Genomic DNA, 134,164 nt, shown 5'->3' with positions numbered 1-134,164 from the left:
CAAAAAAATAAGAGTATAGTAAGAGGAAACTATCTCATTTTTTCATTTCCCTTACTATTTTCATTTCAACTTTCCCACGTTTACCGTATATTATATGCACACTTATACGTACATTATGGATAACTGCTAAAATTTAATTCATGTACATGTAAAAATTATAAATTCTAATTTTAAATTTATGCAATTGATTAAGAATTCTAATTTCACTTTGCATGATTCTCACGTTAGTTATCTACATAAATTGTTTGGTAGTTACATTGAAAACGAAAGATTCCAACTCTTTCATATCTTTGCAGGGACTAATTAATAATTAGTGCAGTGATGTAGAGTTTTTGGATAATTCAAAGAAAAACATATGTATAAAAATTATGTATGATATATTAGAGATTTTTGTTTTCACTCTTTTTTATTATTTTTATTACATGGTAATATTTTTTTATTCTGTATCGATTCATAAATTATTTTCTCTTTGTTTACGATGTATCATTTCTCCTCCGTAGAATGTGGCTTACGAGCAATTTCGATTTCGATATTCGACAAGTTAAAATGCATATATTACTTAATTATGGTGTTTTAATAAAAATGTAAGTTAAGATATGTATTTTTTAGGTTAATGTAAATATTAAATGCGGATAAATTTTTATTGTATATTAACTATTAAAAAAATATGGTATTACCGAATACCGTACCGAACCGAAGTTTGATTTACCAATTACCGAATTATCGAATCGAAGTTTGAAAGTTCGGTATTTGGTATATACTTTGAATTACCGATTACCGAATTACCAAACCCGAACTTTGAAAATACTGAATCGAATACCGAACGCCCACCCCTAATTACAATTTAATAAAATATTAAAATGCTCACACTAACACTAACAACCCCCCACTCATTTTAATATTGTATAAGAGAGTTTATCAGCTGAATGAAGACTACTATACATAATAAAGGTGTGTTCTGCATTGAACCTTTACTTAGTGAAAAAATAACATTTACTCCAGAGTCGTAGTAATCTCAGACTTAAACTACGACTGCTTAAGGGATATAAAATATTACTGCTCACACATAATAATCAAGGTATTATCACGAGCTTTATAAGCCAGCACATTACGATCTTGTGCTATCCCGGTTTTATGAGTGCTTTTGAGAATAAGCCCAATTCTCATAGGAAGCGGCCTACTTCCACACTCACATAGGTAAAATCTGTCGAGAGTGCTCTTGTAAGTTTAACACTCCACCATACGGGCTACAGATTTTCATTAAGAGTTTTTTAAACTCAACCTCCACAATTCACTACAGGAAATAATGCACTCACATCATAGGGAGGGAATAAAAAATAGTGCATTTTTTTCATAACAAGTCATCATATGATTCGTTTTTCCCACTGAATCTGGTTATATGATCTCTAATCTCCAGGTTGGGTTTCCTCATATAAGACTCGTGGATTTATAGGCTTCAATCTCATCCCCCTCGATGTGCTCCAAACCTTTTCTCTTGTTAAGGCCTAAGTAAGAGGATCTGCAAGATTTTCACAAGATTTGACATAATCAACATTAATGGTACCACTTGTCAAATACGATCTTACATTACTGTGTTTCCTCCTTATAGGTCTGGATTTACCGTTGTAATAGCGATTTTGAACTCTACCAATTGCTACAGTGCTATCACAATGAATTAAAATTGGAGGAATTGGTTTTTCAAAATAAGGTATTTGAAATAATAAATCTATATAAATCTCTTAACCAATTTGCTTCCTCACTAGCTGAAGCTAAAGCAATTAGTTCAGACTCCATGGTAGAGTTAGCAATTATAGTTTATTTTTTTGATTTTCAACAAACAGCACCACCACCCAATGTAAAAATGTAACCAATGGTAGAACAGGAATCACCTGCTAGAGTGTTTCAATCTGCATCAGAAAAGCCTTCAAGTACAGCAGGATATTTTTTATAAAACAAACCACAATTTTTTGTTCCAATTAAATATCTCATAACTCTTGTTATAGCATGCCAATGTTCATTACCTGGCTTGCTTGTAAACCTGCTAAGTACTCCTACTGCATATGCAATATCAGGCCTAGTGCAATCAGTCACATATCTCAAACTTCCAATTAAGCTAGCATACTCCTTTTGATTTATCACATCATTTTCACTTTGAACAAGAAACAAGTGTACACTTGAATCAAAAGGAGTTAAAACATGCTTGCAATCAAGAAAGTTATATTTTTTTAAAATTTTCTCAACATAATGTGACTGGTCAAGGAAAATTTCATCACATGTTCTAGTAATTTTTATTTCGAGAATAAAATTTGCCTCACCAAGATCTTTCATATCAAAATGGCTTCTAAGAATGTTCTTACTATGATCAATAACATTCATATTCGAGCCAAAGATCAATAAATCATCAACATATAGGCAAATAATAACATATGTATTATTCCAAGACTTATGATACATGCACTTATCACACTCATTTGTTTTAAAATCATTTTCAATCATGCAGGAATCAAACTTTCATGCCATTGCTTTGGTGCCTGTTTCAAGCCATATAGGGATTTAGTAAATTTACATACTTTGCTTTCTTGGCCTGCTTCAACAAAACCCCAGGTTGTTCCATATAAATTTCTTCATTAAGGTCTTCATTTAAAAAAGCAGTTTTTACATCAATTTGATGAATATGCAAATAAAAAATTGCAGCCATAGCAATTAAAAGTCTAATGAATGTAATTCTTGTAACCGAAGAAAAAGTATCAAAAAACTCTAGGCCTTCTAGTTGCTTAAATCATTTAGCAACTAGTCTAGCCTTATATTTATCGATTGATCCATCTGGTTTTAATTTTTTTCGTAAGACCTATTTGCAACCAATTGTTTTATAACCTGGTGGTAAATCAACTAACTTTCAAGTTTTATTATAAATTAGTGATTCCATTTCATCATTTACAGCCTATTTCCAAAAAATAGAATCATGCGAAGATAAAACTTCTTGTAAAGTGAAAGGATCATCTCCAACATTAAAAATATAAAAATCAGGACCAAAATCTTTTTCTACTCTAGCTCTTTTACTTCTTCTTAACTCAAAATCATCAATTTCTTTATTTTTTAAGATGGAAGAAGAAGAACTAGGTAGTGATAAAATATTTTGTTCAATTCTCTGACCCCCACTGTTTTTAGAATCAAAAGAAAATTTATTTTCATGAAAATAGCATCACCTGATTCTATTACAATATTATCTTCAAGATTAAAAATCTATAGGCTGTACTGTTTGAAGCATAACCAAGAAAAGCACAAAGTAGTAATTTTCTTACCCAATTTTGTAACTTTGGGATCCATTAGCCTCACAAAGGCTAGACAACCCCAAACTCTTAGATATCCCAAACTTGGCTTGTGACCTTTCCACAACTCAAAAGGTGTTAGTTTAGTCTTTTTATGAGGCACTCGATTTAACACATAACACGCAGTCAAAATAGCTTCACCCCAAAAATTCAAAGGTGCATTTGACTCAATAAGCATGGCATTAGTCAATTCAACCAAAGTTTAATTTTTCCTTTCCGCTACACCATTAGATGAAGGAGAATAAGGAGGAGGAGTTTTATGAATTATTCCCAATGATCTAACAAAAGAATTAAACTCATTTGATTCATATTCACGGCCTTTATCACTTCTAATTCTTTTTATTTTCTTTCCAAACTGATTTTCAACCTTATGGAGAAAAAAATTAAAATTTTCAAAAGCATCACTTTTATTTTTCATCAAGTAAACATATGTAAACTTAGAAAAATCATCAATGAAAGTGATAAAATATCTATTTCCTCCACGAGTTAAAATTCTTCCAAGTTCACAAATGTTAGTGTGAACTAATTCTAATAAATCAGTTTTTCTTTCAACTTTAAAATGAAGCCTTTTAGTGATTTTTGCTTTACTACAAGCTTCACACTTTTCAAAATTCTTTTTAATCACTGGGATTAATCCTAAACTACTCATGATTCCAACATAACGATCATTAATATGACACAAACGAGCATGCCAAAAACTAGTAGAAGAAAGCATGTAAACAGAAATAGAAACTTTATTCATTTCAACATTCAGTTTAAACATCCCATCACAAGCATACTCCTTTCCCACAAAAATACCATTTTTCACAATTACATATTGAAGCCTGCTTTATTAAAAAGAAAACTAGACATCAAGTTTTTTCTCATGGAAGGAGTATAAAGTACATCTTTCAAAGTTAATACCCTTTTGAGAGGTAAAACACAATTCGACATCTCCCATTCCAAGCACTTGAGTAGTATGAGAATCACCGACCATGATGGTTTTGGGCTCTCAAAAGGAGTATATTTTTTAAACCAATCTTTGTCATAACAGACATGACGGTTTGCACCAGAATCAGCCCACCATCCATCAACATTTTCAACCATGTTTATGTCTGTAATCATTAACACAAAAGGCTCTTCGGTAACGTTTGCCTGAGGTATAGGACCACGTTTCCGGTATCTGCAAAATCGAGCAATATGCCCACTCTTGCCAAAGACAAAGCACGGTCCTTTATCATAAACTTGTTGATTTTGTGCTTGGCTGTTTTCACCATTATTTTTCTTGGGAAGTCTACCATTATTTTTCTTGAACTTTTTCTTCTTATGCTTCAAAGATGTATTTTTGTTAGATTCAGGAGTAGCATATTTTGAAGTCACTAAATTTACATTCGTTGTGATGTTGCTCTCTTTATTTTGTAAAAGTGCATCTTGGCCCCTTGCCTCCTCTTCCATGCGGATTTTCATGATCAAAGTCTCAAGAGAGGTTTCCTTTTGTTTGTGGCGCATAGTTTTTTGAAACTCCTTCCATAAAGGTGGAAGTTTGTTTATTATGCCACAAACAATAAAGTTGTCTCCAATTTTGACTTCCTCGGACCTGAGCTCTCCAACGATCATTATAAAATCTTGAACTTGGTCTATCACTGATTTGTCATCCACCATTTGGAAACAAAAAAATCGACTAGCAGCATATTTTTTTGCTCCAGCTTCTTCGGTATCATATTTACTCTACAATGCTTTCCATATTTTCTTTGCACTAGAGTAAGTTCTATCATAATAATCATAAAAATTATCAGATAGACAATTCAGAATATAATACCGACACTTATAGGAATCATTATTGTACTTTTCCGCTTTCTCTTGATGAGAAATAAGTTCATCATTATCCATGGAGAGGATGTCAACTTTATTAGAATTTTTTTTGAGTTAACACATATGAAACATTGAGAAGACTTAAGTAGAAAGTACTTTACCCTTCCATCTCTTGAAATGATTACCATTGAACCGAAATGGTTTGTTTAAATCTCTCATCTTGATATCTGCAGATTTTTCAATTGTAGCCATAATGAATATCCTTAAAATTGTTGGCGAAATTACAATATTACAAATTACAAATGAAAAATAAAATGAAGAAATTAACTTTACTTCTTGGCTGAGGCACAGATATCTCGCTCTCTTTAAGGAGATTCAAGCCCACTGCAGTAAATCTTTCCACTGGTCCAGCAGTAGTCCTCTTGACTTGTCCCCTCCAGGATACAACAGCCTTATCACAAAAATGTAACTCAACAAACTCTAGACAAGAGTTGAGTTTAAAGCTCTACACAAAGAACATCTCCCTTCAACTAATAAGAACTCTCTTTTTAGACAAACTTAATTCTCTCAATTTTTTCTTCTCTTATCTTACATTTCAAAACAAAGAAGACCTCTCTATTTATAGGAGATAAAATCATATAAAGATGAAAAAATAATGGAATGCCATCATTATCATCATTTAGTGCACCATTAAGATTTAGTGCACCACTTATTAGTGATAATTATGTTAAAAATACATAATGAAATGATTTAATTTTCACTAACTAAAGATGATAATAAAAGGCATTTTATGCACTAATTAAAAATAGAATAAAGATGGCATTAAATGTCATCAATGGACAATTGCTAAAATTACAATTTAATAAAATGTTAAAATGCCCACACTAACACTAACAACATGTTTGCAAATTGCAATTATTCAATTTGAAATAAATACGTAAATTACATGTATCTAATAATTAGTTACATGTTTGCAAATTGCAATTAATCAATTTGAAATAAATACGTAAATTACATGTATCTGGTTGAATTTTAACTTAATTGTCTTCATCGACAGATGAATAAGTGACAATACGATCGTTCATAGAAGAATCTATTATATTTTTTTTTGTGTGTAAAATTAGTTATTCAAAATTTAGCTTAATTTATTTGCTATTATTTGACGATAATATGTATTATTTTACTAGATATATTTATTATTTGACGATAATATGTATTATTTTACTAGATATATTTAAGAGTCTACTATATTCTTTCATGTAAAATTAATTGTTCAAAACTATGCTTAAATAATATCACTATTATTTTACGATAATATATATTTTTGTCTCGACGTACACATGTAATGCAGTAGTCAAATTATTATTATAGAGGTCAAATACACATACAAATCATTTAACTCGTCCCTAAATTTTATTTTGAGACTTCAGTTCAACCTTGTTTCATTTTAATCATCCAACTCTAATTTTCATGTACCACCTAAACACAAAAAAATTGATTAGACGGATTGGTGAGATTACTCACCTTTTAAAGCATGTGGAGAAATCTTGATAACATTAATATTCGACATTTTTATCGCTAATAAGCTTCCTTCCCTATTTATCTCCTCTATATTCTCTTCAACCCAGTTTTTCACTAATCTTCTTTACTTAGCCATTTATTTTTCTCAATTATCTAATCTTCTGTTAGCTCTTTCTATGATAATGGTAATATTTTTACTTTTTATTTTATATAATTCATTTTATTTATATAAAATCTAAACAGTTATATTTTACATTATAAAAGACTAATAAAATGTTATAATAATAAGTAAAGAGCCAGACTATCAAAATTTATAATTAATATTATCGAAATAATGACAAATATTTTATTGATGCCACATAAATTAAAAGAACGAATATATTCAATTATTCATAGTAACATAAACTCGATGTTTATATTAACTGGCATTTCTAATCGATCTCAACAATAAATTTTATAAACAATTGAGTATAGCTAGTTAATATATATTCTTATATTGCTTAAAGATAATAAATTTGAGACAATTAATATAAACGCCAAGTCAACTCAGATAATTTAGAGAAAATAAAACACGTAACAATATTTAATTGATTTTTTATTTATCTTTTTAGTGTTTGGCTAACATCCGCTGAATAGTTATATCTAGTGATTTTTTTTGTGTTTAAATAGTATGTAAAAATTGAAGTCAGATTAAAATTGAATAAGATTGAGTTGAAGTGCTGAAATTTTGGAATAAGTTAAAAGAGTTGTGTATGTATTTAGAGCCGGTTTGGATGGACTGAAAAAAAGTAGTTTTTAAGTAAAAAAAATAAAAAGTAAACTTAAATGACTTATAAGTTAAAAAATAAAAAGTAGGACAGTCCTACTTTTGATTTTTAAATTAATTTAAGTCAATTTTAACTTATTTTAAGGGCCCATTTGGATTGACTTATAAGTTTCTTATAAGTTTTTTTTTTTGAGTGTTTGATTGACCAACTTAAAATCGTTTTGTGCTTAAAATAAGCCCCAATAAATAATTGAATTTGTTTGGATGAACTTATTTTAAGCAAAAAAAATAAATTGGACTGCACCAACTTATTTTTTTTAACTTATAAACAGTTTTCAACTTATAAACTGCTTAAAATAAATCAATTCAAACATGCTCTAAGTCATTTTTAAATTTGTTAAATAGTTGGTCAATCCAAACAAGCTCTTAACCTAGTAGTATAAATTAGGGGCAAAATATTATTAACACAGGGTTTATGTTAATTTTTTCCTTTTCTTCCTTCAGTTGCACTAATAAAAATCTACTCCGAAGCGGCAAAGCCCTAAAAACGGAAAAATGCCGAAGCCGAAACGGTATGAATGGAGAATCAAGCAGAAAATCCCCCAGAAAGCATCATCATCCGCCCCGCCACCGCCACCACGGTGGGTGGATCTCCCTCGAGAAATAACGGCGGACATCCTTCGCCGTGTGGGAGTGGTAGATACATTGCTAAATGCACAGAATGTTTGCACTACCTGGTGGGAGGTGTGCCATGACTCTTCCATGTGGCGAGTCATTGACATGCGCAATGCAGAAGATGTGGAAATGGATGGTGTCTTCCACAAGGCGTGCCGCGTTGCTGTTGATCGCAGCCAGGGTCAGTTGTCCAAAATTAACATCGAGTATTTTGGTAACGACTATTTGCTCAAGTATATAGCTGAGAGGTATGTGTGGAACTGAAAGTTTTTTTTTTCGGTATTTCAATTTATCAAATACCTTTTGTGATATTTAGATCTTTTTAAGTGATAGTCCGGATACGCATTTCGATTTGTAGAGAGTATTTCCGTTTGAATAGGTAACATTTTGGTATTTTGTAAACATGAACTGCACCAAAAAGTGTAATTCCATATGATCACAAGTGAGTTGTCTTCCAGCAAAATCTATCACCTAGACTCTCATAAATAATCTAAGACCCCAGGAATAGACTCTGCTTCTCGTGGATATTCTTAATTACATAAAAAATAGAGGAGGACTAAACAGTTCGGGATGAAGAAAAATATTTTTCATGGAAGTGGTTTATAGGAATATAAGTGGTTTTCTTATTTATTTTCTTGTGTTGGTTAGCTAATGCGTTCATTAGGTAAGCAAAAAATATTATTTGAAAAACATTTGTATATAATTTGGACAAATATTATTGAAGGCGGGGTGGGGAGGTAGGAGTGTGGGATGGTGGGGGTGAGGTTCTATGGCGAGTGGGGGGTGAAGATGAGGTGTGTTGGAGGGTGTGCAAGAAACAATCAATGTAGAATGTTACTAGTAGAACTTGTGTCATTATTCGTAAGGAGCTTGTTTTCTTAGAGAAAATGTCTTCAAAATAGATGACCCACCTTACATGGGAAAATTGAAAAATATTTTCTCCATACGAAGCACACCCTTCATCTTCATCTACATCTTCCGCATAGAGCTTCTATTGTCCTCAAACCATCTCTCATTTCTCTCCTTCCAAACAGTCCATCAAACGCGTGTTGGGACAATCTTCCATATCTCTCCGTCTCCTTACAAGTTTCCTTCTCTGTTCACAAGATGGCATGGACCACCTGATCGCCCTTAGATTAATGAAAATCTTCCATAGTAGATCTGTTACTTTACAATGTAAAAAATAGAAAGAGATAGATTGATTGTCTCTGCGTCAACCCCACATAAATAGCATCTAGAACATAACTGAAGTTCCTATTGATGAGATTATCTTGAGTTAGAACTGCCTCTCTTGCCAGAGACATGATTGTGAGAGTATTAAAATGTGTAGGAGTTGGTAGAGTCATGATTGTGACGTGTTTTAAAAAAAACTTTAAAATTTGTTTTAAAATGGGACTTTTGACACATTTTCTCTTTAAAAGCTTCTGTTTGGTTGGTGCGTGATACGACTTGTTGTTCACTGCTAAGTTCGTTGAACTGTGACTATTGAATAAAGTACTCAATCTTTAAATAATCCTTTTTCCTGATTGTTGCACAATATGGATTTTGTCTTTTCTGCATTGATTAAAAAAATAGTCTTTTCAGCCTTTATGGATGCTCACCGCGTCACTGCAGCACCATGCACCATGGGACACAAGCCACTTTATTCTCCAAACTTGTCTATGAACTTCTGTAACTCTGTCATGACATACTATAGTTTTGTACTACTAAATGGTCAAGCTTTGGCTAAAATATATCTTTGGCTCGTCTTTTGGGCATTACCATGCTTAATCATCTATTTTTATACGTCACACTTCTGGCTGTGACACCATGAGATACCAGAAAAATCTATTTTTAAAAAACAAATAAAGCAAGGTTGCATAAAACTGCATGTTAGTTGATATATTCATGTTTAATTTACACGGAAAATTCAATGAGTAAGCAAATATTTTCTAGATCAGTTGACCTAACAAAAATCTAGCATAAGCCGTTCCAGGAAAAAAATTAATTATCACCATTGAACATACATTAGCAATATCAAGTACCGATGTCCGCATTATACAGCACTACGAATTTCTTTATAAGAAGTGTTGGTCACTAATGTCTGCACTTAACCTAAGCTTTAGCAGCAAGTTATGTTTGCACACTTCTATGCTCTATTCTATTAGAAATGGCCCGCAAGAGAATCACCAAGTTATGTGGTTTTCTTTAATGGTCAATTCTCAGATTTTGAGGAACAACAGACAATGCGCTCCTTTACCCTCAAAACCAGCTCAATAAAAACACATTCCAAATAGTTTGGGATGCCATTTATCTCAAAAAAAATAAATAGTTTGGGATGCCATTAAAAGGGATGCTTAACAAGGAAGATATTTTATAATAGACTTTCTTACCTTTGATCTTTACTTCATAAAAAAGGAAGGTATAGATGTGTCAGATAGAAGAATTAGATTGAAGCTAATCCCTGCATGCATATGTTGGACTATCTCAAGATGTTTTGAGGATAGATATAGTCCTATTTTTGCACAAGAGAAATTTATAGATGAATCAGAATCTATTTTAGAAGTTTTAGAATCCAAGAAGAATCAACGAGGCACTGGTTTTGCGTTTTGAATTGTAAATATGGCATCCGGCACTGCCTTTGTGCAAATGATATTGATAACATTTGTTACTTTCTCAAAAATAAGGTGTGTTACGATAACAAAAACAACAACTACGTCGTTGTTACTAAGAAGTTAGGGTTAGCTAGATGAAACATCATTTCTTCATTTAAGCTCATACCAAGTCATCATAAGCAACAAATAACAACTACATACTCGGTGTCATACCATATCATCATCATAATAAATAAAATAAAACAAAAAATACTTTAAAAGTATATATAAGTGATACTACCCCTACTAATAATAAAAGTTTCATGTGAGTCTAAACCCTATTCTCAACTAGCAATTTTCACCTATCTGGATCTTTTTCTTCCATTGTACTATGCCTTTAGTTATGTCTATATTGATACCAAGCATTTGGAGGTCTTTAAGACAATTCTTCCATGTGATTTAGGTCTACCTTGTTTTCTTGTAACACCTTCAATTATCATAGTTTCACACCTACAGACATGTGCATCTTTAGGTCAATGCAACACATGTCCAAACCATCTCAAGTGACTTCCTCACATTTTATCCTCAATGTGTGCTACTTTCACCTTCTAGCGAATGTGGTCATTATAATCTTATCTAATAATTTGGTATGATTGCACATCCATCTTAGCATTTATATCTCCGCAACACTCATCTCGTGGATGCATTGACTTTAGCAACCCAACATTCACTACCATATAACATAGTTGGTGTCTTATAATTGTTCCATATAATTTACCGTTCACTTTGGTAGGTATTCGTCTATCACATAACACCCCGACGACACTTATCCATTCAACCATTCAGTTTAATCTTAGAGTAACATCTTCATCTATCATCCATTCTCTTGTTTAACGAGCCTAGATATCTAAATCATTTGCATTTTGGTATTGCAATCCCGTCTAGTCTTACCTTAACTTCTCTTCTTATATTGACTAAATATGCAATGCAATGCATGTATTCAATCTTAATTTTTTTTTGACAACCGTGGTGTCTAGACCCACTTGCACTAACCTATTCAATCTTATTACTACTTATCCAAATACTCTTACTCTCTAACGTGCTTCTCTATGATTTAAGCTCTTGGTTGAAATCCTCTCTAGATTTGTCAATTAACACCATATCATCAACAAATATCATACAATGTGACCTCTTATTGTATTATGTTCGTTAGTTATGGGAAACTCCTCTGTATCACCTACCACTATTTTCATGCTAGTGATGGCTCCTTCATACATATCCTTTATGATATTTATATGTTTAATATGAATTCCTGTCTTCTCTAACACACATCAAAGGACCTTGTGTAGTACTATATCATATGCTTTTTCTAGATCAATAAACACCATGTGTAGCTCTTTATTCTTTTCGCGATAGTTTCCATCAATCTTCTTAGTAAGTTTATAGCCTATTTTGTAGATCTAGTAGGCATAAATCCAAATCGGTTCTCCTTCACTCTTGCCGTCTATCTAAGTCTACGCTTTTAAACTCTTTCCCAGAGTTTCATTGTATGACTCATGAGTTCAATGCCATGATAGTTCGCACAACTTTTTTCTTTAGGAAGATCAATTATAAGTTGTTGATTGTTGGTATAAATGAGTAATCTGTATGGATATGCTCTTGTTTACTCATTCTATAGTAAAGTTCATTGTAACATTTACAAGTAGACTGGGAAATAATGTCCTTCAAATATACATCTTTCACAACAATTTTTTCCTCAAGTACCCATCTCATTCTTCTCTCTGAAACTAGAAATAGATATGCTATGAAATATGCGCACGGATTAGTGATCACAAGCTCATAACAGTGATAAGATGCCAGTAAGGATATATTAATGAGCTTTTTATAAGCATGGGATTTACGCCAAGAATATGCCTTGAGCTTGTACATGTTTTGTCATTGATGAGGTAACCAATTGTATATATGATAAGCTTGCATGAATGAAATTTTTTAACTATGGAGATGCCTTAAAGACTAAGGTATTTAGTATAGGTAGTGGTAAGGCAAATATATGTACCGCAATTTTAGCCTCCTTATGAAGAATATATTTGAAATGAGATTAAATATATTATTTTGTTGTCTAAATTTAGGTAACAGTATCAACATACAGAGTATTAGGGGTGTTCACGGTTTGGGTAAAAATCGATCCAAATCGAAAAACCAAACCAAACCGATCAAATAAATCGAATTTTTATTTGGTTTGGTTTGTATGGTTTTACATTTTTAAAAATCGATAATATTTGATTTGATTTTGGTTTTGTTCAAAAAATCGAAGAAATAACTGAACCGAACCAACAAATTATATACATATTTTTTTATAATTATATATATATATAATATTATTTTTATGAACATTTTTTATGCAAAAAATGCAGCACACTAATTTAAAATAGTAAGGCATGATCTGTCTTTTATTTGTATAACCATATCATTAGTTTATGCATTATTCAGTAAGTTTGTGTTGTTTAGTACATTGGATTAGTTAACAATATAAGTAGGAAGTTAAACATAATTATAGTTTGTATAAGAATTATAAGATCTAAAATGACTCGAAGACAATTTTTTTTTGAATTAATTTATGTCTTTTTTTCTCTTTTGAACGATCGTTTCTTTTATTTTTGTGTATGGTTAATAATCGAATAACTGAACCAAACCAAACTGAAATCAATAACAACCAAATCGATGGATGTATATTTTATTTGGTTTGGTTTGGTTTTAATAATTTTAAAACCGATTAAATTGGTTTGGTTTTGGTTTTGAACATCCCTACCGAGTATATTCCCACAAGTGGGATACAAGGACCTTACCTCTTCCTTTTTGGGTAGAGAAGTTGACTCTAATAGATCCCCGGTCAAGAAAATCTTTTTTTTTTCAGAAAAAGATTTGAAATAAATGCAAGAGTAACAAGCAAATGTAGATAATTTTAATCTCAATCTTCTAGGACATCATGATCGATGAAAATGTCTCTGTTGTGGATGCGTTGAAGCCAATTAAATTAAGTATTTTATTATATTTTTAGCAACTTTCTTTATTATTCTAGAATAGGATTTATGTTTCATATCTTCATAAGGATTAGGTTTAGGTATAGTTATTAGTTTGGAATATGATTTAGGTTTTCTACTTTCATAAGGAGTAGACTTTTTATTGCTGATTTGCTGTAATAAGACTCCTATTTAAAGGGGCTTATAAGGAATAAATCATTAAGTCGTATTTTAACAAAAAAAAAGATTAGAGTTCTTTCTTCCATCAAACTCCAAGGTTTTAGCCTCCCTTCAATGAGCTGAAGTTATATGCAAAATAGGTCAATCTAGGAATTCGAACAAAGGCAAGGGAAAGTCGAAGTCAATTGATTTAGATTTTCCTATTCATCGTCCTGTGACTTGATCCTTCTCTAGAAATCCTAACAGTCTCACATATAATTAGAATAGGATTGAAATGGAGAAGTCCTATGCTATAGGAAGAGTCATAACTAAGCATAAGACAAGTTAAGATTCTGCTATTGCAAGAAGCAATATATATGGACCTTCTCTTAAAAAAATGCATATGGAAATGAATTTTGGACCTCAAAATCCAAATATTTGTAAGACCTATTTCGTGGAAATGCAGATGCTAACATGGAATCAAACAAGATTAGAAATGGCCATATTCGATTAAGGTGCGTATTATACATAAACATAAAAAATGTCAGTTTAGGTGGTTTGCTCATGCCCTATGCAACCTTCATGTACACTGATAACTATGAATATATGATGATTGAAGGTGATAAAATGTAATGTCGTAAACCTAAATCACATGAAACCGAGTATAAAATGACCAACAATTTCTTGTAGTCAATGCTAATATACATCATCGGGACACTTTTAGCCTCCAGACACCTCCAGAGAACATCCCTCGGAACTTTGTCATGAGCCTTTTCAAGGTCAATGAACACCATATGGAGATTCCTTTTTCTTTCTCTAAATTTCTCCACCAGTCTCCGCATAAAATGGATTTCTTCAATAGTCGACCGCTCCGGCATGAATCCGAACTGGTTCTCTGAGATTGACACTTCTCTCATCATCCTCATCTCCACCACTCTCTCCCAAATCTTTATAGTGTGGCTTAGTAGTTTGATACCCCTGTAATAATTACATTTTTGAATATCACCTTTATTCTTGTACAGTGGAACCATAGTACTCTACCTCCATTCATCAGGCATCTTAGCAGTCTTTAAAATAACATTAAACAACCTAGTCAACCACTCCAAGCCTGCCTTGTCAGTGCTCTTCCAAAAGTCCACCGGAATCTCATCGGGCCCGATCGCTCTCCCCCTCCTTATCCTGCTAATAGCACGTCTAACCTCCTCAACCTTAAAACACCTGCAGTACCCAAAGTCTCGAAGACTATGAGAGTACGCCAAATCACCTAGTACAATGTCTCTGTCTCCTTTTTCATTTAGGAGTCTGTGGAAGTAAGCTTGCCACCTTTGCTTGATAGAGGTCTCATCCACTAACACTTCACCTTCTTCGTCCTTGATGCACTTTACTAGATCCAGATCGCATGCTTTTCTCTCTCTCGCTTTGGCGAGCTTATACAATCTCTTATCCCCATCTTTTTCCCCTAACTCGACATACAGGTGTTCAAAAGCTGCCGTCTTAGCACTGGTGACCGCCGACTTCGCTTCCGTCTTTGCCTTATACATATCTTTAAACCTTTTCTTCTCCTCCTCATCCACGCACTCTAACCAATCCGTATAGGCAACCTTCTTGGCTTTCACTTTGCCTTGTACTTCTCCATTCCACCACCAATCTCTTTGACGACCACCAAAGATTCCTCTCGATACCCCAAGAATCTCGGTAGCTGCTTTTCTAATGCAACCATCTGTCATGTCCCACATGTTGTTCACATCCCCGCTACTACTTTAGGCCCCTAAACCATTTAACTTCTCCCTCATCTCCCAAGAAAAGGCAGGAGTTAGGCCCCCCATCCAATCCTCGGTCGATCATAAATGGTCTTCTTTCTCCTAATTCTCTTAATCCCCAAGTCCATCACCAAAAGCTTATGTTGCATGGTAATATTTTCACTCGGAATAACCTTGCAATTCTTACAAAGGCCTTTATCACCCTTTCGGGGGAGTAAATAGTCAATCTGAGTCCTAGTTACCGTGCTACTAAAGGTGACCAATTGATTATCCCTCTTCAAAAAACACGAATTAGCAATAACCAACTCAAAAGTTTTGGCAAACTCCAAGAGAGAAACCCCACCGCCATTCCTTTCCCCAAAACCAAAGCCTCCATGGACATCATCAAAACCATTAGAAATTGTACTAATACGACCATTGAAATCTCCACCAATGAAAATCTTTTCGGTACTAGGTATGCCTTTCACTACTTCATCCAAATCCTCCCAAAAGAGCCTTTTGACTTTTTCATCCAGACCCACGTGGGGTGCATACACACTAACAACGTTCACGATAAGCCTGTCTATAACTAGCTTAATAAACACCATCCTATCACTGATCCTCTTTACCTCTACTACACACTCCCTAAGATCCGCGTCGACTTGAATACCTACTCCATTTCTATCTCTTGAGCCTCCTGAGTACCATAATTTAAATCCGTCCACATTTCGAGCTTTGGAACCTACCCATCTAGTCTCCTGAACACAGGCTATATTAATCTTTCTCCTCTTAAGACTCTTCACTAGCTCTATGGACTTTTCTGTAAGCGACTCTATGTTCCACGATCCTACTCTCAACTTATGAAAACCTGTCTCCTTCTTACCACTATTTCCCCTCGCCTTCACTCCCAATTAAAGACATGACCTTAGTCCACCATCAGTAACCAAAGCCACTAAAACGATATGAACTACAAAGTGAAAAAAAACTGATAACAAATAAATTAAGAGAATACAAGCAACGAGATAATAATTGACAATATAGAATGTATAAAAAAGAGACAACACACACTAGCTAATATGCAAATCAAGAACCCTAGTCACTAAGTGAAGAAGGAAAGTGAATAACAATAACTAAAACACTAAAGGTAGGAACTAGGAAAGAAGAATAGTAATCAAACTACAAATAATCAGTTGAGGAGAGGAAAGATAGAACCTGGCCCGGAGATATTCAGTCGCCGGAAAGTTCACCGGGAGGATCTCGCCGGATATCACTTGATCTAGATCCGATCTAAACAGATCTGGAGGTATTTCGCCGGAAAACGAGAAAAAAGAAAGAAAGAAGAAGAAAGGAAGAAAGAGAATATCGTCGGAGCTGTGGCAGTCCGGGAGAAAGTTGTCGGAGCAGTGGCAGTCCGGAACAAAGTTGTCGGAGCAGTGGCAGTCCGTGATGGAGCAGTGGCAGTCGTCGGTCTTTGTTACAAAAACATGACATATAAAGTATATATTTCAATTAATTAAAGTTATTGAACTAAAAACTAATAAAACTTCATTCTTTATTAACACCAATGCATTTTCATTATATATATATATAAGTAAACAAAAATTAAACCAAATAAGCAATCAATTTATACTTCTTGGTCAAGAATATAGTCAAAATACCCAAGATAAGTTGACCAAATCCGGTATGGATCCTACATCCACACCTATGTTGTGTAGACGCAGTTGCAACAAAGATTTTGAAGAGTCCTTGGCCTTGCAGCATAGGATGCAAGTAAACCTCCTTGACCTATGAACCTGGCTCCCCATTGTCGTCACCTTATCCTAATTCTAGACCAAGTTTATTTGAACGCGAAGTTTGGCTTGAGCTTGGCTCTTATGAGTTCTGTGAGTTGACGTATTGTTAGATAAATTTCCGTGATTCAACAAGTTAATATTTCCATTTACTATCTCCAATTGAAACACTACGTCATCTGTCATGCCAACTAAGAATACACTTTCCTGGAGATTTACAAGCATTGACGAAACAACAAAATTGCTGTCATTTTTTTATTAACTTTTCTGATAGTAGTTAAAAGACTTTAGAGAAACAAATATTTTATAGTATTTAGCAAATACAGTATGTTCCCATAAATAACTACCAAACTACTTTGTATTCCAGTTGGTTGTAACATTTTCCCAATGTTAAATGGGGAACACTACCTGGATCTTCCTGATAATTTTAAACGAAAAAGGGACATTTGAAAGCTGTGGTGTAGTTGTAGTGGGAATGGTGATATGCTGATTATTTCCTTTTCAAAGGCAATTAAACTTCGTTTCGTTATGTATAAAGTATTCCCTTCCCTTCCAATACCACAAAGGACAAAGCAGAAATTATAATGATGTAGCTTTCATTGCAGATAGACAGAAGTAAGAATTTATAATTTTTGATGATGTGGTAAAATGTTGATCTAAGAAAATTCAGAGGAGGTAGCCAACTTTTTGCTTAAAAATGTAGATTTTGTGAAGTTGGAAGTTGCTTTTTCAGGGGGAAAAAGAGAGAATGTTGGGTATCAGAGAAAAGAATTGGATTTTTCTTTATTCTGCTTCACATACATGACTTTATCTTCAGTCCGTTTTGTATACTTTTTGGTGACGTGTGTCATATTCAGCCTTTTATATTCTTTTAGCTCTCCTATCTTTGTGTTGTCAATTTGCTTTGTGTGCATGCTTTCTAGCTAATTCAGCTCTGAGTTCTATGGGTATTTTTCCTTGCAGTCTTCTCAAAAGTAAGTTTGTTGTATTGTCATGTCTTTTTATCTATAATCTTGTGCCCTCCTGAACAGATCAAATCAGCTAAGGCATCTACGACTTGTTGGCTGTGATACTATTTCAAAGGGATGTTTGGCTGCAGTTGCTGAGAACTTCCCGTTGTTGGAGGAGTTGCACATTTACTTATCTGCTATTAATATAGTGGATATAGAAGCATTTGGTCGTTCTTGCTCTCAGCTAAAGTCATTTACATTGAACGCCTGTGGATTTAGAGGAGGATTGACAGGATTTAGTAGATTACAGATCAATGTCAATGATCAAGCTCATGCTATTGCAGTAAATATGCCTGAATTGCGACACCTTGCCCTTTTTGGGAATACCATGACAAATGAAGGTCTGTGTGCTATTCTTGATGGCTGCCCCCGGCTTGAATCACTTGACTTGCGCCACTGCTATAGTATTGATCTTGAAGGGGATCTAGAAACGAGATGTCGCCAACAGATTGTAGATCTGAAGTGCCCTCATGATTGCACCCATGGTTATGAATTTAGTGCTCAAATTTGTGATTACAACCCTACCGATGATGAGTCTGACCTTGATCTCTCAGACTATTATGATTATGATGACTATCATGATTTCGAGTATGACGACTTCAATAACCCCTTTGGAGGCGAGTATCTTCTAGATGAGGATGGCTTCTTTTGGTGAGATCGTTTGCTACCTCAAATTTGTTAATGGTAAGAACATAGTTCTGTACAATGCTCTTTATTAGTACTAGCATTATTTCATCTCTCTTTCCTCAATTAAAAAGAATTGTCTCCTGCTCATGCTGGTGCAGCTTAGCAATAGGCAATATTTGAGATCCACCTGGTCTAGTGGAGATCTTAGGGAAGAAGGGCGGACTTAGCTATTTGCTAGAAAATCAACGGTGCCATTGTTGTTTTGCAGGTTCTTTGGTTGCTGGGTCAACTGCGAGTCGTCCATTGCTGGTCGCAGATTTTTAATTTTTAGTTACTAAGGCAGGCCTTCATTCTCTTCCCTTGGCACTTTACTGCTCTTGGAACTTCCTGTAATTACTGTGTTCTCCCCATCTGCTTTGGTTCATAAACCCGTTACTTTAGATAAATTTGGGAAGTTTCTTACTGAAGGAGGTTTTCAACGTATATATAAAAGAGACTTCACATTTTATTTTTTTTGTTCTTCTATCTTCTTTTTTTTTAAAAAAAATATATAAAAAAAATTCCTCCATACTTTTCCACTTTATAACGGAGAAGGATTTGGTCAAGCCATCACCTGAAAGCTAGTTCTAAGCTTGACCCAGTCTACCACATTCTTTCGAGGAAATGAGATCTCTTGCCTTCTCGCAATTTAAATAGGAGAAAATGATATTGTAAAAATTATCAAACCAATTTTTTTTGTAAAAGGCTAGAAAAAAATTTCTCCTCTAACATTCTATTAGCATCTCAATACAAAAATGGTTGCCAAACAAAAAGGCTTTCCAGATTTGCATTTTAACATATCACTGCATGATAAATCGTCAACGTATTCATTCACCTCATGCCTATTTCTCATCCAATGTTATATCAAAATTTACTGGTTTATAAACAAAATATTTCAGCATTACAATTTTAGTTCTCAATGTGTAATGCACCTATGACTATGAGAATATATCTCACTAAAGCAAGAATAATCACGTCTAAGAAATAACTTAAAAGTCCATTTCACTCGAGCTTTCAAATGCATTAAAGTTAATAAAACAAAATCTGGGCATTACATTAGAACTATGAGAATTTATTACATTAAATGAATTGTGCCAAGTTCAGGAAGCTAATTGTGTATTTTTCCTAATAATAAAAAGTCTTGTTGGACATTGAAACATAGTTTTCTTCATCCAAATTTTGTATAGCCGATTGTTGTTGATTATTGACAAAATCTGTTTTCCTTTTATTGCCCACAAACTCAATATAATCTTTAGCCCCGTAATACAAATTGACCTTTATAGATCCTTAATTTCAATATGATATTGAAAATTAATCTCGAAGTTAACATAGCACACACATTGTTCACATGGACCAACAATTAGTAGTTTATTCACTAAATAAGTTGGAGTCCACTATGGTTATCTTGATATTAGGAGAAATGTAATTAAGATATGGTAGTAATTGAAGGAAAAAGATTGCAATTCACTCTAATCATCACCTTTGAGAATTTGTTATATTTTATCAAGTCAGTTGTTGATGGGTGAACAAGTATCTCACTTTGTGTAACGATGGATTTGATGTGATCGTGTCATTATTTTAATATTTTTTTCTCATTTTGTCTTTACTTAGTATTTAATAATCCTAATTTATTATTTACCTTATCTTTTATAGTAATTCTATCTCGTACCCTATTTTTTTTTGGTAGATTTATCATTCAAATTGTTGATATATGACATTATGTAACGATAAAGAATAATATAATCTATCCAAACATTATATTAATTACACAATACAATATAATACATACATAATATAATATAATAAATTATGAAACAATACATAACAATCACTCAAAAAAGTGTAAGGGACGTGCAAAGTCCAAAATGAATAAGTAAAAGAGAACATTTAAGAATGATACAAGTTACTTGGGCCTTAGCTCAGTTTCACTTGGACATACGGCCCATCGAAGAAAAGGCTGTTTGGGCTTTCACATCGGAAACCCTAGTTATTGCCCCAACTCTTTAGGTATATAATTCTACTACTCTCCATCAACATTTTTCTCTAGCAAGGAGTTAGCGGCTTAGCAGAAACCCTAGTTCCAGTTAGTATTCTCTCTTCCAGTTTGTGTCCTTCTTCATTCATATTCTGAATTTTGCATCTAATGTATTACGTCAATTACATCTATTTTGTAGAAGGTAAGGTAAGGTAGAACAACAACAATGGCCGTGCCTCTGCTTAACAAGAAGGTTGTGAAGAAGAGAGTGAAGAGGTTTATTAGACCTCAGAGTGACCGAAGAATCACTGTCAAGGTATATTTTTCTGTTTTGATTTTATTGTCTAACGTTGAATCTAAAAAGTTAATTATTTCGCTCTTGCTGGTTCCTAAATCCTTCTCTGTTGAATCTATATTGAATAAGTGTGACGTGTTTGGTATTATTTATCCCTTCTGCTTCACAATATTCTGTATTTACATTTGATTATTTTCTAAAAGTGAAATATTTTATGTTGAATCTGTCTAAGAGGAGAACAAATTGACCCTTCAAATCTCTTACTGCATTTCTTATCACGCTTGCGCTATTTCTTTACCTCTTACTGTTTGGAATTCTCACCTGATATCCTAAGGTAAATATGACTACATTTGATAGCTAAATTGCATATAGATTCAGCCAGTCAGGTCATTGTATTGTAAGTGTTCGGCAAACACCTTTTACCCAGTTCATCCAATTAGACAATGATCCTCCTGTAGTATAACGTAGGCATCCCTTTTTTATCTTTAGTTTATTTGGCTTCATCCTTCTGTTATTAATATCTTGCAGCACCATTTTTCTTCAAATAACACCCGTCTTTTAGTATTCGGCAACTGTTTGTTAATAGATGTCATTGGGTGTTTTGACTGTGAAGTGGCGGCTTTATAGTGGGCTGTTGTGGAAGTGGTGCTTTGTTTCATTAATTGAATATGATCTTGAAACTGGTGGCGATGCTGGTTTGTTCTTGAATGCCTTCTGTTATTGGAGAAGAATACTTATTCTACTCTTTTATGAGGGCATTTTTATTTTTCTTCAGATTAGGTGCATGGTTCAATTGCTTTGGCATAACCTTCATTTTTTTTCTTGAATAATGAAATGAACAACTGTAACCTTTTCCTCGACTAATTGGGTTCAATATTATTTTTTCTGTCTATTGTCTAAAAGAACGAAATGAAGAACTGTATTATTTTCCTCAACTTATTTAGTTTCTATATGTTTACCTGTAGTTTTCCTAGGATATCATGTGAATTCATGTGGAGTTTGTTGAAGTCTTGTGGTTCTTCAGTTGTATTTTGACTGAACAAGCTAACTAATTGGACCTGAACATGCAATTTTTTATAACAGGAAAGCTGGCGCAGACCCAAGGGTATTGATTCTAGAGTGAGGAGAAAGTTCAAGGGATGTGTCTTGATGCCCAATATTGGATACGGGTCAGACAAGAAGACTCGCCACTATCTTCCCAATGGCTTCAAGAAGTTTGTTGTGCATAATGCTAGTGAACTTGAGATCCTAATGATGCACAACAGGTAATGTGATATGCTCACTCACCTGTCACCTTTTTCGCACTATATATATCTACAAGTTTGATTTATCTTTTTTGTCTTGTCAACCAACATATTTCTCTTTCCTTGCCAGAACTTACTGTGCAGAAATTGCACACAATGTTTCCACTAGGAAGAGGAAAGAGATTGTCGAGCGTGCTGCCCAACTTGATGTTGTCATAACAAACAAGCTTGCTAGGTTGCACAGCCAGGAGGATGAATGAGCATTTTCGCTTTAGATGAGATCTCTATATTGTTTTAGTGTTTGAACTTGTTCCTTGTGTTTGCTTAATTAATACTCTGTTTTCCCCGAAGTGGATTTTGACTCATCCTATTGGTATTAAATGCTTAAATTTTCAGATTTTAGTACACCTTTGTGGTGACAAAGTGGCTGTAGTCATGTTAATTTCTGTCAAATCTTCATAATTTTGCTCTAAATGACGAGGTTGAATGTTGATGTAGCTCTTTATTGCACAATCTTAAGATCAAAATGTTTCTCTAGATTGCTTAAGAAGCATCTTGTTTGAGAGTTGCTTGTGATGTTGAAAATATCACGGTGACTCGTAAGAGATGTCAATCCAACTAACTTTAACTGACAATAAATAGTAGGGAATTGTTCTTCTGAATTTACTATTGTGTGGGTTCTGGTATTAAGAGATAGTACATTGTTTCGCATCTCTTAACGTAACATCTGCTGATTTTGTTTATTTATGAAACTGGTTGGGTCAAGTGCAAATGTGCTTCTTATCTAAAAAGTTAAATTATTAGCTTCCAATTAACTTGTACAATCTGTATTTAGTATACCAGTGCAATGATTTTGGACAGAATTTCAGACCATTGAAAGGAGAATGATATTTTGTGTACTTGAAGAGACGAATAAATCATTGGTTCCCAACACTCAACACATCAAATTCGAATCATCTGATGGTAGTCTGCAGTCGAGTATATTTTCTATATATCTTGTAATTTCGTCAGTAAACTACTTCATAATTTCATTGTTCACGACGTTTTATTTCTAAAAAGCTTCACCAAGTGTTTTCTTGGAGCAACACCAATGCATATCGAACTACCTCTGAGCCAAGTGGTTCGAGGGAATATCATGTATTCTCAACTTCCACATGGATGGTTCAAGCAGACTTTTTATATGATAGTGGTGACACCAAGAGGAAATAAAAGAAACGACAATTTAGAAAGTTAAGACATGGCAAGGAGCTTTAAGCTTCTTTTACTACTCAAAAGCAAAGCTATTATGTGCTAGCAGTACATTTACAGAAACAAAAGCAAAATAGGTTAGGTCATTCTAAGCTACTTGCTAGCAACTGCCTTAATACATTTGCAGAAGAGGCCAAAATACATACATTAATTGAAAGCACTGGAGGCATACAGAATGGACAATCTCCTATGCTTTCAGAGTGGTAGCAAAAATTCGAAAGTTCCTACTTCCCCAGACATCGCCGTCATCGATATGATAAGACTTTAAGCAACACCTGATCCAGGGTGGATTTCTGAAATGATCATTCATTTCACTACCATCATCGCCTTCAGAAGTTCCAAGCAACAAATTCCTCTTTCTTGTTAATGCATAAACAGAGTGGTAGCCATCAAAAAACTGTTCCTGGTAAGTGAAGTAGTATCACGTCAAAACCAAGATCGACAAGTTAGTCTGCTCAAACAATTAAAGCATGCAAATCAATTAGATTAGCAGATTTCTGCAATAATATAAACCAACAGAATATTTTAACATCATATTGATGTAGCACATCGAGGCTTGACATTCATAATATTCAAGGGCCACAATCTCATCATTTCCCCGATCAATTGGTGGATAATTTGGGAAGTAAATAGTCGTTTGTACAATATCAACAACCAAGACACATGTAATCTTCATTTTGCTTCAAGCTAACGAAGTCGAACAGTATAGTTATGAGTATAGGTACGTCATATCCCCCCTCCCAAATACATAAAACCATATATAAAATACTGATATCCAAGTCCAGGAAGCATTTTATACTGAGCTATGCCATGAAACACAGTCACCAAATGGCTAACAATGTGCTGCAGTATACTCAATAAAGATTGATAAAAGAATGTAAGTACACAAAGAATTATTACCGCATCCTCTTTATACAAATATGCATGGATTCTTGCTGTTGGATCCTCTAGGGTCAACCTGATCCTATAAACCCCAGAAGGGGAACGGAAATCTTCAGCTAGCCAAGGAAATGCCGCAACCACTCGAACTACACAGTGGAATTTACCTATGACCTGCAAGCAATAAGCTCAATGATGTCCAACAACGAACAATAACATACCCATTAAAATCCCACAAGTGCGGTTTGGGAGGGTGATGTGTACGCAGCCTTACTCATACCTTGTGAAGGTAAAGGCTGTTTCCGACCCTCAGCTCAAATAAAGGGGCAGCTCGGTGCACTAAACTCCCACTATGCGCAGGGTCCGGGGAAGGGTCAGACCACAAGGTCTATTGTACGCAGCTTTATCAAAATCAGTAAGACAAGGAAATACAACCGTGAAAAAGCCATATAATAAGCTCAATGATGTTAAGTGATAAAAGGTGCCAAGTCATATATGTAGTACAAAAAAAAGAATGTTACTAGAATCATTCCAACTCTATAGCTTCTATGAACTTTCTATGCTCATGGAGACGATGATGAAACTGAAAAAGGAACTTGCACTACATCAAGCATCAATTTTCCTCCCAGATATTATTCCCCATGTGCTCCTTTTCCACTATCACTAGTACGAGTACAGATACAGTATAATCAGCAAGAGAAATGAAACTTATTATCCTCATTTAAGACCTAAGAAAAGATATTTCCATAAGAAGCAACTTCACAGAGAGAAGTCATCCAGATCAATGGAATCAGGGAGGAATAACATAAAACTGACTGCTAAAATTTTCTCAAGTCTTTAACGCTGCCAAGTATCTAGAAGATTCACCCAGTTGATAACAATGAAGCTTTCTGGTACTTTAAAGAGCTCAAAGCATATCCATGCATTGCCATTTTCTTAAATTAATAGGATTTTTAGCCCTTTCAGCATCAATTATAAAGCAAATGAAATGTTAAATGTTTTGAGTGTGAAGATGTAAGGTAGTTTTAATACACTAGCCAGGATCAACTGAAAGCAAATAACGTGTTAGGATGCCAATGTGTAATAAAAGGGGACGAAGATGCAAGTTTTTTTTGCGACATCCAATAATTAAATTGTAAAGATAGTGTTAATATATCTTCAATACTTGGAATACTTAGAGTGCAAAAGAAGGAAATAATGGCCCAGTAAAGTGATTGAGATACCTTTGGATTCGCCAGAGCTCTCATCAAGGAGACAAAAGGTACATTAGGGTAGTCGGTCTCTGAGAATTTAGGAAATAAAAGAAATGTTAGAATGTGTTATTAAAGCATCAAAAACATCGCTTGAGCATACAAGGCAAACCTGTTATGTCAGATGGCCAAGGAAAGCTTGACAAAGGCATCCATCCCCATTTGGATTTACGACGCTCATCGTACTGGCTATCATGTAATTGCAAACAATTGAGGTAAATTCAGAGGGCATGGTATTGTAGTAGATTGTTACAAAACACCTTGCTGCCAAATATGGAACTGATAATTGTGGCGGGCATGAGCCTCCATGTTATGAAGTCATGGTCTATGACATGCTTGTCAAATAAAAATGTTGAACATGTTTATCATGCAATTGAATTTCACACCATTGTTTATTTTTTTCTTTTTTCTTTTCTGATAGGAGTTTCATACCTAATATAATTTTTCTTTGTGAAATTCCACCCAAGGTTGTACCATATATGAATTAAAACTGGAAGAATAAATACCTCATGCGCTGTAAAACAATGTCATCTTCATCAGATAAGTAGCAAACCCTAGTAAAGGGCATTAAGACAGCATGCCACAATGCTGTATGAAGTTCACATCTGATGTTAATTAGTTTCACCCACCGATTGCTCTTGAGAAAGTTAATGCCAAGTTTCTCGTTGCAACGATCAACGGTTACCCTCAAGACAGTTCCAAGTGGTGGCAAGGTACAGATAATATCTCTTTGCAAAGTGAAGTCCACAGGCTGCAACGGAAGTGGGTTTTCCATTTCTTCTTCTAGCCTGTAATCACGAAACAATTGGCCACAGCATATCAGGATCAGGTACCAAATCATCCATAACATATGCAAAAGCTTTCTGGAAAGAAGCAGGCAAGCAGGTATTCAGTTTACCTCTCTGAAGTAACTAGTCCAACAGAGGTTTGATTATATCTTTATAAGTACTGGAAGAAGGCAGCTATGCTAGAGGCCGTTTGAGGCTTTATCTTTCTTGGACCTTTTATAAGTAATATAAATCTCAGTTATCCAGGTAATTTGGTGATACTCATTAAGATCAGGAAGCAAACAAGTTTGGCTGTTAGTTTGCATCAAGCCAGTCTTTTGGGTGTCTTAGAGTTGATTGGTAGAGAATAAAAGTTGTGCTTGAAATATTATCAGAGAGCTTCAGCCTATTGAATTATGCTCTTAAGGCCAATTCTTTTGACAAAGCTACAACATCTCCACAGTCATAGTAGATCCCCCTCCCCCCACCAAAAAAAAATCCAAAAAGTCCAAATATTGGTCCATCATATCTAGAGTACTACTATAACACCAAAAAAAAAGGTTTTGATTCATTTGTTTTTGACTCAGCAATCTGCAGTCTCTTCACCTCCCCTCAAAGCATGTCTTGTTCTTAAGCCCAATTCTGAGATTGTTGTTTCAACGAAACTACCATTATTTCGAGAGAGAACAGCATTGAACTACGATATAAATCTAGTCTTTTATTACCAGAAAAATATGTAGTATTGCATTAAATAGATAAGAGTTTCCACTAGCACATACTTATTTCAGTTCAGTGGTGACAGTAGATAAAAGAAATATCATTCCAAACAGAAGTGCCCAATATCACATATCGCAAGCACAAAGTGGCCATTTAACTAATTCAAATATCCGGGGGAGTCCATCAATTACTCTTCCTGCACAAGTACCTCATATCAGGGGGGGGGGGGGCAATCACCAGCGTACTCCTAGCTCAAAGCCTGATTAGAAAGTAGAGAACACTCACTTTGTTTTGATAGTTACTGGTGGAGCATCCGTGCCATCCCACACGAGAAGCATCCACTTGTCTTTTTCAACTTCACATACGTGAACAATCTGGCATAAGGCAGTGAAATTTGCAATGGAAGTGTTAAGTGATTTTGAATGTAGTGTCAGTACCCAAGAACATGTAACCCATTCTGTGCTTGCCAATATATTCAAGATACATTTAAGAACAGTTATTTTAAGACTCAAAACTACCTTGCAGATCACTTATTAAAAAAAGGTACCTTGCAGATCAAATTGAAACGTTCTCCTTCTCTGATCTCTTTCAACGAATGTAAATCAGTCAAACCTATCAAGAAAATGAAGCATCTCCTGAGTACCAAGAAAATTGTGAGCATATTCCAAGGGAGATGGCAGAAAATTCAAACAAGAAAATAAATTAATTTACTAAAGAAAAAGGAAAAGCGCTACCAGAATACCAATGGCATCTGTTTTGTTCTCCTTTTCTTTTCTTTTTCCCATTATTTTTTGTTGGAAGTTAGGAAAGAGGGAAGGGATGTTTTAGCGGATCAATCTTTTAAAGCAAAACTGATGTTCAAAGAAGGACAGAGTTAAAATTAACTAAGATTATGTGAGAAGCTAAAGCAACTAGATAACTACAGGTAAATGTGCGCACACATATCTCGAACACCTTTCGCAGGAAGCAAAGTTAGCTGCTCCATCCTATGCTATATGGATCCATTCTTTGTCTTGACATGTCTGTGTCGAACAAGTGTGACAAGGGTTCTTCATGAAAATTCTTTCAAACTACACCAAATATTCATTGAATTATATGTACCCGTACATCCATAATGGACATGTACATCTAAACAGAATCATCAACTAGGATACATTCATTTATGCAACCTTCATAAGCTAAATAATTAATCGTTATGTACTTAGCTCAGAATTCTATTATAAGCATCACTCTGCAGCACTACTGATGTGAGTACCTGTATCAATCTTGTGATCAACCAACCACTTCATCAAACCCAGTATAAATTTCTTGTCTTGCTCTCTAGCATGATACTTAGAAGAACATTGGTAAGGGAGGAAATTTGAATTATTCTTTCCGTCAAATATTGCAAATGAAGAGAACTTCTTGTTGAACAAAGCATAAATATCAGGTCCATGAGTTTTCATCTGAAAGCCGAAGAATACCACTTGTAAGGATTGACACAACATTTTTACTTCCAGAAAATAATACTTAAGAATAATAAAAGTTCACTCAATCAGGCCAAGATCATGCATTCAGTTTGTTGGCCAATCCAATTAATGCTTATCTATTTCCTTGAGAAATTGACTTTTATTTGTTTCCACTTGGCCTTTGCCCATGATTTATAATAGTAGATTCATAAGCAGTTCGAATGTAACACAGACTAGAGGATGAAGGGCAGTGGAACAAGAAGTTGTCAATCTATTCTAATAATTTTTTAGAAGCAACAAGAACTTTCCCCTTAAGAGGAAAAGAACACACTTCCCCTTATCAAAAAACAGAGGATAAGAACACAAACACACTTCCAAGTGGCTTAAATATCCATCAAGTGATAGATTAACTGTAAAGGTGGCCCTCCTAATCATAATGTACGAAAATCAGATCCCACAAAAAGAAACAACAAAATCTCTGGTGAGCTGCTTCTGTCTAAAGGAGGATAGCTGAATCGTGAAGGATGCTAAAATATCAATCAACCGCTGTGGAAATAAAGTCTATTTAGTAAAAATACCATGAGCTGGTCCATTGAAAGTACTCAACCTATTTGACGTCCTTCCAAAATTTTGGGTTGGGAAAGGAGTGTACCTTTTTGAAAGCCAAGAATTCTAGGTAATGCCAATTGTAACTCCATATTTACACCTTGTCAAATATGATGCATAGTTTTCAAAAGAAAATCCAGTCCATTTCAACATTTATTTCAGGATTTAGTTACTCTAATGTAATTTCAACTTTACCATCACATGTAAAAAAGTTTAAGAATTTTTTATACCCAAAAGGCCAACAAGTAAATATTGGAGCAAACTTAGTTACCACAACTTGAGAGATCTGAATTATATCACCAACAGTCAGCACTTGAGGAAGCTTGTCCATAGTTTCGGCAAAAAAATTAATTGCAATCCCTGGGCTTGGGTAGGACTCATCAATTATCCTAATGGAGCAAAAGCAATCTACAAATACAAACAAAAGAAGCCAAAATCAAGCCCAAAAAGTTCATTCCACCCAATGTTGTGTAAAAAAAACACTTTGAGATATTAACTACTCCATATCCCAAAATGCGATGAGTACAACGTATGGCATTCAACAACTCAATGCACATTAATTTATCAAACCTGCTTTTAAAACGCTTTCCTTGAGCCGATGGTCTATCGGAAACAACCTCCCTACCTCACACGAGGTAGGGGTAAGGCTTGCATACACTCTACTCTCCTCAAACCCCACTTGTGGGATCGCACTCGATATGTTGTTGTTATAATGCATTAGTGCAAGTGCTGGTGGTGTATATAACAACTTAAGCAACAACTATTTGTAGCTAATGGTTTCCCTTGATGAAGTCGATCCATCCCACTCAATTAGCCACTCACATTGGTTTTTGTTGATCTCCGTAAAGAAGTGAATCTTTGGCCTAACTTAACTCAAAAGCTAGTTCAAGAGGTAAGGAATGTCCAAACCATATTAAGTAGATCGCTCATCTCTTAAAGCACAGATGTGGGACTCTTCACACACCCTCCCCTCAAGCCTAGGGTTGGACATCTAGAGCGTCGGCAATTTAATATGGGGCTACAACACTGGAAAATAAGAATTGGAATGAGTCCTACCTTGATACCATCTAAAGAAATGGATCTTGGGTCTAACTCAACCCCAAAAGCTAGCTCAAAAGGTGAGGATTGTCCATATTAAAGAGACCACCCATCCCTTAAAGCAGCTATGCGGGCCTCTTCACAATCTCTTTCTTTTCAGCTGCTATAGCACTTACATTTACTTGATTCTTGCTCAGTCTTTGTTCACTTAAGCATTCAATTGATCAGCCTGATCTAGGGTTTGCAAGTGAGCTGTGCATTGGAGTCATCTCAGCAATCTGAGTCTTCCCATTTGTATTGTTGTATTGTGTAGCCATCTCATCTGAAAACTTAAATTGTTACAAAGGGTAGACTTTTATTTACTTATAAGGATAACAACCTATTTCCTCAACTAATGTGGTTGTTCTAACAAATAAATTAGATATGTCACTATGTCCTCTCCAATAAACTAGGAACCTAGTGGAATTTGACATTGGTTCAAAGCAGGTCTATAAGATAAAAGCAGAGTTATTGGGACTTGAAAGATATAAAGCAAAGCTGGAGATTAAAGGGAATAGTCAAAGAGAAGGTATAGACTATACCTTTTTCTTTTAATCAAGGTGGCATAGACTATTTTATTTTTTTTGAAAACCTTGGTGAAGAGGGTATAGACTACACTAAAACCTTCTATCCATTTGTATTGTTGTATTGAGTAACTATCTCATCTAAAAAAATTAAATTGGTACAAAAGGTAGACTTTTATTTACTTGTAAGGATAACAACCCATTTCCTCAACTATGTGGACATTCTAACAAATTAATTATATTGTCGCTATGTCCTCTCCAATACACTAGGAACCTAGTGGAATTTGACATTGGTTCAAAGCATGGGACTTGAAAGATATAAAGCAAAGCTGGAGATTAGAGGGAATAGTCAAAGAGAAGGTATAGACTATACCTTTTTTTTAAAATCAAGAGGGTATAGACTATTTTTTTTTTTTTGAAAACCTTGGTGAAGAGGGTATAGACTATACTAAAACCTTCTATCCAATAGTTTTAGTTTATATTTTATAAAGTTCTACCCAATAGTTAGATAACAACCATTATGTGATTTATATAGCAGTGAAGAAGTGGTGGAATATATACCAACCTGATGTGAACAGCGCTTTCTTCTATGATGACTTAAAAAGGGAAATCTATACAAAGGTCTCTCAGGGTCTATAGTGTCTTCTCTTAGCCTCAGTGTATGCATATGAGGAAATCACTTTATGGTCTAACATAGGCATTCAACCAATTGTATACCAAGCTTTGAATAATCTTACATTCTAGAAGATTTCAGCATTCTCAGGATGAACATTCTTTATTCTTTAATAAAGATAATGACCTTTGCATTTTCATGCCTATATGCAGATGTTGTTCTGGTGACTAGGCCTCATGCTTCGGATCACTAAGCTGAAGCATTTTCTGGATCTCACTTTTAAAATCAATGAATTCGGCTCTTCGACTACTTCCTGTATTTGGAAGTCTTAGACACTGGCTAAGGTATTCTGATCAGCCATAGAAAATTCACTATTGGAATATTGGATAAATGTCATCGTTCAGATTTTCCTTAACCAATATTCCTTTGGACCCACAATTGAGTGTACTGCTCCTGATGGGAGTTTTATCTGATCCTACAATCAACAGAAGTTGGCAGGAAAACTGAACTTCTCGACTTATCTTCTTAGCAGGTTAGCTGCTAAGTCATTCATGCAAACTCCCAAGTCTTCTCACCTTCAAAGGAGCATTTCACACTCTTTGGTATCTGAAATCATTTGTCTGCCTAGGCTTGTTCATTTCAAATGATCTTTCTCTTTCTCTTCAAACCTTCTGTAATGGTGATTGAAAACTTACCCAGATTCAAGGGAGAATGTCAATGGCTATTCAGACATGCTTGGAAATTCTCCAATTTTATGGAAATCAGGGAAAGAAACTACTATTACTTATCCTGAGTGAGTACAGATTCCTCCAAAAAGTAGTTGCAGAGTTGTCTTGGTTGTTTAATTGTTTGTGGAATTTTCTATTACGTCTTACTTTTCTGCTGTCTCTTGTGACAATCAAGTTGTATCCACTTTGCTAAAAACTCTATCTTTCACAAAGGTGACTAGTACATTGAGCTGGAATGTCATTTTTCCTGAGAAAGTTACTTGATGGTCTTGTTTCTCTTTCTATTGCCCCTACCAACAACTAATCAGCAGATGTGTTCCTGTGAAGGCCTTTTCTGGTTCTAAACAAGTTGACATTGTTCCCAAGTTGGGGATTCTTTCTAATCCACCCACCAAATTGGAGTGTATGTGTCAATGCACCTTGAGCAAGTGCTGATGACAGAGGCGGATCCATGTTTTAAGCTTGTGGGTTCCATCTTTGCCACTGACACTTTGTTTGGATGATTGTTACGTATTGTATTATATTGTGTTGTATTGTATCGTACTGTATTGTTTTAATGAATACAGTGTTTGGATAAATTATATCGTTCTCTGTCGTTACATAATGTCACACATCCATAATTCGAATGATAAAACTTCCAAGAAAAGTAGGGTACGGGGTAAAGTTACTATGAAAAGGTAGGGCAAAAGATGAAATATAATTATTAAATAATAAATAAAGACAAAATGAGAAGAAAATTTTAAGGTAACGACGCGAACACACCAAATCGGTCGTTACATAAAATGAGTCTTTTCGTTGTTACCTAACAATGGATTTAAATGATACGATACAATATAATTTAAGTAACAATCAAAACAAAAATTGTATTCAAACTAACAATACAATACCATACAACGGGTAACAACCATCCAAACAAGGTGTGAACCAACAGCTCCTTTTAGTAATGGGTTCCCAACTATCAGTTTCTTATATAACTAACGGATTCTCAATATAAATTCAGGGTTCAGGCAAAAGTTACTGGTTTCCCCGGAACCCCCACCCAATACTCTAGATCCACCCCAGGCTTATGCCAAGCATAAGCAGCTAAAAAACAGATCTTTAGCTGATGGATCACTGTAGTTATTGTATACATTGGTGCATTTAAGTTCCTTTTTTTTTCTAATGGAGAAAAAAAAAAGAATAGTGACGGTTTTAGGTATTGTTGTTCAAATATATATACACATGTATCAGTTGGTAAAGTAATTGAAAAATGAGGATTTGATTCTCCTTCAGCTCCATTTCCTCTCTTTGTTTTCTTAGCTCAGTATGAAGAGAAGCTTCTCAAGCAAAGATTGAACTAGAGCTTTCATTTCTACAAAACGAATGATGGGTTTCCAGCAGACAAGAGCCAAAACGTCTAATTTTCTAGTTAATTTCAGATGCAATACCAAATTTTCATTCACATGATCTACCAATTAAAAACTGAAATTATAAAAAAAGATTAAAATGTCCTGAATATATTTTGAGAAATGCAGTAAAGGTGCAGCCCTCCGTTCCAAATGAGTGACTAACTTCCCGGTACAAACTAAAACTTAAAATATGACTCAAGTTTCATGTCGATTTCGTCCTTGTTTCTTTTCATTTTTCTACTAAATGTGGAATCAGAAAGTACATTTAAACAATAATACTCCTAAATCAAATATTTAAATACGTCCCGAGAAATTTATAGTCAAATACTAAAGATTATTCAACTATTCAAACAGGTAGAAAAAAGGGAGAAGTTGCATAAAATGTAAGGGAGAAGAGTATTTGAGAAGAAAAAATGACCAGTGCCCTTGGATTGCTTGGGAAGACCGGTTTCGATAACGACGCCGATGAGATTAACTTTCTGGTTGAGTGCAGCCCTAGCATCTACTATTTGAAGGAACTTGTAGTCATCCCGGCTACTTCTGAAACTCATTTTCTGAAAGTACTTCTTTAATCTCTCCCCTATACGTTCGTTTTCTGAAGAAAACACGGTCACCGGAGGTAAGTCGGAGAAATAGAGTGCTCGCCGAGGAAATTTAGGGCGCCAAAAGAAGAAGTGGTTCTATATTTTTATCTGTGCGGTGCATGAGCTCTTAATTTTTTGGATTTTGGTTTTTTTAAAGCCATAAATATGTCCCGTATTCAATATTTATTTTTTTAAAACTTAAATATCTATAAATAGATACTTAAATTTATATATAATTGAATTAGAAACACATATTTTACTTGATAACTCAGTTATTAGGCGGTATTTATGTAGTATTTTTTTGTGTATTACTACATCGTATAAATTGTGTGTTTATTTATTCAATTTTTATATAATTTTAAGTATTTATTTACGTGCACTAAATATTAAACAACATATATATTAGATGAAATTCAATTAAAATCCATAAATGTATTATATCTTTTAAAATTATTGTAAGTGTTACTTTAATTTGATTTTGAATAATAGAGAATAAAAAGTTAAAAAACACGTGTAAATATCATTTGTCATTCCAAAACTTGTAATGTCAATTCACAAATAATAGTAATAATTTACAGGACTTCTATTTGTTATAATATTATAATACTTCATTTTTATGAATAATTTCTACTTAGAATAAGAGGCTAGGAAGCACAAGGGTTGAAACAATATATGTGCTTCTTAGTCAAGGGTATTTTCGAATTTGTCTACTTTTTATGCTTTAATAGTGTTGTATTTGCTTGCTTTTATGTTGATACACTTAAATTATTAAACAATTAATTTCCATTAATTATCTTTCAGCTGAAAAGTTATACCTTATTTGGGGCTCATTTACTTTTTCTCTTTTCATGCTTTTGTTGATTTGCATTTATTTGAATGTTTTTAATATATGTTGTCTATTTATTTCCTTTTCTCACCTTTTGCATTATATTAAATTGGTTCATTTCTTATGAGAATGTGAGGGTAATTCATTACTTTTTCATTTTAATTTATTTGTTTTATATATTTTTAATCGGTTGTATGTTTGAAAATTACGTAAAAATTATTGTAAATTATAATAATAAATAATTTAAAATATCTTTAAAATATATATAAAAAAATGTTAACCCACAAAATTCTCTTAGTGCCACGTAAATTGGGACAGAACAACATATATTATTTGAAAATTAAGTAAAAAGTTCTACAGATCACAATAATTCACAGCTTATAATATTAAAAAATATATATAAAAAATTAGTTGAATCTCCAAATTTTATTAGTGTCACATAAATTAATGTAAAAAAAAAACATATATTGGGTATTTGATGACACGAATTCTAATATATAGTAAAGGAGAATAAGTGGTAGGAAATAATTAACATGTTTTTATCATTCAAATTTACTTTATATAAATTGATAATTTTTTTTATCAAAAACTTTCAGGTCGAAGATTAAATTGTGCTAATTATATATGCCTTTTAAAAAAAGTGAACGAATCACACTTGTTTGTTCATGTTTTATTTCTTCTTTTTTATCTCGTTTTTGTTCTTCCTGTTACTATGAAGAAATTGTTTTTTCACCATTTTTCTTTAGTTATGAAGAAATCGAAGGGGAACCTTGGAGTAACTGGTTAAGTTGCTGCCATGTGACCAGGAGGTCACGAATTCAAGCCTTGGAAACAGTCTCTGGTAGAAATGCAAAGTAAGGTTGCGTACAATAGACCCTTGTGGTCGGGCCCTTCCCCGGACCCTGCGCATAGCGGGAGCTTTAGTGCACCGGACTGCCCTTTTTTATGTTTGAGTTTGAAGAGTTACAAATTGAATTTAGTTATTTTAATATAGTTATCTTCAAAATATTTGTACTCTCTCAAATAATGATTAGAATTGCTTAAACTCTTGTTGAATACTTGTGTGATGATCAAAACGATTAAATTTTTTTGCATGTCATTGACCAGCGTAATATAATATTTTTCAATAGATTTTAAGCTTATTTACTGTTTTAGTGCTTTGATTATACTATTGTTTGGACCATTTTCGTCATCTACTTATTTACTCTAATATTCTTGTCTGACCTTTTTCTATGCTTTTATTGAGCCGAATGTCTTTCGGAAACAGCCGTCCTACATTGGTAGGAGTTAGGTCTGCGTACACTCTACCCTCCCCAGACCCCACGATGTGGGATTTCACTGGATTGTTGTTGTTGTAGATTTTAAGCTTATTTTATATCATTCTTTTTTTTTTGTGCAGAACTAAGAAAAGTAAAAATATCTTCTAAATTTGTACATGGTCAAACCTAATTGAGGTTCAATCAACGTTCAAGAGATAATACTATTAGGGTCTTTTGGTGCAAGTTTGATAATACTAAACAAATGAGGAAAGCTTAATAGGGAAGGAAAGGGGAACGAGGAAAAATTAGGGTGTTGTTTAATAATCTTTTCACAAATTAAAAAAGTTGTTGAGAATATTATAGAGTTTATCAACTGTAACATACTTTTGTTGTTGTTATCAGCTGTGACATACTTTTGGAGAAAACTAAAACACAGTTTTCGACAATTTACTTTAAAATTGTCATATTATCCACAAAATACGATATTAATATTAAAATAAATGCTAATAAAAAAAACTTATGATTAATATTATAGTTGTTGAAAAAATCATTGCCAATTTTTTTATTTTATTATAGTATATACTTAACTTATCAGTTGTTCAATAAACGATAAGATTAAGACAATCAATATTATCTTTTGATGTGACGAATAACTTAATTCAATAAATTCAGTATATGGAGATTTTTAATACATCAATGTTATTTCTTAACACGAGTCATTCTCAATAATTTTTTTAAAATTCATAAAAAAGGAAGAAGATATTTTCGACATATATATAATTTATGCAATTCAAAGTTTGAAATTTTGAGAATAACATTTGCTAGAGAATTTTCTAACACTAAAAGACAGATACAAAGTTTTTATTTATTGATTCTATTAGATCAAATGTAATTATTAAATATAGTTTACACCGTTTGAATCACAACATGATGATAAAATGGGTTCAAATATTCAATATAGTCATTGAAGAAAATAATTGAGTAGTTTTATACGTATACGATGCATTTGATCATAATTTTTTAAATTCTTATCCAATTTTTTTTTTACATTATTTGAAAATTAGTGTTTAATTGTGAAACTTTCAAATTAATTTAAAGTTGTATTTTAATTTTAGAAAAAAATTTAAAACCTTTTTTACAGCTCACTTTTTATTTTTAAATACTAATATGAATGTTATTCAAATATTCTTTACAAAAAATATAATCAAATACAACTATATTTTTAGTTCCAACAAAATATGAAAAATATTTTATGGTCAGGTGCGTACTACATGGAACAAATCAAATGTAGATTTAATAGGATTATGTTAAAATCCATTTGCCAAAACAATTAAAGTCAAGATGTTATTTTTATTTCAATAAAAAAGGAAATTGTCAACGAGTGTCAAGTTTTTTCTCTCCCATTTCCCCCCACGAAATCTTCGTACCTTCCATTTTGGTCCAAACAGTTACGACTCAGTCAAGAAAACCCCTCATATTTTCCCTCCGTTTCCATTTTTCTCTCCTCTCCCAACCCAAGTTCCAACTTGTCTCCTGTGTCTCCCCCCCTCTCTTTCTCTCTCTCTCTCTACATGTATATATATATATATAAAATCATGAATTGTCAGATCTCTTTCTCTTCATTTCCAATTTCTGCACTGAATCGCAGCTTAAAACCCTTTCCCCCTTTTTCTCGGGTTAACACTCTGTGTTTTGGGTAGTTCAGCTTCGAATTTGGGATGCATTCGAGTCGAAATAGGGAGGGAATGGAAGGTGGAGAAGAGATAGAGATTGCAGATGAAAATGAGTTCCCTTCAGTTATTGGACGAAAGTACAGTCCAGTGGTGGCTCATGACAATGATAGTGCTGTTATTGAGATGACTTCTGTTCGTCCCGGATCTTCCTCTTCTCTCCCTAATCACGATCTTAAGTACTCTCTCTCTCTCTCTCTGAGTGTGTATGTGTGTGTGTCTGTCTGTCTGTCTCTGTCTTCTCGTGTTGACTAGTATGGACTAATACTTACTAATAACTCTTTGTGGGTTTTTATGACACTGAAATGTGAAATCTTTACTTCGTTTTTTTAATCATTTATGAACTCAAGAGCAATTATAGGGACCGTAAGGATTGATAAACCACAAGCTTAGGAAGAACTGTTAAGTTTCGGCCCGGACTTACTTCTACGTGTGGATTTGGGTCAACATTTCTTCCATTTATCAAGTCTGATGTTTTGAGCCTCGGGGTGTGTTCGGTATGAAAGCAAATGTTTTCTGGGAAAATGTTTCTTACTTATTTTTTTGTGTTATTTACGTAAGCAAAAAGTATTATCTTAAAAATATTTGTATATGCATAATCTAGACAAATTATATGGAGTTGGGGGTAAGGGGGTTGAGGGTGATGGGGATGGGGATGGGAGCTATTGGGTGGGGTGAAGATGAGTTGCGTTGGAAGGTGGGAAGGACATAATCTTGTGGAATGCCATTTTGTGGAACTTGTTTTTTTATTTAACTTTCTTTGGGGAAGTCATTTTCATCATATCAGGGAGTTTGTTTTGCTAAAGAAAATATTTTTTTTAAAAGTTCTAACCAACCGAACATAGTAAAATTAGAAAATATTTTCTGGAACATATTTTTCTCTGAACAGAACACACCCTCATGTACATAGTTTGTCTACCATTGTGCTTTCATATAGTCCAATCACTTCGGATGTTGTGGAACTATTTTCTTGTCCATTCTCTCACTTATGTTTTTGAAACTTCATGGGCATAAAAGAACAACTATTTGACGTAAAGTCAATTCTCCTAATAAACTTTGAGCAACTTGAATAATATTAAGTATCTCTCGTCGTCTATTTAAATGTTGGGTATGTTAAAGATTTCATTAGTTTTGCTTATAAAAAATTGCATTATTATGTACGCAGAGTATTTTTTTTATTTTGAAATTGGCAACATGTTATATGAATTTCCATCAGGACCCCCCAAAAGGCCTAGTATATCATAAATACAAATACAGCCCCTGACAAAAACATACAAAGAGGCCAAAAAGTCTAGTAATGATTTTGCATCATCTATGAACTGTTCTTTACACCAAAAATAAAAAAGAGAAATGCAAGAACTCCTGCTCTTCTGGATTGAAGTGCTCTTGCCTTCGAAACATCTTGCATTCCTTTCTTTCCATATTGTCCACCATATGCAAAGAGTATTGGCTCAATTGAAGTTAGTGACATTCATCTATTAAGTTTTTATCAGCTAAATATACTAGTTCAGATTTGCTTCATTTGTGCATTGTAAAGCAGATGCTGGTGCTCTGTAGGAATGCGAAACAAAAAGCTTCATGGTAAAATAGACCCATTAGCTTCCATTTGATAGATCACATTTTAACTCTTTGATACTCACTTAATTGAAATGCGTACGTTCTTTGATTGCTCGAACGTTATTACTTTGGGTTAAGAATATCTCAAAGCTTGCCTATGGATATACTTTTGGATGTTTAATAGCTTTCTCTACAAGTTTACAAGTTTACAAGTTTATGTTTTAGATATTCTCTGCTCCTAAAGAAAAAAAGACACAGGGGCGAACGAAGAATTTAAATTTTATGGGTTTGAAATGCCACTGACCCCCCTGACCATGGTTCAAAATTTAATATTTGTACATACATAGTGACTTTCTTAATTCATGCTACAAGGTTTGAGCCAAAGCTACTGGGTTCGGCTGAACCAGTAGCTAATACTATACATCCGCCCATGGTGCTCAACTGCTTTCTCACATGCTCCAATACTCTGGATAGTTATTATGCCAAAATTGGGAACATCTGCATGTCCACCATATTTTTCACATTAAAGGGTTTGCAGATATCTAGACAAGAATTTGTATTGTCCCTTTCTTTTCTCTTGATAACCATTTCAATCATTATTCTGATTACACCATTTTTCAGGAAAGTTAAAGTAGGTGTCCATCCAAATATGGCATCTGAAGAAAGAGAAGAGTCATTATCCAATCATAGCATCAATGGTCCTCAAAGAGAATCCAAACTTGAATTATTTGGCTTTGATTCTCTAGTAAATATTCTAGGTCTCAAGAGGTAAGAGGTACAAATCCTATGTCTCTTTATTTTCCACAAACTTCTATTTGCTGGTATAATATATTTCAGGAAACTCGTTTTTGCTCACGTCATTCTCTTTTTACTTAATACCTTTCTTGAGATAGTTGCATTTTGACATCATCGGAGTAGATTTTAAGTTTTCTGGTGGGTGATGCAAATTGAACTCAAGACAGAGAAGCCCTTCCATCTATCTAGAATCTACTTATTAGTGCTTTCGGCTAGCATCTCTGTTAGTCCAGCATGCTTCCTTCTCAGAAACGTTTCCTCCAAAGTTCGTCTATCTTTGACTTTCTCAGTCATATCGGGCTCTCAAAAAATCTATCCGCTGATCTTTCTTTTGAATTGATTATTTGAGTCTCCTCATTTGAAGGTTAAAATTTTGATATACAAAGTATTTTGTCTAGCTACAAAGCAACTAGAAATGTACATTAATAGCTTTATATAATGTTCTTTACATATTTTGGTAGGGTAAATGTTTCGTGTTCTTGCTCATATTTCCTGTTATTCATTGTATTGTCAAGATGGAGAGGAGAATGTTCTTTTCCTGGTTGAAATCATGTGAGATTTTAGAAGGCAATGCATGATGTAGATTCAATTGGACTGAAAGAAAAAAATTTGTTGGTAAAATAAATTTAGAATGCAGAAATTGTGTGGGTTTCCCAACGATCTGAGATCAGCCTCAGAAATCAAGGGTTTGATTTGTGGAAGATAGAGGACAACAGGCAACTTTGATCACTGTGTGTTTCAGACGTACTATGTTGGAGAAAGACTATAATTTTCACTATCCAAAATCAGATGGACTTATGACTGACACTAAGTGAATCTTGAAACACTGTGGACAAGTTAAGCAAAATAGTATGTATCTCATATAACAGAGACAATTCATATCCATAATATGGTAATTGTACCATAACAGGAGTATCTCCTTTCCTGTTTGTACTGGCTATGGAAGGTTTTGTCATCTGCTGTATGCAGATGACACCATCATCTTATGTGAACCAAACCAGAACAGGTAACCTACATCAGATTGATATTGGTCCTCTTTGAAGCAGTAGCACGGTTAAAGGTCAGTTAGGGCAAAAGTAGTTTGATACCTGTCAAGGAGGTGCCTTAGATTCAGGGATTGACAAGCATTCATGGGTGTAGAATAGAAGAATTACATACAACCTACCTTGGAATGTCTGTAGGGAGCAAACACAAAGCTTTGGAGATATGGGATGGGATCTTGGAAAAGGCACAAAGAAAGCTAGCAAGATGGAAAGCCCAGTATCTGTCCCTGGGGGGTAGAAAGACTCTAATAAATTCTGTGTTAGACTCTATGCCTACTTATTTATGTCTTTGTTTCCAATTCACGCTAAAGTGGTTAAAAAGTTAGACAGGCTTAGAAGGAATTTCATATGGAAAGGAGGTTAAGAAAGCATGGGATACTTCCTGGTGAAGTGGGATACAATGATACTTAGCAAAGAAAGAGGAGGCTTGGGGGTCAGGAATTTGAAAGTTCAGAACAAAAGCTTGCTAATGAAGTGGTTGTGGAGATATATGAATGAGGAAAGTGCTCTCTGGAAGGAGGTGATTGTGGCAAAATATGGTGAGTTCAATCCATGGTGCTCAGAGTTGGTCTCAGAGCCTTATGGGCTAGGGGGTAGCAAGACACAGAAGATATGGTGGAAGTTGATATCTTCATGCATATGGTCATCTATATGGAGAGAAAACGGTAAATGTTTTGGAGATAGACCCAGCTCCATTCACGAAGTAAAATGGAACTGTTTAGTAGCTTTACTGTTTGGTGTAAACAACTTTGTATAGAGGATGTAGATCAGATTATAAATTTTATAGGAGCTTATAAGTCTGTTTTGGTATTGCTGTAATTCCTTTTTGAAGATGGCCAACATCTCCTTAATGCTGAAGAATTCAATTACCAATTCTCTCAAAAACAAAAAAAAAACAATCAAAATAATACTAGTCAATATATCCCATACACATAGCCCACAAGAGTATCTGGACAAGAGAGTTAACTGAGATTGGACACAACCCAATGGTGAGTCGAGTATAAAGTAAAAAGAACTCAGAGCCTCCATGGAAAGAAGGTGAATAGCTCACCACTGCTGCTGGATAGAATATGCGGAGAATCAAATGTCCGCTGTTGTATCTGCCTCAATATCTGTACGCAAAGTAAGGGAGAGTGAGTCATCTAGACCTAGTAGGCATCCTCGATCTGTCTTTAGAAGCTTGGACTTTTTCTTTACAGTAAACAACACATGCATGATCAATGTGCAACTGTATATGGACTGAGCTATATTGAATTGGGTTAACTCTGTGTCCTAAAGCTAATACTGAGGCTGAAACTGTGCACTTTTGGTGCCTGTCTAATGCAATCATGAGCTTGATACTGATGAGTGATGAGGCTTCAGGCTTCAGGAGACCAATACATGCCGAGCTTAAACCACGAGATAGTCCTACAGTACCGTAGTATAAGACCATGACTGCTAGCAAATACTGATTTGGAACAACACTCGGGGGGATAGCTGGCTCAAATTTGGGAGCATAGAATTGGTCTCCGATCAGGTTAATGGCTCACTCAAGGGAGGATAGAGAAACTGGCCCATGCTCGAAGGCATAAATGATCCACACTAAGAAACATGAAAACTCACCCACATTAGGGAGCATACAGTCCACATATTTATATATGTGGCTTTGGGATGATAGCCCTTACTAGTCCAAGTAATTAAGTAAACATCCACTCTATGTCCATTCCTACATCTTCCATAATGCATCATACACTGTATTACATAATTGTACAGCTTTCATGTTCATGCTCAAAGAATGCAATCAAAACACATGTATTTAAATACACCTGAAGTTGTAATGATGAAATGGCTATGGAGATACAATGGTGAGGAACATGCTCTAGGGAAGGAGGTTATAAAGGCAAAATTTGGTGAAGCATATCTTTGGTGTACAAAGATAGTTACATAACCTTATGGAGTTGGAGTCTGGAGAGCTATAAGGAATCTTTCGCCCCTGATAGAAGCAAATCTCAGACTAAAGGTTGGAGATGGGAACAAGATCCAATTCTGGAAAGAAGCTTGAATTGATCAAGTCCCTCTCATGGATTCTTTCCCAGATTTGTTCACTTTGTGCAACAATCCTGAAGCAAAAGTGATGAGTATGGGTCACCCCAGGGGTGGGATCACTTTAGGAGGCGTATGAATGATTGGAAGTGCACAGAGTGGCATCACTTCTGGAAATATGAACAACTTTTGGGGGCTTAACAACTGACTCAGACAAAATTATCTGGGAGTAAAGCAAAGGATGGATGTTATACAGTTAACAATGCATACAAAAAGGAGGTGACTGACCAAGTTGGGAGATTTCAGTTCCCACGGAGTTATATCCTGAAAAGTCTTTCTCCTATCCAGGTGAAATGTTTCACATGGCCGGTGGTAAAGAGAGCTTGCCTTACAAAAGAAGTGCTACAGAACAAAGGAATGCAACTGGTGTCAAGGTGTTTTCTCTGTAACAAAACAGAGGAAACAAACAAGCATTTGTACCTACATTGCAACTTCACTACTCAACTGTGGACTCTTTCCTTAACCTCACCAGTACTAGGTGGATCATACCTGAACATACAGCTGATTTGCTAAGCTGCTGGATCAGAAGGGGAGGAATTGAAAGCCAAAAGATATGGTGGAGGATTATCCCATCTTGCATCTGGTGGACTGTGTGGAAGTAGAGCAATGGCAGATGCTTTGGAAACATATCTAATTCCACTCAAAAGGTTAAATGGAAATGCATTGTATCTCTATGTTTTTGGTGCAAACAGCAGTGTATAGAGGATATAGATCAACTTGTAGATTTGTTAGGACCTTTATAACTTTTTAGAGGTTGCCAACATACCCTTACTGCTAGGAATACAATTTACCAGTTTCACAAAACAAAACAAAACATGCAATACAACAATATATCAAAGCATATGCAGTGTATAAACTAACTCGGAGCTCAATAGGTTTCTAAATTGTAGTTGCAAACGAGGTTTATGCTCAACAAGTGTCAAAACTTAGCCAACACTTGCTAATCTACTCAAATAATAGTTCGTGGTGTCAAATACACCCAAACAACTTATTACCAAACTTGGCTGGTTTGCTTTATGTGTCTGATTAGTGGTTACAAATGGTTCATGCGTCACTCAACACAACCTTTAGAAAAGAGGATTATTGATATGCAGTAGGTGTTTCTCTACCTTCACAAGGTAGGGAAAAGGCTGCGTACACACCACCATCCCCAGACCCCACTTGTGGGATAACACAGGGTATTATGTTGTTGTAGTATTAGTAGGTGTTTCCTGTGCAACAGTGAGGAAGCAAACTGTACCCCTCTCTTCTTCATTGCCTAGTGACAAATCAGATACCATCACTATTTTTTAATATATTCAGGATACCTTTTGTCATGGCGTACACAGTAAGGGAGCTATTGACCAGCTGGGTGTTGGGGGAATTAGAATATCATCTAGGATGATACCCCTCTCTTCTTCATTGCCTAGTGACAAATCAGATACCATCACTATTTTTTAATATATTCAGGATACCTTTTGTCATGGCGTACACAGTAAGGGAGCTATTGACCAGCTGGGTGTTGGGGGAATTAGAATATCATCTAGGAAGGTTTGGAACACAGTGCATGCCTGTGTTTATTGGCTATTATAGAAGGGAATGAATGCCAGATATTTCAAAGGGAAAACAGGGGTGGTTTCAAGAATTAGCAGGCTTTTATTTTCTGTTGATTAGGATGATGAGATAAAATCTAATAGATAGTTATCCCAGCCAAGAATGGTGTCTGATCGAACCCTAGTTAAGAAAATGCCATGGAGCCTACTCTAAGGAAAATAAACAAAAAAGACAGTAGACTATGGTTTATTATAGAAGCTTGCTTGCTTTAGGTAATTTGGACAGACAGGCATCAATCTTAACGAAAAAGCAGAATCAATTGGTAGAGTTTGATACAAATGTTCTTTTTATGGTCATTTTGGTTTAACATTCTGGATGTATATGGTTTAGACATTTTTTTTTTGGTTTACTAAGCTCCGCTTCTGTTTTGTGGGAGTCTGGATTTTGTACTGAAGTATTCTTCACCTCTTGTTTGCTGTTTGTATGAAATAAAATTGCTTACTTGTCAAAAAACAAAAATGTCCTTAACAACTACTTTCTAACTTCAGTTTTCTCTCAATTTTGTTGGTTAAAATAATGGAGTTCTTATCAATCTTGTTGTTCCAGTATGACAGGGGATCAAATTCCGGCACCGTCTAGTCCAAGAGATGGTGAGGATATAACTCTCACGCTTGAGCAACCTAAGGTACTTGAACTAATTTGTTGAGCATCATTTTGATTTCCTTGAAGCTTTTTGTGTCGATGCACAATTAAGACTGTATCATGTTCATAAAAGTCCTCATGTAGAATTCACTTTCAGTCTTGATTCTTGTGGCCTTCATTTCATCTCCTATGTGTATCTGAATGAATAGTAATGGACAGTAGGCTATGCTATGTCCGTAAAATGGAGGTTATAAGAAGACAAGAGTATAATAGTATTTAGTTTTTCTACTTAGAGTGTTACTATAGAATTGTCAGCTTTAAACTTCCTTATCAAAAAAAAAAAAAAGAGAATCTATTGGAGGTAATTTAAATGTCCTTATAAAAGAAGATCATTTTGGAGGTAATTTAAACTTTAAAAGCTGGTTTGTTACAAGTGGAGAAAAGAAACAGGATATCTTTAGTTTAGCTGTTCCTAGGTTTAGATTAATTGTTCAAGTGGTACAGGTGAGCAGTAGTTTGCTAATTCTTCATTTTTGCTACTATTCTGTGGAGAATTTATCTTAGGTAAGTTATCTTATGTTTCCCTGGGTTATCTGTAGTCCTATTTGTCTCAGGAGTTCAGTTATAAATTGTAATTCAAATAATTGGTTGTATCCTTATTGGAAAAGGATTTTAGTCAGCTCATGAAATAATATGCATCTGGTGTTTAATTCTGTATGGGGAATTTTATTTTGATCTCCCAATGGTTTTCACAGAACCTTTTATTGCATCTTTGGTGCTTTATGCGACCTTAACTGAGGAGGTTATTCCTAGGTAATTCTAGCTTCTTTGGTTTACTGCTTTATTGCAAAGGTGCTTGAATGCTGATGCTTAGTGAATCCCCTCTTATCCTCCATCAGCTATTGTTGGCTCACGCTGAATTTCCTAAAAACCATTCTAGATTCAAATACGTAGCTACTGCTTGGTTCTTTTTGTCATCCCTCTGTCAATCAGCCATTTTGTCTCACACTAACTTCCTAAAGTCTATTCCAGTTCTAGATATGTTGATAACTATGTTGTTGCATTACTCTTTATCTTGTATAGAAGAGGAGGTGTGATTCACATGTTTGTTTCCAATAAGAGAAAGGATAGGTGTGGAACTTATTGATGAGCTTTAGATATGCAGCTAATTGCTTAGTTGCACTTTTCATTCTCTTGCAAAGAAAGCGAGAGTGACTGTCAGATGTTTGTTTCCACAGAGAAAATATAGTTGTGAATTTGTTGATGTATTCATGGTTTCATCGTCACTTGATCATTGTGGTTGGCATGCTTTCTCTGCGGACACCATTTTTCCTTAATAAACAAGCTGAGATTTCAGATTTTGTTGCAAAGATGAAGTTGGTAATCAGAAGAGAATAATAGAACATTCATAAAGGAGAAAACATGAAAGAGATGCTCTCATTCTTATTGAAGGGGTTTTTGGTTTAGTTATAAGAGAAAGTAATCTGTATAAAACTCTGCATTATTATATGGGTTTGGTTACCATTTTTGTTCATGAAATTAATAATACCTACCTAATAACTGCAATGTTTTATCCCGAATTCAAAGTGGAGTAACAATATAAGTGTTATCATATATCACTTTAATGACAACAAGCCCCCCCCTAAAGGCATGTTCGATTTAGTTAACCTTCTCTTATTATCCCTCTCATTTGTATCTAAAAGTAATTTTATTATTGTTTTTGAAATTCTAAGTGATTGAAACATCATAGGTTTCTTGTCACTAAAAAATTTAAAAAATTGATTGGGGAGGGTCGCAAGCCTCTTAATCACACTATCAAGAAATAGAAACAAATGGCTTTAACTTAGAAACTCATGGGAAGAGGTGTTTCCTGATTCAGATGATGACATTCTTCTTATGTCGTGCTCACACGAGGATTCCAGGCCTTGTTGTGGTATTGGTATACAAACCCTCACAGAAATCATGAAAGACTCAAACAGATGTAACTGTCACAAGTAATACATGTCACAATGCTTCTCTTTTCCCGGACGTTGTTGGTGAATGCACAAGGAGTAGTTTCTTAGTAAAAAAGAAGTGAGACAAGAGCAAAAAATGAGGGAATGCATGAAGATTCACATTTTACCCTGTACATAGTTAACTCTATATTACATAAGTCATAACTGATATTTTTTTTTTGAAACTAATCATAACTGATATTTACACTTAACTATTTAACAAATTCTAGCTTCTTTTGCTGCTTTTACTATCTTGCTTTTGGACATACTATATGTGACACGAGATACTTCTTATGTACTTACCTACATAATTAACAGTTAAAAACCCTTCTAATTTGTTTTTTGAAGAATATTCTTTGAAGAACTTTTTTGAAGAAAGAAGTTTGTGAAAGATAAACGTGTTTGGATATCTGCAATTTTTTGATGTTAGGTGAGCGGAAGGAGATTTTTTTGGGTTAAAAAGGTGTCTAAAGGCACTTCTCTTACCTGAAAGTTTTAAAAAGAATTCCTAAATTTTTTGTGAACAACTTTAATAATAAGCTTGTAGGATTTGTTTACACGTCTGAAGAATTCCCACATCCAAGCACATCCTGGATATTGGTTATGTGTGCATTTGTATTCCATAGAAGATTTTTTTGGTTCAGAAATGTAAATCTTTGCATCCTACTATAGTGAAACACAAAATTTTAACATTGTTATAGGTTATCTACCCTCTCTCTTGCGTGTTTCCCCTCCGATTCTAGCTTCTTTTGTTGAGTTTACTTGTGGAGTTACTTTTTCCTGCTGAATACTGAACACCATGTAATATAGAGTTGTATATATCTGCAGTTTCCTGTTCAATCTTCATTTAATTTTCACCTTGTTATCTCCTATGCCGTCGATTTGTCTTATATAAACCTTCACATGTACTTTTTATCTTGTGCATCAACATTTAAAAGTAAGACGTTGAATAAGCTTGGATGTACCTGACCAGTTAATTTTGTAATGATGGGTTGTATAATGAAGCTCTTGAGTGCATTTTTAACATTTCTATATGTGAAATTTGAAGCCAACTGCTGATAAATCTGGCACGCTGATGGGAGTGTTCATGCCATGCTTGCAAAATATTTTGGGGATCATCTACTACATTAGATTTTCTTGGTAAGTTTGCTTACTATCTAGTGTATCATGTGATTTCTGTCAAAATCTTTTATGGTTAAAGTTATCATGCCTTAATAAAAGTGGACCAGTTCTGTATTCCTAAAACCGGCACCTCAAGGACTATGGTGAACCTGCTTTTCAGTTTCAATACTACACATTTTGCATGTAATACTTGCGTCTTGCTGGTTTCTCTAACTATCTGGAAGTTTGGTGGGTGATAAAACAAGTAAGTCTACATAACTATAGTACCAATCAGCTCTTCTCATTACTCCAGAAAGGTGTGGGTTATATTGGTATCATGAAATGCTCATTCTGATCTGCTCCTGCCCCCACCTTTGACAATCTCCTCATATAGAAATTAATTATTGTGAGTAGAGATAGAAGAGGAGAAAAGTTATCTTCGGGTAAGATGAGGAAGTGAAAGGGAACGGGAAAAGGGAACAAAGAGCAAATGCTCCCACCACCTTTGATCTACTAGTGTTAGTTTGATGATATTCGTTCTCACTCCAACTCGAAATAATCACTCTATTTGCATTGGTTTGTTTTGTGGATGCTGCAGGATTGTTGGTATGGCTGGCATTGGCGAGTCATTGTTGCTGGTTGTGTTCTGTGGATCATGTACATTCCTGACCACAGTGTCATTAAGTGCTATTGCAAGCAATGGTGCCATGAAGGTGGGAAAAAATTTCATTAGATACAACTTCTGTGCAGATTAAAAGGATAGATTTTCAATGTTGGTTCCCAGTATAACAAGCTTGCATTGATATGTGTATCTCTGTTGCCCAACATTGGCTAGACACTAATATGGTTGAGTTCTGGCTCTGCCATTCCATCTCATCTAAAAACTTAACCCGTTGGAGACAGCATATTTAATTACTTAACTATGTGTTCAGCGATCTCTTTGTAGCTTATTTGGTTGGTGATATCCTAGATTTGTTTTCTCTAATCTAGGGTGGTGGCCCGTACTATCTCATTGGTCGTGCATTGGGTCCAGAAGTTGGTGTCAGCATTGGGCTCTGTTTTTTCCTTGGGAATGCAATTGCTGGTGCAATGTGAGTATACACCTGACGTTATATTTTTGTATGAAGGAACTACTAACTTAGCAGGTGGTGCCAATGTAGGTTAAGTTGCTTTCATCATTTCAAACTATGTATCTACAAAAAGAATTTGTGTTGATGTCTGCTCTTATATGTGCCTGCCGGTTAGGTATGTACTGGGAGCTGTAGAGACCTTTCTAAATGCTGTACCAAGTGCTGGCATCTTTAGAGGTATTCCTTAAATGAGATTGTACTTTTATGATTTAGAAAAAGGGTTTGGCTGTCGTCTGTACTTTTACCATAAAACCATCTGATATCCTCCCTGGCTTTATCATAACATTGATACAAGTAACTTATTGTTGATTTTTGATGGATAGTACTGTATCATTTTTGAATTCATTTGTATATCTGAACTTCATTTGTCATTGATGCAGAAACTATCACACGAGTTAATGGCACAGATATTGCAGAGCCCATTACAAGTCCAAGTTTGCATGACCTGCAAATTTATGGGATTGTCGTATCTATTCTTCTCTGCTTTGTCGTTTTTGGTGGAGTAAGAATGATCAATCGCGTTGCACCTGCATTTCTTGTCCCTGTTTTATTCTCATTGCTTTGCATATTTGTCGGCGTCTTTTCTGCGAGGCATGATCGTCCAGCAGGTTTATGTTGTCTATGCCTTGTTCTTATTCTTTCCTGTCTTACTCTTTTCCTGTCTTCTTTGAGAGGTTCTTGAAAACTTTGTGTGTTATTCTTGTGTGCTACACACTTTCCTTGCATACTCCCTCTCTTTCATTTTATGTGACACTCTTTCAGTTTTTAGTTTGTTCCTGAAAGAATGACAACTTTCTAGATTTGGAAACTCTGTAACTAGAAACTTCCCATTTTACTCTTAATGACATGCTCTTATAATCACAAAATTGTCATGGCATGTTTAAGACCACGAGTTCTCAAGTACTTTTGGTATGTGACAAAAGTTCTACTTTCTTTCTTTATGTAAAATGAAACCGAGGGAGTAAAAATTATTTAAGAGCATGCTTGACATTGATGGTGATGGTAAAGGGTCTTCTTTGCTTCTTGTTTTATAGATTCTTGACCACATTCATCAGTTCACTCTGTTAATGGAGTCTATGTTTGCTGGTATTATTGAAATGGTCTTTAATTCTTGATCCCAATTTGATATCTCAACCTCGGGTATTTTCACTATTTTATGTTGCTTTAGTGATGACCCTTCAGTTGTTCGTACGTCGATCTAGTTAATTTTATTATCTTGAGGCCATCATGGAGTATGGTAAGGTCGAACATTGTGTTTCTTTTTCCTTTGAAGAATTGTATCTTTGAAGTCATATATAGAAGTCAAGGGCTACATATTACTGATAATAAAAGGCTGTAGAATACCAATTAATTACTGGTTTTGCTAATAAGAATAATGACTCCTAAGAGCTATAACTCCAAGCAAAATAAAGCTGACTTGGAAAGGCAATCAAATAACATCAAAATCATAAAAATACTAGGAAAAAACTAGATAAAATTACCCAAAAAAGGTCTCAACTGTAGACAGAGAAATGCCTTGGCTACAGTAACAGCTTTGCTACACGAATGTGAATTGTAAACTTTGCATGGTGCTTTTGTGAATAATTCTTTATTTGCTTCCTCTATTCCTGCATCATTTGCATTTTATGAGAAAGCATTTGTGTGCTACTTTACATATGATTCATTTGTTAAATTATAACTTGAAAAGGCAAGGGAGGAATGCGTTTTCTGAAATTGAAGCGTGTGAATGTTGATTCACTAATTTCTTCTTCCTCTAGTGGGATGGATTCCTGTGTCACGATATTTTGAGGGCTGGTATAAAGTAAAACTGATTTAATTTTACTGAATTATCACTTTGTTGATTTTAGTTAATCCCAAAGGTATGAGCAAAAGTGTTACGTATGTCTGTTCTCCCTGAAGTTTTAATACTCAAGGTTTTCATTTCTCTATACATGTACATGTGACACCACCTTTTTATTCTGTTGCTATGCATGGTACAGTCGGGATCACAGGGTTGAATTTGGAATCTTTCAAAAATAACTGGGGATCTGCTTATCAGATGACTAATAATGCTGGAATTCCAGATCCCAATGGAAAAATATACTGGAATTTTAAGTAAGGCATGCAATTATTTTTATTGGTTCCTTCATTTTACACTATCTTTTTGCTAGGATTAGATATTCGTTCTTCATTATGCCGTTTACTTCTGTGTGCGTAACTAAGCATTTCGAACCAGGTCTAACTTTTGTTTCCTTCTCCATGTTAGTGCATTGGTAGGTCTCTTCTTCCCTGCTGTGACCGGGATCATGGCAGGTTCAAACCGTTCGGCATCTCTAAAGGACACTCAACGTGCAATTCCTGTTGGGACGTTAGCTGCAACTTTGACTACTACCGGTTTATATCTGGTTTCCGTGCTACTATTTGGAGCTGTTGCAGCTAGAGATAAGCTTTTGACTGACAGGTAAATATGAACTTGTGAAGTACTTTATGATACATCATCATACTTCTGGTGCTGTCCTTGTTCTTATCTACACATTGCATTTTTAAATGGTCTGTTTTTTTTAAAATGATTGTTGAGTATATTTGGTGGAGAAAGATATAGCAACAACAACAACAACACCAATTCTACCTCAACTCCAAGCAAGTTGAGATCGGCCATATGGATCCGTCCTCTCTGGCCTTGTCACTCCATGCAGTGCAATTTCTAACTTTACCTTTCTAAATTGAGTTGGGGTGGGGAGGGGGTTAAGAATCTTAAGACATCTCTTCTTCTAATAAAGTTGAATCGTCAAATTATTAAGACACTTTGTTTTTTTTTAAGTTCTAAAACTCAGTTTAGAGCTTGATATGATATTTTTAAGAGGAAGACCTCTCTGTAGTCTCTCCATATTTGACCATATTTGTTGGGAGGGAAAAAGAGGAAGGTATGAGGTGAGGAAGTAAAAAAGGAAAGGTAAAGGTTATTTCCCTTACGCAGCAATTGCAAATGATGACATTCTACCTGAAACTGCATCTAATTCTTCATTTTGTGTGGAATATTATTTCAGGCTGCTTAATGGTATTCAGTTCACTGATCAGTTAAAACTTAAATTGGTATTCACTGCATTACTGAAAGTCTGAAACTATTTGTGCAGGTTATTGACTGCTACAGTTGCCTGGCCATTTCCGGCTATTGTTTATGTTGGTATAATCCTCTCAACCTTGGGGGCAGCCCTTCAAAGCCTGACTGGTGCTCCGCGTCTCCTTGCAGCAATTGCAAATGATGACATTCTACCTGTTCTTAACTATTTTAAAGTGGCAGATGGACATGAGCCTCATGTAGCTACTCTCTTCACTGCCATCATCTGCATTGGTTGTGTTGTAATTGGGAATCTAGATCTCGTCTCACCTACTTCAACAATGTTTTACCTCGTATGCTATGCTGGCGTGAACTTATCCTGCTTCCTTCTGGATCTGTTAGATGCTCCCAGCTGGCGACCTCGGTGGAAATTTCACCACTGGAGCCTCTCTCTTGTTGGAGCATTACTTTGTATAGGTATCTTCTTAGCTGCAGCTGTTGAACCACAGTTATATTTTCCTAATTATTGATAATGTAGATGGAAACAACTAAATCATTAATTCTAATGGGGATCTCATGGACTGTGTAAGGGCCAAAGGATTTATATAAGGGTCTTGACTTACTTTCCCATTTGCTTAAGGTTTTGGGTTGAATGCTCAGATTCTTTCACATTGTATCAGAGTTGAAATCTATTATTAACACTCATAAGTCTGTTAAAGTTCACGCGTGAACCCAAAATCAGGTTATACATGAGGGAAGGTATTAGAGTGATAAATTTCTCCTACATAGGTTGTGTAAGGGGTTCACAAGATATTCTGAAGGTTTATACATGTCTTTATATTTGTTTTTTGACTAAAATATTATGAAGAAAGTTTAATTCTAAGCGATTTACTGGTCGAAAATTATGGATTCGCTCAATTTATAAGTTTTGAACAATTTTTTTCTTTCCTAAAACGTTTCTCTTGGCATTTTTTTATCAGTCCTTAGCATTTCATGATGGTGTGAAATGTTCATGGCTTCCTTTAACCACCACTCCCCTCCGTTTTTATGGATACTTATCCTAAATCAAATGTCCCTATGGTCACTGTCACTTCCCATACTTTTTTTTTTCAGTCTTAGCATAACAAATTAGACAGGGATCTTAGTTATATCCTCGTAGCTCTTCCTTCCTTTACTTCTTTATTGGTGTTGTGTGAGTCATACTTCCAGAGTCCTGCTCATCCTTTTTGTTTGAGAACCTTGTGAATGACCTTGTTGCTCTCCCTTTCTGCTTCATATACTGTAGCATATGGGCTGGCTTCAACTCGCAGTATTTGTTATGTATTGATATGTCATTCTTGCTTGGGCCGGTAATCTTTGCCAAGAGAAGATACTTCATTTCGTTGAGTGGCACTTCCAAGATTATCAATCTTCTTCATGTTTTGTGACCTTCATTTGCTAAACTAGACTTTACACCTCCCAATCTAAAGATTGATTCAAATAGTAAAGCCGCTGTAGTTTGCCTTCCTATAATTTATCCTATATTTGCACTTTTTGCTTTGTAGTTGGCTAGAATAGGCTATGGGACAAACTATAGAGGTGGTCGCCATACCTTGAAATTAATGTTTTCACTCGTCTGATATGTTATTTTTTCTACTCTTCATTTACAGTGATCATGTTTTTGATTTCTTGGGCATTCACTATTGTATCACTAGCCCTAGCAAGCCTCATATATTATTACGTTAGTATCAAGGGGAAAGCAGGAGACTGGGGTGACGGTTTTAAGAGTGCATATTTTCAGCTTGCTCTTCGCAGTTTGCGATCTTTGGGAGGTATGTAGGAGTATCTTTGTATAATTTACACAGCTCGGATTCTTTTGTACTGCTCTTTTCTTAATTTCTCAGAACTCACTGTTTCCTCCCCTGTTGTGTCTTCTATATTTGGGCAAGATTGAGTGAGGGAAATACAAAAGTTAAGATTTTCACTGAAGGAGCCATAATGTCCTCATTGTGATAGGTTTTTCTTTTCTAATATATTGTATTGTGGAACTGCATTTTGTTTTGTTTCCAGATCATTATGTTGCATTTTGGTTCCATTTGATATAAAAGTTCAATTTTTACGAGGAGAGAAATATGAAAGGACATGTGAAACTCTCACCACCTCTCATTTAGTTGTTGGTAAAGTTAGGACAACTATGGTACTTTGCATATACTTAGCTTATGTGTGAAAAATCTCTTTCTTTGTTTTTTTTTTAAAAAACTTGTGACCTGTCAACTCCCCCGCAAAAAAATTGAAATAGAGGGAATACTTATTTGAAGGGTCAGTTTTGTTATCTCTTTCCTTATTAGTAACCTTTTAAGGAACTTAGTGCTATGTCCGTTTAGGCTAACCATAGAAGTAGACCTTCCTCCGAGTCCGAGGCTGCAACTTAAGAAATTACATCAATACACCTTTTTCTCTTAAGATGCATTAGTGAAACTGTGAAGCCTCAGCTCGCTTACTTTGTAGTGGTTACAATAACCTTTCACCCAAAAAACATGCTAGGAAAACTGTACTTTCTGATAAGAAAAACTTTGAGAGGTTTCAGATATAATTTAGCTCATAATTTGAACAAGAAAATGAGTGACACCACAATAACTGGAAAAAACAGAGGAAATATTAGTGATTAGACAAGAGCAGAAATGTCTTTTTTGGTATAGTTTTTGCTGTAAAGTAAGGAAAGGAACTCTATGTATGCATATTAGAGCAAGAAGGGGTATTATTGTTTGTAATGTTGCTAAAGTAAATAGTTAGTACCTGTAGTTTAGCCGGCATTATATCTATCTCAGCTGAGGTACAAAAGAGTTGGAGGCCTAAATTCGTGAATCATAATTCTGTCTCTGGGACCCACTTTTACCATAATACACCAATGATACATCATACTTCTGTTTTGGAGATGGTGATCATTTTGTTACCTATTTGTTTCTGCTCTAATTCTTGTTCGTTGGGCAAATTTATAAATTCTAGCTAGCTAATTAGCAGCATGCAGATTAGATGACTTTTATGTTTTGTGTACAGGCATGGTATATTTATTGGTTACTCGCAGTAGAATTCTGAAACATGGATTTTGGCATCATATAATTTCTGTCCTATGAAATTTATGAATTAGCACCTTTTAAAAAGATTCAAGCGGATCAGTTTGAGTTATTCTTTAGCCATTTCTGTTCTCCATGTAGACACTGCATGGTTGGTCCTACTGCTATGGAGGGCACAAATGAACTTCTAAGAATGATTAGCTGAATTTGATATAATATAAGTTTTAGGCTAAATACATGGACTGCTTAAATTTGCTATTAAATATCATTTAGATGCTCGAACTATGACATGTTCCAATTGAGCACTTAAACACATGATAAAGTGTTCCTATTAGATACTTCTAGCTCATATTTTGAAAAAGTTTCTGCGTGTGTTCACAAGCGTCCATTATGTAGATAATTATATAAAATATGCATTATTCTTTAATCATACACATCAACATCGATTGGAACATTCATGAGGAATATGTATGAATATATTGGCTATTACTTGTTTAATAATGGAAAGGAGTGTGTATGAATATATTGGCTATTACTTGATTCAAAAAATAAGAGTGTATATCCGGTATAAATAAACTTTAAATGGGAAGCCTTCTTTTTTACTTCACTTTTGTATGGTTATTGGAATAGACTGCTGCATCGCTAGAAATGCACATACTTTCCCTGAGTATTTGTAATGCATCAATTTATTAATTGTACAAAACAGAAATTGAAGACTTTGCAACTTTATCGTTCAGGAATTTCTTTTCTTGGTTCACTATGTAAGATTTTATATTTGTATGATCTTATTTAGACATTTAATTGCATATGCAGCAAACCAGGTTCATCCAAAAAACTGGTATCCAATCCCGCTTGTATTTTGTCGTCCGTGGGGCAAGCTACCAGAAAATGTTCCGTGCCATCCAAAGCTTGCCGACTTTGCCAACTGCATGAAGAAAAAAGGCAGGGGAATGTCCATCTTTGTCTCTATTATCGACGGAGACTACCATGAACGTGCTGAGGATGCTAAGGACGCTTGCAAGGAACTAAGTACCTATATCGATTACAAGCAATGTGAAGGTGTAGCCGAGATTGTTGTTGCCCCCAACATGTCCGAAGGCTTCAGAGGCATTGTTCAGACTATGGGTCTCGGAAATCTCAAGCCAAATATAATTGTTATGCGATACCCTGAGATTTGGCGACGTGAAAATTTAACTGATATTCCTGCTACCTTTGTTGGTATAATTAATGACTGCATTGTTGCAAACAAGGCTGTTGTCATTGTCAAGGGTCTAGATGAATGGCCAAATGAGTATCAAAGACAGTATGGTACCATCGATTTATACTGGATAGTGAGGGATGGTGGTCTTATGCTTCTACTCTCTCAGCTCCTTCTTACAAAAGATAGCTTTGAGGGCTGTAAGATACAGGTGTTCTGCATTGCAGAGGAAGATTCTGATGCAGAGGGATTGAAGGCTGATGTAAAGAAATTTCTTTATGACCTCCGGATGCAAGCTGAAGTTATTGTCATTTCAATGAAGTCATGGGAAGCTGAAGGGGAGCAGCAAGAATCTGTTGAAGCATTCAGTGCTGCACGTCGGAGAGTTGCTAGTTACTTGGGAGAAATGAAAGAGCAAGCAGAGAGGGATAGGACTCCTTTGATGGCTGATGGAAAGCCTGTTTTTGTTGAAGAGCAACAAGTAGAGAAATTCCTTTACACCACTCTAAAGCTGAACTTAATGGTACAGAAATACTCGAGAATGGCTGCAGTCGTGCTCGTAAGCCTACCTCCTCCACCTCTCAATCATCCTGCAACCTTCTACATGGAATACATGGACCTACTGGTTGAAAATATACCGAGACTCTTGATCGTTCGTGGATATCATAAAGATGTTGTCACTTTATTCACATAGTTCTTGTTCATATACTTGTGTATTTTTGTTGCTTTAGGTGAAAACTCCCAATTTATTTGCTTTCACATCTTTTTCTTTTTTCCTTTTTACTGCCCCTTCACAACCAAGAGGGGTATACAATTGTATAATTCATTCTATTAAGAGGAATTCTGGATTAAGTTTTGTTATCCATGAGAACTCAAGTGGATTATTTGCTTAGGCAATAGTAGTAATATTTCTCATCCTATATCTAATACTCCTTCCGTTTCAATTTGTTTGACCTACTTTCTTTTTTAGCTCGTTTAAAAAATAATGACTCTTTTTCTTTATAACAACTTTTTAATTTCACATTTAAACATGACATATTTAAAACCACAAGATTAAAGAATATTTTAATACATTTGATATAATTTTAATTTGAGATTACTAAATTCAAAAGTTTTTATTTTTATTTTATTAAACACTGTGCCAAACAAATTTAGGCTAAATAAATTGAAATGGAGTATGATAATGGTAAATTGTCAATCTTTTGATGATATATGATACTCACTCTTATGTCCTCAATGATCTTATCAACAAGCAGAAGTCCAGATTTGCGCGGAAAGGTCAAATGCTACAAGGATGGATTTGTTCCTTTTTCAAACCAAGTAGGATTAAAATAAATATTTATTAATAGTTAGTTGTTATAAAATAAATTAAGCAAATTAAGAATAAAGGAGAAAGAAATAGTAAGAAAAAAGAGAGTATTGAGAGAATTCAGAGTATATCGTGTATATTTTATATTGCAAAGATATGACCATTTTTATAGCCGAAAAGGAGAACAAATTGTGGGCAACTTGCCTAGTGGGTCTCACAAAGTGGAATATCCACTTTCATAACACTTTTTTTTGGATGTCCACGTGTAATGTGCCTCGTTAAAAACTTTACAAGAAATAATATACATAGTTATCTTGAACACCCATAGATGTTATGCCTTGTTAAAACTTTACTAGGAAAAATCCAGTGGAAAAAAGCCTAATGAAGAAAAAAAGAGTACACACATTTGGTAATACGCCTTGAGTGCTGCCTCATTAAAAACCTTATCAGGAAAAATCAGTGGGACAAAACCTTAGAGTACAACGTGTATTTTACTCCCCCTGATGAAAACTTCATTTGATATTTTGGAGACGACGAATTCCAATCTTATATCTTAGCTTCTTAAAAGTTGATGTTGGTAATGCTTTTGTGAATAAATCTGCAAGATTATCACTCGAACGAACTTTTTGTACATCAATATCACCATTCTTCTGGAGATCATGTGTGAAGAATAATTTTGGTGAAATATGTTTCGTTCTGTCTCCTTTTATGAAATCATCTTTCAATTGAGCTATGCACGCGACATTGTCTTCGAATATAACTGTAGGTACTTTAACATCATTTTCTAGGCCGCATCTTTCTTTGATGAACTGTATCATCGATCTCAACCACACACATTCTCTACTTGCTTCATGAATTGCTATTATTTCAGCATGATTTGAAGAAGTAGCAACAATAGACTGCTTTGTAGATCACCATGATATAGCAATTCTTTCGTGTGTAAATAGATAGCATGTTTGAGATCAAGCTTTATGTTGGTCTGATAAATAACCTGCAACCAATAAGGCCTGCACAACCTTTGTTAGTATAAAACAAACCCATATCAATGGTACCATTTATGTATTGCAAAATATGTTTGATAACGTTCCAATATCTTCGCGTTGGGGATGAACTATACCTTGCCAACAAATTAACAGAAAATGTTATATCAGGCCTGATTGCGTTAGCAAGATACATAAGTGCACCAATAGCACTAAGATATGGTACTTCAGGACCAAGAAGTTCTTCATTCTCTTCTAGAGGTCGAAATAGATTTTTATCCACTTTAAGTGATCGAACAACCATTGGAGTACTTAATGTATGTGCTTTGTCCATGTAAAATCATTTAAAGATTTTTTCAGTGTAGGCAGATTGGTGGACAAAGACCCTGTCTGCTAAATATTCAATTTGCAGACCTAGACAAATTTTTGTCTTTCCAAGGTATTTCATCTCAAATTCTTTCTTTAGATATTCAATCGCCTTTTGGACCTCTTCAGAGGTTCCAATGAGATTTATGCCATCAAAATAAACGACGAGTATAACAAACTCTGATTCTGTTTTCTTAATAAAAACACATGAACAAATGATATCATTTATATAACCTTCATTTATCAAGTACTCATTAAGGAGATTATACCACATACGTCCTGATTGTTTCAGATCATATAATGATCTTTGCAATTTGATTGAGTATATTTTCCGAGACTTAGTACATACTTTAGGCAATTTTAATCCTTCTGAGATTTTCATGTAATTTCATTATCAAGCGAACCATATAGGTAAGCTGTAACTACATCCATTAGATGTATTTCAAGATTTTTATGTATAGATAGACTGATGAGATATCAAAAAGTTATTCCATCCATAACAGGTGAATATGTTTCTTCATAGTTGATTCCGGGTTTTGAGTGAATTCTTGTGCAATAAGGCGTGCCTTGTATCTTATAATTTCATTTTTCTCATTTCGTTTTCGCACAAAAATCCATTTATAGCCAACTGATTTTACACATTTAGGGGTTTGGACTACAGGTCCAAAAACCTCACGTTTAGCAAGTGAATCTAATTCTGATTGAATTGTCTTTTGCCATTTTGGCCAATCACATCTACGTCAAGATTTAGGCTCAAGACTTTCACTATATTGCATGAGGTTAAGTGCAACATTATATGCAAAAATATTATTAATCCTGATTTTTGATCGATCTAAATTTATCTCATTATCGGTAGAACTTATTGAAAGTTCTTTATTAACTTGAGTCTCGGTTTCACTGATTTCTTCAGAAATATCAAGATTACTCAAATCTTGACCTTCTTTAAGAGGTTCTTTTGTAGTATCATTTTTATAATTTCTTACGCTTCTCTTTCTAGGATTTTTATCTTTTGAACCCAATGACCTACCACGTTTCAGGCATTTTTGGGATTCAGAAGCTATGATACTAGTAGATGGTCCTTTTGGGACATCAATTCGGATAAGCATATTCACTGTATTGATATGTGACTTAGTTAACCGTTTTAAATCAAGAAATGCATTTGTCATTTAATTTGCTATTTTCTGTAAGTGGATGATCTTCTGGACCTCCTGCTCACATGTGCGGGTACGTGGATCAAAATGAGATAGTGATGAAACTTTCCACGCAATTTCTCTTTTTTCTCTTTCGGGATCCTTTTTCTCTCCCTCTAATTGCGAAAATATTATTTCATCAAACCGACAATCTGCAAATCGAGTAGTAAATAAGTCTCATGTCAACAGTTCAAGGTATCGAATTATGGAGGGTGAGTCAAACCTAACATATATGCCCAACCTTCAAATTATGGAGGGTGAGTCTACAGGCACGTATGCCGTACAACCAAAAATTCGTAGATGGGCTATTTTGGCTTATGACCAAATATTAATTGTGACGGATACTATTTATTATAATTTATCGGTCTAAAATGTACAAGTGCTGCTGCATGTAGGATAACATAACTCCAAACAGTAATCGACAATTTTGTCTTCATTAGTAGAGGTCTTGCTATCAATTGTAGGTGCTTAATAAATGACTCTGCAAGGCCATTTTGAGTATGAACATGAGCAACATGATGTTCAATTTTTATCTCAATTGATAAGTAATAATCATCAAAAGTTTAGGATGTAAATTCTCCAACATTATCAAGACGAATAGCCTTAATTGGATAATCTGAGAATTGCGCTCTTAATTTTATTATTTGTGCTAACAACTTCACAAATGCTAGGTTGTGAGATGATAAGAGGCACACATCAGTCCATCTTGATGATGTATCTATTAGGACCATAAAATATCTAAACAATCCACTAGGTGGATGAATAGGTTCATACATATCCCCATATATACGCTCTAAAAAGGCAGGAGATTCGATGCCAACCTTCAGGATTGATGGTCTAGTAATTAATTTACCTTGATACCAAGCAACATATGAAAATTCATCAAATCGTAAGAATCTTCAGGTTCCTTAACGGATGTCCAGTTGAATTTTCAAGAATTCGTCTCATCATTATTAATCTAGGATGACCTATTTGGTCATTCTATAGCACAAATATATTTAGATCAGTAAACTTCTGCTTTACGATCAAATGTGCTTCAATTGCACTAATTTTTGCACAATATATGCCAGACGACAACGTTGGTAATTTTTTCAAAATATATTTTTGGCATGAGACACTCTTGGTTATAGCAAGGTATTCAGTATTAATTTCATTTAGTTTCTCAACATGAAATTCATTTCTGCGGATATCTTTAAAACTTAACAAGTTTCTTTGGGATTTAAAAAAAAATATTGCATCTTCTATAACAATATTTGTCCCCTTAGGCAGAAATATAGTAGTTCTTCCAGAGCTTTCAATAATTTTTGAATTGCCAGAAATTGTAGTAACATTTTCTTTTCTTCTAAGAAAGTAGAAAAAATATTTCTTGTCTTTAAAAATGACATGAGTCGTTCCACTATCAATTACACAAATATCCTCGTGATTGATCATTGATCCAAATAAAATTTAAGACATATCTATATTTTTCTTCAAAAGGAAATAAGGTAAATGTTATAATTTAAACATGACTCATTATACAAATTTTATTTATTTACATGAATTAAAAAAATATAAAACATATTATTGAGTATAGACAAATAAAAAGAAAATTATTTAAATATTATTAGGTTTATCAATATTCACATTTTATTCTGGAAAATTAAAGAAATCAATTACATCCAGATGCATAAGTTCAATATTATCTACAAAGATAAAGTTTGTCTCTAGATTATTTTTTGCCCTCTTCAAGGATGCCTGATATAATTGAACTAGACGTTTTGATAACCGACAGGTCCGTGACCAGTGCCCCATACCTCCACATATATGACATATACTTTCTGAATTTTTATATTGCTGATCATTTCTCGATGCCAGCCAAGCATCATTATTATAAATTTTTAATCGACCACAACCACACTGGGGCCATAACTTCTTTCTCGTTGGTTATAGTTTGTCTGATTCACTTTAGGGAATGACAAAGAATCAACGGGCCGACTATCATGATTTTTCATTAAAAGTTCGTTGTGGCGTTCAGCAATAAGAAGGTGAAAATAATTCAAAATATTTTTTTAAAACCCTTTTCACGATATTACTGCTGCATGAGCATATTCGCGGGTGAAAATGTGAAGTGTGTGTTTTCAATAATAGTTCGTTGTGGCGTTCAACAATAAGAAGGTGGAAAAGTAATTCAAAATATTTTTAAAACCCCTTTTTGCGATATTGCTGCTGCATGAGCATATTCGCGGATGAAAATGTGGAGTATGTTTTTTCAAGTTTGTCTTGTTCAATGATTTCTTCTCCGCATAAATTTAACTGTCCTATAATTCTAAACAAGACAAAATTATATTCAGTTATATTTTTGAAAACCATTAATATCAGATTGAGCCAATCATGACGTGTCTGTGGAAGGATGACCAACTTCAGGTGGTCATATCTTTTTTTTTAGATTCTTCCACAGTGTAAGGGGGTCTTTTAATGTGAGGTATTATAATTTTAACCGCTCATCAAGATGGTGGCGGAGAAATATCATGACTTTGGCACGGTCTTGACTAAATGCCGTTTTGTCATCTTTGATGGTGTCTGCCAGACCCATCGATTCTAGGTGTATTTCGGCATCTAATGTCAATGATAAGTAGCCTTTTCCAAATATATCAAGAGCAACAAATTCAAGTTTAGAGATATTCGACATTTTAAGAAAATAAAATTCTTACCATTTTATTACCTTTTTAAAATAGCTTAAAGTGATGAAGGCTCGTGCTGAACTATTATAAAATAAACTAAGCAAATTAAGAATAAAGGAGAAAAAAATAGTAAGAGAAGAGAGTATTGAGAGAATTCAGAGTATATCGCGTATATTTTACATTATAAAGATATGACCATTTTTATAGCCAAAAAATAGAACAAGTTATGAACAACTTGCTTAATAGATCCCACAAAGTGGACATCCACTTTCATAACATTAATTATATATTCTTAACATTGAAAGGAAAATGAAAAAAAAACTAAATGGTCAACACAGTTGGATTGATAATGTATTATATCTCCTCTAATTTTAAAAAATACGTAATAGGGAAAGACTACGGTATGTGTCTGATTGTAACAACTAACAAGAGGAGGCAAACGTGGAAGTCAATGGTACATGTTATAAGTCCAACTGATTAGGCAAGCAATCATAATTATAGCTCCTCTTTTTAAATATATAAAAAATAAATTATTATGTCTACACTATATTATTAAGCACAATTTTAGGCATTTGTTATGAGTATTTCCATTTAGAAGAAATGAGATGCCAACCTTTTTGATGTTAATGAATGAGCAGGTTGACGTCTAAGCAAAACTGTAGCCACTATAACAATTTAGAAGCACATATAATATTTGCAACAACAATAATAACATACGTATATGCAGAACTATTCATAATTTATTGTTAGTATTTTATGGAATAGAAAATTGTTTTCGATAGTTAATAATTAAATGAAAGGATAACCTAAAAAAAACCTTACCAAAATCCATACTTGTTTGAGCTAACGATATACTGCAAAAACAAAAGAAATAAATTAGATTTGGTCTACACTAAAACAGGAACCCTTAATTATTATACCATAAAATCAGAGAAAAAAATTATATTTTTACAATTGCGGTTTAAGAGATTTATATGGAATTTTATAAGAAAGTTTGATATAGGCTGAAATTAAATCTAACTCAGTTTTCCTATCCTAATCCAGTCAAGATTTCTAAACAAAGAAGAAGTTGAAGAATTCTAAACGTAAATGACAATTCAAGACGATATAAGTATTTATCATTAGATATAAATTAAAAATTCTTACATTTTCTAAATAAAAAGAAAAGCTTTAAAGGTTAGGACTTTTAATATAATTTAAAAAGATTAAAGAAGTATAATTTTAATCAATTTTTAAGTACTAAATATTAGGAGTATAATTTTTTTGCCATTTTTAAGAATTTGTTTTTGGCCATATTTGTTTTGAACGTTGTTCTTCTTCTTCTTCTTTTTTTTTGATCTTTTGCGGCCTATTTTTTTGGACCCTTTGCAGGAACTTTTTAAAAAAATCTTTTTTGCCTATTATTTTGAAATACTTTTGATCAATTTTTTTTTGAGATCAAGTCTATTTTAGTTGGAAAAGAATTTTTTGGGTAGGAATTTAATCGTGATAAGAAATTTTTTTTTATTTAATTTTTATTATATTTATTATAATTAATATTTAATATCATTAAAATAATGATATATTAATTGAAGGAAAATGGTGAAAAGATGATTTTGATATAGATATTTACCATGAGATATAAATTAAAAATTCTTACATCTTTTAAATAAAAAAAAGATTTAAAAGTTAGGACTTTTAATATAGTTTAAAAAGATTTAAGAAGTATAATTTTAGCCAACTTTTAAGTACTAAACATTAGGAGTATAATTTTTTTTCCATTTTTAAGAATTTCTTTTTGGCCATATTTGTTTTGAACGTTGTTCTTCTTTTTTTTTTAATCTTTTGCTGGGCTATTTTTTTGGACCCTTTGCTGCAACTTTTTTAAAAAATCTTTTTTGTCTATTATTTTGAAAGACTTTTGACCAATTTTTTTTTTGAGATCAAGATTTTAGTTGGAAAAGAATTTTTCGGGTAGAAATTTAATTGTGATGAGAAAATCTTCTTTATTTAATTTTTTATTATATTTATTATAATTAATATTTAATATCATTAAAATAATGATATATTAATTGAAGGAAAATGGTGAAAAGATAATTTTGTCTAAAGCAAAATCTTTTAATGAAGAATAAAAAAATCAACCAACATTTTAAGGATTTTCGTGCTTTATATATATATATATAAGGGGTTGACTCTAGGATAATGGTCTCTTTTTTGGTAGTATCAATTATTTGTGTGTTTTATTTATTTATACACTGTTAAGCAATCCAACTTTATATATAGTGGGTTTCATTTGGACATAATTCAAATAAGTAATTATAATTGACGTTGATTTGAAGTTAAAATTTTGTTTGAACATGTAATTTGAATGTCATAAGTTATATTTTTTTTCATAAATATAAAAGGCTTATAAACTATCAAAACGCATGCAATTTTATAAAATGAGTAAATCACAATTCATAAACAAAAAATTCAAATAGATCCTAAGACACTATTTCCCATTACATCCTGTTACAAACTTCCATAAAAACACCGATTTAGAATCAAAATTTGAAATTTGGATACCAAATCCTGCACCAAACACCTACTAATATTTTTCCATACACACTACAGACACTAAAAGTTGCTGTTTAATATCTTTCCATATACAGCAGATCTGCTTCACACAAATACCTCTTTATATATATAGTGTAGTGTCTAGGTACATTGCATATTACCAGTGTGTTTCTTCAAGCTTTGAACAAAAACCATTGCTAATCACCAGGTATATATATTTCATCTTCCTTCTATTTTCTTTTCTCCAATTATTCAGTGAAACCAATTAGGTATTTTTGTGTAATTGCTTTGCATATTTTGGGATCTGAGATATGATTGTTTTCTTTATTTATGAGATATGAATTAAGTTAAAATTATTACGAGGAGTCAGCGTTCACTTCTTCAGTACAAACAGATTTTCTCGGGAAAACATCTTATTGAAATTTTCTTCTTTTCATTTCATTGTGCTATACATTCTGTTTCCTTTATCAGGTTCAAGTCCCTGACTACTTAACTAGTCGGCCCAATCTATTGATTCTAGCCACGAGTTTGGCAGAATTGCGTTGAAAAACTACCTAACGTGAATAAATAATTTATGGAGAAATCTATTTTTTCTAGAATCTAGAACTCATAAATTTAAAATTCTGGATTGTCAAGAATTGTAATGTAATCAGTTTTTATGTACTGCTAATTGGTTTTTGTTATATTCAAAATGTATGCAGAAAGTGAAACAACATGGGGATGGAAAATGAAGTACCAGAATCAGGAGGAGGAATCAGGCGAAGAAATTGTGTGTGCACAAAAGACGATTTTCTGCCGGAGGAATCATTTAAGAGCTGGGGCAATTACGCGAATGCGCTGAGGCAAACTCCGAGGAGGTTAATCGAACGGGCACTGACGCGATCGAATGATGAAGCGGAACTGGAGGTGAAGTCACGGAGTCAGCATGAAATGAAGAAGACACTGACTTGGTGGGATCTAATATGGTTCGGAATGGGAGCGGTGATCGGGGCAGGAATCTTCGTACTGACGGGGCTTGAAGCGAGCCAAGACGCTGGCCCTGCTGTTGTACTGTCGTATGCAGTTTCCGGCGTCTCTGCCTTGCTCTCCGTCTTTTGCTACACTGAGTTTGCCGTTGAGATCCCTGTTGCAGGTAATCATCATCATTAGTTTCAAAATCTCGATTAATTTGAATTTGCCTGAACCCTAACCCGTGTAAGATTAGAAAACGTTATTTATTAGAATTTTTTTTTACCATTTTCAGAATTTGAGATCTCTGATTAAGATAAGATTAGATGAATCATACTTACCTTTAGATAAGAATTGTCCATAAATGTAGTGGGATAGTAACTTAGAAAACAAGGCACGTTTAGAATAACATGATATAGTAAATTTTTTACAACTATCTATTAATTAATCTCTTATCTTAAAACCACTTTTCAATGTTGAATTAAACACAGGTAAATTTGTTGTCAATATAAAATTAATTTTTCTATAAGAAATTATACAAGGAGTTTTGATTATAAGCTTATATTATTACAACGAAAAATTGAATTTCGAGAATATTACGAAAAGTGGGATAGTAACAGCAAGCTAGCGTACACATGCATTTGTCAATAATTTGCACTTCACATATTAAAATGTTAGAAGTTTATTATTAGTCGATTGAATTGAAAAGGTTGATCCTAAAAGGGTGGGAGTATTGGATATTTCTTCTTTTTCCAAATGATGTGTACATTATTGGTGTGATGGATAAATGGTGATAATTTCGGGATAAATTTTTGATACCCTATAATTTCCTATTTGCTTACAAAATTTTGGATATTAATGCTGTCATTTTTAGTATCCATCATAATTAATTTTCATACAACTTATTTTTAAATCAAACGAGATGTGAGTCGTATATAGCCCAATATGAAAATGTAATGAACCAAAGGTTGTAGACTTGTTGTTGACTTCTCTAAAGACAGCGCAGCAAATCAGAAATTTGAATCTCCACTAAGCTTTTCGCAGTGTATAATAGGGCCAGGGTTGAAGAGTCAAAATTCCAGATTGGAAGCGCAAAGCTAACGTAATTACGTTCCTTCTCACATTTTCTTTCGTTTACTGGGGTCTACTTATGCTTTAATTAGTGTCAAAATTGACGCTCGTTTTGGATCCTCATTTCCGGCTGTATTTTTTTGACTTTTAGGATCATTTGATGTTTATTTTACGAGAATCAATAAATTAAATAAATTAAATTAAATTGAATTTTGAAGTGTTTGGTCTAGTGGTAAAACACATCATTGTAGTGTGTCATGTGTAAATTAGGTGTACATCACAAATTTAAACGTATATAACAATCTGGTATGTAAGTGGAAAAAGATAGAGATGTGGGTCTATTATTATCCATCCAGTATGAAATCTTATGCTGTTGGCTCCCGTTTTTTTTTTACCCCATGTATATTCCCAGTGCTCACGCCCATTCAATTTTCAATTTTGTTTTTGGGTTCTAAATAATATATAGTCTAATCCCTAATTTGTAAATTCTAGTATGGTCTGAATTATTTTGAACAAATTGTAAAATGTTAACTGCATTTCGATTGACAAAATGAATTATTTGTTACTGCATTTCAATGTTTAATCACTGGCAATCATTCAATACGACCTATTAGGATTGTATAATCTCATCTACTCTGTTGATTAAATGATTAGTAAATATGCATACTAATTATGAAACTCATAGTGATAAGGTGTTGATTAATAACTTAAAATCATCCCATCTAAGAGTTACGAGTCCTGATCAGATAAATTCGTCAAATATGTTTGATAAATTGAAATTATCATCACTAACTGCATATTAATGTTTGTTGAAGTGTATGTGTGACCATCTTCATTTGAAAAAGGTTAAACTTTTAGATACATCACACTTTTATTTACTTAATTATAGTTTCAATAATATTCATGGAGTTTTTATTAAGGAATATGTACTAAATTTTAAAATGATTATTTTAGGTGGTTCATTTGCCTACTTGAGGGTGGAGCTTGGTGATTTCGTGGCCTTCATTGCTGCTGGAAACATCCTTCTTGAATATGTGATTGGTGGTGCTGCAGTGGCTCGTTCATGGACCTCATACTTTGCAACTCTACTGAACTTCAAGCCTGATAAATTCCTCATCACGGCTCATGGTTTAGCCAAGGGCTACAACCAACTTGACCCAATCGCGGTTGGGGTCTGCTTCATAATCTGCATCATTGCCATTCGTAGTACGAAGGGCTCTTCTCGTCTCAACTATGTTGCGTCGATCATTCACATTGTGGTGATCATTTTCATCATTGTCTGTGGCCTAATCAAGGCGGATACCAAGAACTACACCCCGTTTACGCCATTTGGTGCTCGTGGTATTTTCAAAGCTTCTGCGGTGTTGTTCTTTGCTTATGTTGGTTTTGATGCTGTTTCGACTATGGCTGAGGAAACTAAAGATCCAGCTCGAGATATCCCCATTGGTCTAGTTGGTTCTATGGTGATCACCACTACTGTGTACTGTTTATTGGCTATAACACTCTGTCTTATGCAGCCTTATCAGAGCATTGATCCTAATGCTCCGTTTTCCGTGGCGTTCAAAGCCGTTGGATGGAGTTGGGCGCAGTATATTGTGGCTGCAGGTAGGGGCGAAGCTACATTTTACTGTGTAGATAGATAATATTAAATCTTGAATACTCTTAGCGAAATTTCTGACTTTGCCACTGGCTACAGGTGCATTGAAAGGAATGACCTCAGTGTTGCTTGTAGGCGCAGTTGGTCAGGCTCGTTATCTCACTCACATTGCGCGGACTCATATGATGCCTCCATGGTTTTCCTATGTTGATGAAAAAACAGGTACGCCTGTCAATGCCACGGCTGTCATGATGTCTGCTACAGCACTCATCGCCTTCTTCACGAAGCTTGAAATTCTCTCCAATCTCTTGTCAATCTCCACCCTTTTCATCTTCATGCTCGTTGCCCTCGCTCTCCTTGTCCGTCGTTACTATGTAAGCGGTGTAACCACAAATGCAAACCGCAACAAGCTAATTATATGCCTATTGCTCATTCTCGGGTCCTCAATTGCCACGGCTGCTTATTGGGGACTTAGCGAGAAAGGATGGATTGCATACTGTTTTACTCTGCCTATTTGGTTTTCAGCAACTGCTGGAATTTGTATTTTCATTCCTCAGGCTCGAAATCCGAAGCTTTGGGGTGTGCCTCTTGTACCTTGGTTGCCATCAGCCTCAATATCAATCAACATTTTCCTACTGGGCTCGATAGATAAAGATTCGTTCATAAGATTTGCTGGCTGGACATGCTTTCTTTTGGCCTATTACTTCTTTTTTGGGCTACATGCTTCCTATGACATAGCAAAGGAATTCGAAAAGAGCAAAGGGTGGAAGAATAATACTATTGAAGAAGGAAATTGTACTTCTAAGGGGGTAGTTAACAAAGATGTTCCTATTGCTCCTGTTGCTTCTGGTAACTGAATTAATTGTGTCTAAATGATGGTACAATGTTATGTTCCTAGCTAGTGCTCCTATTTTTTTGTCTTCAGATATATGCATATGATGTTAGTCCGTTTGTACACTCTTGTTTCTTAAAGTAAATAAGTAAAATTGCTGCATTGTACTCGTATCAAACATGTGGCAGACTACCTTGCTTATGATGGTTTTGTACCCTTCCGGCTTCCGGCAAAGACCGCTTGGGCAGGGGTGGCTCCATAGAGTTAGAAAAAAAACAAGCACTTTAAGCCCTCAAATTTGAGGCGCCTCATTTTTATTTTTTTTAGCAATAAGAGGTTATAGATTATTTTAGAAAAAATATTGAGACTATCTATAAAAAAATGATATATATAAATATATATGCTAGGTAAGGTTGCGTATAATAAATTCTTCTCCGAACCCCGCGCATAACGGGAGCTTTAGTGCACCGGACTGCCTTTTATATATATATTATCAATTGAAAAAGAATTGTTAAAAGAATCGGTCATAAAAAAAATTAACAATTCTGCATCTCAAAGAGGTAGAAGAATACACTTCGTAAGAAAAATGTATTAATTTATTTTTTAAAGTTTAAGACCTCCATTCAATTTTCGCTTTAGGCCAATAATATGTTTGAGCCTTCCCTGCGCTTTAAATTATAATGATCTTCTAAATTTGGCGTCTTTTATTGAGACTCCTTTGAATTATCCAGAGTCTTAATTATTTGAACTAATTAGCTATTTGATAACCTTTAATCCCTAGATGTTGATGTCGTAAAGAGAGAAACTACACTCTCTTTTAGGTGTGTGAGGATGAAAAATATTGAAAAATCAACTTCCAAGTAGGCAATTTTTCAACCATTAATTGTTACATACTCATCTACGATTATTTATTCAAGTATTTCTTCTTGCTTCAACTTAATATATAATGCAAAATTTACCCCAACTTTGCATTTTTAAAATTTGTTCTTTAAATACAATAGAGACTTGTTTCAACTTTCAACCATTTGTTTTAGAGATAATATCAAAAGCACATCTACACTATCTTTTTTTTTGAGTTTCATACCTGAGTGAGTTTTGAGTGAGTTAGGTATGAAACTCACTCAGGTATGAAACTCAAAAAAAAAAAATAGTTTATATGTGTTTTTGACACTTATCTCTTTGTTTCAACTGTGTATTTTTATTTTTATTTTAGGCAAATAAGAACAACAAAAAATAACTTGTTTTGGACTCCATTTTGGCCAAATAAAATTAGTTTTGTCAAAAATAATGAAGTATCTATTGTGTATTTCTTCTTTAGATTCAATGATTATATATTTCAACTATGTATTTTCTTATCAGGCCAAAATCAATAGTGATAAAATTAACTTTTATATGCATATACATGAAAAGCTATTTCTATAGCCATTAAATTTATTCGCAATTAATCTTCCACATAAATTTCCTACTTACATATAAAACCATGTATTTTGGGGTGCAAGTTAAAAAACTTGAAATCTTTATTCTACATTTTTGAAAGTAATCTTATAGACAATCTGTTGAAATTTTTCCATGGCCAGTGGGGGCAAACTTATAGCTATCAGAATACCTTTTTCTCCCATGTTATTTTTAAGAGGCACACAAAAGTTAATATTAGATATAGCTTTTGGAACCCCTCCAAAAATGGGATCTCCCCATCCAAATTCAATTTCATCAAATCCAGCAGATCTATTATCTGAAATAATAAAATTCCATGATTTAGTCAATTTCGGTCGCCCTTTAATCACCATTAAATCCGCCACTTATCTAATGTACTCTTCGTTCATCTTGCTATTGATACTGCTGCTGAAGAAACCCATGTATTCCCATAATATCCTTCGGGAACTTCGAATACAAGGTAAGTCAAATGAACAACCTCTTTGGGGTCCAGATCAAGAGCAATTGTACGACACTTCCAAAAAAACGAGACTAGTAACTCGAATATCGTACTACTTGCTAGATGATTCGGAGCAACTTGATCTCGAATGGCTTCCATCTCCTTATTTCCAAAGAAGAATGAGTGTTGTATCAACTTACTATCGTCCCATGCATTAATTTTGCTTGAGTATTCCACTTGCTCATTTTCAAACTCATGGTGTGTATATGTAATGCGTGGTGAGGATCTAGCACTTAAAGAGATCCCTTTGACATACGGGTAATATAGTAGGCGTTGAAGTTCCTTTGATAAATTCAGTTAACGCATTTTGAAACAATTTCATGCCATATGCTTCTTTTGAGCCGAGGGTCTTTCGGAAACAGTCATCCTATATTGGTAGGAGTAAGGTTTGCGTACACTTTACCCTCTCCAGATCCCACAGTGTGGGATTTCACTGAGTTGTTGTTGTTGTTATGCATCCGTCATAGTGTGATTAAATCTTGAATCCTATCGCAAATTCGCCACAATTAAAACGGGTCACCTATGAAAAAAGATAGAGGCCAATTATATTAGCTTAATTAATTAAAAGAACTTTAATGGTTATCGGAAGCAAAATCAAAGTACCAAACTCTTGGCACACCTCATCCAATTAAGTAAAAGTTCAGATAATCAATCAATTGAGCTATTAAGATTCCCGTTTATATCAATTATAAGTCATATTATAAGTTAATGAATTCGTCCAATATTATATTATTGACACTTCTCCTTTTCCATCACTCAACTTAAAGCAAAATGTGACAATGAAAAGAGAATCAAATTAAGCAAATTTTGGCATTGATAAAAGGTGGTGTTTCGCCTAGTTTATACGTAACTCGACTACTTCATTAGATTTCTATTATCTCCCAATAGTACATATACCGTGTAATTTTGCTTATTAAATTTTAGACACACATGACAACACATACTAGTAATACTTTTCACGTCTCCATTGAGATTTGAATTCATCGACTATTAGGCCACATGAGACGGTAGAAAAAAGTAATAATAATTTACCTGAACCAACAAAAGAGGGCAGCCAATGATTCCATCAGAACCAGGTATATTATATAGCAATTGATGGTGGCTTAATGTTGTCACCTAACTTTTCAAGCTTCACATGTGCATCAGCTTCAATAAACAATATCCCTTCACCATTACAATCCACAACAAGCTTTTTATTACTCTCTAATTCAATTAACCTACCAGCTAATGGATAATAAAATACTAGTGTTTTGGATAATCCTTCTTTAATAACCTTTGCAGGATCTTTATAATTAATCACTTTCATTAGTGAAGGATTAATATTATATTTGTAGAAAAATAATATGGGAATTTGGAAACGAAGACTGCGTTGATCATCTATATCTGAAAGATGTTTTCTCTCACGAGGTGTTTTTGTTGCTGGAACTACTAATTCTGGGTTGTGACGTGTCATTAAGATTTCTAAAGGTAGTGACATTCCCATTAAAAATAAATAGTAGAATATGAGTGTGGTTTATTGAAATATGTATTCAATGAGTAAGCATTTGAATTTGAATTTATAGCTAGTGCCAATGTTTAAAGAAGTCTCGCATCCGAATTTTTTTTGGATAATTTATCTTCTTATATGGACTTGAATCAAATATTATATTTTTATATGATATCAGAATCAGATTCATCCCAATCACTTTTAATTAACGATGTTATCGATGGTAGCATGTAATTATCGAGATTCAATTGAACTCATTAAATTAATTTTTGAATTAAATTAAATCCAAAGATCATTTTTGTTACCAAATTAATGATAAAACTTTAAAAGTTAAACTTATCAAACTTATCAAGAGGTGGAAGAGGTGGTGAAATTGTTCAAAAAGTCAAAGCTGTTATTGGTGAAGAACGTGACTTTGGGTGGAGAAAGAAAAATAAGGAGAAGAGAGATTATTAAAATAATATTTTAATAGTTAATTTTGGTGCTCATTCTCTCAAAGATAGTGAACTACATTCAGTTCGTCACATAAGCATTAGGGTGAAATTAATTACAATTTTAAATAGTTCAGGGGGGTGCTAGGACACCCGTTTAGTTGGAGTGTGTAGTTGGATTTCGAATATAGATTGGGGGGCTATTTGGCTATTTTTTCACTCAATGAACGAAGAAATTACTCATTCGGAACTCAAGAAACTAGGGCTAAAACTCAATCAACTGTTTAACAATAGAATTTAGACGTAGGGCGCGTGGATGAACTCAATCCAACGCTATGATTAGCCTTGCATACCTGGAACGAAGATTATCTAAGCGAAAATCAAATACTTGGCTTGAAACTCTTGAACCCTAATATTTCCTCTTCTCTCCAATCCTTGCTCTCAAAAGTTTTGGGTGTTTAATGAGAGAAAACCCCCCTTTAAAAACTGATAAGGGACAAATTTTGATCCTAAACGTCGTGGGTTAGGTATAGGAGGAGTGGGGAAAAGATAAGAACGCCCCTCATTAAAACTAGAAACAGACCAAAAAAATACATGTAAATCGCATGAAAGGAATTGGCCTAAAATTCAATCGAGACCACTTTTCCACATGATTTTTCTCCCTGATCGATATTCCGACCTTGAATTGGCCAAAAAAATTAGGTATGGTATGTTATGCGATCGTGTTATCCTCTAGGGGTATTTTTTGAAAATTTCCGGAGTATAAAAATATCTCCCCTTTGATATTATTCATTCTTGAATGATGAGTAAACAAAGAAACAGTATCATCATTCATCTTCCATCTACTCAACCTAGTAAAAGAGATCGATCGACCACAAAATAACAGACAACAAAAATGAAAAAAAAATCTTAAATCAAATAATGCATGAACACGAGACAACAAAAATGACAAAAATAGTGATTTTTGCTTATTATTAGCCACAACATAAATAGTGGGTGGTAATGGACAAATTCAAAACGAGTAATGAATTTGGCAAAAATTTCAAAAATCATAATCTTTAAATTCTTAAGTTAATTTGAATTTGCATCGGTAAAGCCTTTTCACAATCGAAACATTTGATTAACAAAAAAAAATTCATTCCCTGCACCACACCCTTTGCATGGTTACGAAAGTTAAGAAACAGCATCATCATTCATCTCCCACCTATTCAACCTAGAGATCGACCACAAAATAACAGTCAACAAAAATGAAAAAAAAAATTCTAAATCAACAATGCATCCATGGACCACGAGATATAACAGACAACAAAAAATGACAATCTTAAATTAAACGCGGTTCAAACAAAATCCTCGTACGTATGATACTCTCCTACCACACCCACTATAGATTGTTGGGTTAAAACCCCTCAAAAATACATTTAACATAATACAATATTCTTTCCAACTTAAAATAAGTGAATTTTTTGAAGGGACAATTTCAAATATATACAATAAACTAATTAGTTTACAACAAATATAGTCATGTTTTATTTACATTACTTATACATGATCTATATACTGAATATACATTATGATATATTTAAAAACTGAATATAGCTTGACTTTACATTAAATATACACTGACTATACATACCTATACAACGAATGATTATTTTTTTGATAATTATTTTTATCGAATGACCATGTGCCTATGTGGCATAATTAAACCTTTTTGGAATGTATCATACCTCAAAAGTTAATAAATTCCACTAATCAAAAGGTTATTTGATAATATTACCTTTTTTGCTTTCTCCAAAATTTTCTTAAAAGTAGAACATGATCCAAGTAAACGTCCAATTGAATTTAACAAAAAGTGCTAAAAATATATTTATTTTGGACTAAATGGTGTATTATTTAATTTGGGTCAAGCACAGATTTTTCAAAAAGAAACTCACACTTTTAAGAGTATCCCTACGCCTAACTATGTGGTATCGCTTTTTTTCCCTGCTATCAATGCGGGGGTTTGTTTGCACACACAACCGAACTAAGTTTCACATGACTAAATATCACTTAATGAGCTTATTTTGGGGAGTTGTGTGTGGCCCCACTTCATCAAGTATTTATGGCCACCAACACTCATTGGCAAAGCTACAAATAAAGATAGATTATTGTCGGGCTAAATTAATCGAACACATTCAGTATGATATGATTTTGTCCGTTTTGAGCCAAATCCGTACTATTTTCTCAAAAATGTCTCATACCACTAAAGTATTTCTACACCTTATATGTAATTTTAATTTTAATTTTTATACTACTATCTGTGAGACTTAGTTCGTATACCAACAAATATCCCTAATAATTAGACCGTAAAATTAGGGCTGGGCGTTCGGTATTCGGTTCGGTATTTTCAAAATTTAGATTCGATAATTCGGTAATCGGTAATTCAAAGTATATACCAAATACCGAACTTTCAAACTTCGGTTCGGTAATTCGGTAATCGGTAAATAAAAATTCGGTTCGGTACGGTATTCGGTAATACCAAAATTTATGCATCTTATAAGATCAACACTTGCATCACATTATGGATGGCACCACCATCAGGGTTCAAGGATTTCAATAACATTAATATCACATCAAACATCACACAACAACAACTACAATCTGCAAACTGAAGTTGAACATGGAGGAGCAACAGCAACTTCCAACAACTACAACTCCAGCTCTTGGAGGCCCTTGCTCTTGTTTATTTGTTTGTTTGTGTGTTTATGCAGGTTACTGGAGCAGCAAATCCCAACAAGCTGTAGTTGCACATGCCCTGGTCCCTCTCCAACTCACTCTCCAACATCAACAAAACCCCAACAAAGTGCAGAAACTCAAGGCACCAAATTCACAGCTCCAACAATTTCTGAAAATGCAGATTACTGGAGGCTTCAGAGTTCACCTTACAGCTGTGGGGAGGACAATCACAACACTGCTGGAGCCATTTTTCTCCTATGCAGAAACATCACACAACAACAGCAGAGACTACCACCAAATTAATGCACTCAAAATGATTTTGCAACTTGAAGGATGCAATTTACTTGGAGCCAACAACAAGCAACAACCAACAGCAGCAAATTCAGATTAAGTCAACAACAACCAATCTGAAGTTGTTAGAGCACTACATGGCTATTCTTCAGCACATCTTCAGAAGCAACATATCTCCAACAAGTTGCACCTTCTTCAGCATCAACAATTCCAACAAACTAGATCACAACTTACTTCCTTTTCAACATCTTCAGCAGCTCCCTACACTACAACCAGCAGCAACAACACCTGCAGCAGCTCCTTACACACACTACAACCAGCAGCAACAACAAACTACAACACCTGCAGGCTGCAGGCTGCACTGCAGCAACAATAAGCTGCAACACAATCAACCAGCAACAACAATAAGCTGCAACAGCATACAACATGCAACAACAACAATAAAATGATTCAGCTGCAACACACAACAACAACAAACAACATAAGCTGCAACACTACCTGCAGCAGCAGCACACTACACACCTTCAGCTTGAACAATGCAAATCAATATCATCCATAGCTAAAAAGAATTTAAAATGTGTCAATAATTAAACAAAGTAAAAAAATATAAAAATAAAATACCAAAGCTGAAAAACATACCAAGTTCAAGTTTCATAAGGTCATTAAAATCTTCTTCAACATTTATGGGATAAGACTCATTTCGACGCCAATCTTGAAGACAAATAACAGCTTGCACCAATTTCGGAGTCAAAGAACTCCTAAATGAATCAAGAATACGGCCTCCGGTGCTAAAGGCACATTCCGATGCCACACTAGAAATTGGAATTGCCAACACATCACGAGCCATCTCGGAAAGAATTTTATATCTAGGAGAATGAACTTTCCACCACGACAAGATATCAAAATTGTCGTCATCATCAGTCGGCTCTAGTTCTTCACTAAGATACCTTTCCAACTCCGACTTACTACCCAAACCTGTACCATCTAGTTTGTTCCTCTTCATTTGGATCCTATTTCTTACTTTTGTTGATTTTGTGCTAGTGTTAGAGATAGATGAATCTGATGTCTGACTCGATAAATCAGAGAGAGTAGATGGGCGTCGAGATACATTAGAGAATTTTGCTACATACTCTTCAAACATAGATTTCATGTAAGTCACCATTTCATCTTTTATTTCACTCCCTTTTTCATCTCCAAACATATCCTCAAGTGCGTCGCCAACATACTCTAGTTTGTTACGAGGATCTAAGATAGAGGCAATAAAAAGTACTTTATTCATTTTTTCAGGAGCACCCCAATACTTGACAAACTTTTGTTTCATTTTTTCTCCCATTTTTGCCAAAGAAGGATCATTGTCTTCCATACACTCTCTTAAATGATTGTGAAGCTCAACTATATCTTCAAAGTGACCAGCAGAAGTGACGTAGAGTGAACCTGAAACCTTTTCAGTTAGATCATAAAATCTTTTAAGAAATATTACCATATTACTTACCTTTTGCCAATCATCACTTTCAAGTACACCTGCAACACTTCCATCTTCACAAACATGATTAGCAAGATAAGTTGACAATCCACCATCTTCGAGATCAAAGTAATCAAATGCACTCTCAAAATGTTGTGCGGCATCCAACATCAAGTAGGTCGAATTCCACCGGGTTGGAACATCTAAACATAATGACTTCTTACTGTTTATATTTTTTAGTTCACAACATTCCTTAAATTTCCTAATCCTTGCGGGAGATTGTCTAACATATTTCACCATTTGCCTAACACGTTTGATCGATGGACCAACTTCTTTCAGGCCATCTTGCACAATAAGATTCAAAATGTGAGCCATACATCTCACGTGAAGATGGTTACCACATTTCATGTTAGATCCCCAATTAACTATTTGTTTGTGTAACTCTTTCACCATGACATCATTAGAAGAAGCATTATCTACAGTTATAGTGATTATTTTCTCCAATTTACAATCAAGCAAACACTTACTAATACAACGGGCCATTTCGTCACCCTTATGACTAGTAACAACCTGAAAGTTTAAAATTCTTTTATGCAAAAGCCAATCACTATCAATAAAGTGTACTGTCAAACACATATAATTTATTCTTTGAATAGATGTCCATGTGTCTGTGGTTAGACAAACTCTCGGTGATGTTTCTTTCAAATACTTCATAAACTTTTGTCTCTCTTCACCAAAAACTTGATAACAATCCCTAGTCACTGTTCTACGGGAGGGAACTCGAAATAAAGGTTGGGTTTTTTTCATAAAATTCTTAAAACCTTCCTTTTCAACAAAACGAAAAGGAAGTTCATCAAGGATTAACATCTCAACTAAAGCCCTCCGAGATGCCTCTTGATCAAAAGTCCAAATTGCCCCATCACACATTTCACCTTCTAAGGGAAAGTTTAAATTTGATTGTTTGTACTTGGAATTGAAATTGTTAACCTTATTTGGATTTTTAGGACAAGTTTTCAAATGTTTATTCAGTCCACTTGTTCCATTTTTAGTTGAATCAGCTAAGAGAACTTTACCACAATACCTGCACTTAGCTTTATTAATTCCATCTTCTATGAGCTTCTCATAATGCGGCCAAGCAGCAGATCTTGATTCTATAGCTTTTCTCTTCACCGTCAATGCATGTTGTTGAACTTCCATTGTTGAATCAAGAGACTCGGTAAGAGCCAAAGGTGCGCTTCCAATGACATTGGTCGTTCGACTTGTTTCATCTTCCATCTAAACATTGAAGAGAATACAAATGTTATAAGACATAAATTAACAATCATTTTCATTTGAAAGAAAGGAAGCAGGAAACAAAGCAACAAAGATTGAGCGATTTTTATTTTTATGGGCTAAATTTTGAAGAGGAGAAAATAACAACCATTTCCCTTTTATTTCACAAGTATAACACCATAACAAATTAACAACCTCAAAGAAAGAGGTCAAAATCTGAACCCGTAAAGCCACAATATAAACTGTTTGGCTATACAAGTATATATAATATGACCAGTCACAAAAAACAAATAATTAAAAAAACCCTAAGTACAATTAGCGAAATCATTGTTCATAATCAGGGTAAAGAAAAAAAAAGGTTAGTGAAGTTCAGAGTTCCTTCACAAAGGTGGAAAGATGTACCATATTGATATTGTAAGAGTACAATGATAGTATTCTGCGAGTTGAGTTGTTATTATTATTGTTAGCAGTAAAAATAGAGGGAAGCTGAATCTTGAACCTGGACGCCAGATGACTTGAATCTGGCTGGACCCCTAAATAGTTGATTTGTTGCAAAATCTTACTTTTAATCTTCCTGAACTTCTACCTCTAACTCAATTTTGCTATTGAAGACTTGTACCCCACCCTGGAAGTTCTAACAATTTTACAGAGGTCTAAGGTGTGAGAATATGAGTCGGGAAGATTAGAGTCAGCCAAATCAACTCTCTAGGATCCGCTCTCAACCCTTGTGATACAAGATTCGAGTCATCAGAACTTCGGTTGAATGGCTGAAGGCGACGTGAAGGCACGGTGAAGCTGAAGGGCTGAAGGCGGCGTGAAGGGCTGAAGGGCGAAGGCGGCGTGAAGGGCAGAACCGCAGAAGCAGAACTTCAATTGTAGTAGTGAAGTATTGAGATGAATAGGTTATACTGAAAGTGAATAGGTTAAGTGTTGTTAGGGTATGTTGAAAACAAATGGGCTGGATTAAATTATAGGAATGGGCCTATAGCCCTTTATGTTTACAAATTAAAAGGAATTTTTAGGAGGCCCAACAGAAATAATTCGGTATTCGGTAAATCCCGAATACCGAACGGGATAATTAATAAATACCGAAACCGAACCCGAAATACCGAAATTTAATATTCCGGTACCGAATACCGGACCCAAGTACCGAATACCGAATACCGAAATACCGAAATAGCCGGTTCGGTTCGGAAATTCGGTTTTCGGTATTTTATGCCCACCCCTACGTAAAATTAACACCATATATTGCTTCAAGTTTGATATGATGGCCCTGTATGCATCACACAACAATGTTTATTAAGATGGACAATGATGAGTCCGTGAAACAAACAATATGTGCGGTAAAATATTTGCGATAGTGATTTTCAATTTTAAAAAGTCCTCTCTTACCGAACTAAGCCAAATCCTACGTCTTCGAGTCAACCCGCGTGTTTTCGAAAAATCCTGCACCCATGGTTATACGACCTGCCCTTTCAGCCGGAGCTTTCATGGCATTGCCCCATTACCTAAATGTTTGAATGTGAGCTATACCGCAAGGAGCCAAACGGGCGTACTGTGGCCTTTCCTATTGAATCCCCAACAATAAACAAACATGCATGGTTCTGCCACTGCATACAATAGCGCTAAGATTAGACCATACAAGCATGGTATATCTTGGGTTATAAGGTTTTGACTTTGTTAATTTAAGATGAATTTAAATGAACAATATAGTCAGTGAGGATTCATGTAGCCGATTTTAACTTTTTTGTAATGATTAGTTGTTGTTGGCCTAATGAAGACTATATAAGGTCAATAATGCACAAGTATACCCGGGTTTGTTGCCTCCCACCAACACATAACAAATAACTCTACCCATCAAAACTTGCTTAGATGGAAAAAAAAGTGGGTAAAACTACCCACCAAAACTTGGCTACGATGGGGAAAAATCATGGCGTTCTTTTATTTTTTTGTTGAAAATTAGAACTTGAGACCTCAAAATTCTCCAACCACCAGGCCACTCTCATGGTGCAACTGTAGGTAACTTTACATATAGAACATTCAATGGTAACTTGAAATAAATAATAAACGGAACTTGATAGTGTAAAAGATTATTTACGGTCAATGAGAAGTACCTTTACTAGGTAACCTAAAGCCAAAGAGAGCTGTTTATCAATAATCATTCTCCTAACTTGATAAAGTTAATAGTTAAACTAAAGTGTTAGAAAACTAAGTTGCTTAACATTTCCGATAGAGCCATATATACTTGCAAAATCAACTTACTATTATCTTCTATTCCTAATTATCTGCCTAGTTATAAGCTACTCTAATGCATTTGTCCTTGCTGTAATGGCTTCAATATCAGTAGTACTTGTACCTTTGCTCCCAATCTCCTTGGCTGCATCATAGGTAGCATGCAATCCTACAAGCAAGTAGTACACGAGCAAAATCGCGGTCCAAACTGAAAATCTCACGAATGATGCACCATCAATCGAGCTCATGATGAACACATTAATAGCTATACTAGCAGATGGAAGCCACGGCATCAATAGCAATCCCCATACCTTGGGCTTTCGCGCTTCCTTGAGTGTTAAATTTAGCCCCAACGTGGAAAAAAACCAAAATCCAACACAAATTATGCACCCGACCCAAGTGTTATCTCTGATTACCCAGAAAACACCCGATCCAATCGATGACAATGTGATCAAAACCAAGAACAGGATGAGTTTGTTCCTATCCTTGTCAGTTGTTTCCCCTGACACGTAGTAACGTCTCACTAGAAGTGCTAGGGGAACCAGTGAGAACACGAACAATGTGGCTATTGAAACGAGGTTTGCCAATATGTCAAGATTTGTGAAGAAGGCCATTATGCAATTTGCGACGGTCATTACAACTGTAGCAGTGACAGGGGTCCCTGTCTTTTCATTGATTGCAGCAAGAAATGGAGGGGCCATATGAGTTCTTGCAATGTGTGTAAAATACCTAGCCTGACTAATAATATTGGCCAGCAAAACTGTTGTCATCCCTTTCAATGCCCCAAATGCAACTATGTACTTTGCCCAATTCATCCCTACAGATTGGAAGGCTATGGTAAAAGGGGCATTAACATCCACTTGATTAAAAGGTTGCATAAGGCACAACGTCCCGGCTAGGAGGCAATATATTATGATAATCACCACCATAGAACCTATTAGTCCCACAGGAATATCCCTACCTGCAGTAGCGAAGCAAGGAATTACGTTAAGGGTGTTCAAGATATATATATAAATGTATAGAACTTTTAGTAGTTCCAATCCTGCCTACCTGGATTCTTGACCTCTTCCCCTAGAGTTGCTACGCCATCAAATCCAACAAAAGCAAAGAAGAGCATAGCTGATGCTTTCAGGACGCCACGGGCACCATAAGGTGCAAAGGTTGAAAAGTTAGCTAAATTAGCCTGAGTTAGGCCAACAACAAGTACAAAAACCATGACAGCAACATGTAGTATGGTCAAAACGGAGTTGAATCGCGAGGACCCTTTCATGCTCAAGCAAGCACCTGCACAAATGAGCAGTGAGACAACAATTGCTATGGGATCTAAGTGGTTGTAACCCTCAGCAAGACTCGAGACATTGATCCTGAAATCATCAGGCTTGTGATTGCATAGAGTCGTGAAATAGGAAGTCCAGGATCGCGCCACGCTAGCACCAGCCACAATGTACTCAAACAGAATGTTCCCTGCAGCAATGAAAGCGATGAAATCGCCAAGCTCCACTCTCAGATATGCAAATGATCCACCAGCAACAGGGAGTTCAACTGAGAATTCAGTATAGCACAACACTGAAAGCAAAGCAGAGGTGCCTGATATAACATAAGACAGTAAAACAGCAGGGCCAGCTAAGTTTTTTGTAGCTTCACCAGTTAGGACAAAAACTCCAGCACCCATTACTGCACCAATACCGAACCAAATCAAATCAAACCAGTTCAATGACTTCTTCATCTGATGCTGGCTGCGATCGCGTATTTCATGGAGCTCTAATTGGTCCGATGAACGAGACAATACGCGGTCTTTAAGCCTTGTTTTTGTCTCACGTAATGCCTGAGCATAACTTCCCCAGCTCGTGAACGATTCTTCTGGCAAAAAATCATCTTTACTGCATCCACAGCCCCTTTTCTTCAGTGTACTATGCCTTTGATCAACATTTTCATTATTGCTATTAATCATTTTGTCCTGCAAATTATAAATAAAACTAATCTGTTAATCAAAATTAGTTTGCTTTATAGGATTTGTTATCTGACCATTTAATATTTTGAATATCATATCAAATTAAATTCTACTTACCACCTTAAACAAAGATTTTGGTTTCGAGATCTGTGTATACTTCCCCTTAAATGGATCTTGAGCTTTAATTTTTGTTAAAAGAAATAATTGATTGAGTGATCACATAAATGTTTAATTGATAAATAAGTAACTCTCCACTTAAAATGCATCCAACAACAATAACATACACAGTCTAATTCCACGAGTGGAGTTTGGAAAAGGTAGAGGTAAGCAGACAAACCTTACCACTTAAAAAGTATGAAATATAAAAATTAATCATGGTTACCAAAGTTGAGAATACCTAAGACCTATTTATCAATATACTTCAGAATTCACCGATAAATTAAACTGATTAATAATACATTCAAACACGATGAATTTATGGAGAAGAGATGAGATAATAGACAAAACCTGTTTGAATCTTTAAAGTCAATATGGTGTTCGTCTGATCTTCTGTCAGGTTTTTTTGTTAATTAATTACATAGATTAGTGTTAAAACCCTATGTGTTAAGGATATTATTGCGGAATCTGTTTTGATTTTATCTATTTATTGCACTATCATTCTGTAAAATACAAGTTTGTTAACCAAAAAAGAGAGATTATTAATGAATTGGTAGAGGTTAACTTTGTTACGTATCGTTCTTTAGTGAGAAATTGGCAAATTTGTTCCTTTACTAATCCAAATAGAAATAAAATCTTGTCCAAGGATATGTATGTTTTTTTCTTAATTATTAGAATTAATCAAGATTGTATTGATAATTATTATACTTGAATATAACTTGCTTGGAGTGTAAAACCTTTCAAACTGTTGTAATTAAAACAAAATTTGATGCTCTTGCTTCTATATCCAAAAATCTTACTAGAATTTAACTTCTATTTTGTTTATAGTAATACGAAGAATAAATCTACAAATTTTGGAAGTAGAAACCTTAATTAAATGTGTGATACGTTGAAGTGTGAACTGACATTTTCTCTAATTCACAAAAAATAAATGGTGATGAAGAGAGCAACAAGAAATGTACTTGTAAGTCACACGATCATTTATGTGAAAAATATAAACTTTTATGGCTTAATCACGGTTAAATGTTATATACTCTCACTTTAATCCGTGACTTATGATTAATCTTTATGATTCATGGTGTGTTAAGCTTTCCCGTATTAGCTAGTTAAGTTTTCCATAATCACATTTTCATGTATTGTACATTGCACACAATATCTTGCTAGTAATGCTGAAGTTGAACGTTCAATATAAATAAATTACACTAAAATTTTTGTAAAATATCATCCACAAATCGGCGGTTCTTTGTATTTTCAAGCACAAGGGTATGTCGTATTTACATAGACAATACCAAGCTAAGTTACATTAGCACAATAAGAAACAAATGGAAGAAGCAAAATGCAGAGCCAGATGAAACTCAACATCTCACCAAAAAAACAGAATAGAAACAAAATAACAAAAACCAACACCAAACTAATGGAGCTAGAGACGGAAAAGATCAACTAATGTACAACAAAAAAGAACATAAGATATGATGCTAGGTCTCTATCTTGAGAAGGGAATTGAGTGATGTACTGTTGAATCTCTGCGCAAGACCTCGGATGACAAGGACAACAATATCACGGAGGTGCCGAGTCTGTACCAGCAAATCCACTTCACTCTCACTGTCGACAACAATCCTCAGCCGGTGTTGATCATTTCGGAACAGCTCCACCTGTACAATGGCATGGATGAAGAGTTCTTAAACACCTACCATATGCCTTACATTTCCTAGAACATCCTATTTGAGCACATTTTAGATTGGAAACAAACTTTACTGTCATTTATTGAAACTAGCATTTGGACCTTTACTTCCTTTTTTGGTACTGGTGGTCCTAGACCATCTTTTGCGCATCCTGAATTATTCCACCACATACCTGCTGCCTTTTACTAGTCACCAGCACAGGTACCAGATTACTTTGTACACTCTTCAAGACTCGGGCGGATGTGAAGAAATAATTTAGTGCTTTTCGTCTCTACTGGAATTTGAACTTTACTCTCTAAGGTTTGCACCCACTACAGTGACCTAACTAGGTCATACTCTTGAGTGCTATCTGAACCTTTACCTCTGAATCGCTTATAGAACGTATTCTGTCATTAGAACAACATATATCTAAGGTCTTCTGAATGCAGGATGTGAGCCTCTTCAACAGTAATGTTAGTGTGAGGAAATTGTCCTCTGATTGGATGTATGCGTCCACATTTAGTAGATGAAAGATTCATACATTGAATTTAGTATTTTAGCTATTCAATGCAACTAACTTTTCAACCTCTTTAACATAGTCACAATATAACTATACTACTAGTATTTCTCTAACACAGCCACAATATCTCTCTGTTAGAGCCTACTGGGTAACCCATTTCATCCATGGAAACACAAAGAACAAAACAAAATCCTTTAACACAATATTCCATCTTTTGACTTCTCGGTTGCTAATGAAAATCCTTTTCAATCTTCCAATCCGAAACCTTTCGCAACTTATGTGTGTTTCAAAGCAATGGTGTTCTCTAATATCTTCTCTTAATTTCATTTCCACCCACTTATCTGACCACCATTCCAACAATTCCAGTCCACTACGCCACTTCGCCACTTCTCCACCAGACCCAAGGAAGAAGAAAAATAATCAATATATCTTGACCCTTCAGAAACTAAAAACCTAACACTTGTTAAAGAACTCAAGTTTCCCTTCATGTCATGGTCTGCAAAACACTTCAGAGTTGTTGGTTCATATAATGGTCTATTTTGCCTCTCGGATGATCTTTTTCCCGGGCCCACAGATACTATCATTCTATGGAATTTAGCCATTTGCAAACACATCTTCCTCCATTGTCACTCGTCTACATAAGCCTTACATGTTTTGTCTTGGGTTTGGTTTTGATCAGAAAACCCATGATTTTAAAGTGGCGAGGATAGTCTATTTGTACGACTATGATGGTAGTTATAAAAAAAATTGTCCTGCCTCCTAGAGTTGAGGTCTATAGTCTAAGTAGTTGTTATGGAAAATGGTAGACCCAAAAGACATTCACAGTAAGAAAATTGAGTATTTTTACAGCAATATCAATTTGGATGGGGCTATTCATTGGGTTTCTTATCTCAAGAATGAAGATGGGTTTTTTCAAATAGTTTGTTGGTTTTTAATCTAAGTGATGAGCAATTTAGTGAATTAGATTTGCCACAAAAGTTGGTTGATGTTTATCCTATGGATTTGTCTGTAACCCTGTGTGGAGTCAGAGATCAAATTTCTATGATTTGGTACAAAAATGGTCTGTTGAGATATAAATATCAGGAGGCTAATTGTACCTAGTTCAATAGAAGTTTCTACTATTTAACAAAAGTTAGTTAAGAGTTCGTTACAAGTCAAGAGCCTATAGTTAGTTAAGCTTGTTGAGATCAAGAGAAGTCAGTGAAAAATGTAATTAGTATATACAATGGGCTCATCTCTCATTGTAAATACAAGATGTTACTCAAATATTAATGAAGTCAGCTTCTTCCTCTATGTTCTTCTACATTTTTGTTTATAATTTCATCAATTTGCTGATTTCAGTAAATACCTTCATGGTATCAGAGCAACAACCGAAGTCTCTGTAGATCACACTTCCGATTATCAGAATTCGGGAAAGACAAAGCTTCCATAATTCTAATTCAAGAGATGAGTGAACAAGAAATGGGGACTAGTGGTGACAATACAGCTGATGAAATATCTCGAGGGATCAACAATGGTGGCCATGTGAATGTTTCGACATTCAACAATGGTGGACATCCTGGAAGTATGAACTCCACAACTCTTATGACCCTACCCTAGGTCAAGGTATTGATTACAATCATCCATTATTCTTGAGTCCTACGGATATTAGTGGTGTGAATCTTATATCATTTCAACTCATTGGAACTGAAAACTATGCACTCTGGAGTAGATCAATTAGGTTGTCTTTGCTTGATAGAAATAAAATTGGGCTAATAGATGGATCATGTAAAAAGGAAGATGTGAGTGCAGATCTAAGGGGTTATTGCTATAGTTCTCTCATGGCTTCTAAATTCAGTGTCCAAGAGTTTGTTAGGGGTGTAGGCGTGCAGCCTTTGCTTCATGTGCTCAAAGTGTTTTGAATGATTTAAAAGAAAGGTTTGATTGTATAGATGGGTCAAAAACCTTTAGTTTACCTAAAGAAATTGCGACTCTGAATACAAGTCAAGAGCCTATTATAGGTAGCTTGTTGAGATTAAGAGAAATCGGTTAGTGAAAATGCAATTAGTATACATACTAGGCTCATCTCTCATTGTAAATACAAGTTGTTACCCAAATATTAATGAATTCATCTTCTTCCTCTAACCTCCTCTTCTACATTTTCTTTACTGTTTCATCAATTTACTAATTTCGGTAAATACCTCCAGAGGCATATGTCCAAACCTATATTTCGAACAGAAATCGGGAGTCAGATATAGATTTACTTACATGGAATGGAGGGGCATATGTTCCCCGGACCTCAGTTGTGGGAAAAGAAGTCTTAGAACCAGGCTTCACCACCTTTACTCTCTTTTTGTTGACTTCCAGAATTCTTCTTTCAAGATTCCCCATACCTGGAACCTGCAAAGTTGCAACCATAATTAGTTTACATCTTTCTTACAATATGATTTGGAAACTGAAATAGAATAATGAATTAAAAGAACTAACTTTCTTTGTAGATTGATCCTTGTCACACAAGGCCTGCATTAATAACATAAAGTAATTTATGTTAACACACTGAAAATAACAGCACACACCACACAGGGAAATAATATCATCATGCTAGGGCTGTGAGAAGATGTAAACAGGAACAAATAAGTAATTTTAATAAATACATAAATATAAAAAGTCCGGTGCATATACAAAAGGCAGAAAAAATGGCTAGGGATCCTGCTATGTAAGGAACCCGAAAAAATATAAATCGGATGATAATATATTGCTGTGAGCTATATAGTAAACAGGATGGTTAATATATTTCTGCAAGCATAAACAACTGATTATGAAATGTGACACCAAACCAACTTAAATTCCAGAGATGCAGCCTAATGCAAGTTGTGCGCCAATCTTATTTGAATTCAAAAGGTTCTAAAACAAACAGACAGAGAGATTGTGTTTCTCCAGAGCCTCTCCACTTCCATGCCTTACTGAAAAGCTAGATATGCTCAAGCAATTGCAAAAATTTTCATCAGATAATATCATTAATTTTGACAATCTACAGCATATTTGATTAGGGAACTTGAAGCCCTTTGCTCGCAAGCATATATTAGATGATTACATTCATGTTTAGCAACTTAAACATCCTTTAATGGCATTATACATGCTTTATCACAACCCCCACCCTTCTTTTATCATTTTCCCTTGCAGTTTTTGATTTATGTTAGAGAGCAGAGATATATTTTATTATACCAATTTTAGAAAATAAGCTTGACAAGTGCTTTTGAATAATTAATTTTACCATATCTAAAGGCTGAAGTTACTCCCAAGGAGACATTCATTTACTTTTATAGAATGATTAATACCTATTTTCAGACTTTAACTATAGTGTGATGGCTAGTGAACCACAAGCAACTTTCATTAAATTAAATCCCGAACTTTCAAACAGTTCATATGGATTTATGTTAAAACAAGGTGTTGTAGGGAAGTTCAAAAGGTGAAAAAGGAGTCATCACACATAAAAGGGTCTGGGAAATAATTTCAAGAAATGTATCACCTCAAACTTCACGGATCCAGTCTCAAGCTTCTGCTTTACTTCTTTAAGAACATCAGGCTCTGCAATAAGGAAAAGAAAAGGAGAATGAAACCAAACATGAATAAGAAGAAACTAAGACACTAATGTGAAGGAAAAAATATCTCAGTTTCAAACTTTGCTCGCATAATAACCAACTGTTAGCAATCTACCTTACATACGTATGTAAAGGAAGCCCATAATCATTAAGATAATGACGAAAAGAGCAAACAAATGATTTCATTTTCCATTGAAATATTTTTCTTCCCTCTATTGTTCTATAGGTTTTGATTTTACGAATGTCCACCCAGACACTGGAGTCAAACTTAATGAGAATGATCAAGGTTATATTGGTAATACTGCCAATTTAGAAACTTAAACTACAAGAATGAATGGTGAACTGCTTAATATCAAGATGACTTCTATGGAACAAAAAGTGAACGGAATAGTCAGTATAGTGATTTACATGCTAATACACCAAAGTGTCTGAAGATTCACTTATCCAGAAAGACTGGAGCACCAATACCAAATAGACATTAAGATGATTTTTTTCACTTCTTGGAGAACAAGTGGATCCTTATAGAGTCAAAGTTGCTTGTATACCATGTAATCCTACCTGTTTTACCAATAATATTTCTTACACCTGAAGTATATGTTCAATATACTACTAAACTACACGTGCCAACAGAACAAAGAGAATCTGCCAGATCTCATGTACTTCAATGGGAGAAGAGTATTTGATTTACAAGCTTGCACAGGTCCAGCAAGAAAATTGTTTCTTATTGTGATTGAAAAAGTCAAGTATTTACAGCTATCACCCATCATCATAAACTTATGCTAATTAGAATTATATTCAAGAAACAGAGATACATGGAAAGATACAGGAATGATAACTACACTCGTAAAAGCCAAAGAAACTGAAGTCAGCTAATAAAAGAATTCCTTATAAAATTAACGATCAATAAAAAGAACTCATAATAAAATTACTGTATGAATGTTCTTCACGATGATTTACCAATTGCAATTGGATCTGTAGAAGCAGAAACAGGATGCCCCTCAACTCCGTCTTCTCTTACTGGTGTATATATCACAACCAGCCTATAGCCCACGTCGTCAACATTAGCTTCATACATTCTGCCCGTCTCCCCTGCAATAAAACCATCTTCTTTCAGAAGAGTTCCTATCAATTTTTCATGGTGCTATGCATAGATGAGATTACCAAATGTAAAGGACCAAATATATAAATGTTCTAATAAACTGGTTCACCCATTATTTGGTTTAGGAACAATGGTTTCCTACACCAAAGGTAATCGCTTGAAAGGCGACAAGGTAATAGATTGATAGTTTGAATCTTTGAATCTTGTCTAATAGTTATGAGCCATTTTCTTGTTACCCTCTTCTGATGCTTGCTTTCTCAGTAAACTCTGCCGCAAGTAAAATAGATGCAATGGACCGCGTAAATAATACAAGCAAAGTACTAAATTAAATACAATCTGTTATCCACCCCCTTCTTTATGCTTTTCTTGTTCTTATTGGGTGATCAATGGGGATTTATACTTGAAAACAAATAAATAGATATAAAAGATGAATCTCCATTGAATACCTTAAGAGTTATAAAAAGCTCAAATTTACAGAACTCCAGCAAGATGTATAACATTGCGAAGGTGTAAAAATTTAGTTCCCTTGACACTTCAGACACAGTAAGGATCAGAGGAACCTTGCTGTCGAAGCGTTAAATATTTGCATCTGAACAACTTGCTTCTTCCTTTACTCTTAAGACAGTAAAACTTTTTCTTTTTATTATTTCTGTTTGGACACGACTGAGTGGAAGGAAGACATGTTGTAAAAAAGCTCCTTGTTCACACACTATCATGAGAATATAGTTACCACAAAATCAGAAAATGGAAGACAAAGATACAAGAGGAAATCACTGCTGAGAGGAAAAATTATCAAATAGGTTGGTGAGGAAAATAGATAGAAACTTAATCAGAATCAGACAGTTTCAGTGACTCTAATCATTTTATTTTTTTTGATGAAGGTTTTGTATAGCTGGCTTCAACCAAATGCATAGTTACTAAAGATATGTTTAGCTCCAACAAAAGTAATGCAAATGAGCTAAGAAACCAAAATCAGATGGAACAATTTTTTAGCATACCAGGAATGGAAATGAGGTCAGGACTTCCAACCATAGATCTAAGCCACTGAATTTTACTTTTGCCCTCCTTTCCGCCACTATAAACACCACGAACAGCATACAAATTGGTGTGAAAACCTCTACCTTCAATGTCCAGCTTATCCATCCTAGGGATACCTGAGAAGAAGCAGATTCATAAATAAACTACTATAAATGGAATTATACAAAACTTTTAAAATTACCCAATAGAACACATGATTGAGATGCTAGGGAACAAGTTAGGTTATTCAATTTGTCAAAAGAAAATATAAGAATTATTTCATGATATATTAAAGCTAAGACGTCAACAAGAAGGAAGAATATCCTAGGTATGCAGAGGGGAGGGTAGCACATACAAGGATGAGCCGGTCACAAGGGGGGAGAGATCAAGCAAAGGACAACAGCAAATTCGATGTTGGCCCGATTAGGCTAAATTTTACTCATCCAGAAATATATGAGTAAAAGGAATGAAAGAAATTCAATGTGCTAAAACTAAATTGAAGATCTGTCTGGTAATAATCAAAAAGACTCTAGCAGCCATCAGCACGAATAATAGTATTTATAATGGCATACAAGAATCTGCAGAAGAATTACTAAAATGGCATGTCAATTTTAGGCTCTGCCATAGGCATTAACAAATTTCCTCTAACAGAGTGAAACAAATAAGAAATCAATCATAAGTTGCTGATCTGTTAGGAGGATTTTCCCAAGCATATTGAACTAACTGTGAGAAGCACTCGAGCCTTGTTGAAAATGGAAGGCTGGCAAGAAAGGTAACCAATCCGAAATCGAACACTATGCTTGGCTTACACAAAAGGGAGGCAAAGGGTAAAAGGTAGAACAACTCATTGATTTCCTTACATCATTGGATAAAGCATAGATCATTTACTTTTGGTTGTTTGGAATGGGAAGGAAGTTAAAGAAAAGGATATACTCCTCCTTTTTGTCTAAATCACTGGGAGCTGAAAAGCGTGACCTTCCACTTTTACTTGCTCACTTTTCCTCTTCTCAAACTAACCAAAGACAATACATGGTGACAGTGGGTGACTGCACTTTTTTGAGCATAAACCTGATACAAACACCGGCCACAACCAAATTTAAAAATAAAAGAAAGAAACGAAGGAATTCCAAACATAGAGAACCCAAAATACAATCTGCTACAAATTCATGTCAAGAAAGGAATGTCAGTATGGGACCATTCCACACACGGCAACAATCAGGTATGTTTTACCCATTAACATTTATGGTTATCTTTAAGTATCAACAAGTGGAAACAAAATTAGAATTTAGAGCTAGAAGACCTGGTGAAACTGAAGGAGTTTCAGCATACACTGGATCACTTGACCTTCCAAAAACATCAGACACGATGCATTCACATCTAAGAGAACGACCTATGTCCTCAAACCGTAACCTGTATGAGCAAGAACGTTGTGATGGTAATGGCTCAAAGGACTTATTATTTCCTGTTTCAGTCGAAATGAACCTGCAGCAGCCAATAAAGTATCAGAAGCTTCTCAATATACTCAACAATAGAACCTTCAGAAGCAATGCAATCTTTGGATTATGCTAGATGACTCAATTGCAGTTTGCAATCTTGGATGCAGTAAATTATACATAAAGAGTAAAGAAGTAAATCATACTAAGATAACACCAACTATATGTGCTTCCATATATCTCAGTTTAAACCAAGATATTTAACCCTAACCCAAAATTATTTCCAGAGATGCAGATATAAAACTAATATCAATCATGAAATATGAGCAGCTTTTGGTTCCTTTTTCTCCGAATATAGGAAAAGTAGCAAGTGTGGTAACAGAAATCATCTCTATATTATCACTGTCAAACTTGACATGAAATAATGTCTAGTAAAGAAAAATCAGCCATTAAGGAAAAACAGTTGATTCCCAACATATCAGATGATGAAAACAGAGAAGTACCAAGTATATTTGATGTCCTTCTTATACTTTGCCCATACACGCTCTTGAATTTCACTCTTTGGAATGACTTCAACAGCAGTTAGTATGTCTCCTTCAACAGCCTTCCCAGTAAGAGCCAGAGTCTCAATTCTTGGAATATCTGTGGACATAGTGTTACTGTCAGAAGATGACCTTGGTAAACTTTTCACAAGCATTGAAAAGAGAGTATTCTAGATAGTGAATGGAAACGTTCTAAATGAAGAATGCTCTAAAGAGAAGCAAAATCACTAAGGAATATTTGCTGAGCTGAAGATTTGACTGATAATTAGAAAGTGGACTGTTGGAATTGTAGTAGAAGATTGAGAAACTCTTCTTTTCTATTAGATTGTCCCACGTTGATTGAGGGAACTGTTGTTGTCTCCTTATATGGTATTGGCGATTCTCACCTCATTTTATTCACAGTTGTCTGCGACGAGTTTTTAATATTTTTTTCAAAACAATAAATATGACTTACTTTTGTAGAGCTAGACTTTGCAAGTAAATAGATTTTTTCGCTTTACTGCTCTAGCCTATAGACATCCTCACTTGGTGGCTAGTGTGTCTTTGTGTTTGCAAAAGGGAAAAAGAAAAAGGAAAGGAAAAACCAGGTTTCATCACTCTGTGGTGAAAGAAGGGGAAATAAAGGAGAAGCAAAAAAATATATATAAGGAAGGAAAAGAAGGATCAGCCATGAATGAAGAAAAGGGCAAAAAGAAGATCTAACCGTAAAAAAAAGTTTATTCAAACAGGAGTGGTACCCTGAATGCAGAGGTAGTTGCACCTCCTATTTCTGTCTGTTAACCACTGCACCATTTGTCGATTGAAGATCATGGGTGCTCACTAATTTATATATCCATCGTTTCACTAATTACCTAGTTACCTATAATAAAATCTAAGTTGGACAATGTGAGTGCTTGAGCAACCAATGGTAACCATGTGGGTTCACCACCACTGAGAAGAGATTTGATTAACCAACAATGTACAAGAGGGATTCTCAGAGGAGTTTCAGTCAACATACAATATGATAGGTAAATTTTCTATGTTATATAATAACAAAGCAAATATGCTATAATTAAATAGAGAATATCCAAACATATCCTATAGAGTACAATAATATTATACTTGTTTAAATTCAAGAATCTAGATATGTGTGAAGCAAGACACGTACTCTCTTTATACTCAACAACACCTACAAAAATGTCTGTTGTGCATTTATCAAATCACCAGTCACCAGTACATCGTTCTCTTATATTCATTTCTCAGTTACTTCTAAACGTTGTCGTAATGTCACAATGGCACCAAAACAGCTAATCATGTGAAGGTGAAGAGTGGCAGTGTCCACATGATGACATACAATAGATGACTATCTTACTTCAGATGCTATGATCAGACAAATACCTGGGAGAATCACATGAGTTGGCTCGGATAACCGATGTTCTCCAATGATTGAATCTGAACGAACTGGCGTATATCTGCAAGTTTTGGGTAACATGTTTTAGAAAGAAAAAGATACTACACAAGTACCTCTTCTTTAATGTTTTTCCATAAGTCATCTGTTTATTTATATTTTTTCTTTAACAAGATTATTCAAAAAAGAACAGAAGAACATTCTGGCAGAGGACTAAAAATTCATCTGCATATATAAGCATCAACTACTATGCCCCTGTATCTCACAATAAAACACTTCAAAATCCAGTCAAAAAGTTAGAGAAGCTGTTACCCGAAAAGTAAACGACAATTGTAATCTTCATCTACAACTTCATAAGTTTTAGAACATGCTCCATTGATGAGAGTGATTGTTCCCTCATCAGTTTCTCTGTACCAGCTAAACAAACTTGTTCCTTCATGACCACCAAAATACTCTCCTTCCCCAAGGTAAATACTGGATGAGAGTTCCTTCGCACGAACATTAGAAACTACTGGAGAAGCTGCCACATATTTCACAAGACATCTTCAGTACAACACTTTGAAATAAGCAAATACTCCCTATGTTTCGTTTTATATGGCATTCTTTCCTTTTTAGACTGAATATCAGGCAGAATTCCAGCACCCTTTAATTGAAAGCTCTGAAATAGAATATACTATCTCATACTAAAGAGTTAACAAGATGCGGGAAATGCGACTAAGATGGTTTGGGTATGTGAAGAGGAGAGACACGGATGCCCTAGTGCGGAGGTGTGAGAGGTTGGCCATGGATGGTTACAGAAGAGGTAGGGGTAGGCCGAAGAAGTATTGGGGAGAGGTGATTAGACAAGACATGGCATAGTTACAGCTTAGCGAGGACATGACCTTAGATAGGAGGGTGTGGAGGACCCACATTAGGGTAGAAGGGTCGTACATAGTCTCGTTATTCTTCACTATTCGTAGGCGCATTAATGCATTACAATTTCTTGTGCTCTAATTTTTGTTATTTCTGTTATTATCTATACTTTCTATACTTTGATTACTCTATTTTATCTGTGACGCTTACGTTATTTGTTTTTCCATAATGCTTTTAATTTCTTAGCCTTATCTGACATCTTTTTATGCATTTATTGAGCCGAGGGTCTCCCGAAAACAGCTGTCCTACCTTGGTGTAGGAGTAAGGTCTGCGTACACTCTACCCTCCCCAAACCCCACGTTGTGGGATTTCACTGGGTTGTTGTTGTATACTAAAGAGTTAACAATGGAAAGTTTTTCAAGGGGTGTAACTTGATTTTGTAAAAATGAAGAGTAGTGTTTAGTCCCTAGTTTACTTTTGGAGTACTTGCGAGGTCACAATTTGTATAGAGGATTGGATCTCTGTTGAGAACCATATTTTGGTGTAGGTTCTCTTATTTTGGTATATGGGTTTCTCCCTAAATGTTAATAAAATTATTTACCTTATCAAAAAAAAAACACTGCAAGATCTTATGTTGTTATCAATGATGGGGAAGGGAGACATGTATTTACTCGGGAGTAGGAATCGGGGTCTACCTGGGAAGACTGGAGACTCGCAAACTGATGCTAATGAGTTCCCAGATTTTCCATCGATGCGAATTGGCAGCCAATATAATGACAAATATGCTCCCACATCTTCAAGTGATGGCTTATATGTTCTGGTAATAAATAATCAAAAAGGATTACTCGCAGAATAAACAAACATGAGATGTGTTCTTTTGAGTTTTTTTCAATAAGTAGCCAAAGTTATTAATTATTACTCTTAAGAAGACTTACAAAGTCCTTGCACAAATATGTACATCCTCTGTAACACTAGGCAAGTCCAGCAGAGCAGATTCATGAAGCTTATTCTTACTCCTATACCAAACATATTCACTATCACCTTCTTGTCCTCCAAAGTATCTCTGCTTGGGAACTATTGTCTCGCCCTCGCAGCATTCACGAATTGACAGTTCAACACCAATTGGGTCCCCTATCTCAATGCAACATCAATATAAGGTAGAAGTACTTAATATGAATGAATTTAACAGAAGAATAAAAAGCGCAAAGTCAAACAGTGTAATTATGGAGGTTAACTGCATGGAGCAACACAAGAAAATAAAGTACCGTAAACTGTTAAAAGATCCTGAAAATAAAAAGTTGTTAAAAACTGGAACATCTGAGGAAGTTCAAATTCTAGCTAATCTGCTAATGTCATTCTGGGATCATGAATAATCAAAGATATGTTATTTGGTCAGAAATATCCCTCTCAGGCTTCACCAGAAGAGAATCAATTCATGTGATTGATTGCAGAGAACAAAAAGAAGCAGAAACCAAATGTGTCTGAAGAACTTGACAAAAAATTAGTGTCAAGTCCTTAGTGGCAGAACAGTCATGGAAGTAGAGACTTGTGATCCGAATAGTAGAACAATGGCATACATCAAAACCTGAACTTTCAAAGTACACTTTTCAATTTTGTTGGGAAACCTATAACAGCACCAAGACTGATACTTTCGCTTTAATTTTCACATATTTGCATACCCAAGTGTTGCAAAAGAAAAATGTGACTTGCTACAACATAAAATAATCAACTTCTGATTCTGCTACAAACATGATTGGTACCGAAAGTGCCTTTTCTAACAAAAGATTATGTAAGAGCAAATGACATACCAGGAGCTACTGGGTAAGATAATATGCTCCTACAGATTCCTTTTAATGCATCTTTGCGGATGGGAATATACATAAGCTCTATGCAATTACTGACATCCTCAAGAGTCAAATCCAGAAACTCTGCCAACAAAACTGATTTACTGGACAAGTTTTTACACCCTTATAATAAGCTATGACAATATATGTCCTTACCATCACAGCTTATTTTGTCTTTGCCACCATCATGATTCACTCTAAACCATTCATGTATGCATTCTCCCTTCTCCCTGCACATGAACACTTTCAACTTCAGACCAAACCAAAACAAATTCAGAAACTCAAGTTCTAGATGGATGATTTTAATATGAAACTGTACCCTCCACTATAAGAAGCAACAAAGCTCACACGTTCTCCTTCAACCAAAGATCCTTGAAATTCAAGTGAATGGCAAGTTGGTGGCCCTGTAGTAAAGGGTTTTAGATATTACTCATATCTAAGTATCATATTGAACTTAAAAAATAAGGCAACAGGCATGGTTACGTGTCTATCCTAAATAACTAGCAAACTGAGTAATCTTGTTATATGAAAAAAAGAAAGTAACCTTATTAACTTCCGATCAACCAATTCAAAAAGTTGAGAAACTAATAATAATTCATGTTGACCTATTCATAAGCAGATTTTCATTTGGTAATACCTGGAACAGTAGGTCCAACTTGTTCCGAGATAACAATAGGACCACGAGCCCAATCATTTCGAACAGGTTCACAAGATACAGATATAAAAAATCCAATATCATCAATAGAGAGCTTGTATGAGGAAGTCATCTCATCATTGACTTCTATGTTTGTTCCACTTGAACTAGTCTGCACATTAAGATTCATATTAGTCAGCTTATTTGCTCGTAAAGAGGATTAAGCATTTAAAGACACATTTAAATACCCGGAACCAGCGGTAAATTGAATCTCCCTCTTCACCACCCCAGTATTTCTTCTCAACACTTAGTGTGGTGCCTTCAACTGCAGTTCCGGCTATTCGTAGAGAAAGCAATCTTGGAGTTCCTAGACCATGCAATATCAAAATAAGAAAAATTTTTATGAGCAACACAAAGAATATTAGGTGACAACTAATTAATGAAATCCAAGTCCATCAAAAAGCAGCATAAAATTTCTGCAACCATATTCCTCTTGTGAACCTTGAAAAGTGTCAGAGTATTTAAATATGTGTCGTGCTTGTTGGAAAAGAAAAAAAATGCAATAAGGCTTTGAAAAGAGGATTGAGACTTTGCTAAGTATTTGCAACAGAAGCTTTCTAGCCCTCTTCCTAAAACCAGGTGATAACAGTGGACCTGAATTTCATCAGATACCATTTAAGTAACAAATGATTACTAAACCCCAAGGGCACAACAGATGGTCATGACTCATGTTCATAGCATCTTTTAAGAGGAATCTGGTCCCACATTTCCAAGAAGGTTAAAAGTACCCTTCATCACAATCTGAGATTGTTTTACATAAACCCTATAATACTAGTATGTTTTTTTGTGAGAAATACAGCGAATTAAATTTTGTGGCACCCAGGAAGTGATGTATACAGGATCATAACTAGGCCTATGCCTTACTCGTGGAGTTCTGTGACAAGAAACAACATTAGAACCTGGACTGCAGCAAGCTCTGAGACCATCAATAAGCGTTAAGAATAATGTATGCTCTAGAATATCTACAGAAGAATAAAAATCATACCAATTCTTAAAATCCGTCCAACGTGTGGAAATATATCATTACCTGGGCGAACACGCTCCTGTCCCATAAAATCTCTTGGCTCGCCCACTGTCCCATCATCACGAACTGGGGTACATTTGAAAGATATGAATTTACCAATTGCATCTTTCGCAATACGATACTGAAGAAGACCCGAAAAGTCAGGTATCATAGCACCTAAGCCATTTTCAACCTGCAGTAAGAAGAGCCGATCACTGATAGCTAAAAACAGCAACAAAAGAATGTTATTTTAAGTTTAAGAAAAAGTTAAAATAAAACTATCATGCAATCTAAGAACTGTTAGCTAGCCAGTTACAATGTTATACCCATAAGGCCATAACTACCTTAAACATTCACGGTATTCACAATGACAATCTCTTTACTCTAGCTTTTGATTTGTCTAAAACCAACAAAGTAGTCCTTGACACATGTATAGTTTCAGTAATTAAGACTAATGATAACCCGTGCAACGAATTTATGTATCAAGAGTTCTTCAAATACAGAAAACAAAAATGGTCTTTTCTTCATAACAGGTATATTTTCATTACAGCAACACAAATTATAGAGTATATGCTTTCATAAAATAAGACTCAAATAGACGTTGCACCAGTTGTGTACGAAACAACAATAGAATCCATTTGCTTTTACTTTACATTCTCAGTGTTCCGCATCCCTCATATGATAAGTCAAGTGTTAATGTTTCTTTCCTTTTATTTCTTGTTTTTTTTCCATTCTGTTTCTTTATGGAAGTTGAGAATCATCCCATGTTTGGACAAAGTCATCACCAACTCTCATAGATAAACGATCATCCAAGATCTACTTCCTCATTTGTTACTTGAATTTGATGAAATCCTGAAGTTTCTAATTCGAAGTTCATTTGAACCGAGTAAAGGATACTCTGCTTCAGAGAATATTCTCACTTATTATCAGTTCAGCACCATCCATCGTTTGGTGTCTAATAACATACCAATCCAAGAGAGTAGGTATAAACATGATCAGTTATTTTTCTCTCTGCAGTCCGGCTAGGATTCTGAAAAGAATCTAGAGAATACAGAACCTACAGTCATGTTGAGACAAGAAGATGGCATTCTACCTCGTGAAGATACCAATTGTAAATACTTTTTCCCTCATGACCCCCAATATAACCATAAGATGCGGTCATTATTCCACCTTCGGCGTAATCACCAGTCAGAGATAAAAAGTTAAGGTTGGGTGGAAGAGCTGCAAAAGAAATATCCATGTCGATTGATTATTCAAAGTTAAGAACAAATGCACAAAATAAGAGATGAAATTTAAATGTATTATACTTACTCTCTGCAGCTCTTTCAGAAATGACAAAGACTGGTTCACCAGCTTCGCCATCTGGAGTCATTGGAGTAAATTTTGCAACAATATAGTAACCAACAGCTCCTAAAGGTATGCGGAATGCCTGTAGAAAACAGACATTTATTGATTTCATACATCATTTTATGACTAAGTAATTGTTATTGATTTGATGCATCACACGTAGTACTGATATTTAAGAGCTTAACTTAATATCTATTACCTTTGCAATTTTGGATGTACTTAATGCATCAAGATAGCTCTCACCCTCAAATGTTGATGAACTTGTTTTAAACCACTGAACTCTGCTGGCTCCTTCAATTCCTCCGGTAACGATACCAGTTACCGTTATTTTACTGCCCTCCTTTAGTTCACCAATTATCTTTACATTTGTCACTTTAGGAGGAGCTGGAACAGTGATTTAGATTTTTAAAAAGAGCAATAAGTCCACAAACTGGTATTGTTTCACTATGCAGAATACTGATAACTTATAGACAAAATTATATCAGATTTTAAAGAAGTTACATATGCATTTTGGTTTATAAAGTATGGCTTGTATAATTGGCTTCAGCAAACCTAACCAGCATGTGACACTGTGGGAGGTGGTAGGAGCTGAAAAGACCAGAACAAGACAATGGAAGGAGCACGCACCACAGGATGTGGAGAGTAGAAAGAGAGAAAGTTTCCTTGTGAGGTAGACCCACAAAGGGTCACTTGTCAACAAAACAAAAAATGAGTGTCTGGCACAACTTATGTCAGTTGTATGAGATATAATCTAAAATTTCTCCATATTATGTTGTATACTCTTATTTTTGGTATATTTTTCTTATATAGGAGATTTTTCCATTACTAATACAATTATTGACCTTAAACGAAAAACTATGACCGACACACCTAGACATCCCATCTTAGATTGACCAATAGGACAAAGTATCGTATCTCAATGTGAACTCCTTCCCTAACAAAAGATTCACTACATGAAACAATCTTAGGATGATACGTTATGAGACATTAGAATAGCAAACCTTGCTTAACTTTCTGCGACACAATCGATACAGATTTCCCTTCCTGTCCTGCAAAGCACAGTCAGATGTTACAATGCTCATGGACTGTAAAAAGAGATGGAATTAAATTACAAATATCAGACCTTCAAAATTCACGGGTACATAAACAAAAGCCAAGCAGCAGCCCACATCCTCTTTTGTCAAAGTATATTCATTCATACCAGATGATACCGGCACAAATTCCCTGTGTCCACACCCCAAGCCAAAGAAAAGGATACAAGTCAAGTTAAAACACTTATCAAACAAGATCAACCAGGTAACAAAGTAGACATCAAACCACACGAAATAGCAGTAGTTTGGGAAGTGTATGATTACCTCATCTAAAAGCTTAAACTACTAGATAGAAACATATTGTTGTTTCCTAATTAATGTCTTCAAATCACTCCATCATGAGTAGGCTTGTTTCTTGGTCATGGGTCAAACACATAGAAAAGCCTTTTTTAAAGAAAAAAGATCAAGCTTGGCAATGAGAATTGAACCCTGAACCTCAGTTTGCTTTGACACCATGTTAAGAAAATGGAGGTAAGTGAAAAGATATGACACCTGGCCTAACTCAACAAGAGAAGATTGTCCAAGTCCATATAAGCAGACCACCAGTCTATTCCCCAACCAATGTGGGACTTTTTACCCATTGTAACACACCCTTCACGCCCAGGCCCAACTGGAGAGTGGATCGGGAGCCCAAACGGGGATGGACCTAGCTCTGATACCACTTATTAGGATCAAGTGTGTACCATAATGTACTTACCATCATGCCAAAAGTCATAGTTGATAGCAAATGCGCAACATTATTTCTTAACTAAGTCCACCAAGCAAGTGTCATGTTCGATCATGCTCTGACCCGGGTCACCCTAGCCAGTGGCTGACCCAGAATTTTCATTCAGGGGGTTCGGAAAAAAAATCATGCTCATAGTGTTAGATATAAACGGGTCGGATCATATATGAGCGAGCTTAAATTCAATAATTTTTAACTAAATAAAATATTTTTATTAAAAAATTTATTGAATATGTAATAATATAGACTTGGACATTAATTTTTTGATTGAAATATTACTATACATAATTTAATAATTTAACGAAACCAAATTTACAATATAAAGCTATTTGAAAAAGTTGACGGTCTTAAAAAAAAAGTTGACAGACTAATTTTTAAAAAAAATGAGAAAGGTCAGAAATAACAATAAAAATCCTTCAACTAAGATTCGATCTCAGTTATTATGGGTGGATCTTTACGCCCTTAACCACTACAATATGTACTAGTGTTGTGTTGAGGGGGTTCAATAATTAGTATATATACGCAAACTGCAAATTTAACCCAGTATAATTTTTCAAGTGAGGGGGTTCGGGTGAACCCCCTCGGCTCCATGTGGGTCCACCCCTAACCCCAGCCCCCGTGTGGGCCTTGCCCTAGGCAGGATGTTGGCGTTACCTAACAGTCACCCTTCACCCTCCCAACACCCGCCTCATGCAGCATGTTGCTCTTGGGAATTGAACCCATGACCTTAGCTCTGATACCATGTAACAATATGGCACCTGCGCCTAGCTCAACCCCAAAAGCTAGCTCATGAGTGGAGAATTTATCAAGTTCATATAAGTAGACCACCAGTCCATGCTCTAACCAATGTGCGACTTTTTACCCATTCTAAAAATAAGCACCCCAAAAGGTAGCTCAAATGGTAAGATGTCCAAGAAGAGATATGGTGACTATAAAGCATACACCTAAATCATGTGAGATTCTGACAAATAGTTCATCACACAAAAGTGTATTACATCAGAAAACAAGCCAGAAAGTTTTTAAAGGTTGAGCCAGAATTGGCGAAGTGTACATTGTAGTTGTAGCCACATCTGAAATTATACAAACCAGCTAGGGTAATTCCTACTTAGCTTTAAAAAAGAATGAATCTGCTACTGCTTTTTCAAGGTGAGTCGCCAAGAAGTTGTGAACACTTCCATTAAGTAGTCACAATTGCGTAGACTAGAGGAATTTAAAAGCTTGGCCCATGCAAGTGCATCACAGTTAAATAGATGTCGTTTTATTATAGATTGCAGGCTTTGCTAGAAGATTATGTGGCAGATGTACTAGTAAATACTACTATTAGTCTTTCGTGAAATATTTGTATCTGACTCAAAACAACAAGGAAGTGGTTGAGGTAACGCAAGACCTTAAAAAAAACCTTTAGAAGTCCCCATTAACACTTATGTGGGACATATATAACTCAACCACCCTGCACATGTAACCTGATTTGTGGTTTAATTAATGCAAACTTACTTTGTGGAAATAGAATTAATCAAGTTTGGTTAGATACCAAGTAAGAAGAATATGAACATCCTACCCAAAAACTTAAGATAATGGGTGCCCAAAACCTTCATAAACTCTTTCAGAACCCTTCTAAAACCAATATGAAACTGGAACATATATAACTCAACATTGGAAACCCTTACACAACAATGTGTGACCTATATAAATAATCAATAAACTTAGGGTGTTCGCACCCCTAAAGAATTCAGGTGAAATAGTTATTTGCACCTCTTTGAATAGACAAGCATTACCAATCCAAAAAAAATGATAGTAATCTTCACGAATAACTAAACAACAACATACTCAGTGCAATCCCATTAGTGGGATATTGGTAGGGTAAAGTCTATGCAAATCTTACCCCTACTTTGGAGGTAGAGAGGTTGTTTCCGATAGACCCTCACAGCTCAAGGAAAAGCATATCAAAACAAATTGAAAAAGAAATAACAGAAGTGAAGTAATCATGGCAAAATAATATAGAAAGCATGAGAAAGCATTCTGAAAAAAAGATCATTGACTACAATATAATCAAAGTACAAGAGACAATACATAGTAACATAAATCAAAGGACAAGGCAATTTACCCTGTATCCTTATCTTTACGCAACCACTCGAACTTGCTGGGTCCTTCTCTTCCTCCAAAATATCTCCCAACTCCTCTTATGGTATTTCCTTCAACAACATCTCCAGAAATTTGTACATCACCCACTGATGGGGGAGCTGCAGCAGAAAATTCTAACTTAGTGACCACATCCTGCCATCAGGCAGTTACCAATGAAACTAGTTCAAGAAAGACTGCTTTGGAAGATAGACCAAAACGAGCTCAAGAAAAATAGGTGATATCAATCCCTGAAGCCACTGCTTCTGTTTTGCATAACTTAGAAGCTGTGCAGTACTGATATATCTCCAATTAAGAGGAAGTTATTCCTCCCATCAAGCTACCATCTTAACATGCAAAAAACCCTATGTAGAATGTCATTGAGAAGCTCTAATATAAATGACATAGAAGTAAACCATATTCAATATTTTTTGGTTTAACTTCAACTTTTCCTGATTGAGGAATGAACAGTTCTTCCATATTAAATAATTGCCTGTCATATTCCAGCCTTCTTGGAATCTAATGACCCAATAACAAATGATTCCCAACTCCATACCTGCTTTCACATAATCTGTTATAGCATATTGAGGTTCTCCTTTGGCACCTTCCTCTGTCATAGGAGTATACATAAACACCAAACACGAACCAACATCATCAAGCATCAACTGATATTCCTCTTCTTCTGCACCAACAATTACCACTGGACTGCTGTTCCATTTTTTCCTTAACCAACTGAAATGTTAAGCCAGAAGGTTACTCCTCCATATCAATGGTGGCCAAGTTTTGGGAAAAATTAAGATTTTCAAAATCTGAGGAGTGTTATGACTGCAATTTAAGATGATCATCTCACCTAGAAATGCTTTTCCCTGGGGTTCCACCGCACCATGCGATTTCTGCATGGCCTCGAATTATATTTCCTTCTAATAAATCTCCACATACTTCAATCTTCAACACTTTTGGATGTCCAGTTCCTTTACCAATAAAATAGAAAATGAAAAAAGGGACACGAAACAGAACAAAAGATGATATAACTGACAGCCAATAGAAAATAAAGAGACAGTTAACTAACAGTAAGGCATGCAAATAAAAAGACTTCAGCAGAAACACCAGCCATTGAAGATGACAGAGGCAACAGATAATGCATCTTTCTTAATACATCAGTACAGGATTGGATATACCTTCTTTAGCTAATTTAATGCTTCAGTTTTTTTTAAATGTTAGTTATACTTATCAAAAAGAATTCAGAACATTATCTCTTTGCATTGAGAGACTTGACTTGGTTCTTGATAATATGAAATACATACATTTTCTTCTGACAAACAATTGCAGTTAACAGGTGCTTTAAAATCTGACAAATGGGATGTTTTTCTTGTTTTCTTCTCTTTTCTTCCCTTTCTGATAAGGCACATGCAACATGTAGCACATTAGCAGCTCTAGTCGTGTTAATTGGACCAGAGTAGATAAAAGGCATAAGGTCTAGCAGGATTCTCAATAATCCCTGTTTGATTCTAATTAACATTGCCCAAGCACTTTAACAATCTTCCTATGTGATATTGGACATAGCATAAATTAGCAAGCAAATATGTTTGCAAATTCAGAAATTGACATAAAATTACTCAAACATATGTTTGCAATTCAACTATTCCCACTGTCTCAAATATAATAACAGAGTACAGATCTGATGAAGGGTCAAAGGATCCAATACTCAATGTGAATTCAACAATCTATATCAATGCCTTTTCTTTTTTATTAAATAATACTACTACATATTTATCTAGTGAAACTACATAAAAGTAATATAAATCACAATCTTCTATAGTTTAGAAACCAAAACAGAAAATGTTGTACCCAAAGATAAAACTGTTTCCTTTCCCAAATAATCATAGTGTCATTCTTTTGGGGACAGAAAAGTTCTATATCAAACACAAACTCGTTTTTCAATCTTTCATATATTTAAAATTCTCAGAATAAAAGGGAGCAGTCATTTCAACATTAACTCTTCTTTTCTGATAAGTCACTTCATCATTATTTGTTATTTCCTATATACAAAAAAAAAAATAGCATACCAGGTGAAACTGGTGAAGATATTGCAAAAATGGTGGGATATTCCGTCTCGCCCAGCTTGGGGGTACACTCAACTTTCAAGATTCTACCAATGTCTTCATGCTTTGGCCAATAGAACTGATCATAAGAAACTAAAATCATATAATGATGTCTCATGGATATAGAAACACAGAACTCAAATAGAGTAGCTAAAAACTACTACCTCCCTCGTTGCACCATGTATTTCTATGAAGTTTGATGGAGTTCTCTCTCCTATAAACCATTGGTATTTCAAGTTTATGTCTGAAACAGAACTCTCAGATTCATCCTTAACAAAATTGAAGTGGCAATAGCAAGCATCTTCCTCAAATGGATGGTCAATAAAGGCTTCTTTGAGCAAGAATCCTTGAGGAAGTTGTTCCTTCCATTGCTCAAGCAGAAAGCGAAAAGTTGAATCTGTGGAAGAGAAGTATCAGAGAATGAATGGGTCGAGGTGTGTACAAGCAGGCCCGGACACCACAGTTATCCAAAAAAGTATTACAGAGATGAAAAACATAAAAACTGAAAATCAGCTGGCATACGCATTGTGTTATATCTGAGATAAGACAACGAGTTAAGCTCCATTATATAAAATTATAAGATGATAACCTAATACGGTTTAGCACACTCTCAACTGTACACAGATGAAATGCAACTAAGCAAGTATGTTTGAAACCAAGCATACATCAAGAATGCTTCACTTTTTTTATTTCTACTTGTATTTTATGTATAAAGAAGAATTACCCTAAATAGCCGATCACTCAACCATTTTAACTAAAAATAGTTGGCTGATGTATAATATATGTATAATCCATGTATAATATGTCATATGTGTATAACCATGCATGACTAGTGTATAATCTTTGATACCGGCTGGAAAAGTAAACAGTGAATCCAACCAATTATTTGTGTAAGATCACTTATATGAATAAACAAAAGGTGGAATATCCCCGGTATACAAGTACTAGATCACAAGAGCACTAAACAGAAAAGTTACATCCCAAGAATCTCATCCAATCATCTATGCAACAAGTGATTGGCATTATGCTCCAAGAGTATACAAAATTAACATTGTATTCTTGATATGTGTCGTCGAATTCCTTCAAGTGCTCTTCTATTTCTGTTATATATGCAAAAAAATTATCGAGAACACGTCATGTGAGGTTACCCCCTAACTCTAGGTTTTTTGTCTTATTCCCGCACATTCTCCTGTTTTCAAACATCAAATACTATAATTGTGTCACTGAACTAATGTCCATCAAGCTAAGTGCAGCACCACCAACATATATTCTCTTCAAGCTCCAAGCAGCAATTCACAAAGATAGAACAAACAAACACACACACAAAAGCGCACACACACAAAAAAAAAACGGAGAAAGTAGATCGGTAGGAAATTCCATGCTGTCACAGATTAGATGGCGAAAAAACTGTCCATGCTATTAACAGTAGTAAGAAAATTCCAGCTACGCAAAACAACTCAGCATCTAGCTTTCAGGGCTTGAGTTATCAAAACAGCTGTGGTTTCTTTCATTCCACACAACCCAAAAGATGACTGCAGGAATCATCTCCCAGTCCATCTTGATGGTTTTGTCAACTCTCCAAAAAATCCAGCTAGTGTAAGCTTCCTTGATGGTCCCAGGGAGGTTACAGGATAGTCCACAAATAGATAGGACGAAATTCCAGATTTCAAAAGTAAGAGGGCAGTGAAGAAGTAAGTGATTGACACTCTCAAGGCTTTGGATTCTCCAAGTTATTGTTGAAGAGAAAAGTTGGATTCTCTCTCCTATAGCCTCTAACTTTTGTTTATATCTCCTCTCGAGACTATTCTACACCTTTATCTTGCCTCTTACCAGCAGAACTATGAAATGATGTAAACAAAATAAGAAATCAAAAACAAAATAATTCCACGGCCACTTGATTAAACGTTGTGCGTCTTCACATGAATAAGATTGGACCCCACAAGAAGACTAGCTCCTAACAGTAACAGATGCTAATCCAATCTCAATATACTAGTCAAAGTTTAACTTTAAGCATGGATATGTATCAAACTAATCTTGGTGTATACAACACAGCATATCACCCAGTTCGACAAACAAATCTTACACATCTAGTATTTATTCAACTAACACTACTTAAGGATATTAGGAAACTTTTTGCATGTGAAAAATATGCATAGAGAGATTATCACTGAATCGGACAAAAAAAGAACGGCAATTCCTCGAAAACTCACCAACTGCTTGTTCTGGACGACAAAATTCCCAACCACCTCTGATGCACACGGGAGTGTGAGAAGGATAACGTTTAGCTAGAGCTATCTCCTCACGGGAGAGATCTGAAAGCATATAATTTCATTTAGAAGGAAACAACAAGCAATACTACGAAATGAGAATTCATATTCAACAGAAATCATTGGATGCAGCTACCACAAGAAAAGCAAGGATTGACCAAAGTATTGTACCTCTATCATTGAACTTCTTTAAAGTAGGACCCACAAGCAAAATGGAAGCTGCCTCTAGATGAGGCATCTTAAGGATAGGATTCTCCTCCACACGTAAATGCTGTAGATTGTTGTGGAAGAAAAACAAAACTCAGGCAAACTCAATAAACATCCTTGGCACACTATATAATACAGCATTCAACATTAAAAAAATCTAGATACGGAATAGTACGTGCACATTAATACGGAACACTTCTAATTCACATGTGCACTCAAATGAAGAGAGCTTTCAGTCACCTCTATCACTTTATGAGTTATCAGGAATTTACTGAATCAAGTCAAGATCCAAAAAAAGGTTTCTAAATAAAGAAGATGACAAGTAATAAATGCGTGATGCTACTGTAACCTTTCCTTTTTATAAGAATGTTACTGTAAGCTTAGTTTAACACTTTTACCTAGCTGTGGTGCATATTATAGCTATCAGGATCTCTCTTTATTTTGTTGTATGACCAGTCACCAATCTGGCATGAATTAAGCAAACATTATGCATACTTATAGTGTTATTGCGTCCAGACCACATCAACACTAGATAGCTTTTTTCAGATATATTTTGAGGCATCTGAGAGACTCGGACAACTTAAGTAAAATTAATTGAGAACGGAGAGGGAAACAATAATTCTGTTGATAGTTCACCCTAGTTGGCTCTATCTTCTCCTCTTCCATAACCAAAAGGAGAAAGTGCAAGCGCGAAAAATACAGAAAAACAGGTGACTACGTGTTTTTTGAATATGCCTGTATCTTTCGCCTTATCGACATTGATTTGATTCTTCAGTAGATACCGAGATTCAAATAAGAAATTAAAAATCTAGTAATTCAAACTACAAGACATAAGAGTAATTTTGATCAATCAGAACAAATAAAAGTAGCAAAATAAATAGAATTGGATGCTATGATGATATTGGGCTATGCAGCCGTTTTATGTGGATCGTTATTACCAGTAGCACTTATACCAAATTATGCTGTTAACGCTTGTAGTTTCATGATTCTATGAGAAAAGAGCAACAGTAATTTAAAAAAATGAAACTCACTTACTAAGTTCCTTCATGATTATTTAAGAAGAGTGGAGACAGCGTGTATCAGGTTGCCATCTGTTTATTTTCATAAATGTGCTACTCAATTTACCTGTTAAACTCACTGACTATTGGATTACCCAGTTATGACCCCTTAAAACTTTCTAATATTGTAACTCCTTTGAATAGTCTGTCTAATCAGGAACGTGCATTGTGCACATACCTAGTTGCCACCACTACAAACTACAATAAATATCACTCCTTTACCAAATAGAAACATGATATCATTTACAAACAAATTTAACAATATTCAGAAATTGACTAGATGTTCATTACTAACCTCAAGAGAAGGTAAATAAGGGAATCCTTTCAATGTAGAGATTTTGTTTTTGCTAGCAGCTAAGACCTGCAAAGGAAAAATATATGTAATGTAGGTTCTAACCATACAAGCAACACGAAGTAAGAAAAGATAAAAATCAGAGATTAACCTGTAACCGAGGCTGACTGGCCATTGAAAGAGATTTTAACTTATTCTGAGCGACAGATAGGAACTGAAATTTAAGAGTCATAAGAAAAAACAATAAGCTGGTCTTTTTTTCTCTTTGATAAATAAGAAACCAACAATAACCCAACGTAGGCATTGAATATGGATACTGAAAACTGCTGTGAGTATGAACAAGGAGTGGGGCAGATGTTTAAAGACTTACTTCTAAGTTGGGAAGCTCTGGAAGGCTTATGAGTGATGTAATTTGATTTCCAGCAAGATAGAGTTGCTAAAAGGTCAAAAAGTTGAAAAAGAATGACAAATTACTTCAGAGCCTTATCAATGAAAGAGTAACCGTTTAAGTCTTTGAAATAAAAAAAGGCATCAACAAAAGTGCTGACCTGAAGGGCTTTGCAATTCTCAAGTGGTTCAAATCCAGGACCTTTGAAATCATTGAAGCTCAAATCAAGAACCTAAACAGACAAATATCAATATACAAGATTTCTATGAGTGAAAATAACTAGACAATTGCATTATCTTCACAAGTAGTGTCAAAACGTAAAAATTGAAGAAATATACAAAGAAAACTGACCTTCACCCTAGTCAGTATCTCAATACCATCCAACACTGATAAGAGATTATCCCTGAGGTAAACAAACTGCAAAACGGAATTTCGCTTATGTCTATTTGTATAATTCATTATTATATTTATACCCACATAATACTGTACGAAATCTCAATTTGGTTGTCAAACCTTGTCACAGAAAGTCAGAAAGCACTCTTGGAGCCCCAGATGGGATTTCATTGTTCATTCTAGTCTATGTTGCTCGGACTCTTCAAAAAAGTCAACGGGTGCGTGTTGGATTCTCCAGAAGTAGTGTATTTTTGGAGAATGCAACATAAGTGTGGCATCGAAAGTGAAGAGTCCGCAACTTAGATTCTAGTTACCTCATAAAAGTAAAATAAAATGGAATTATTGTTAGCTACCTCTAAAGTTGGCGACAAGTTCAGCCCGCCATTGTTGAGACTACGTATTCTGTGGCCCCTCAGATCCAAGCGCTTGATGAAATTAAAGGAATGAAGGTTCAATAGTTAGTAAGATTACAAAAGAACCTTTTCTCTAATGAACATAGAGAAAAAATCATATGTCGTAACCAAAAGAGTTTCAACTGAAGCAAAATGGAGAACAAAGATTTTATAAACAAAATGGAGAACCTTTACGGTAATCATGTTGAACAAATGACAAAACAGCTGTAAAAGATTGCATTGAACTATAGAAAGTAAATCTGCAAAATATGCTCGTGTATTATGAAGAATACTTACCAACATAAAAAATCTCACAAGGATAGCTAGTTCAACTAAAACATAAAATATTAACCAAAGACCCAAATAAACTCTCCTTCCACATACTTAAGTGTTCTTACAAATATGTTATTTTTCGAAATCGCAGAGTAGTATATACTTGCATGAAAATATTGTTTACTTAACCTATACTGTGACAGTGATGTTGACTTTGTATTGCTAGGCATTTTGATAGGCAGAGAAAATGCCATCAATAGATAGACTAAGGAGCATTTTCTATCAACAAGAAGATAAACATCACATTTGAGAGCATCTAACTTAAAATATAGTCCAAGTTTACAGCTGATAAAACAAATAGATCAAGCACTACTTGCCATAAGAGAAGAGACCCACAATCATAAAAGTCAATAGAAGACAGTCAAAGAAAACCTTCTCTCCTCTGAAAAAAATGGTATCAGATGAATTTATTGTATGTTTAGAAGCTTTGAAGTGAAGTGGTATAGTTCAAAGCAAAAGAAATTCAATATATACTCCATCAAAAGCAATTGAAAATAAAGTGCACTTGAGTATGTACTTTAAAGCTTTTCCATTAAAATATATAATTCAAAAGCAAATTTAGCGTCAAAAATCATGTTCTATTTATTTTGATAGGTAGAAAAACCAATCAATATAGATAAGTGGAATTTGTGCGCCAAAGTTTTTGTAATAGCTTAAGTTAGATGGAGGTTTGGAATTCATTAGATAGAGCATGTGATATGACGATTAGGCATGGGAAGTCATTGCACAAGGATCTTTTTTAGAATAAGGTCAACCCACAGCACAAGGTTCTAAAAATGGAATACAGACGTATACCTCACCATCAGCACTAAAACCAACAATTTGACGCTTGAAAACTGAGTATTTTCAATTTAAGCACTTTCAATTATACTGCTTCGTACTTGTCATAAGTCATAACCCTTACCTAAATTCTTTGCTTTAAACCTATGACGTTTGTTCTTAAAGAACACCCTTAGCAGAAAAAGGTACTACTGGACCAGTTTATATGAAAAGGTAATTTATCCACCTTCAGAAGAGGTAAAATGAATTATTGTTTTCACTCATCTTTAATTTACCGCCAACTAAAATTATCTTTTGCTACATGAAGAATAGAGACACGAGTTATTACCACATCATCACCAGCTTTGATTTCCACTTGAGGAAGCATAATAAGGCGTGAATCACGACCTTCAGGAGTCCCCCCTTTCTTCCTGCTTGTTGATGAACTAGAACTTCTGTCCAGCGATTTTGACAACGAACCAGCCTTCGATCCAGTGGAAACAGAAGGTGACCGAGCAGCTGGAGAAGACAACTTTGTGGAGAACTTCCTAGTTGAGACACTACTAGCAGTACTCTCCAACGATGTAGAGGCACTTCTCCTTGCAGACGAAAGTGATGACGATGATAATTTAGCTGAGGTCTTCTTAACAGATTCTTCTTTGCTTGCATCAGAACTAACTGATGCTCTTGGAGTCTTTGCAAGGGGCGAAATGGGAACTGATCTTCTGGTCTCTGAAATACTTGATCGACTAGTAGTTCTAGTACTGGTTGATGGCAATGTGCTTTTTCGCATTTCGGGAAGAGATCGCCGCATAGGATCTGTTGCCAAAGAGTTAGTCTTTTTAGCTGTACCTGAACCAACATTCCCACTAGGTCTTTTAGTTATTGTTATTGGCTGCTTATCAGGCAAACCACCAGTGCTACTCCTTCTTGTGACTGGAGTTGTTCCTAAAATTCGTGAAGTGCTACTAACAGTTGATTTTGTCAGAGATGATTTGACACCTTTGGGATTAGAATCAGTGCCATCTGTTATTCCAGTTCGCCTCTTCACAGTCCCAGCATTTGTTACCCCATTTTGAGTTGTTAAACTTGGTCTCACTGTCCTTGATTTTTTCACACTCTCTGCTGATGATTGCACTAGTGACTCCGAACTTTGTGGATGTACAACAAAATCCTGCAGCGGAGTAGGCTTCTCTGTTATCTCTGGACTTTGGTTTTCTTCCATGGAGTCTTCATTGGATTTTAAAACTGAGTCATCCATTTGCAACCAGTTCTTCAAGAACAATTATCTGTCCAATTAAGATTGTCAAAATCAAAACAAACAAACAAAGCAAGCTAAATTAGCACAGCAGACATCATCTTTGTAGAAAAGTGAAATACTGGCAAAGCACTAAACAGAGCATCACCGACATCAAAGAAAGCACGGTGAAAATTATATTACCAAAAGCCTCAGCCTCAAAATCCAACACAAAAGTGCTGCTTCTTTAGCTGAAATTCAAACACTTTCTGTCACATTCCCTTAGAACCCTGCTGTAAATCACCACTCAGAATAAAGAGGGAAAAAAGGCAAGAATGCACCTTTTCTTCCTAAAATTCAAGCACTTCATTTCCAATTCCCAGAACAATCCAGTAAAAACCCACCACTACAATGAACAAAACAGGAGTAACACAGTTTCTTTGCAGCTAAAATTCAAAACTAAACCAAAAAAGGAAGACAATAATGCAGCTTCATTTAACCAAAACTGTAGCACATTTCCCCATGTTCTAAAAATCACCACTCAAACTGAAAGAAAGTCAAGAATGCAACTTCATTAGACCAAAAAAAACAGGAACTTTTTCCAACATTCCAACACCACCCCACAGTAAAGATTAAGAAAAAAAACAAGAAAGCAGTTGGGTTTTCGTATATACCTAGTTAGAGTCTAGATCTGGTGGAAAAAGAAGAAAAAAGCAGTTCATCAACAACCTAGACCATTTTTGCTCCTTTTTCTTTAGGGTTTTGGTGCAAGAAAACGAAAAGGTCTTAGCAGTAGTAGAGAATCCATATGGGAGTTTTCGAAGCGTGGTAAAGTGGGAGAGAGAGTGAGAGAGTTAAATGTAACTGAAGCTGATAAAGAGAGAGAGAAAGAGAGTGGTGACAGGTGAGAAATATATGGGACGGGAAAAAGACATTACAATACATACATTATTAAGGAATACTAGTAGTATTGTTTTCTTCCTGAAATCCGCAACCGTTGTCTGCACGCTGATGATGAGTGAGCATGTAATGCCGGGGGAACATTCAAATTTTTTTCATTATCCAGTTTCTACAATGATGGGTTTATATTTAGCTATAGTACTTAATAAGTTTTTTCTTTACTTTTTCATTTGTTGTCCCGCATTTGAGGTCGTAATAATCTCATCACTATATCACAACTCATATTAATATAATATTAATAAATTATTCATATTGAGAATCTATGGACCTTGTATATATCATCATTTGCATCGCTATACCACAATTCATATTGATATAACACTAATAAGTTACATTCTTATATATATCATCCTTTGCATGCTTTACTTGTAGAATATACTAAATATATCGTTGTTATTACGGTAGTAATAACTAATAAATATTGGAGTAAAATATAATTAATCTTCTAAAAGGGTTGGGTTGGTTATTGAGGCTGGGAAAATATTTTAGGTATGGGATTGGATGTTATATTATAATTGTATTGTATTTAATTGGTATTTTAATTTCAGTATAAATAATACTATTGGTATAAATTTCATAATATAATTTTGATCTTATTTTTTCTAAATTTAATATGGGATGGCATAACAATAACAATAGCATATTCTTATAATTTTATAAATAGTGTTTTGGGAGAAAAACTGTACACAAATTTTACCTCCAGCCTTTGTAGGTTTAGATTATGATAGACTATTGGTTTTGAAAAAATCGTTTTCATAATATTTTTGAAAGAAATATTAGAGTAAAAAATTATGATAAAATAACAAAAAAAGAAAAATTACTAACACTAGTAATAGTAAAATAACCAATGTAAAGAACTAACGATAGTAATAAGTTGAAGAATGTTATAAATTAACTTACTTGACAATTTTGTAAAGGAAGAAGAACAAGAGAGTAATATAGAAAGTATTAATAGAGAGAGTAGTAATATAGAGAGAGTAATAGTAATTCTCTTCTTTTATATGTTTTGTGTATTTTTACATTGAAGTTTAAGGCTATATTTATAGCCATATTTACAAGTGGAGGAAAATATTAGTGGCAATTTACCCACTTAAAAAGTAAATGGACTATCCACCATTTTAAGTGGACAACCATTTTACTTGGTTGATAATACTCCCCCTTGGATGTCCACGAGAAATGTGCCTCGTTAAAACCTTATTAGGAAAAACCCAGTGGGAAAAAGCCTAATGAAGGAAAAAGAGTACACATATCTGATAATACGCCTTGAGTGCTGCCTCATTAAAAACCTTATCAGGAAAACCCAGTGGGACAAAACCTTGACTAAGGGAAAAAGAGTACAGCGCGTATTTTGCTCCCCCTGATGAAAATATCACTTAATATCTCGAAGACGACGCATTTCAATTTTGTATCTCATTTTCTCAAAGGTTGAAGTTGGCAATGCTTTGGTGAACATATCCGTCAAATTGTCACTTGAACGAATTTGTTGGACATCTATTTCACCCTTCTTTTGAAGATCATGAGTGAAAAAGAATTTTGGTGAAATATGTTTTGTTTTGTCTCCTTTGATGTATCCTCCCTTCAGTTGAGCTATACATGCAGCATTGTGTTCATACAATATTGTTGGAGCGTCTTTTGTCAAAGAAAGACCACATGTTTCTTGAATGTGTTCAGTTATTGATCTTAACCAAACACATTCTCGACTTGCTTCATGAATGGCTATTATCTCTGCATGATTTGAGGAAGTGGCAACCATAGTTTGCTTTGTTGAACGCCATGATATAGCTGTACCACCACATGTAAATAAATAGCCTGTTTGCGATCGACCTTTATGGGGATCAGATAAATATCCCGCATCTGCATAACCGATCAATTGTGACATGGAATCATTTGAGTAAAACAATCTCATATCAATGGTACCTCGAAGGTATCTGAATATATGCTTAATTCCATTCCAGTGTCTGCGTGTTGGTGAAGAACTAAATCTTGCTAACAAGTTTACTGAGAAAGCTATATCTGGTCTAGAATTGTTGGCAAGATACATTAATGCACCAATTGCACTAAGGTATGGTATTTCAGCACCAATAAGTTCTTCATCATTTTCATAAGGCCGAAACGGATCTGTATTAATATCAAGAGATCTCACAACCATTGGAGTACTCAATGGGTGTGCTTTATCCATATAAAATCTCTTTAAAATATTTTCAGTATATGTTGACTGATGGACAAATATCCCATTTGTAAAATGTTCAATTTGTAGATCAAGACAAAATTTTGTCTTTCCAAGGTCTTTCATTTCAAACTCCCTTTTCAGGCATTTTACTGCCTTTGAAAGTTCTTCCGGAGTTCCAATAATATTCAAATCATCAACATATACTGCTATTATGACAAATTCAGATTTAGACCTTCTCATAAAGACACAAGGGCAAATTGGATCATTTTTATATCCTTCTTTTAGCAAATATTCGCTAAGACGATTGTACCACATTCGCCCTGATTGTTTCAACCCGTACAAGGATTTCTGAAGCTTTATTGAACAATTTTCTCGAGAATCCTTGTATGCTTCAGGCACTTTGAACCCTTCGGGAATTTTTATAAAAATGTCGTGGTCCAATGAGCCATATAAATAGGCAGTGACCACGTCCATTAAGTGCATTTCAAGCTTTTCATGAACTGCCAAATTCATTAGATACCTGAAAGTAATTGCATCCACCACAGGAGAATATGTTTTCATATAGTCAATGCCAGGTCTTTGAGAAAAACCTTGGGCTACAAGTCGTGCTTTATATCTTACGACTTCACCCTTTTCATTTCGTTTACGCACAAAAACCCATTTGTGCCCTACTGGCTTGACACCTTCAGGTGTTCGAACTATTGATCCGAAAACTTCACGTTTTTCAAGTGAAGTTAACTCTGCTTGAATTGCATCCTTCCATCTTGGCCAATCATTTCTCTGTCTGCATTCATCGACAGATTTTGGTTCAAGATCCTTATCTTGTTGCATTATTTCAATGGCAACATTATAAGCAAAAATATTATCGACCACAATATCATTTCGGTTCCACCGTTTTCCTGTCGAGACATAACTTATTGAGATTTCTTCATTCTCATTATTTTCAGGTACTTGGACCTCCTCGGTGGTATCACCATTTGTTGTGTCTCTGGGCTCTTCTTGAGCACTCGCCTCCAAATTATGATCATCTTGATCATTTATTCCTTTCCTTTTTCGAGGATTTTTATCTTTGGAACCAAATGGTCTTCCACGTTTTAAGCGTGGTCTAGACTCATTTGCCTGAATAAGTTGTCCTACCGGGACATCAACTCGAACTTGAGCATTAGCAGCTGGGATATGCGATTTAGTAACCCGTGGAAGGTTAGTAAATGCATCCGGCAGTTGATTTGCAATATTCTGCAAATAAATCATCTTTTGAACTTCTTGCTCACATTGATTTGTTCGAGGATCTAAATGAGATAGTGACAATGAATTCCAATCTATCTCATTTTTCAACTGCTTATGTTCTCCCCCTAATTTTTGGTATACTGATTCATCAAAATGACAATCAGCGAATCTTGCCGTAAATAAATCTCCAGTCATAGGTTCCAGATATTTTATAATAGAAGGAGATTCATACCCAACATATATTCCCAACCTTCTTTAGGGACCCATCTTTGTGCGGTGCGGTGGAGCAATTGGGACATATACCGCACATCCAAATATTCTAAGATGGGATATATTTGGCTCCCTTCCAAATGCCAACTGTAATGGGGAAAATTCATGATAATTTGTTGGCCTTACGCGCACAAGTGCTGCTGCATGCAAAATAGCATGCCCCCATACTGAAATAGGAAGTTTTGTCCTCATTAGCAATGGTCTAGCTATCCATTGGAGGCGTTTAATCAATGATTCTGCTAGACCATTTTGAGTATGTACATGAGCGACCGGATGCTCAACTTTTATTCCAATCGATATACAATAATCATTAAATGATTGAGATGTGAATTCACCAGCATTATCAAGACGAATTGTCTTTATTGCATAATCTGGAAATTGTGCTCTTAACCTTATAATTTGAGCTAACAATCTCGCAAAAGCCATGTTGCGAGTTGATAATAAGCACACATGTGACCATCTTGTAGATGCATCTATCAAGACCATATAATATTTAAATGGTCCACATGAAGGGTGAATTGGCCCACATATATCACCCTGTATACGTTCCAGAAATGCAGGGGATTCAATCCCAACCTTAGTTGCTGATGGTTTGATAATCAGTTTTCCTTGGGAACAAGCAACACAAGAGAATTCCTTAGATTGAAGAATTTTCTGATTCTTCAAAGTGTGCCCATGTGAATTCTCAATAATTCTGCGCATCATATTATAACCGGGATGGCCCAACCGGTCATGCCAAATGATAAAATCATTAGAATCAGTAAACCTTTTGTTTACAATGGCATGTGATTCAACAGTACCAATATTTGTATGGTACAACCTAGAAGAAAGTGCAGATAATTTTTCGTGCACAATTTTCTTCTCCATATTTATTGTAGTAATATAAAGGTATTCAATATTTCCTTCATTTGCAGTCTCAATATGATAGCCATTTTGGCGAATAACCTTGAAACTTAACAAGTTTCTTTGAGACTTACTACAATATAATGCATTATCAATTACCAATATCGTTCTCCAGGTAGTAATAAGACTGCTTTTCCAGAGCCTTCAATTAATTTTGTACTACCAGATATTGTATTGACATAGGCCTTTTTCATAATCAAATGACAAAAATATTTCTTTTCTTTTAATATCGTATGAGTTGTGGCACTATCCAAAATGCACATATCTCCATTATTCATCTTGAATCCAATTGAAGACTGATAAATTTATTTATCTTCATAAAATAAAAATGCATTGTAAGAAATAAAATAAGTAACAATTTTGCTAGAAAAACATAAGTCCCCTTTTTTTTTTTTTTAAAGTTAAATTATGGTAATTTAGAATTTAAAAAACTATATGATTCAATTATGATGAATGTTACAATAATTTAGTTTATGGAATTATATACTTATTAACCTTAAATAAATATTATACACAAGTATTAAAAACAAATATATTATAAAACATTAATATAATATTATTCATCATGTATAGATAATTTGTTTATTGACAAAAATAATACAATCATTATATATTATTAATGTCTAAAACATTAACAAGAATAAACAGTTAGTATAATGACATTAAATAAGGCGAATATTATTTTTAGTAACAATATGATATTAAGATTAAATAATAGCACACTAATAGTAATTAATTACAACATTGTAAAATAGCACAATTTAATAAACAATATACAATTATCATAAAAATGTGACCTTGATTATTTATTTTATTTTTTCAAATACATAAACGTAAAAACACAATAATTCGAAGTACATGATAACATATTGAAAAACATGAAATTAAACATCAATTAAGATCCTTAAAAAAATCTTCAACCTGCAAATGAGTAATATCATTTAGGTCATTAAAATCATCATCCCTTAAGGCCAGATTTGTTTCAATATTATCATTATTCAAAGGCCTTGCCTCAACATTATTTTCGAACCCCAAGTGTGACTCTATCCGAGCATTAGAAGAAGAGGCACCACCCCTATTTGCCTTTCTTTTAAAAGAATTTTGATAAAGTCTTACAAAATGCTCAGGCGTCCGACATTCATTTTTCCAGTGGCCTTTCATGCCACAACGATGACAGTTACTTTTTGAAGGGCCATTTTGAGAACTGATATTGTTCTCCCTTTTATGTTGACCACCACCACGACGATTATTATATCGTCCTCTGCCATTGCCACGCCCACGCACATTATTGTGACCTTGATATTTATTATGTCTTCTTTCAGACTGGCCATGTGCTTTTACCATATTTGCCTCCGGTAACGGAGCAGTTCCAGTGGGACGGGCTTCATGATTTTTCATTAAAAGGGCATTATGTTGTTCAGCCACCAGAAGGCATGATATCAATTCAGAGTATTTTTTTAAAACCCTTTTCACGGTATTGCTGCTGTAATATTACATTAGAGGCATGAAAAGTAGTTAGTGTCTTTTCTAACATGTCCTCATCATTTATATTTTCTCCACATAATTTTAATTGGGAAGTTATTCTAAATACAGCAGAATTATACTCAATTACGGTTTTAAAATCTTGAAACCGTAAGTGCATCCACTCATAACGAGCCCTTGGCAATACCGTTGCCCTGAGGTGGTCATACCTCCCTTTTAAGTCTTTCCACAATTCAAGTGGATCTTTCACTGTCAAGTATTCCATTTTTAGGCTTTCATCTAGATGATGACGAAGGAAAATCATAGCCTTTGCTTTATCCTGACTTGATGCTGTATTTCCTTCAATTATAGCATCACCAAGACCCTTAGCGGTAAGGTGAATTTCAGCATCAAGTACCCATGACAAATAATTTTTACCAGAAATATCAAGTGCCACAAATTCCAATTTTGACAAGTTTGACATGATGAAAATTAATTTGAAAGTAACAAAGATAACTTAAAAATTAAATTTCTTTAGTGGATATACCTGATATAGAAGTTAATTTTCTGAAAAATTAGAGTTTCGTGCTGATAACGTGTTATAAATTAACTTACTTGACAATTTTGTAAAGGAAGAAGAACAAGAGAGTAATATAGAAAGTATTAATAGAGAGAGTAGTAATATAGAGAGAGTAATAGTAATTCTCTTCTTTTATATGTTTTGTGTATTTTTACATTGAAGTTTAAGGCTATATTTATAGCCATATTTACAAGTGGAGGAAAATATTAGTGGCAATTTACCCACTTAAAAAGTAAATGGACTATCCACCATTTTAAGTGGACAACCATTTTACTTGGTTGATAATAAAGAATATGATATTTCTAGCATAAAATTAAAATAATGATAAGGAAACAAATAGGTGTTTCAGAATAGAACAATTTTTATCACGGGGAGGGGGATAAAACACTTAACTACTTACTAATTGTCTATTTTAATCATTGATCTTCATGCTCTATTAACTAGAGTCATGTCCTCGGTGAGCTAAAGAAATACAATGTCATGTCTAAGCACTTTCTCCAAATTCTTCATCGGTCAATGTCAATCTTACACCTCCTCACAAGAATGTATATGTTTATTCTCTTCATATGTCTTAACTCATTTCAATTTTTTGATTTTCACATCTTGTACATAAATTAACTTCATGGAAAAAACACCTAAAAGATGTTTGATTCGTGAATAACATAATACATATATTATAATGTATAAATTAATAATTATTGTGTTATTTAGTATACATGCAACTCTTGTTGGGAGTTTGATACATCGCCCAAAAATAGAATATATGATACATAAAAATGTCTGATTTTAAATTGAGTTATCCATGTTTTCAATTAGAACTTTCTAAATTGCCCAAACGTATAAAGAAGGTGACTTGGAATAAGGACAATCTTGTCATTTGAATACTTTGTCTATGCATAGCTAATCATATTCTTATTCAACATTGAATGTGAAACAAAATAATATAATAATTCTTGTATTAAATACTCCTTGTGTTAATAGTACTAAATTTGGAATGACAACTAAAAGAGGTATTAAAAACCATACTTTTTAAAGTAAGGATTATTCTCCCTGATACTTATAACTTCAAACGTGTCCTATATATCAAACTACCTTAATTTAATGCGTCTAATTTTAATTTGTATTAAAAGGTAAAGTAGCAACTAAGTGCTATTAAATAAACATCCGCCAAAATATATGCGTTAAATCATGCATAATTACTCATTCATATGTGGTAATTTTTGCAACTTCTGGCTTCCTACATAGTAATTTTGTTATGCAGAATAAATGTCATTTATTTCTCACATATCTTTATGTCTTCAATAGATTAAAGATCTTTCCCCATTAATATCTTGTACCAAGTTCAAAAGATTAAATCATTTTAAAATACAATCGTATTATTCACATGTTGATTTTTAACACATACACATAGTCAAAATGAAGCGAAAAAAATAGGTTTGCACCTTCAATCACAATTGCTCAAGTGTTTTGGAGAATTATCTTCGTCTTACACGAAATTGTACCAAGAAAGTGATCAGAAAGGTCTTAAGAATCTTCTAGTCAATGTCTACCACAGTACATGCCGCACTAATGGAGTTACAAACATATTTGTAGATAGGCGAGAGACTTTTACGTTTAAAATTTAGCCCTAAGGACTTCACCATAAAATATGGTTGCCTTAGGGACTCGTAATTAATAATTTATTTCCTTCAAGAGAACTTTTGAATATGTATAGCCATATATATATATATATATATATGTAACCAAGTTATTTATGTATTATGTTAAGCCTTATCTAATAACCAAACGGGTCCTTACTTTAAATACCGGCACAAGTGGTGTCCCACGTATAAATATCAAAATAAGAAAATATTTTCTAGGGAAGAGGGCCTGATATAACTTTAATTTTGCGATTTAGAGTTGTTATACCCTTCGTTATAAAAGTGGCTTACGTATATCTTTATTATTACAAAAGTGACTCACATATATCTCTATCGTTCCGAAAGTGACTCACATATACCCCTTACATCTAATGAAAACGAAAACATTAATTTTATTATTTTTTTTTAAAAAAAACTTTTTTTAAAAAAATCATGTATGGTATATATGATCCTTTTAACAAAGTTCGGGGTATATTTGATCTTTCTCAAACATGAATTTTTTTTACTTATTTATTTAACGGTTAATTTGAATTTTAAATATCTCCATTATAGATCTATTTGTTTATCATTATCTAAGTTTCTTATTCTTATTTATTTTTTAGTATAAACAATATGAGAAAGTAAAAAGTATGAATAAAGAAAGAGAAAAAAAGTAAGAAAAAAATTTAAACTAATTTTTTTGCGGCTATATTGTAATTTATTTTTTGTATCAGTAAAAAAAAATGGGCTTTTTGATAAATTTTACAAGAAAATGAGTGAAAAAATAAATTTGATCATCAAAATAAGAAATTCAAAAAATATGTTTTTAAAAATAAAATAAAAATAAAAATTTCACTCATGTTAGACCAATTAGGCTATATCTGAACAATTTGTGTAATAGTAGAAGTATATATGAAATTATGAACCACTTTTATAACGTGGATATACAAGCTCTAAATTACAAAGTTAAGAAATATATTAGGTTATTTCCCTATTTTCAATAAAAAGAGATGGTAAATAAGAAACAACAAGAGGCATGATTATTTTATTTATTGGTAATACACGCAATAAATTGGTTGATATTTGAAATAAAACATATAATATTTGAAATTTAGTTTAACAAAAAGATATTTGGACATGAAATAATGAACCAATACGATGAATAAACACTTATTGAAATAATTTTCAAATATTATTTTAATTTTCTGACGCATGATTTCTGGACAAATTAATGGTCCCTTAAGGTCCCATATAATTATAAAGTAGAGAAAGTAAATGGATAATGAGAAAGAGGAAATTCTAAAACTTAAAGCTATTTTGATGATTATTTTGTTTTCCAATTATGAGATATATATTTTGTAGTATGAAATATGTAATCAACAGGTGCCAACTTTTTAAACTATAATTTTTTATGCTATTTATTTGGCCAACTTATCATACGGAATCAAATTTCTTATAAGATACTACTCATAATGGCCAAGTTCAAATAAAGAATTTTAAGTTGTCTCAAGTACCAGAAGAATAATACTAGTAATAATTTGTTTTTTTCAAAAGAATATGATAAATTTTATTGGAAGGCTCGTAAGCATCAAACACAGCCTTTATTTTTGTCCTTTTTGGCAAAGACATTTTGTCCATTTTCATAAATTACTCTTTCCATAGCTAATTATCTTTCTGTATTTTTTATACGTCTTTTAAAAAATTTCAACTAAAAGTTTTTAACTTGACTTCGAGAATAATTAATATCAATGTTAAAAAGAAAAAATATAAGTAATTTAATCTTATATTTTTAAAATAATAAATAATTATTTTAAAAATTACGATAGATAATTTAAAGCTGAAGAAAAAATACACAATTCATTATGGAAAGTAATTGTTCTTTTTTGTCAATGAGACAAGGTAGCAACGCATATTTTTGTTTGGTCCATTCGACAGGTGAGCTTCATGTCCCATATTCATAATTTCTCTGATATTCTCACCTAAATTTTATCTGTTATTAATTCTTGGTAGAGTCCACATGATAATTTATTGATGGAGAATTTGTACTTGGTATAAATTGTGTTTAATTATTTGGGATATTGAAATTATTGTGGGTTAGCATATCTCTCCACATGATTATTGGTCTTGACTCTTGCCTAATAATTGAGAAAAGAATGGGAGGTGAGAAAACGACAAGGTCAAATTACTTTGGCCATCAAAATTCAAGACTTTTTTATTGGATTGTTGATTAATATTTAATTATTTGTTAATGCAAAAATAAAATTTAGAGAAAAATACTCTTAAATAAAATGCAAAAAATAATTTAAAAAATTAATAAAGTTTGAACATTTATCAATTCAAACTCTATAAACTCTTCCTTTAAGTGGAAAAATATGAAGTTTAGACAAATGCACATTAGAAACTTCGAGTAAAATTTCGAACTTCAGTACCTTATGTTGAAATTGTCCTACGTTTTACTTTTACAAGATCAACTTTTCATATTTAAAGAAAATTTCGCTCGTAAAAGTTAAAACTCCAAGAAAGTATCGTTGTTTGAAGAACATTCACTCCATATATCATGAGGTGTTATTAATAGAATTATTTTTTAATATTACTTCACTGATGATATTTATTTTGACGGTTTATAATTTATGACAAGGTAGCATTAATAAAATTCTTTTATATTATTTCACTCATAGTATTTATTTTAAATTCAATGAAAATGATTTAGCTACAAATCTATTTTAAATTCTAGGAAATTTTCAAAGCTCCGAACTTCATCGCCGTATACTGAAGTTATTTAGTGTTTTAATTATGGATAATTTTGTCGAGATGTTAGTTTCATCTTAAAATAGTTACAATTTGATATTAATAAACGATCTAAAACTAGCTATATGGGCTATTTTTTTACAAATTCCAAACTAATAAAATGGAGGAGATGACCAACATGGGTTGGATGTAGTGGTGGGATTGCTCCACCCTTAACTAGAGGCTCGAGTTCGATTCTTGATATGGAGAAAATTATGTTGGAAGCGTCATCTTTGAATAAACCCTATAGTGCGTGATTCAAATTTCGTTGATGCTCCAATATGGGCTTCAGAGACTTGGTGGAAAATCAAAAAAAAGAAGAGAAAATTACGTGATATGGCAAACATTACTACTATATTACACATTTAGGGTATAGTTTAAAATAATTATGGCTCGCAACAAACGTAGCTATCTATTTACGCGGTATGACAAATCTCTCTTGCCAAATATACAAATATACATGTATATTAGTTACCATTATACAATTTTTCTAATAAATATACATATACAATTCGACGGATATATATATACAATTCGTCTATCGCTCGTCTCTCTCCTCCCTTTCTCAATCTCGCTCACCTCTCTACTCCCTCTCTCGATCTCGCTTGCCTCTATCCTCCTCTATATTAATCTCGCTTGCCAGATATATAAATACATATATATATATATCGGTTACATATATATAATTTTTTGATAAAATATACATATACAATTCGACAAATATACATATACAATTCGCCTGTAGCTCGCCTCTCTCCTCCTCTCTCTCAGTCTTGCTTGCCAGATATACAAATACATATGTATATCAGTGTTTGTATATTTTGGTATACAAATAATTAATGGGTATAGCGTTTGTATAATTCGCTACAGCGTTTGTATAATTCGTTACAACAATTATATAATGACAAATTTTATGTTTGACATTATAAGTAATTAGGAAAATTATACCATATAGAGTAATTATACTTAAAAGGTTTGACATGTCTGAAAATCCCCCCAAAAAGAATAATGCACAATAGTAGCTTGAAACACTGTTATTAAAAATGTAGCCAACAATATAAAAGATTTACATTTTAACCATTTTAAATAAAAGCATTCTAGACATATAAAAATACAATTATTTTTTTATATTTGTGAATGGTACAGTTGTGATCCTCGACTTTGTCATTTAAAGTTAATATACCCGTCGTTACGAAAGTGGCTCATATATACCCCTACTGTTACACAAATAACTCGCATATATCATTCTAATCTTAAGTTTAGACTTGGCTAAATTCTTATTTCAACTTGAATGATTGAATTTGAAATTCCAATGTATTGAGTTTGTTTTTAGAACAAACCAAATTTAAATTAGTTATAATTCCAGTTCTTTTAATAGTGTCCTTCAAGTGGCTATTTGTAAAAAGAGACCAAATTTGACTGATTTGGATCTGTGTGAACACAATTTCAAATTATGATTGAAGTTGAAATTTTATTTAAAAAGGAAATTTGAATTTATTAAATTATATATTATTTTTATAAACATGAAAATTCGTAATTTGTGAAAACAAATAAAACTTTTCCAACTCTTGATGTTTAAAAAAAAATAGCAAATCATAATTCAGAAAAGAAGTATTAGAATATTCTAAAACATTACATTAATAAATTACATATTTCATATTTTTCATAAACAATATATATTATTGACACTCATAAAGAGTTTTCTAAAGTTGCTAAATGTTTGAATAGAAAGTTTAAAATGAAGGATCTTGGTAAAATAAAATTTTATCTTGGCTTACGTATTGAGAATTTGTCAAATGAAATGTGTGCCTATCAATCAGCATATACAGAAAAAGTTTTGAAGCGACTTTACAAGGATAATCATATTAATTTATTGAGTACCCCCATGTTTGTGAGATCACTTGGCATAAATAAGGATCCATTTCGACCCCAAGAGAGTGATGAAGAATTTCTTGGCGATGAACTTCATATCTCAGTGCAATTGGGGCACCGATATACATGTTATTAATACTTGACCAAATATTTATTTTGTAGTGATTTTATTAGCAAGATTTAGACCCCAACGAGATGACATTAGAATGATACAGTGTATTAATCTAATATGCATAAAAGTTTATCTCAAATGAGCTATTTAGTTACATGTGGATGTATAACAATATTAGAGTTCATTGAAACAAACAATAGTAGTCATTTCATCAAATCATGCAAAAATCATAGCCATCTGTAAAGCAAATCGGGAGTATGTTTGTTTAAGATCAATGACTCGTTATGTTCATAAAGTATGTGATTTTCCTTTGAAAAGGAATATTTCAATCACCATGTACGAACGATGATACAACATATATAGGTTAATTGAAGGAGGATACATCAATGGAGACTGTACAAAGTACATTTCACCAAAGTTATTTTTTCACACATGCTCTTTAACAAATTGGTAAGATAAAAGTTCAACGGATCTGTTTAAGTAGTGATCTTGCATACTTATTCACTAAGGCGTTTCCAATATCAACACTTGAGGAGTGAATATGAGATTGGAATGCATCGTCTCCGAGATATCAAGAAAGTTTTCATTAGTGGAGTAAAATAAGCTATGTACTTTTTTTCTTAACCATGATTTTGTCCCAATTGGATTTTTCTGGTAAGGTTTTTAAAGAGGCAACACTCAATGCATATTATGAGTTGTGTATACTATTTTTCCTTCACTAGGTTTTTTTCCACTGAATTTCTCCTAGTAAGGTTTTGACGAATTACATTATCTATGGATATTCAAGGGGGTGTGCTATAAATACATTGAATTAGTGGATTGTTCATTTACCTAATACATGAACTACTTACATTCATGTATATATATTCCCTAGGTTTTATGAATCATTTTGAGTAAGAATGTATCTTTTTATCATGACATTTAACATGGTGACTTTTTGGGTGATTTCTCAACCTAAAAATAAAGTTGTTATTAATCATTACAAGAGACACTTAAAACAATTAAATAAGGTGATTTCTAATTATATTCTTTATATCAGTTATCTATATTCACTGCTCTATATGACTTATATTTTATAATAATTTATTTAAAAAATCATTACTTTTTAGTTAAAAGTATAATTTGTAAATATAAGTTAAAGGCAAGTGAAATAAAATCAATCATTTTTATCTTTTTTTTTGCTAGATCAATAGAATTTGATGCAGTACAAAAATGTAAACTAGTTAAGAAAAAAGGAAAAGTACAAAAGAGGAGACGTTTGAAGGCCTTTTTTTCATCGAAATCAAAAAAAAAAAGAACTTGATGTTAAAAAGTAATAATGGATGTCATTTTTCCATGTGGGGTCCACCCAACTTGCCTAATTATTAGTAAAATTTTAATTCGCTTTCTACCTTCTATATTGGCTATAAATAGTCGTGTTAGCACAATAATAAGGATACACTGATACGAACTCTATCTCTGATCTCTCTCTTTCTCTTATTTTATTTTTCTCCTTATTTTGTGATGTTAGTTTATTTTATAACACATTCAGCACGAGCCTCCATCGCTTTGAGCTATATTTTTAAGATGTAAAAAAAGGGATAAAATTTTTATTTTCTTAAAATGTCAAATATTTCTAAACTTGAATTTGTTGCTCTTGATATATTTGGAAAAGGCTACTCATCATGGGCATTAGATGCCGAAATACACCTAGAATCGATGGATATCGCAGAAACCATCAAAGATGACAATATGACATCTAGTCAAGACCGTGCCAAAGCCATTATATTTTTCCGTCACCATCTTGACTAGCGGTTAAAATTACAGTAGCTCACATTAAAAGACCCCCTTAAACTATGAAAGAATCTAAAAGAAATATATGACCACCTGAAGTTGGTCATCCTTCCACAGCCGCGTCATGATTGGCTCAATCTGAGATTAATGGATTTCAAATATATAACTGAATATAATTTTGTCCTATTTAGAATTATATCACAGTTAAATTTATGCGGAGAAGAAATCACTGAACAAGACAAACTTGAAAAAAACATACTCCACATTTTCACCCGCGAATATGCTCATGCAGCAGCAATATCGCGAAAAGGGTTTTAAAAAATATTTTGAATTACTTTTTCACCTTCTTTTTGCTGAACATCAGAACGAACTGTTAATGAAAAATCATTATAGTCGGCCCGTTGATTCTTTGTCATTCCTTGAAGTGAATTAGGCAAACTATAAATGGATTTTTGTGCGAAAACAAAATGAGAAAAAAAAAATTAAAAGATACAAGGCATACCTTGTTGCACAAGAATTTTCTCAAAGACCGGGATCAACTATGAAAAAACATATTCACCTGTGATAGATGTAATAACTTTTCGATATCTCATCAGTGTAGCTGTACATAAAAATTCTGAAATACATCTAATGGATGTAATTACAGCTTACCTTTATTGTTTAGTTGATAATGAAATTTACATAAAAATCCAAAAGGATTAAAATTGCCTGAAACATGTGCTAAGTCTCGGGAGATGTACTCCATGAAACTGCAAAGATCATTATATGATCTAAACATTACGGGCATATGTGGTATAATCGCCTTAGTGAGTACTTGATAAGTGAAGGTCATATAAATGATGTTATTTGTTCGTGTGTTTTTATTAAGAAAATAAAATCAGAGTTTGTTATACTCGCTGTTTATTTTGATGACATAAATCTCATTGGAACACCTGAGGAGGTCCAAAAGACGATTGAATATCTAAAGAAATAATTTAAAATGAAAGCCCTTGGAAAGATAAAACTTTATCTAGGTCTGCAAATTGAACATTTTGCAGATGGGGTCTTTGTCCACCAATCTGCCTACACTGAGTAAATCTAAAAATAATTTTACATAGACAAAGCATATCCATTAAGTACTCAATGATTGTTCGATCACTTAAAGTGGAAAATGATTCATTTCGACATTCAGAAGAACATGAAGAACTTCTTGGTCATGAAGTACCATATCTCAGTGCTAGTAGTGCACTTATGTACCTTGCTAATGCAATCATACCTGATATAACATTTTCTGTTAATTTGCTGGCAAGTTATAGTTCATCCCAAACGTGAAGGTATTGAAATGGTATCAAACATATTTTGCAATACTTAAAATGTACTATTGATATGGGTTTGTATATACTAACAAAGGTTGTGTAAACCTTATTAGTTATGCAGATGCAGTTTATTTATCAGATCCACATAAAGCTCGATCTCAAACATGCTATCTATTTACACACATAGGAACTGTTGTATAAGGGCCATTTACAAAATAGTCTACTGTTGCTATTTCTTCAAATCATTTCTTCAAAGCATTATCTACAGTTATAGTGATTATTTTCTCCAATTTCCAATCAAGCAAACACTTACTAATACAACGGGCCATTTCGTCACCCTTATGACTAGTAACAACCTGAAAGTTTAAAATTAGTTTATGCAAAAGCCAATCACTATTGATAAAGTGTACTGTCAAACACATATAATTTATTCTCTGTATAGAAGTCCATGTGTCGGTGGTTAGACAAACTCTCGGTGATGTTTCTTTCAAATACTTCATAAACTTTTGTCTCTCTTCACCAAAAACTACATAACAATCCCTAGTCACTGTTCTACGGGAGGGAACTCGGAATAAAGGTTGGGTTTTTTTCATAAACATCTTAAAACCTTCCTTTTCAACAAAACGAAAAGAAGCTCATCAAGGATTAACATCTCAATTAAAGCCCTTTGAGATACCTCTTGATCAAAAATCCAAATTATCCCATCACGCATTTCACCTTCTAATGAAAAGTTTAAATTTGATTGTTTATACTTAGAATTGGAAGTGTTAACCTTATTTGGATTTTTAGGACAAGTTTTCAAATGTTTATTCAGTCCACTTGTTCCATTTTTAGTTGAATCAGCTAAGAGAACTTTACCACAATGCTTGCACTTTGCTTTATTAATTCCATCTTCTATGAGCTTATCATAATGCGGCCAAGCAGCAGATCTTGATTCAATAGCTTTCCTCTTCACAGCCACTGATTCCGGTGTTGAATCAAGAGACTTAGTAAGAGCCAGAGGTGCGACATTGGTTGTTCGACTTGATTTATCTTCCATCTAAACATAAAAGAGATTACAAATGTTATAAGACATAAATTGAAAGTGTAAAACAAAATAAAAAAAGAACAGATATCATCTTGCTCACCTCTGAATAGTGAATTCTGATAGAACAATTTGCGCTAAACCTATGAAATTATTAAACACAATATGTAATTATTTCAAAATATAAGGAGAATTAGTAAATATAGTATAAATATTTGCGTAATTATGTAATTTTTCCTATAAAAAGTTGTGAAAATTTATTATGTGTAGCATCTGCTTATGGTCATAAAACACTAAAAGAACGAAAAATGACTATTGACAAGTGATGCCTCACTGTAATGATTCTGTTAATTAGGAAAGGTTAACTAAAGGTCAATTTCTTTCGCTGCTAATTAAAAGGAAAAGCTCATAGTGAGTTTTTATTCACTTGTAAGCAAGAAGCTCAGTTAAATATCAGTGTTGGTCAATAAGCCAAGGGGATTATACAAGGAAGAAACTTTACAATCTCTGCTCGTGAATCACTAAAAGTCAGGAGAAAGATTCAATTATAGAAAGGAAAAGGAAAATAAAATTGAATGTTGTTACTGTGTAGCATAGTATGCTAATGCAACTAATCTCAATCTCTCAGGGAAAGAAGGCACTAACCTGTCACCTATATACCTTCCCTGTGTGAAATAGCCAAGAAAAAGCTCCTCAGCAAGATTATTTTGCTTGTCAAGCCCCTGTTGTCCTGCGAAATATAGTAGCCATGTCAAGAGAGGCAAAACTGTGACTGCAGTGAATCTCAATTCCTTTTGTTCAAGCTTAATGTCCTTTATCTTTCTAAACCAAAAACCTTTTCTCTAGTAATAACAAACTCACAGTAAGAATCAGGCAGATGTGGAACAAAAGCAACGCGTATAAACCTCCGAGTTTATGTACTCTCCAAAAGCTTTGGGGTCGGTACAATATTCTTTAGAGTACTCTCCAACCAGTCTGAAAATTGAGAAAT

At 34.3% G+C, this 134,164-nt stretch overlaps 8 protein-coding genes and 1 pseudogene across 16 annotated transcripts; 4 read left to right on the top strand and 5 right to left on the bottom strand.

Annotated features, from left to right (window-relative positions):
• Positions 1 to 7,890: 7,890 nt before the first annotated feature.
• Positions 7,891 to 19,508, top strand: LOC129874307 (putative F-box/LRR-repeat protein 23). Of its 2 annotated transcripts, none has more exons than XM_055949569.1 (3): positions 7,891 to 8,330; positions 18,395 to 19,057; positions 19,269 to 19,508. In XM_055949569.1, exons 1-2 carry the CDS (start codon positions 7,963 to 7,965, stop codon positions 19,026 to 19,028), a joined length of 1,002 nt encoding a protein of 333 aa, XP_055805544.1. In that variant the 5' UTR covers positions 7,891 to 7,962; the 3' UTR covers positions 19,029 to 19,057; positions 19,269 to 19,508. The 2 variants fall into 2 exon arrangements, with proteins under 2 accessions (XP_055805544.1, XP_055805545.1); XM_055949570.1 differs by having other exon boundaries at positions 19,159 to 19,270.
• A 1,508-nt stretch (positions 19,509 to 21,016) lies between these two features.
• On the top strand, positions 21,017 to 22,958 carry LOC129874960 (60S ribosomal protein L32-1). Of its 2 annotated transcripts, none has more exons than XM_055950358.1 (4): positions 21,017 to 21,122; positions 21,214 to 21,330; positions 22,393 to 22,574; positions 22,684 to 22,958. In XM_055950358.1, the coding sequence occupies exons 2-4, from the start codon at positions 21,241 to 21,243 to the stop codon at positions 22,811 to 22,813; spliced, it is 402 nt and encodes a 133-aa protein (XP_055806333.1). In that variant the 5' UTR covers positions 21,017 to 21,122; positions 21,214 to 21,240; the 3' UTR covers positions 22,814 to 22,958. The 2 variants fall into 2 exon arrangements, with proteins under 2 accessions (XP_055806333.1, XP_055806334.1); XM_055950359.1 differs by having other exon boundaries at positions 21,061 to 21,122; positions 21,217 to 21,330.
• Positions 22,959 to 23,783: 825 nt separating this feature from the next.
• Positions 23,784 to 34,513, bottom strand: LOC129873792 (protection of telomeres protein 1b-like). 3 transcript variants are annotated; one of them, XM_055948972.1, is made up of 11 exons: positions 34,217 to 34,513; positions 29,740 to 29,876; positions 28,670 to 28,859; positions 27,962 to 28,026; positions 27,700 to 27,788; positions 26,437 to 26,718; positions 26,043 to 26,119; positions 25,904 to 25,962; positions 24,961 to 25,068; positions 24,702 to 24,854; positions 23,784 to 24,204 (listed from the first exon to the last, which is right to left on the bottom strand). In XM_055948972.1, the coding sequence occupies exons 1-11, from the start codon at positions 34,347 to 34,349 to the stop codon at positions 23,989 to 23,991; spliced, it is 1,509 nt and encodes a 502-aa protein (XP_055804947.1). In that variant the 5' UTR covers positions 34,350 to 34,513; the 3' UTR covers positions 23,784 to 23,988. The 3 variants fall into 3 exon arrangements, with proteins under 3 accessions (XP_055804947.1, XP_055804949.1, XP_055804950.1); XM_055948974.1 differs by lacking the exon at positions 24,961 to 25,068; XM_055948975.1 differs by lacking the exons at positions 24,702 to 24,854; positions 24,961 to 25,068.
• Positions 34,514 to 37,991: 3,478 nt separating this feature from the next.
• On the top strand, positions 37,992 to 58,214 carry LOC129872905 (cation-chloride cotransporter 1-like). 2 transcript variants are annotated; one of them, XM_055947855.1, is made up of 13 exons: positions 37,992 to 38,376; positions 40,376 to 40,522; positions 45,814 to 45,892; positions 48,892 to 48,983; positions 49,543 to 49,657; positions 49,935 to 50,035; positions 50,190 to 50,251; positions 50,455 to 50,682; positions 52,054 to 52,168; positions 52,320 to 52,514; positions 53,188 to 53,588; positions 54,761 to 54,922; positions 56,978 to 58,214. In XM_055947855.1, the coding sequence occupies exons 1-13, from the start codon at positions 38,186 to 38,188 to the stop codon at positions 58,054 to 58,056; spliced, it is 2,967 nt and encodes a 988-aa protein (XP_055803830.1). In that variant the 5' UTR covers positions 37,992 to 38,185; the 3' UTR covers positions 58,057 to 58,214. The 2 variants fall into 2 exon arrangements, with proteins under 2 accessions (XP_055803830.1, XP_055803831.1); XM_055947856.1 differs by lacking the exon at positions 37,992 to 38,376 and having other exon boundaries at positions 40,441 to 40,529.
• A 7,073-nt stretch (positions 58,215 to 65,287) lies between these two features.
• LOC129872611 (alcohol acyl transferase 1 allele GSa-like) lies at positions 65,288 to 74,236 on the bottom strand (annotated as a pseudogene).
• On the top strand, positions 66,285 to 71,023 carry LOC129874511 (cationic amino acid transporter 1). The gene is made up of 4 exons (XM_055949803.1): positions 66,285 to 66,610; positions 67,104 to 67,534; positions 69,376 to 70,026; positions 70,118 to 71,023. The coding sequence occupies exons 2-4, from the start codon at positions 67,117 to 67,119 to the stop codon at positions 70,873 to 70,875; spliced, it is 1,827 nt and encodes a 608-aa protein (XP_055805778.1). The 5' UTR covers positions 66,285 to 66,610; positions 67,104 to 67,116; the 3' UTR covers positions 70,876 to 71,023.
• A 3,799-nt stretch (positions 74,237 to 78,035) lies between the features above and the next one.
• LOC129872610 (zinc finger BED domain-containing protein RICESLEEPER 1-like) lies at positions 78,036 to 80,443 on the bottom strand. Its single transcript, XM_055947552.1, has 4 exons — positions 79,853 to 80,443; positions 78,346 to 79,738; positions 78,205 to 78,265; positions 78,036 to 78,115 (listed from the first exon to the last, which is right to left on the bottom strand). Exons 1-3 carry the CDS (start codon positions 80,441 to 80,443, stop codon positions 78,231 to 78,233), a joined length of 2,019 nt encoding a protein of 672 aa, XP_055803527.1. The 3' UTR covers positions 78,036 to 78,115; positions 78,205 to 78,230.
• A 2,155-nt stretch (positions 80,444 to 82,598) lies between these two features.
• LOC129874187 (cationic amino acid transporter 1-like) lies at positions 82,599 to 85,267 on the bottom strand. The gene is made up of 3 exons (XM_055949431.1): positions 85,131 to 85,267; positions 83,723 to 84,629; positions 82,599 to 83,633 (listed from the first exon to the last, which is right to left on the bottom strand). The coding sequence occupies exons 2-3, from the start codon at positions 84,621 to 84,623 to the stop codon at positions 82,741 to 82,743; spliced, it is 1,794 nt and encodes a 597-aa protein (XP_055805406.1). The 5' UTR covers positions 84,624 to 84,629; positions 85,131 to 85,267; the 3' UTR covers positions 82,599 to 82,740.
• Positions 85,268 to 85,949: 682 nt separating this feature from the next.
• Positions 85,950 to 116,148, bottom strand: LOC129873355 (187-kDa microtubule-associated protein AIR9). Of its 4 annotated transcripts, XM_055948434.1 has the most exons (40): positions 115,795 to 116,042; positions 115,462 to 115,526; positions 115,325 to 115,371; positions 114,233 to 115,172; positions 112,753 to 112,824; positions 112,358 to 112,423; positions 112,167 to 112,238; positions 111,989 to 112,054; positions 111,770 to 111,832; positions 111,622 to 111,687; positions 110,233 to 110,332; positions 110,005 to 110,106; positions 107,956 to 108,191; positions 107,759 to 107,873; positions 106,543 to 106,663; positions 106,249 to 106,424; positions 105,679 to 105,814; positions 102,883 to 102,983; positions 102,761 to 102,808; positions 101,959 to 102,143; positions 101,724 to 101,841; positions 101,506 to 101,633; positions 100,437 to 100,605; positions 99,598 to 99,716; positions 99,353 to 99,521; positions 99,035 to 99,119; positions 98,872 to 98,945; positions 98,680 to 98,799; positions 97,807 to 98,002; positions 97,567 to 97,688; positions 96,332 to 96,539; positions 96,010 to 96,083; positions 94,594 to 94,732; positions 93,958 to 94,139; positions 92,639 to 92,794; positions 91,499 to 91,630; positions 90,469 to 90,527; positions 89,427 to 89,459; positions 89,208 to 89,339; positions 85,950 to 86,431 (listed from the first exon to the last, which is right to left on the bottom strand). In XM_055948434.1, exons 4-40 carry the CDS (start codon positions 115,142 to 115,144, stop codon positions 86,255 to 86,257), a joined length of 5,229 nt encoding a protein of 1,742 aa, XP_055804409.1. In that variant the 5' UTR covers positions 115,145 to 115,172; positions 115,325 to 115,371; positions 115,462 to 115,526; positions 115,795 to 116,042; the 3' UTR covers positions 85,950 to 86,254. The 4 variants fall into 4 exon arrangements, with proteins under 4 accessions (XP_055804409.1, XP_055804410.1, XP_055804408.1 ...); XM_055948435.1 differs by lacking the exons at positions 115,325 to 115,371; positions 115,462 to 115,526; positions 115,795 to 116,042 and adding an exon at positions 116,068 to 116,148; XM_055948433.1 differs by lacking the exons at positions 115,325 to 115,371; positions 115,462 to 115,526.
• Between the last annotated feature and the right edge of the window lie 18,016 nt (positions 116,149 to 134,164).

This window comes from Solanum dulcamara, chromosome 11 (genome assembly GCF_947179165.1).
Source record: "Solanum dulcamara chromosome 11, daSolDulc1.2, whole genome shotgun sequence".
Taxonomy (NCBI): Eukaryota; Viridiplantae; Streptophyta; class Magnoliopsida; order Solanales; family Solanaceae; genus Solanum; species Solanum dulcamara.
This window is presented reverse-complemented; position numbering and strand designations above follow the sequence as displayed.

What these genes read in the sequence shown, in the direction of transcription:
- LOC129874307 (XM_055949569.1), top strand. Translation starts at nt 7,963, where the DNA reads ATGCCGAAGCCGAAACGGTATGAATGGAGAATCAAGCAGAAAATCCCC. An exon ending in CTCAAGTATATAGCTGAGAG is followed by an intron (nt 8,331 to 18,394) that starts GTATGTGTGGAA and finishes CCTCCTGAACAG; the next exon opens with ATCAAATCAGCTAAGGCATC.
- LOC129874960 (XM_055950358.1), top strand. Translation starts at nt 21,241, where the DNA reads ATGGCCGTGCCTCTGCTTAACAAGAAGGTTGTGAAGAAGAGAGTGAAG. An exon ending in ACCGAAGAATCACTGTCAAG is followed by an intron (nt 21,331 to 22,392) that starts GTATATTTTTCT and finishes TTTTTATAACAG; the next exon opens with GAAAGCTGGCGCAGACCCAA. An exon ending in ATCCTAATGATGCACAACAG is followed by an intron (nt 22,575 to 22,683) that starts GTAATGTGATAT and finishes TTTCCTTGCCAG; the next exon opens with AACTTACTGTGCAGAAATTG.
- LOC129873792 (XM_055948972.1), bottom strand. Translation starts at nt 34,349, where the DNA reads ATGAGTTTCAGAAGTAGCCGGGATGACTACAAGTTCCTTCAAATAGTA. An exon ending in ACAGCCTTTACCTTCACAAG is followed by an intron (nt 24,855 to 24,960) that starts GTATGAGTAAGG and finishes TATTGCTTGCAG; the next exon opens with GTCATAGGTAAATTCCACTG. An exon ending in ATTTGTATAAAGAGGATGCG is followed by an intron (nt 24,205 to 24,701) that starts GTAATAATTCTT and finishes TTCACTTACCAG; the next exon opens with GAACAGTTTTTTGATGGCTA.
- LOC129872905 (XM_055947855.1), top strand. Translation starts at nt 38,186, where the DNA reads ATGCATTCGAGTCGAAATAGGGAGGGAATGGAAGGTGGAGAAGAGATA. An exon ending in GATAAGCTTTTGACTGACAG is followed by an intron (nt 52,515 to 53,187) that starts GTAAATATGAAC and finishes CTATTTGTGCAG; the next exon opens with GTTATTGACTGCTACAGTTG. An exon ending in TGGAGCATTACTTTGTATAG is followed by an intron (nt 53,589 to 54,760) that starts GTATCTTCTTAG and finishes CTTCATTTACAG; the next exon opens with TGATCATGTTTTTGATTTCT.
- LOC129874511 (XM_055949803.1), top strand. Translation starts at nt 67,117, where the DNA reads ATGGGGATGGAAAATGAAGTACCAGAATCAGGAGGAGGAATCAGGCGA. An exon ending in CGTTGAGATCCCTGTTGCAG is followed by an intron (nt 67,535 to 69,375) that starts GTAATCATCATC and finishes TGATTATTTTAG; the next exon opens with GTGGTTCATTTGCCTACTTG. An exon ending in GCAGTATATTGTGGCTGCAG is followed by an intron (nt 70,027 to 70,117) that starts GTAGGGGCGAAG and finishes CACTGGCTACAG; the next exon opens with GTGCATTGAAAGGAATGACC.
- LOC129872610 (XM_055947552.1), bottom strand. Translation starts at nt 80,443, where the DNA reads ATGGAAGATGAAACAAGTCGAACGACCAATGTCATTGGAAGCGCACCT. An exon ending in TGAAAGAAACATCACCGAGA is followed by an intron (nt 79,739 to 79,852) that starts GTTTGTCTAACC and finishes TTAAACTTTCAG; the next exon opens with GTTGTTACTAGTCATAAGGG. An exon ending in CCTTATGAAACTTGAACTTG is followed by an intron (nt 78,266 to 78,345) that starts GTATGTTTTTCA and finishes AATTCTTTTTAG; the next exon opens with CTATGGATGATATTGATTTG.
- LOC129874187 (XM_055949431.1), bottom strand. Translation starts at nt 84,623, where the DNA reads ATGATTAATAGCAATAATGAAAATGTTGATCAAAGGCATAGTACACTG. An exon ending in GGAAGAGGTCAAGAATCCAG is followed by an intron (nt 83,634 to 83,722) that starts GTAGGCAGGATT and finishes TCGCTACTGCAG; the next exon opens with GTAGGGATATTCCTGTGGGA.
- LOC129873355 (XM_055948435.1), bottom strand. Translation starts at nt 115,144, where the DNA reads ATGGATGACTCAGTTTTAAAATCCAATGAAGACTCCATGGAAGAAAAC. An exon ending in TCAAAGCTGGTGATGATGTG is followed by an intron (nt 112,825 to 114,232) that starts GTAATAACTCGT and finishes AATTTCATCAAG; the next exon opens with CGCTTGGATCTGAGGGGCCA. An exon ending in AATTGTCGTTTACTTTTCGG is followed by an intron (nt 96,084 to 96,331) that starts GTAACAGCTTCT and finishes CAAAACTTGCAG; the next exon opens with ATATACGCCAGTTCGTTCAG.